The sequence below is a fragment of the Rhinoraja longicauda genome, chromosome 24 (assembly GCF_053455715.1).
Source record: "Rhinoraja longicauda isolate Sanriku21f chromosome 24, sRhiLon1.1, whole genome shotgun sequence".
NCBI classification, from domain to species: Eukaryota; Metazoa; Chordata; class Chondrichthyes; order Rajiformes; family Arhynchobatidae; genus Rhinoraja; species Rhinoraja longicauda.
Window position 1 is genome coordinate 34,869,083 of NC_135976.1, and position 119,205 is coordinate 34,988,287.

The following is a 119,205-nucleotide window of genomic DNA, read 5'->3' on the forward strand; positions in this document are numbered from 1 at the left end:
GGCAGCTCGTGCCATGCACCCACCACCCTCTGAATGTAAAAGTTGCTGCTCAGGTTCCTTTAAAATCTTGCCCCTTTCACCTTAAACCTATGTCCCCTGGTTCTTGATTCCCGTACCCTGGTAAAAGACGGTGTGCATTCACCCTCTCCATTCCCGGGGTGCTGTCTGTACAGAGTTTGCACGTTCTCACTGTAACCACGTGGGTTTCCTCTGGGTGCTCCGGTTTCGATCCACATCCCAGAGACGTGCGTGTTTGTAAGTTAATTGGGCTGTGTAAATTGTATCTAGTGTGTGGGATAAAAGTATTATATGGGGTGATCACTACACCCTGTTGCCTCGGTGGGCCGAAGGGCCTGTTTCCCTGCTGTACCTCTGAACTAAACTAAACTAGGCCAGACTTTGCTTCTGTCCCTGGGCTGGGCCCTGCTGCACCAGGGGGAGGTTTCAGAACACTGTCAGCCGGATCAATACTTCACATTCGGGCTTATTACCATTGGACCAAACGCAAGAATACATCCCTTTATCATTCTCTTTCACATCTTTCAGGAGAAACGAGACGTCCGGCTTCCCATTGATTTATCGATGCGTGAACATCCAGCGGAGATCAGTCCAATGTAAAACTCAAACTTTCTCCCATTATAACTGGCAATGGTAACACCGTCTTTTTTCCAATAAACAATCATGCCTTGAGGGAAATCTGTGGATATTCTACAGGGCATCGTAATAGTACCACCCGGAGATGCAACGAGCACCTTCTGTCCATTCACTGAAAGGTAATGTCTGTCAGAACCTGCCCTGTCCGTGCGCCCTGGAAGATTTTCATTGCCTTGCCAAGACGCCCGTGCGTTCCACGCGGGCAAGTTTGCTTCCTCTCCCCATTCTCTGGCGATCGGACCTGTTCCAGTTCCGGAGACTTGCCACACCATCTCCACAAGGACCATGAATCCTATCCATATCTGGAGTCCCATGTTCCTGTGGGTGAAACAATGGGTCATCTTATTGCAACTCAGTAGGATTCATGATGACATTCTCTGAACCTGCCCAAAGTTGGGGTATCGAGAACCAGAGGACAGGGGTTTAAGGTGAGGGGGGAAAGATTTAACGGGAAACTGAGGGGTGACTCTTTTACACAAAGGGTGGAGGGTGTATGGAACGAGCAGGTGGAACTAGTTTGGATGGGACTTGTTGATCGGCGTGGACAAGTTGGGCCAAAGGGTCTGGTTCCACACTGTTTGACTCTATGACCCTCTCACTTGTCCCACCCCGGTCATTTCCCCCTTCTCCCTGGTCCTGTCCAGCAGAAGGTACAGAAGCTTGAAAGCGCACACCACCAGACTCAGGAACAGCTTCTTCCACTCTGCTATCAGGCCTCTGAATTGGGGGAACAGTGAACAGAGACAATCCCACCCCCATCACTCACAGCCACTCGAAAGATCCACAGGGGTGGTTACCAGCTCCGGAATCTCCACAGCAGGGTGACGGGGCCGGTCTTGTTCACATCTCCTGCCATTGCTCGCTCCTTTTATACCGACTGCCGGCTTCTCCTGACCCTCATTGCCTGCGCTGCCGCACTCTCAACCAATCACTGCCTCCCATGGAGCATTGGCCGGAGTCAGCCGCCACCTCTCCCTCCTCTGCCAAACGTGTCGTTGCATCAGCCGTTAACGTTTAACAAGAACAACGCCGTCCCAGCTGCCAGCGGCCAGCCAGACGCCCCACACATCCTGCTTGTGTCTCCACCACGTCCTGCTCATAACTATCAGATCTGCCTCCACAGCACATGGTATTGGGGGTACGATATTGACGTTGTGAGAGAACTGGTTGGCAGACAGGAAGCAAAGAGTAAGAATGGCAGGCAGTGACTAGTGGGGTGCCGCAAGGCTCGGTGCTGGGACCCCAGTTATTTACAATATATATTAACAATTTAGATGAAGGAATTCATTCATTTCCAAGTTTGCGGGTGACGCAAAGCTGGGTGGCAGTGTGAGCTGCGAGCTGGATGCTATGAGGCTGCAGGGTGACTTGGATAGGTTGGGTGAGTGGGCAGATGCGTGGCAGATGCAGTATAATGCGGATAAATGTGAGGTTATCCACTTTGGTGGCAAGAACAAGAAGGCAGATTATTATTTGAATGGTGTCAGATTAGGAAAAGCGGAGGTGCAACGAGACCTGGGTGTCCTTGTTCATCAGTCAGTGAAAGTAATCATGCAGGTACAGCAGGCAGTGATGCAAGCTAATGGCATGTTGTCCTTCATTGCAAGGGGATCCTACTGAAGTTGTACAGGGCACTAATGAGACCACACCTGGAGTACTGTGTGCAGTTTTGGTCTCTTAATTTGAGGAAGGACATACTCGCTATTGAGGGAGTGCAGCGTAGCTTCACCAGGTTAATTCCCGGGATGGCGGGACTGACATATGATGAAAGAATGGATTGACTGGGCCTGTATTCACTGGAATTTACGATGAGACTGGACCTTATAGAAACATGTAACATTTTTAATGGATTGGACGGGCTAGTTCCAGGAAAAATGTTCCCGATGTTGGGGGTGTCCAGGACCAGGGGTCACAGTTTAAGAATAAGGGGTCGGCCATTTACGAGAGAGATGAGAAAAAACCTTTTCACCCAGAGAGTTGTGAATCTGTGTAATTCTCTGCCACAGAAGGCAGTGGAGGCCGATTCACTGGATGTAGTCAAGAGAGAGTTAGATTTAGCTCTTAGAGCTAACGGAGTTAAGGGATATGGGGAGAAAGCAGGAACAGGGTACTGATTTTGGATGATCGGCCGTGATCATATTGAATGGCGGTGCTGGCTGGAAGGGCCGAATGGCCTACTCTTGCACCAATTTTCTGTGTTTCTTCACACTCCCAACGTGGGTCAAAACTGGTCTCTAATCAGCAGCCTGACAGTGCACGAGGCCAATGCAAGGGCAGCACAGTGGCGCAGCAGTAGAGTTGCTGCCTTACAGCACCAGAGACCCGGGTTCAATCCCAACTGTGGGTACTGTCTGTCCGATGGTTTTACGTTTTCCCGATAACCGTGGGGGTTTCCTCCGGGAGCTCCAGTTTCCTCACAGATTTCAAAGATGTGCAGGTTTGTAGATTAATTGGATTCAGTAAATTGTTCCTGTTTGTAGATTAGCACTTGTGTGCGCGTGATCACTAAGCAAATCTGAACCAAACTAAACTAAGCTCAACCAACTCCATGACACTTAAGTTCCCTGCTCAGACCTGTTAAAATATTCTGGATTGTAACAAGTGTAGTTCAGTTTGACTTGGGATAAAAATAATAATCGATCCATACCGTTAATGTTGAAGGTTTTCAATGCGTTGATTATAGGATAAACACCATCTTTACATCTTGTTCCACTGAAGTCATCAAGATCTAGTGGTTGTTCATCAGCCACTGGGCCTGGGGAAAAGGGTGGAAAACCATGACCAGAAAGTGTCCTTTGTTGAGGAGCCTTTTACACAATAAAACACACGGATACAATATATAAAGAGCAAAAGAATTCAATAAATGAAAGAGAACAATACGAGTGTGAAAAGCCAACGACCTTAATGCAACCCAAGACAGTCCATGGAAGTTCATCGTTGACCTCAGTGTTGTGCAGTGTTCAAGAGCCCGAAGTATTGATCTAGTTACTGCCACCATTGGCCGGAATCATTTAAAAAGGGGATTGAGCCACTTGATCTCCTCAACTTGGTCAAAAGGCCCACTTCAAAATGTAATCCCTACTCTACATTCACTTCAACCTGCGCGAGATAACCACATCTGAGGTATTTTGCGCAGTAATCAACCAGAACCAGAGTCAGCCGCGACCGATCCCACTGCTCCGGCCACTCAGATTGTTTCTGTTTCTGTTTTCTGCTGCACAACCGCCAACAGCTGGACAATCTCGTGCAGGTTTCGCTCATGTGGGTACTTGTTGCAAAAAGGTCATTTAGATTTTTATGTGGGCAAGTTTGGTGAGATGATCCATGTCCACGCTGTCCAGTTGTTGATTGAGCATAAACTGTGATGCTGGTGCCAGGGCTGTGGTGGTGCCGTGGAATGGCTGGGACATCCGGCCCGATGGGGGGCCTGAGCGAGACGTGGTGGAGACACAAGCAGGATGTGTGGGGCGTCTGGCTGGCCGCTGGCAGCTGGGACGGTGTTGTTCTTGTTAAACGTTAACGGCTGATGCAACGACACGTTTGGCAGAGGGGGGAGAGGTGGCGGCTGACTCCGGCCAATGCTCCGTGGGAGGCAGTGATTGGTTGAGAGTGCGGCAGCGCAGGCAATGAGGGTCAGGAGAAGCCGGGAGTCGGTATAAAAGGAGCGAGCGATGGCAGGAGATGTGAACAAGACCGGCCCCGCCACCCTGCTGTGGAGACTCCGGAGCTGGTAACCACCCCTGTGGATCCTTCAAGGGGCTGTGAGTGATGGGGGTGGGATTGTCTCTGTTCACTGTTCCCCCAGTTCAGGAGCCTGATAGCAGAGGGGAAGAAGCTGTTCCTGAGTCTGGTGGTGCGCGCTTTCAAGCTTCTGTACCTTCTGCTGGACAGGACCAGGAAGGAGGAATGACCGGGGTGGGACAAGTGAGACAGTCATACAGCACGGAAACAGGCCCTTCGGCCCAACTTGTTCATGCCGATCAACATGTCCCATCCAAACTAGTCCCACCTGCCTGCTTTTGGCCCTCACCCCTCTAATCCTGTCCTATCCATGTACTTATCTAACTGTTTCCTTATCATTGTGATAGTACCTGCCTCAACTGCCTCTTCTGGCAGCTCGTTCCATACACCCTCCACCCTTTGTGTAAAAAATCACCCCTCAGTTTCCCGATAAATCTTTCCCCCCTCACCTTAAATCCCTGTCTTCTGGTTCTCGATTCCCCAACTCTGGGCAGGTTCAGAGAATGCTGTCATGAATCCTACTGAGTTGCAATAAGGTGACCCATTGTTTCACCCACAGGAACATAGGACTGCAGAGATGGATAGGATTCATGGTCCTTGTGGAGATGGTGTGGCAAGTCTCCGGAACTGGAACAGGTCCGATCGCCAGAGAATGGGGAGAGAAAGCAAACTTGCCCGGGTGGAAGGCACGGGTGCCTCGGCAAGGCAATGAAAATTCATCTCCAGAATGAGGTGTTAATCTCGCTCCGGACAAGATGAGATGGACGAAGATGACGGCACGTCAGGGTGGTTCTGCTCAGCTATCCTGCAAAATCCCCAAAGAAAACGGTGACCCTGATCCATTTGTGGTGATGTGGACGAAAGGAGAAGATACGATCGCTGTGTTTACTGATAGGAACGGTGCACAATATCCAGGGTCACCCGGACCCTGGAAGTTCATGAAACCAAACGTGGAGGAGACACGGATGCCTCGTTGGTCCTGACTAGCGTGAAAGAGGAAGACACTGGGAAATATTCCTGCGCTTGGCTGGTTAATAACGTGCCGTGTAAACTAAACACCGAGCTGACAGTGCAATGAAGCCTCCCACTGATTCAGCACAGGCCCTTCCAAGGGACAGGATCATGATGATTCCAGTGACTACAAAATAAAACGCAGTTCCTAAATTTGGTGTTGACCTAAGTGTGTCACGTTTATAATGTCGGACATTATGGTATAGGTATGCTGACCTGCCCCTGCTCCACATCCACTCTATCCACGCCTTTTACTATTCAGTACGTTTCAATGTGGTCCCCCCTCTCTGCCCACTCTCCCAACCTGCCCAAGTCCTTCTATAGAGACCCTGCCCTTCCACCTATTTTTGTATCCCGTTAATACCTTAGGGACTCATCTTCCTAAGCAGCCTCAGGTGTGGCACTTTATCAAAGGCTATGAAACGAGAGTCCAGAACCAGGGGACACAGTTGAAGAATAAGGGGTTAGGCCATTTAGGACTGAGATGAAGACAAACGTTTTCACCCACAGAGTTGTGAATCTGTGGAATTCTCTGCCACAGAAGGCAGTGGAGGCCGATTCACTGGATGTTTTCAAGAGAGAGTTAGATTTAGCTCTTAGGGCTAACGGAATCAAGAGATATGGGGAAAAGGAAGGAATGGGGTATTGATTGTGGATGATCAGCCCTGATCATATTGAATGGCGGTGCTGGCACGAAGGACCAAACGGGCCTCCTTCTGCACCTATTTTCTATGCTTCTGTGTTTCTACGATTCACTGGAGCCACAACGAGGATGTGTGGGGCACGTAGTCAACTGTTGGGACAACTTTGATGACCACAATCTCGTTAGTGATTAACGATGGCTAACGAGCAACTGCACAGAGACAACTCTGTGGATGACAATGTTTGGTTGAAACCAGTTTGTATTGGGTTGGCACAGTGGTAGCCTAGTGGTGGAATGGCTGCCTCACAGCGCCAGAGACCCGGGTTCCATCCTGACTATGGGTGCTGCCTATACGGAGTTTGCACGTTCTCACCATGACAACCTTTTCACCAGAAGAGAATTACCAATTACTATAGGACATCAGACAGACAGTTCGAGTGGAACATCAGAACAATTTTAGCAGGGTGGAACTGTAAAGGACTAGAGGGCATACTTTAAGGTGAGAGGGGCAAAGTTTAAGGGAGATGAGTGGGGCAAGTTTTTTTTATGCAGAGGGTGGTGGGTGCCTGGAACGCGCTGCCAGGGATGGTGGTGGAGGCAGATACGATAGTGGTGTTTAAGAGGCATTTGGATAGGCACGTGGATATGCAGTGAATGGTGGGATATGGATCACGTGCAGGCAGAGGGGATTAGTTTAATGTGTCTGCAGGTGAATGGTGGTCTGGGATAAATTGAAAGCCATATCGAGAGAATGAAGGTGGATGAGATTAGTGCAGGATTACTGTAAACGGATGGCTGATGGATGGCATGGACACAAAGAGCCTGTGTCTCTCCGAAAACAAGATTGTGCAAAAGCTTGAAAGGTGATGTAACCGCATGGGACTGTGACATTCATACTGATGCGTTCCTTCCCTCTGGAAGGCGACTCTGGACTGTCAAAACCGCCTCAGCCAACCGTAACGATGAAAGAATGAATGAATAAGTTTATTGGCCAAGTATGTGCATATATAAGGAATGTGCCTTGGTGGTCCGCTCGCAAATGACAACACAAACATACAGTTCTTACAAACATACACACAAACAACAGCAGTTTTCCACGACCAGTAGCTCTACTCAACAACCAACAGTCTAGCCTCCTTGTGCTTTGGTATTTCATTTCATTCTTCACATGTTTAAATTGTAATGTTTTATACTTAATGTTCTACTGTTTGTCGTGTTGTTACTTGCGAGCGGAGCACCAAGGCACATTCCTTTTATGTGTACATACTTGGCAAATACATTTATTCAATCCAATTCATTGCAGCTGAAATTGCTGACTTTAATTGATAAACTGTTTATCAGGATGAGGGGGGTTTAGAAAGATGAGGGGGGGACCTCATTACCGAATAGTGAAAGGCCTGGAGAGAGTGGATGTGGAGAGGATGTTTCCATTATTTATAGAGTCTAGGACCAGAAGGCACAGCCTCAGAATAAAAGGAAGTAACTTCAGGAAGGAGATGAGGAGGAATTTCCTTAGTCAGAGGGTGGTGAATCTGTGGAATTCATTGCCACAGACTGCGCTGGAGGCCACGTCATTGGGTATCTTTTAAGCCTAGATAGATATATTCTTGATTCGTACGGGTGGCAGGGGTTACGGGGAGAAGGCAGGAGAATGGGGTTGAGGGGGAGAGATAGATCACCATCATTGAATGGTGGAGTAGACTTGATGGGCCAAATGGCCGAATTCTGCTCTGGCAACTTATGCACATGAACAGACACAAAGTGCGCTGTTATTTGCTTGAAAGTATTACTTTGTTTTATTGTTTTAACCAACAATTATCTCCATGATTGACATTCGGTGATGGATGTTCAAGTTGTTTGTTGAGTGCAGTCTACAACAGAAAGATCATCTTAGATGTATGGCCAGTTGTAACGTTTACAGGATGGATCAAAGAATGGCACAGAGGCACAGGTCTTCAGGTAGGTGAACTTGGTCTTGTCCTTGGGATTGGGAAAGGTACCATTTGCTTTGCCCTTGCAGAAGCCACTGCCTCCACCACCACTAGGAGCATCAGTAGGTGGGACCGCTGGCCTCAATGTTGTCTTTGATGGACGCAAGCTGCAAAGAAACATAGTTCGTTAAATTATAAGTTCTCCTAAATTCTTATGAGAATTAGGCCATTTGGCCCATTGAGTCTACTCCACTATTCAATCATGGCTGGTCTATCTCTTCCTCCTAATCTTCCATTACTTCCAGTAATGCCAAGGCCAGTGTGCAGAGTGTTGATGAGGGGGTAGGGTCCCTGGTGACAGAAGGCACCAGAGAAGTCATCTACAGCCAGATCCCACACCATAGCTCCTCCAAAGTTGTTCTTCTTCAGCCACTCAACCTGGAACACACAATTCACAACTTTACAACGACCCTGAGTTAATAACGGCTTCCACAGATGCACCTTAGAAAGCTTTCTATCGGGATGCATCACAGCACGGTTTGGGAACAGCTCCATCCAAAACCCGCATGAAAATGCAGAGAGTTGCGGACGCAGCCCAGACCATCACGTGAACCAACCTCCCTTCCATTGACTCCATCCACACCTCACGCTGCCTCGGCAAGGCCAGCAGCATAATCGAGGACCAGTCTCACCCCAGCACCAGAGAAATAAAAACAGAAATTCCAAGTGTCCCCGATGTGAATCATTTCATGAGGGTGGCACGGTGGTGCAGCGGTAGAGCTGCTTTGCTGCCTCACTGCGCTGGAGTCCCGGGTTCGATCCTGACTACGGGTGCTGTCTGTTCGAAGTTTGGGCGTTCTTGAAGTGACCTACGTGGGATTTTTCCCAGGTACTCAGGTTTTCTCCCACACTCCAAAGACATACAGGTTTGTAGGCTAATTGGCTTCTGTAAAATTCCTGGCGTGAGTAGGATAGTGCTAGTGTGCGGGGATCACTGGTCGGCACCATTGACACCATCTGATCTAGGCACGGTGGCGCAGCAGTAGAGTTGCTGCCTTACAACGCTTGCAGCGCCGGAGACTCGGGTTCACTACGGGTGTTGTCTGCAAGGAGTTTGTAGGTTCTCCCTGTGACCTGCGTGGGTTTTCTCCAAGATCTTTGGTTTCCTCCCACACTCCCAGGACATAGAGGTTTGTAGGTTAATTGGCTTGGTAAGTGTAAAAGATTGTCCTGAGTGGGTATAGGATAGTGTTAATAAAAACAGGAATCGCTGGTCGGCGTGGACCCGGAGGGCCAGTTTCCGCGCTGTATCTCGAAACTAAACTAAACCATGACTTTATGGTGAGCTGGAAATTTTATGCAGAAGGTAACGACAAAAGATTCCAAAGATTTTGAGGCCAAATTCTGGAGCTGACTGTTGGAAGGTCTGCAATAGATATTGAGATAAACGAGACCACGATGGTTGACGTGGGAAGGGTGGAACATGGATGGGCAGACATACCTTGTCTCCGAAGTTCTTGATGTTGTCATAGCCGACCCATATGCTGTCCTTGAAGGTGTATGGGGTGACCTGTGGGGCATTCCATTCCTGGGTGGCACCATTCAGGAACCCACAGATCTGTCCAGAGACGGAGGTATTAGGGACCAATCTTATCGAGGTGGACAAAATCATGAGAGGAACCGATCACGTAGACGCACAGTGTCTCTGGCCCAGAGTCGGAGAATCGAGAACCAGAGGACACCAGGTGAGGGGAGAATGATTTCATAGGAACCGGAGGGGTAACCTTGTGACACCGAGGGTGGTGGGTGTATGGAACAGATGGGTGGAGATAGTGACACAGGCTGGTGGGGAACAGGAGACAAAATAGTGTCAGATAAGGAGCGGAGAGGAGCAGAGAAATGTAGAGAGATGTGCAAAGAGAGGGGGAAAGAGGAGAGAGAGAGAACTCTGAGAGGAGAGGAGGGGAACGGAGAACACGGGGAACGTGGGCGGGCGATGTTTCAGATGGAGATCCTTCCTCAGGCTCCGGCACCTTGTGTCCATCTATGTTGTGTGTGGTTATTCAGTATTGGACTGGAAGATAGCATTGAGTAAAGGGCCACTCGGTTGGATTGGTCGGTACCTACCTCATAGTAGGCCAGGAAGCCAGCTTGGCGGGTGTATGTGCCGGCTGGACCGGCGCCTCCTGCTGGAGCACCCACGGCGGTGCTGGATGAGGTCAGTCTGAAGGTGTGTCCGTAGGTGGGGAAGCCCACGTTCAACTTGTCCACTGGAGCCCCCTTGCTCTTCCAGTAGTTCATGGCGTATTCCTGCACGGACACAGTTGGCATCAAAGGACTTTAGGCTCAGGTTTACGTTTACTGCAGGTTGATTATTGTCACAGTGAAAAGCTTCCAAACAGATCAGATAATGCCGTACATCAATAAAATAAAATCAAACTCGGGTACAATAGACAGAACAAAGGGGAAGATACAGAGTGCAGAATATAGTTCTCAGCAATGTAGCGCATCAGTTCCACAGACAAAGTCCAATGTCCGCAATGGGGTAGAGGTGAATCGGACAGTACTCTAGCTTATGGAAGGGACGGTCAGAAGCCTGATAACAGAGTGGAAGAAGCTGTCCCTGAGTCTGGTGGTGCGCGCTTTCAAGCTTCTGTACCTTCTGCCGGGCGGGAGCGGGGAGAAGAGGGAATGACCGGGGTGGGACAAGTCTTTGATTTTGTTGGCTGCTTTTCTGAGGCAGCGTGAAGTGTAGATGGAGTCAATGGTGGGGAGTGTGGTCTGTGTGATGGACTGGGCTCCATCCACAACTCTCTGCGATTTCTTGTGGTCTTGGGCTCAGAGCTGTGTCCAAACCGAGCTGTGATGCAAGCCGACAGTCTGCTCTCGGTGGTGTATGAACAAGTTACAAGGACTTGGCAAAATGGGTTTGCCAATTTGGAGAAAGGAATTTAAAAAGTTGAGCAGGATTTATTATTCTTCAGCACTTACCACATTGAAGTAGATGTTGGTGTAATCTGTAGATGGTTTATATGCAACCAATAACATAGTTACCTCAGTACCATTAACCCCGCCTAGTTAACATCAATCATAACGCCTTCCCTTCCTGGGTACAGTTCAGTAGAGGAACGTAGCCAGTGCTTGAAGATGTATGTAATACGCTGTGCTATCATTAAAAGATGTTGTACGCTTTAAGAGTTTGTGAAGTATTAATTTACATGGTGTCAGAAGTGGAAGACACTTGCGTCTCCTGTCTGTCGGGTTTTATTTCTTTTTTTTGATTTGTGTCTTTTTTGTGCTTAATCTCTCTGACCATGGCGTCCTCTTGCAGAAAGCCCGCGCAGCTTGTCTTTGATGCTGACATTTCTGAGCGCTGGGACACGTTTGAGTTTGATTTCACCCACTTTGTCAACGTCGCACATCGCGCTGATCCTGACTCCCTTAAAGCCTCCCTCCTACTCAACCTTGTCGGACCTGATGCCATGAAGAGAGCCAGAACTTTCACCTATGCTCCAGCGGTCCTGGGCGACGACGACGTGGAGATTACCCCTGCAGAATCTGCCAGTGACCCCGCTTGCCTGCTACGTAAGTTCAGGGAGATTTGTGACCTGCCCTCGAACCGCATTCTGCAGAGGGCACGGTTCTTTACAAGAAAACAGTTGCCGGATGAACCTGTTGAATGTTTTATTGCTGATTTGCGTTATCTCGCCCAGCGGTGCCGTTTTGGTGACATGACGGAGCAGCTCACTAGAGACATTTTAGTAACTGGCATGCGTGACCAGAAGCTACGATGTGAGCTTCTAAGGGATCCGGATCTAACGTTGGAAAAAGCTATGCATGCCTGCAGATTGTCTGAGGTCGTTGTATTGCCAGATGACCACCGAGACTCGGCCAATAAATCTATCAACCTGGCTGGGTGTAGGAGACCCCAGCCTCGGATGGTAAACAATGCTTTTCTGCCGCGTGCCAACCCAGGTCCTGGTGAAGTGCCCCAAAAAAGGTGCCCAAACTGTAACTACATGCACCATAGACTGTCTACCTGCCCTGCTTATGGCAAATTTTGTAACTTTTGTAAAAAGTTAAACCACTTCTCTGCGGCCTGTCGCTCGATCCGTTCCCGTGGGAGACAGGCACAGATTTCCAGACCCAGTCTAAACATGCTGAGGCAATCTGATGGCTGTTGCGATTTACAGCCCAGCCTGGTCGACTCCTACGAGGCAGATCCAATTAATCCTCCTGAGGATTCGAATGTGTTTACCCTCCTACACACAACCGCCCAACGCTCTGATCCCTCTGTAGCTCTGACTGTCAATGGTGTGTCCTTCCTTGCAAAGCTGGATACAGGTGCGAAGGTCAACGTATTGTCAATAAATCTTTTCAATAAGATAAGGAATAATGAGCCCCTGGTTGTTGACAACGCTACGTTGCATGCCTATGGTGGAGAAATTCTAAGGCCTGTGGGGAGGGCTGCTTTAACTTGTGTGCTGCAAAAGGCAACGAGAAACCTCGTTTTCTATGTTTTGAACTCTGACTGTGTAACCCTGCTGGGCAACCGTGCGTGCCAAGATCTTGGCCTGGTGTCCTTCGACCGCACGGTCCACAAAGTGCAACTGTCGTTCAACCCTGTTGTGGAATACCAGGACCTGTTCAACGATGACCTGGGAAAGTTACCACTCACATATCGTATTTCCGTTGACCCAAACGTACAACCTGTAGCCCGCGCAGCTCACAGGGTGTCTCACGCCATGAAAGACAGGGTCGAGGCGATGCTGAATAACATGGTCGAAAAGGGGGTGCTAGAAGCGGTTAGCGATCCCACCGCTTGGGTCTCCACTATGGTTGCCACGATAAAGAAAGACAAGAATGAGATACGTGTGTGTATCAATCCGAAGGACTTGAACCTTGCAATCAGGCGACCACACCACCCCATGCGGTCTGTTGAGGACGTGGCGGCTCAGGTCGGGCAGGCCACCATCTTTTCGGTCCTAGACGCTAAGAACTCGTTTTGGCAGATCCCGTTGGACAAAGAGTCTTCTGACCTAACGACCTTCGCCACACCGTTTGGCAGATTCAAGTTCCTGCGAATGCCATTCGGCATTAATTCCGCTAGCGAGGTGTTCCAGCGAACTATGGAGCAGATATTCTCGGGCCTGCCATGTGCCATCATCGTGGATGATATCCTGGTTTATGGGAAAGACATTGCGGAGCACGACCTGAACCTCCGCAGCATCCTGGATCGGGCGCGGAAGGTCAATCTGAAGCTGAATCCCAAGAAATGCCGGTTCCGCGTCCCAGAAGTCACGTATGTGGGACACGTCTTCACCTCTAACGGACTAAAACCCGACCCCTTGAAGGCAGCTGCCATCTCCGAGATGGCAGCCCCCACCGACGTGCCAGGTCTACAACGATTCTTAGGCATGGTGAACTACCTGGGGAAGTTTATACAAAACCTCAGTGAGCTGAGTGCTCCCCTGCGGCAATTGACAAAAAAAGGATATTGCCTGGGCCTGGCTCCAACATCACCAGCAGGCCTTTGACTGCCTCAAGTCGAAATTGATTGACACCCCGACGTTGCGGTACTTCGATGTAAGTCGCCCCATCACCGTCACCTGTGACGCTTCCAAGTTCGGTCTGGGTGCGGCTTGCCTTCAGTCTGTCGATGGATCGTTACATCCTGTCTCCTATGCCTCCCGCACCATGACGGACACCGAGCAGCGGTACGCTCAGATCGAGAAAGAGCTGCTCGCGGTGGTGTTCGCCTGCTCCAAGTTCAGAGATTTCCTGTTCGGCAGCAGATTTACGGTCGAAACCGACCACCAGCCACTGGTGACCATCCTAAACAAGCCAATTCACGCTGCCCCCGCCAGGCTGCAGCGTATGATGCTACAGCTCCAGCGTTTCGAATTCGACATCATCTACAAGAAGGGCACCGAGATGCACATTGCGGACACCCTATCGCGCGCCCCGCGGACCTCCTGTGATCGCCACCCCTACGAAACAGAGGACTTGCTTGTACTGGGCGTTAATTTCATTCCCACCAGGCAGCTACAGGTGTTGGCCGAGCACACCGCTGCCGATCCAGTTTTGCAGCGGCTTGCCACTGTGATTAAAGCAGGGTGGCCAACAAAGCGCTCCGCTGCGCCATCTGAAACACAGCCTTTCTTCCTGGTCCGCGACGAATTGGTGCTCCAGAATGGCGTCATCGTCAAGGGACATAAAGTTGTGGTCCCGTCCTCCCTGTTTGACTCTTACTATTGCACAGCCCATAGCGGACACCCTGGGGTCGATGCAACACTCGCCCACGCTCGGTGCCAATTCTACTGGCCCGGAATGGCCAAATATATCCGAGACCGAGTTTCTGCCTGCTCCACGTGCAACAGTCTTGCTCCACACCAGCAGCGACAGCCCCTGCTGCAACAGCCTGCCCCTGCCTTGGCCTGGTCCTCGTTGGCTGCTGACATCTTCGAGTGGCGTGGTAACCACTACCTTGTCCTGGTCGACTCATACTCAAACTGGTTCGAGGTGGATTTACTGACATCCCTCACGTCGGAGATGGTGATCCGAAAGCTGCGGAAACACTTCTCCACTTTTGGGTCCCCTGTCAGGCTGCAGACTGACAACGGCAGGCAGTTTACCAGCCGAGAATTCAAAAGTTTTGCGGACAAGTGGAATTTTGTGCATTTCACCAGCAGCCCTGAGTACCCACAGAGCAACGGACTTGCAGAACGGGCCGTCCGCAGCGCCAAGCATCTGATGGAACAGGCGAGACTTTCCAACACTGATTTGTACTTGGATCTCCTAAACCTCAGGAATGTTTCCAGGGATCCGGCCATGGGGTCACCTGCTCAGCGTCTGATGTCAAGGAATACCAGATCTACTATCCCGATTGCCCAGCGCCAGCTGCAACCTCGGGTGCTGGAGCCTGCCTCCGTGCAGAGGCGTATTCAAGAGAAGCATGACAGCCAGCGGCGTTCCCACGATCGGTCGTGCAGACCACTCGATCCTCTTTTGCCTGGACAGGTTGTTCGGTTGCAGACCGCCGGCGGTCACTCCCGTCTGGCCACCGTGGTTGGGGTGGCCGACTCACCTCGTTCGTACCTGGTGGACCATGAGGGCACCATCTACCGAAGAAGCCGACAACACCTGCTTGCGGTTAATGAGCCAAAGCCGCAGCCCCCGGGACCCTATGCCCCGCCGCTCTCATACCAGCAGCCGGCTGCCGTCCCGGCCAGCGTTCCTTGTATGCTTCGGTCCCCATATCGCGCGCCCGGTTCCCCTCTGCGCGGGTCCCCTGTTGCCGGTTCCCACTCTCCCGGTTCTACCACCGCACCTCCCTTCCCTGGTTCCCCTGCTGCCTCGTGTCCTCCGGTTTCTTCTGCTCTTTCGGGGGGAGGGGGAGACATTCGTACGCGCTCGGGCCGGATTAGTAAGCCACCTGTGCGCTATGGCGATTTTGCTTAATTCTGTTATTAATTCTGTTGTTGTGACAACAATCTGTTTAATTTTCTAGGGGGAAGGATGTAGATGGTTTATATGCAACCAATAACATAGTTACCTCAGTACCATTAACCCCGCCTAGTTAACATCAATCATAACGCCTTCCCTTCCTGGGTACAGTTCAGTAGAGGAACGTAGCCAGTGCTTGAAGATGTATGTAATACGCTGTGCTATCATTAAAAGATGTTGTACGCTTTAAGAGTTTGTGAAGTATTAATTTACAATAACATAGTTACCTCAGTATCATTAGGCAGGGGATACAGGGGGCTGTTCTCTCCAGTAACGTGGCTCCAGGGACCATAGAAATCGTAGGTCATCACGTTGAAGAAGTCAACTACCCTGCAAGAGAGGAGACCTGGGTCACCCTGATACCCCATGCACCAAATTAACATCAGAACAATACAACACAGGAACAGGCCCTTCTGCCCACAATGTCCGTGCCAAACATAACGGTAAAATAAACTAATCTCCTCTGCCTGCACGTGATCCATCTCCCTCCATTCCCTGCATATCCACGTGCCTATCGATAAGCCTCTTAAACACCAGTATCTTCGTATCTGCCTCCACCACCATCCCTGGCAGCGCGTTCCAGGCCCCAACCATCCTCTCTGTAAAAGAAAACATGCACATCAGGGTGGCATGGTGGCGCTGCTGTAAAGTTGCTGCCTTACAGGGAATGTAGCGCCAGAGACCCAGGTTCGATCCTGACTACGTGTGCTGTCTGTACGGAATTTGTACGGGTTTCATGGGTTTTCTCCGAGACCGGCGTACAGGGATGTAGGTTAATTGGCTTGGTAAATGTAAAAAAATTGCTCTGAATGCGTTCTGACCAAAGACCTACAGTGCTGCAAGTTGACTTCCTGACTCTCACACTCAATGCCCCGACCGATGAAGGCTTTAAATACATTAGGGTTGTGGATGGATTTCAATCACCATGCTGGATGCTCCCACCAATGAAATTGTGGAGCGATGAAAAACTAGTTCAAATACAAGTCAAACTCGCTAAACTCCCGAGAGGAAAGCCCAAAGGAAAAGTTGGGTTTCTTTGTGTGTGAAAGGACACTCACTTGCTGATCTCAGGAATCTCGTAGCTAGTGTCAATGTAGCCCTTCGCACTAGCAACGGTAGCTGAGAGCAGCAGTCGTGGCTTTCCTGCGCTTTTCCCCTCGGCCTCGAAGGCAGCCATGAGCTCCTGTGGGTCAGAGAGATGGAGCACTCCTTTAGCAAGAGCTCAAGTCTAGTCTGAGGAAGGGCGGCACGGTAGCGCAGCGGTAGAGTTGCTGCTTTACAGCGAATGCAGCGCCGGAGACTCAGGTTCGATCCTGACTACGGGTGCTGTACTGTAAGGAGTTTGTACGTTCCCCCCGTGACCTGCGTGGGTTTTCTCCGAGATCTTCGGTTTCCTCCCACACTCCAAAGACGTACAGGTATGTAGGTTAATTGGCTGGGTAAATGTAAAAATTGTCCCTAGTGGGTGGATAGTGTTAATGTACGGGGATCACTGGGCGGCACGGACTTGGTGGGCCGAAAAAGGCCTGTTTCCGGCTGTATATATATGATATGAAACATCACCCATCCTTTAACCCAGAAAAGCTGCCTGACCTGCTGAGTTACTCCAACACTGTGTGTCAATTTCAAGTTTAGTTGGTTTGGAGATGCAGCGTGGAAACAGGCCCACAGAGTCCATGCTGACCAGCGATCACCCGCTCACACTAGTTCTACCTACACACTAGGGTGCCTGGATCAAATTTCATTAAATTCTTAAATTCTGAATTCTAAATTCCTTTGTGTAATCTGTGAAAATCGTTCTTGGTGATCTTGATAATAGAGTTAATTTTATTGGATAAATTTTGAAGTCATAGAGTCATGCAGTGTGGAAACAGTCCCCTTGGCCCAACCTGCCCACACCGACCAATATCTCCCATCTACACAAGTCCCACAGAGTGCTGGAGTAACTCAGTGGGTCAGGCAGCATCTCTGGAGATAAAGGATGGGTTTGGCCCATTTATTTTTACGAAGCCCATAGTGAGATGTCCTTGACTTCACCTGTGCCAGGACAGTGTAGAGATGCTTGTCAACGGGAGGACTTCCTCGAGAACCAGGATATTCCCAGTCGATGTCCAGACCATCAAAGCCGTACCCTCTCAGGAAGGCGATGACTGACGGTTTGCCGAGTTCCTGATGAGGCAACCATGGCGGTGAATCTGCAGGAGGGATGAATGTGGGGAGAGGAGTTAGAAATGAAATGTGCCGGAGACACTAGGAACTGCAGTAAAGGCCGCAGAACTCAGTGACGCAGTGACCAAGCTGTTACATCCTATCAGGTACAGATTAACCCACGCTTTCATTAAATGCTCAAGTGGCAAAAAAAAATTACCCCGTTCTCCTGCTATGATCCGAAGTTTCATGTCAAATTATTCTTTCTGAAAATCACATTTAGTTTCGTTTAGAGATACGGCGCGGAAACAGGCCCTTCGGCCCAATGAGTCTGCACCCGACCAGCGATCCCTGCACATTAACACTGTCCTGCACACACTAGGGACAATTTACATTTATACCAAGCCAATTAACCTACAAAGCTGTACGTCTTTGAAGTGTGGGAGGAAACCAAAGATTTCAGAGAAAAATGATGCGGTCACGGGGAGAACGTACAAACTCCGTACAGACAGCACCCGTAGTCAGGATCGAACCCGGGCCTCTGGTGCAGTAAGGCAGCAGCTCCACCGTGCCACCCATTATTTCCTCCGATCATCAGAAGTTTCTTGTGAAAGGATTCTTTCTGAAAATTATGTTCTTTTACTTTTTGGCAAGGAATATCTAACATTGTTCCAATTACAATTTGCAAACTGCTCTGTGTAATAATACTCCTGAAACAGTTCACTGTAAAATTATCCCCTCGATATTTATCTCTGTGGATATCATTACCAAACACACCCACTGTTCACGTCAGACACATGGCATTGCAGGTGCAGGTTGACTAAAAGAAAAGCCACAAAGTGCTGGAGTAACTGCGGGTCAGGCAGCATCTCTGGAGAACATGGATAGGTGACGATTTGGGTCGAGATCCTTCTTCAGGCTGAGTTACTGAGGAGTTACTCCAGCACTTTATGTCTTTCAATATTCATTCCATATCACAGTCAATTGGAAAATAACTACTTTTTTTAATCTAATGCTAATGTAAAAAGTTTCCATCTTACTTCTGGGTGCCAAAGTTCCAGCCTCCAATGGACAGCAGAGTCTTGAGGTTTGAATTCCTTTAAAAAATGGACAAAGTGTGGGTTTAGAATTGTGTTTAGGACACCAGAAAATTTTCAGAACTTCTCAGCAAATTCTGGATCTTCTTTTTTTCGCCTGTTTGGCGCTGCGTTTAATTGAGGGAATTTGCCTCAGTCTGGATCTCAAGGGGGTCACAGAAAATGAGGTGCAAGTTCATGCATCAAGGCTTCATCAGCAATGGGCCAGTCTCACGCTGTGGGCTGAAGGGCCTATTTCCACAATCTATGATTCTGTTGGCCTGTAATATAGCTTTCACCTGATTATTCCCCTGAACAACCTGATGGAGCAAGTCACCTTTTCAGACAGGGGAGGAAGATGAGATGAGAAAACCTTCAACAAATGGATGTGTAATAGGGTCATGTCAAAGACCCTGCTGACCAGCGATCACCCGCTCACACCAGTTCTACATTATCCCACTTTCTCATCCACTCCCTGGGGCAATTTGTAGAGGCCAATTAACCTACAAACCCAACCAGACCCAGTTCACCAGGGCTCCACTCCACCCATCTGTCTCCACCTCGCTGTATCTCTGAGAAACCAGGCATCACCTTGGCACTTAAGGTCTGACCTCCCATCCACCTCATTGGAGATCCTCGGACTAGGATTAATCAGACTTCACTGGACTTTATCTTGCACTAAACATTATACCCTTTATCCTGTATCTGTACACTGTGGACGGCCTGATTGTATGAATGAATGAATGAAGAAGTTTATTGGCCAAGTATGTACACATACAAGGAATGTGCCTTGGTGCTCCGCTTAAGAATACAACAGTACGGTTTAAACATGTGAGTGAAATAAGACAGAGCAAAAAGAGACTACAGACATTTGGTTATTGAGTGGAGCTACTACTCACAGAAAAAAGCATGTCTAGTCTTTCTGCTGACGAGTTAGCACGCAACAAAACGCTTTTTGTTGTACCATGGTACACTTGACAATAATAGGCTAAACTAAACTAAATTAACTGTGAAATATGGGTGATGGAATATGGATTTGGGAAATATCCAATACAATGACTGGTTAGCACGCAACAAAAACCTTTCACTGTAGCTCCGTACAGGTGACAATAAACTAAACTGGACAATGTAAACATCGCATACATTGCCCGGCATTTGAGAAACAAGGTTACTGTACTCGATCTTAAGGCTGTTGACCTCCTGGTAGAGTTTTGGGTCGTTCCATTCAGTAGTGGCGATCTGATTGCTCTTCATTCCAGCGAAGGCGTAGATGATGTGCGTGCAGAGGCAAGGGTCCACATTTTGGGGCGTGTATTTACCCTCTCCTGGTCTGTACTGCGCCCAGTTAGTGAAGTAACACACCAGCCTGTAGGCAGTGCCTGGGCAAGGGAGAGACAGGGAAGGGTGGGGGTCAGGACAATGCCTCGGTGGTACTCACACACAACACAACGCAAAGCAAAGCAACGCAAGCCTGCAAATGCACAAAGACTCACCCAGTTGCAGGCAGGCCAGTAAGACCACCGCTGGAACAGAGAGCAGCATGTTAGGATTACGACAAACCTTAAGAAGTCAGGGGTTATGGGGAGAAGGCAGGAGAATGGGGTTGAGAGGGAAAGATAGATCGGCCGTGATTGAGTGGCGGAGTACACTTGATGGGCTGAATGGCCTAATTCTGCTCCTATCAATTATGAAATTATGAAACCTTGGCTGAAGTGCTGCCTCTACACAATGACGCTGTTATATAGGTGGTTGGGAACAACATCGACCTTGCGGGCAGCACGGTGGCGCAGCGGTAGAGTTGCTACCTCACAGCGCCAGAGACCCAGGTTCAATCTTGACTACAGGTGTTGAATGTGCGTGGAATTTGTACATGAACCCTGTAATGCTTACTATTCTAGTAAGAATTTGATAGTGTTGGGACTGAGGACTTGGCAAACCAGCACAAACTGGATGCAGCAGGTGAGGACGCAAGAAAGCAGGAACATAATCTCGATTGAGTTCCAGCAACCTTCAACTGAAGATAGACACAAAATGCTGGAGTAACTCAGCGGGTCAGGCAGCATATCTGGAGAACATGGATAGGCGACTTTTCACAGAGTGCTGGCGTAACTCAGCTGGTCAGGCAGCATCTCTGAAGAACATGGATAGGTGACGTTTCACAGAGTGCTGGAGTAACTCAGCGGGTCGGGCAGCACCTCCGGAGAGAAGGAATGGGTGATGTTTCGGGTCCGTTGGAGAATTCAAAATACTAAGAAACGACGAACTGCAGAAGGTGATTTATGCCAAAGATAGACACAAAATGCTGGTCAGGCAGCATCTCCAGAGGAAAAGATCGAGACCCTTCTTCACACACCTTTAATGCAAAACTTGAGAAAGAAATTTAACCTGTTCTCATCCTCATTTAAATTTTGAACCTGATTCTTTCAAAAAAAGTATTCCAATATCAAAACAGGAATACAGAACTAAAAAGGAATACCTGTTCCAAGAGGTAGCTTTGCCATCTTGTTACTGTTGCTGACTGGACCTGTGCTGCCTCTTTTATACAAAGAGCGTATCACGAACAATAATCCAATCGGTTTGTCGTTCCCTTTATCGGTGAGATCGGGCTCTCACGATGATTCTCCTGCTGTTTACAAAGGGAAAATAATAGTCCTTATCTTGACTTCAATATTTTCTCTTCAATAATACCCCGTCCCCTGTTCAATGCCATTCAGATTGGTCACCTTCGTTTTCACCTCAACTCTGTTCCTGATCCTGGGTGGAAATGACTTAGAAACGTAGAAACATAGAAAATAGGTGCAGGAGGAGGCCCTTCAGCCCTTCGAGCCAGCACCGCCATTCAATCTGATCATGGCTGATCATCCACAATCAGTACCCCGTTCCTGCTTTCCCCCCATATCCCTTGATTCCGTTGGCCCTAAGAGCTAAATCTAACTCTTGAAAACATCCAGTGAATTGGCCCCCACTGCCTTCTGAGGCAGAGAATTCCACAGATTCTCAACTCTCTGGGTGAAAAAGTTTTTCTCATCTCAGTCCCAAATGGCCTACTCCTTACTCTTAAACTGTGACCCCTGGTTCTGGACTCCCCCAACATCGGGAACATTTTTCCTGCATTTAGCCTGTCCAATCCCTTAAGAATTTTATACTTATGTTTCTGTAAAATCCCCTTTCATCCTAAATTCCAGTGAATATAAGCCCACCCTAATCCATTCTTTCATCATATGTCAGTCCCGCCATCACGGGTATTAACCTGGTGAATCTACGCTGCACTGCCTCAATAGCAAGAATGTCCTCAAATTAGGAGACCAAAACAGCACACAATACGCCAGATGTGGTCTCACCAGGGCCCTGTGCAACTGCAGTAGGACCCCCTTGCTCCTATACTCAAATCCTCTTGCCATGAAAGCCAACATGCCATTTGCTTTCTTCACGGCCTGCTGCACCCGCAGGCTTACTTTCAGTGAATGATGCACAAGACCACCCAGGTCTTGTTACACCTCACCTTTTCCGAATCTGACAACATTCAGATAATAATCTACATTCTCCCCATAACCCCTGACACCCATACTAATCAACAATCTATCCATCGACTTGGCCTCCACAGCCTTCTGTGGCAATGAATTCCACAGATTCACCACCCTCTGACTAAAGAAATTCCTCTTCATCTCCTTCCTAAAAGAACGCCCTTTAATTCTGAGGCTATGACCTCTTGTCCGAGACTCTCCCACTGGTGGATCACGTGCAGGCAGAAGAGATTAGTTTAACTTCTCTGCATCATGATCAACATCATGTTCAGCATGGACATTGTGGGCCGAGGGGCCTGTTCCTGTGCTGTACTGTTCTATGTTACATCGTCTTCTCAATCACAGTGGAGTGGGTGGGTGGGCAGAGCGAGACGTGGTGGAGACACAAGCAGGATGTGTGGGGCGCCTGGCCGGCCACTGGCAACTGGGACGGCGTTATTCTTGTTAAACGTTAACGGCTGATGCAACGACACGTTTGGCAGAGGGGGGAGAGGTGGCGGCTGACTCCGGCCAATGCTCCATGGGAGTGATTGGTTGAGAGTGCGGCAGCGCAGGCAATGAGGGTCAGGAGAAGCCGGGAGTCAATAGACAATAGACAATAGGTGCAGGAGTAGGCCATTCAGCCCTTCGAGCCAGCACCGCCATTCAATGCGATCATGGCTGATCACTCTCAATCAATACCCCGTTCCTGCCTTCTCCCCATACCCCTCACTCCGCTATCCCTAAGAGCTCTATCCAGCTCTCTCTTGAAAGCATCCAACGAACTGGCCTCCACTGCCTTCTGAGGCAGAGAATTCCACACCTTCACCACTCTCTGACTGAAAAAGTTCTTCCTCATCTCCGTTCTAAATAGCCTACCCCTTATTCTTAAACTGTGGCCCCTTGTTCTGGACTCCCCCAACATTGGGAACATGTTTCCTGCCTCTAATGTGTCCAATCCCCTAATTATCCTATATGTTTCAATAAGATCCCCCCTCATCCTTCTAAATTCCAGTGTATACAAGCCCAATCGCTCCAGCCTTTTAACATACGACAGTCCCGCCATTCCGGGAATTAACCTAGTGAACCTGCGCTGCATGCCCTCCATAGCAAGAATATCCTTCCTCAAATTTGGAGACCAAAACTGCACACAGTACTCCAGGTGCGGTCTCACCAGGGCCCGGTACAACTGTAGAAGGACCTCTTTGCTCCTATACTCAACTCCTCTTGTTATGAAAGCCAACATTCCATTGGCTTTCTTCACTGCCTGCTGTACCTGCATGCTTCCTTTCATTGACTGATGCACTAGGACACCCAGATCTCGTTGAACTCCCCCTCCTCCTAACTTGACACCATTCAGATAATAATCTGCCTTTCTATTCTTACTTCCAAAGTGAATAACCTCACACTTATCTACATTAAACTGCATCTGCCATGTATCCGCCCACTCACACAACCTGTCCAAGTCACCCTGCAGCCTTATTGCATCTTCCTCACAATTCACACTACCCAGTCGGTATAAAAGGAGCGAGCGATGGCAGGAGATGTGAACAAGACCGGCCCCGCCACCCTGCTGTGGAGACTCCGGAGCTGGTAACCACCCCTGTGGATCCTTCAAGTGGCTGTGAGTGATGGGGGTGGGATTGTCTCTGTTCACTGTTCCCCCAGTTCAGAAGCCTGATAGCAGAGGGGAAGAAGCTGTTCCTGAGTCAGGTGGTGCGCGCTTTCAAGCTTCTGTACCTTCTGCTGGACAGGACCAGGGAGAAGGAGGAATGACCGGGGGTGGGACAAGTGAGAGGGTCATAGAGTCATACAGCGTGGAAACAGACCCGTCGGCCCAACTTGTTCACGCCGATCAACAAGTCCCATCTAAACTAGTCCCACCTGCCTGCTTTTGGACCTCATCCCTCTAATCCTCTCCGATCAATGTACCTGTGTAACTGTTTCCTAATCATTATGATAGTACCTGCCTCAACTCCGTCTTCTGGCAGCTCGTTCCATACACCCTCCACCCTCCAAAAGAGTCACCCCCTCAGTTTCCCGTTAAGTCTTTCCCCCCTCACCTTAAACCCCTGTCCTCTGGTTCTCGATTCCCCAACTCTGGGCAGGTTCAGAGAATGTCATCATGAATCCTACTGAGTTGCAATAAGGTGACCCATTGTTTCACCCACGGGAACATGGAACTGCAGAGATGGATAGGATTCATGGTCCTTGTGGAGATGGTGTGGCAAGTCTCCGGAACTGGAAGGCCTGGATTGAGTGGACGTGAACCGGATGATTCCATTACTTACAGAGTATAGAACCAGAGGCCACAGCCTCAGAATAAAACAAAGTACCTTTGGGAAGGAGATGAGGAGGAATTTCCTTTGTCAGAGGATGGTGAATCTGTGGAATTCATTGCCACAGACGGCTGTGGAGGCCAACTCATTGGGTATTTTTAAAGTAGTGTAGGAAAATAACTGCAGATGCTGGTACAAATCGAAGGTATCACAAAATGCTGGAGTAACTCAGCGGGTCAGGCAGCATCTCTGGAGAGAAGGAATGGGTGACGTTTCGGGTCGAGACCCTTCTTCAGATTGATGTCAGTCTGAAGAAGGGTCTCAACCCGACTCGGGTATTTTTAAAGCGGAGATTGACAGATTCTTGATTAGTGCGGGTGTCGGGGGTTATGGGGAGAAGGCAGGAGAATGGGGTTGAGAGGGAGAGACAGATCAGCCATCATTGAATGGCGGGGTAGACTTAATGGGCCGAATAGCCTAATTATGCTCCTGGAACTTATGCACATGAACAGACACAAAGTACGCTGTTATCTCCTTGAAAGTATGACTTTATTTTATTGTTTTAACAGCAACAATTATCTTCCTGTTTGACAATCGTTGGTGGAAGTTCCAAGTTGTTTGTCGAGCGCAGTCTGCAACAGAAAGATCATCTTAGATTTCTCACAACCAGGAAGGATGTCGACACACCAGATCAAAAACAATATCGAAAGTACCTCTTTTTTTAAGTTTCTAGTTTAGTTTGTTATTGTCACGTGTATCGAAGTCCAGTGAAAAGTGTTTTAGTTTGCGTCATTACAATCGAGCTGCCCACAGTGTACAGATACAGGATACAGGATAAGATACCTCAGTGCAAGGTAATGTCCAGTAAAGTCCGATCAGAGATAGTCCAAAGAGCCATGGGGCAACACAGCAGGGAATCAGGCCATTCAGTGCATCCCTGACCCTCACTCATTTCCCCAACATTCCCATCTGTTCTCCTCAGATTCCAACCCTCACCTACACATCAGGGGCAATTTACAGAGGGACGGTCAACCAGCAAACCTCCACGATGTTGGGATGTGGGAGGAAACCGGTGCACCTGGAGCGCCATGGGTTCGATCCTGACCTCGGCTGCTGTCTGTACGGAGTTTGCACGTTCTCCCTGTGACCATGTGGGTTTCCTTCGGGTGTCATAGTGTCTTAGAGTCATAGAGTGATACAGTGTGGAAACAGGTCCTTCGGTCCAACTCGCCCACACCGGCCAACAATGTCCCAGCTGCCCTAGTCCCAATTGCCTGCACTTGGACCATAATTCTACAAACATGTCCTATCCATGTACTTGTCCAACTGTCTCTTAAACGATGGGGTAGCCCATCAACCGGGTGCTCCGGTTTCCTCCCACATTCCAAATACGTGCAAGTTTGTCGGTCAATTGGCTTCTGTAAATTATAAACTGTCCCTGGTGTGTAGGATGGTGCTAGTGTACGGGGCAATCACTGGTCGGCGTGGTCTCGGTGGCACGCACCGCCTGTTTTCGTGCTGCATCTCTAGAGACTAAAGACCAGAGGTGACTCCACTGGGTGACAATACTATGACCAAGGAACGTTTAGGGCGGCCAGTCACATTCTACTCTTGTGTTTCTTACCCCACTTGAGCATTCCAGTGTGGAAGGGCAAGTACGGTCAGTATGGACTTGTTGGGCTGAAGGGCTGGTTCTGAGCTGGAAGACTCGATGGCCAGTGTAGAGTGTGAGGTGGGTAAGCAGTCTCACCTTCTGCCTTCCCTCTAAGGCCAGTTGCAACATTTACAGGATGGATCAAAGACTAATCCAGTGGCACAGGTCTCCAGGTAGGTGCGTCCATTGGCGCACTGGTAGAACTTGGTCTTGTCCTTGGGATCGGGGAAGGTACCATTCGCTTTGCCCGTACAGAAGCCACTGCCTCCACTGCTTCCACCGCCACTGCCTCCACCACCTCCACCTCCACCACCACTAGGAGCATCAGTAGGTGGAACCGCTGGCTTCAATGTTGTCTTGGATGGGACGCAAGCTGCAAGGAAACAAAGTTCGTTACACTGTAGGTTCATAAGTTCTCCTAGATTCAAAGTAGAATTAGGCCATTTGGCCCATTGAGTCTACTCCACTATTCAAACATGGCTGATCTATCTCTCCCTCTCAATCCCATTCTTCTGCCTTCTTCCCATAACCCCTGGCACCCGTACAAATCAAGAATCTGTCAATCTGTGCCCCAGCAATACCCATTGACTTGGTCCCCACATCCATCTTAGTTCATGTAGAAACTAGGAACCACAGATGTAGGAGTACAAACTACGACTAACCCGGTCAATGGAATTATCCCACTGTGCCCCCCCTCACCAACTCGAGAGCAGTCTTGACCTCCCACCCACCCCAGATGCTGGTCTATAAAAAGAGACACAAAGTGCTGGAGTAACTCAGTTGCTTGTTCCTTACACCCACCACCCTCTGTGTGAAAGACGTGGCCCGCACATCTCCATTACCTCCAGTAATGCCAAGGCCAGTGTGCAGAGTGTTGATGAGGGGGTAGGGTCCCTGGTGACAGAAGGCACCAGAGAAGTCATCTAGAGCAAGATCCCACACCATAGCTCCTCCAAAGTTGTTCTTCTTCAGCCACTCAACCTGGAACACACAATTCACAACTTTACAACGACCCTGAGTTAATAACGGCTTCCACAGATGTACCTTAGAAAGCTTTCTATCGGGATGCATCACAGCACGGTTTGGGAACAGCTCCATCCAAAACCCGCATGAAAATGCAGAGAGTTGCGGACGCAGCCCAGACCATCACGTGAACCAACCTCCCTTCCATTGACTCCATCCACACCTCACGCTGCCTCGGCAAGGCCAGCAGCATAATCGAGGACCAGTCTCACCCCAGCACCAGAGAAATAAAAACAGAAATTCCAAGTGTCCCCGATGTGAATCATTTCATGAGGGTGGCACGGTGGTGCAGCGGTAGAACTGCTTTGCTGCCTCACTGCGCTGGAGTCCCAGGTTCGATCCTGACTACAGGTGCTGTCTGTACTGAGTTTGTACGTTCTCCATGTGATCTGCGTGGGTTTCTCCGGGTGCTCAGGTTTCCTCCCACACTCCAAAGACGTACTAATAGGCTAATTGGCTTCGGTCAAATCCCTGGTGTGTGTAGGATAGTGCTGGTGTGTGGGGATCACTGGTCGGTGTGGACACGGTGGGTCGAAGAGCCTGTTTCCACGCTGTATCTCTAAACTAAACTAAACTAAAGGTTACTCCCTGCCTTGCTCACTCAACGCCCCAATGCAAATATATAAAATCCCCAGACACCAAATGTCAGACCCAAATCAGAAATAACCATGTTTAAACACCTTGGAAAGAGCATATCATCCATTTTAACAGGAACATTAAAAAATTTGTTCGAACTGATAATGAATCATGATCATCACTGAACATCCAAGGTAGCGCACAGATCGAAGGCAAATGTGACTTTATTACTTTGCAAAATTGGAATATTAATATGTTCATAAGTGATAAGAGCAGAATTAGGCCATTCGGCCCATCAAGTCTTCTCCGCCATTTACTCATGGCTGATCTATCTGTTCCTCCTAACTCCATTCTCAATAGACAATAGGTGCAGGAGGAGGCCATTCGGCACTTCAAGCTAGCACCGCCATTCACCATGATCATGGCTGATCATCCACAATCAGTACCCCATTCCTGCCTTCTCCCCATATCCCTTGACTGTTAACAGAGCTATCATTAAGAGCTCTGTCTAACTCTCTCTTGAAAGCATCCAAGGAATTGGCCACTGCTGCCTTCTGAGGCAGAGAGTTCCATAGTTTCACAACTCTCCGAGAGACAAAGTTTTTCCTCGTCTCCATTCTAAATGGCCTACCCATTATTCGTAAACCGTGGGCCCTGGTTCGGGACTCCCCTGCCTTCTCCCCAATAACGTCTGACACCCTGTTGGAAAGTCTGCAGTAGATATTGAGATAAACGAGACCACGATGGTCGACATGGGAAAGGTGGAACATGGATGGGCAGACATACCTTGTCTCCGAAGCTCTTGATGTTGTCATAGCCGACCCATATGCTGTCCTTGAAGGTGTATGGGGTGACCTGTGGGGCATTCCATTCCTGGGTGGCACCATTCAGGAAGCCACAGATCTGTCCAGAGACGGAGGTATTAGGGACCAATCTTATCGAGGTGGACAAAATCATGAGAGGAACCGATCACGTAGACGCACAGTGTCTCTGGCCCAGAGTCGGAGGGAGAATTGAGAACCAGAGGACATCAGGTGAGGGGAGAATGATTTCATAGGAACCGGAGGGGTAACCTTGTGACACCGAGGGTGGTGGGTGTATGGAACAGATGGGTGGAGATAGTGACACAGGCTGGTGGGGAACAGGAGACAAAATAGTGTCAGATAAGGAGCGGAGAGGAGCAGAGAAATGTAGAGAGATGTGCAAAGAGAGGGGGAAAGAGGAGAGAGAGACATGTAAAGAGAGGAAAGAGAAATGAACAGAAAGAGGAGAGGACGAGAGAGATGGAAAGCCGGATGGAAGGAGAGAGCGGGGGGGGGGGGGTAAAGAGGGAGGGGAGGATTGAAGGGAAATGGGGATCTCTGAGAGGAGAGGAGGGGAACGGAGAACACGGGGAACGTGGGCGGGCGATGTTTCAGATGGAGATCCTTCCTCAGGCTCCGGCACCTTGTGTCCATCTATGTTGTGTGTGGTTATTCAGTATTGGACTGGAAGATAGCATTGAGTAAAGGGCCACTCGGTTGGATTGGTCGGTACCTACCTCATAGTAGGCCAGGAAGCCAGCTTGGCGGGTGTATTTGCCGGCTGGACCGGCGCCTCCTGCTGGGGCACCCACGGCGGTGCTGGACGAGGTCAGTCTGAAGGTGTGTCCGTAGGTGGGGAAGCCCACGTTCAACTTGTCCACTGGAGCCCCCTTGCTCTTCCAGTAGTTCATGGCGTATTCCTGCACGGACACAGTTGGCATCAAAGGACTTTAGGCTCAGGTTTACGTTTACTGCAGGTTGATTATTGTCACAGTGAAAAGCTTCCAAACAGATCAGATAATGCCGTACATCAATACAATGAAATCAAACTAAGGTATAATCGACAGAGCAAAGGGGAAGATACAGAGTGCAGAATATAGTTCTCAGCAATGTAGCGCATCAGTTCCACAGACAAAGTCCAATGTCCGCAATGGGGTAGAGGTGAATCGGACAGTACTCTAGCTTATGGAAGGGACGGTCAGAAGCCTGATAACAGAGTGGAAGAAGCTGTTCCTGAGTCTGGTGGTGCGCGCTTTCAAGCTTCTGTACCTTCTGCCAGACAGGAGCGGGGAGAAGAGGGAATGACCGGGGTGGGACACGTCTTTGATTTTGTTGGTTGCTTTTCTGAGGCAGCGTGAAGTGTAGATGGAGTCAATGGTGGGGAGTGTGGTCTGTGTGATGGACTGGGCTCCATCCACAACTCTCTGCGATTTCTTGTGGTCTTGGGCTCAGTGCTGTGTCCAAACCGATCTGTGATGCAAGCCGACAGTCTGCTCGCGGTGGTGTCTGGAACAGTTACATGGACTTGGAAAAATGGGTTTGCAAATTCGGAGAAAGGAATTGAAAAAGTTCAGCAGAATTTATTATTCTTCAGCACTTACCACATTGAAGTAGATGTTGGTGTAATCCTTGTCATTAGGCAGGGGATACAGGGGGCTGTTCTCTCCAGTAACGTGGCTCCAGGGACCATAGAAATCGTAGGTCATCACGTTGAAGAAGTCAACTACCCTGCAAGAGAGGAGACCTGGGTCACCCTGATACCCCATGCACCAAATTAACATCAGAACGCAGAACTGTACAACACAGGAACAGGCCCTTCTGCCCACAATGTCTGTGCCAAACATAACGGCAAAATGAACTAATCTCCTCTGCCTGCATGTGATCCATATCCCTCCATTCCGTGCATATCCATGTGCCTATCCAAAAGCCTCTTAAACACCAGTATTGTATCTGCCTCCACCTCCACCCCTGGCAGCACGTTCCAGGCCCCCACCACCATCTCTGTAAAGGGAAATATGCACCTCTCCTTTAAACTTGAACATGATGCCAAGACCATCACTTATCTTCCTGCTCATAACCAGCATCCCTCCATGCCCATCGTTATCATGTGCCTATCTAAAGGTCTTTTAAATGCCACTAACGTATCTGCTTCAAACACCACCCCAGCTGGTTCTGACCGTCCCAGCTGGTTCTGACTGTCTACCCTATCTATGCCTCCATTAATTTTATAATCTTCTATCAAGTCTCTCCTCAACCTCTGATGTTCCAGAGGAAACAATGCAAGTCTGTCCAACCTCTCCCTGTAGCCAATACCCTCCAATCCAGGCAGCATCTGGATCATCTCCTCTGCACCCTCTCCAAAGCCTTCACATCCTTCCTGTAATGGGGACGGACTGACCTGCACGCAATGCTCTGAATGCGTCTTGACCAAAGACCTACAAGTTGACATCCTGACTCTCACACACAATGCCCCAACCGATGAAGGCTTTGAATGCATTAGGGTTGTGGATGGATCTCAATCACTAAGCTGGAAGCTCCCACCAATGAAATTGTGGAGCGATGAAAAACTAGTACAAATACGACCAGTCAAACTCGCTAAACTCCCGAGAGGAAAGCCCAAACAAAAGGTGCGTTTCTCTGCGTGTGGAAGGGCACTCACTTGCCGAGCTCAGGAACCTCGTAGCCAGTATCGATGTTGCTCTTTCCACCAGCAACGGCAGCTGAGAGCAGCAGTCGTGGCTTTCCTGCGCTTTTCCCCTCGGCCTCGAAGGCAGCCATCAGCTCCTGTGGGTCAGAGAGATGGAGCACTCCTTTAGCAAGAGCTCAAGTCTAGTCTGAGGAAGGGTCCCGACCCGAAACATCACCCATCCCTTTACCCAGAAAAGCTGCCTGACCTGCTGAGTTACTCCAACACTTTGTGTCAATTTCAAGTTTATCATATCATATCATATCATATATCTACAGCCGGAAACAGGCCTTAGTTTGGTTTAGAGATGCAATGTGGAAACAGGCCCTTCGGCCCAACCTGCCCACACTGACCAATATCTCCCATCTACACATCCCACAGAGTGCTGGAGTAACTCAGTGGGTCAGGCAGCATCTGTGGAGAACATGAATAGGTGACGTTTCACAGAATGCTGGAGTAACTCAGTGGGTCAGGCAGCATCTCTGGAGATAAAGGATGGGTTTGGCCTGCGTTTGGCCCATTTATTTTTACAAAGCCCATAGTGAGATGTCCTTGACTTCACCTGTGCCAGGACAGTGTAGAGATGCTTGTCAACAGGAGGACTTCCTCGAGACCCAGGATATTCCCAGTCGATGTCCAGACCATCAAAGCCGTACCCTCTCAGGAAGGCGATGACTGACTTGATAAAGATTTGCCGAGTTCCTGATGAGGCAACCATGGCGGTGAATCTGCAGGAGGGATGAATGTGGGGAGAGGAGTTAGAAATATGTCTTTCAATATTCATTCATATCACAGTCAATTGGAAAGACACTACTTTTTTTTAATCTAATGCTAATGTAAAAAGTTTCCATCTTACTTCTGGGTGCCAAAGTTCCAGCCTCCAATGGACAGCAGAGTCTTGAGGTTTGAATTCCTTTAAAAAATGGACAAAATGTGGTTTTAGAATTGTGTTTAGGACACCGGAAACCCGGAGAAAACCCGCACGGTCACAGGTAGAGCGTGCAAAGTCCGCACAAACAGTGCCCGAGGTCAGGATCCAACCCAGGTCTCTGGAGCTGTGAGCCAGTGGCTCTACCCGCTGCGCCACCGTGCCGCCAGTACTTACAACAGATGCAATCTTGCCACATACTCTTCAAATCCACTTGTTCACTTGATCGAACATTTCCAAGAGCTTGAAATGGAATGGTCATTAAACACTGGATGTCCCTCTGACTGCGGCAAGCACTGGAGAATTCATGGTTAAAATAAACCCAACCAGACCCAGTTCACCAGGGCTCCACTCCACCCATCTGTCTCCACCTCGCTGTATCTCTGAGAAACCAGGCATCACCTTGGCACTTATTATATTATTTTATTTTCATATTTCAGATACAGCGCGGAAACAGGCCTTTTCGGCCCACCAAGTCCACACCGCCCAGCGATCCCCGCACATTAACACTATCCTACACACACTAGGGACAATTTTTTACATTTACCCAGTCAATTAACCTACATACCTAACGTCTTTGGAGTGTGGGAGGAAACCGAAGATCTCGGAGAAAACCCACGCAGGTCACGGGGAGAACGTACAAACTCCGTATAGTTCAGCACCCGTAGTCAGGATCGGGATTGGATTTGGATTTGGGGAATATCCAATACAATGACTGGTTACAGCTTTTCACTGTAGCTCAGTACAGGTGACAATAAACTAAACTGGACAATGTAAACATCGCATATATTGCCCGGCATTTGAGAAACAAGGTTACTGTACTTGTTCTTAAGGCTGTTGATCTCCTGGTAGAGTTTTGGGTCGTTCCATTCGTAGGTGGCGATCTGATTGCTCTTCATTCCAGCGAAGGCGTAGATGATGTGCGTGCAGAGGCAAGGGTCCACACTTTGGGGCATGTATTTACCCTCTCCTGGTCTGTACTGCGCCCAGTTAGTGAAGTAACACACCAGCCTGTAGGCAGTGCCTGGGCAAGGGAGAGACAGGGGAGGGTGGGGGTCAGGATAATGCCTCGGTGGTACTCACACACAACGCAAAGCAACGCAATTCAAGGCTGCAAATGCACAAAGACTCACCCAGTTGCAGGCAGGCCAGTAAGACCACGGCTGGAACAGAGAACAGAGAGCAGCATGTTAGGATTTCGACAAACCTTAAGAAGTCAGGGGTTATGGGGAGAAGGCAGGAGAATGGGGTTGAGAGGCTAGTAAGAATTTGATTGTTCTGTTTCTGGTACATATGACAATAAAACACCCTCAACTACCTCTCCCGGTGACCAAGTGGGTTTTCTCCGGGAGCTCTAGTTTCCTCCCAAATCCCAAAGATTGAAGGTTAATTGGCTCTGTGTAAAATTGCCCCGAGTGTATGAGGAGTGGATGCAAAAGTGGGATAACATAGAACTAGTGTGAAGGGCTGAACAATGGTCGGCGTGGACTCCATGGGCCAAAGGGCCTTGTTTCCATACTGTATCTCTAAACTAAACATTTCCTATCCATGTACCCGTCCAAATGTCGTTTAAATGTTGTAATTATACTTGCCTCATCCACCTCCTCTGGCAGATCGTTCCGTAAACTCACCACCCTCTGGGCACCATGTTAGTCATGGAGTCACTCAGCGCAGAAACAGGCCCTTTGGCCCATCTGGTCCGTGCTGACCAAGATGCCCTATCTAAGCCTGTCCCAGTTGCCCCTGGATTCACCTTTGAATCTTTGCTCTCTCACCTTAAGTCAATGCCCTGTAGTTTTAGACTCCCCTTCCATGGAGAAAGGCAGAGACCATCCTTTGTGTCTCTGCCCCTTGTTTCTAAACGTCTGTGAAGTCAAACCTCAACCTCCATCACTCGAGGGACTCCACTCCATTGATAGTGTTGGGACTGAGGACTTGGCAAACCAGCACATACTGGGAGCAGCAGGTGAGGAAGCAAGAAAGTAGGAACATAATCTCGACTCAGTTCCAGCAACCTTCAACTGAAGATGGACACAAAATGCTGGAGTAACTCAGCGGGTCAAGCAGCATCTGTGGAGAACATGGATAGTTGATGTTTCACACAGTGCTGGAGTAACTCAGCGGGTCAGGCAGCATCTGTGGAGAACATGGATAGGTGACGTTTCAGAGTGCTGGAGTAACTCAGCGGGTCAGGCAGCATCTCCGGAGAAAAGATCGGGTAGAATCGAAACCCTTCTTCAGACACCTTTACTGTAAAACCTGAGAAACAATTTAACCTGTTCTCATCCTCATTCATAGAAACATGGAAACATAGAAAATAGGTGCAGGGGTAGGCCATTCGGCCCTTCGAGCCTGCACCGCCATTCAATGTGATCATGGCTGATCATCCAGCTCAGTAGCCTGTACCTGCCTTCTCTCCATACCCCCTGATCCCTTTAGCGAAAAGAGCCACATCTAACTCCCTCTTAAATATAGCCAATGAACTGGCCTCAACTACCTTCTGTGGCAGAGAATTCCACAAACTCACCACTCTCTGTGTGAAGAAATGTTTTCTCATCTCGGTCCTAAAAGACCCTTATCCTTAAGCTGTGACCCCTGGTTCTGGACTAGAATTTCAAATTCTAAAACTAATTCTTTCAGAAAGTATTCCAATATCAAAAGGAATTAAACAGCACAAGTCTCTTACCTGTTCCAAGAAGTAGCTTTGCCATCTTGTTACTGTTGCTGACTGGACCTGTGATGCCTCTTTTATACAAAGAGCGTATCACGAACAATAATCCAATCTGTTTGTTGTTCCTTTTATCGGTGAGATCGGGCTCTCACGATGATCCTCCTGCTGTTTACAAATGGAAAATAATAGTCCTTATCTTGACTTCAATATTTTCTCTTCGATAATACTTCGTCCCCTGTTCAATGTCATTCAGATTGGTCACCTTCGTTTTCACCTCAACTCTGTTCCTGATCCTAGTTGGAAATGACTTAGAAACGTAGAAACATAGGAAGGCCATTCGGCCCTTCGAGCCAGCACCACCATTCAATATGATCATGGCTGATCATCCACAATCAGTACCCCGTCCCTGCTTTTCCCCCCATATCAATTGATTCCGTTAGTCCGAAGAGCTAAATCTAACTCTCTCTTCAAAACATCCAGTGAATTGGCCTCCACTGCCTTCTGTGGCAGAGAATTCCACAGATTCACAACTCTCTGGGTGAAAAAGTTTTTTCTCATCTCTGTCCTAAATGGCCAACCCTTTATTCTTAAACTGTGACCCCTGGTTCTGGACTCCCCCGACATCGGGGATATTTTTCCTGCATCTAGCCTGTGCAATCCCTGAAGAATTTTATATCTATGTTTCTGTAAGATCCCTTCTCATCCTTCTAAATTCCAGTGAATATAATCCCAGCCGACCCATTCTTTCATCATATATCAGTCCCGCCATCACGGGAATTAACCTGCTGAATCTACAGTGCATTCAGAAAGTATTCAGACTGCTTCACCTTTTCCACATTTTGCTATGTTATTGCTTTAATTTAATATGGATAAAATTCTTTTTTTTTTATCATCAATCTACACACAATATCCCATAATAAAAAAGTGAAAACAGGTGTTTGGAATTTTTTGCAGAGTACATAAAAAGAAATAACTGAAATATCACATTTACATAAGTGTTCAGACCCTTTACTCAGTACTTTGTTGAGGCATCTTTGACAGCGATTACAGCCTTAAGTTTTATTGGGGATGATCCTCTCAAGCTCCATCAGGTTGGATGGGAGCATCGATGCATAGCTATTTTCAGGTCCCTCCAGTGATGTTCGATCGGATTCAAGTCCGGGCTCTGGCTGGGCGCACTCAAGGACATTCACAGACTTGAACATGAACCTCACCCTGAACATAGGATCCCTCCAGGGTTGCGTCCTTAGCCCCCTACTGGACTCCCTGTACACACATGACTGTGTGGCCAGGTTCAGCTCAAACTCCATCATCAAGATTGCTGATGACACTGTGGTGGTGGGCCAGATCTCCGACAACGATGAGAAGGCCTACCGGGAGGAGGTGGCTGATCTGGGATTCTGGTGTCAGGACAATAGCCTTTTTTTTCTTCTTTTTTAAAAAAAAATTTTGAAAAGCATATGTACAAATAGAAATAAAAGACAAATTTGTTACAAAGTTCTTACATAGCTTCAATTTTTACATTTTTAAAGAGAGAAAATAAAAAATAAAGAAGAAAGAAAAGAAAAACTATAAACTATTGGAATGAGAGAATAAGAAAATTTAAAAAAAGTATAACTATAAAAATTAAAGGGGGTAGATCCGGGAGACAATAACCACAGTTGTACATCCAACCCTAAACTAAAAATTCAATAAATGGAGACCATATTTTAAAAAATAACTCAGGTTTGTCAATTAAGGCAAATCTTATTTTTTCCAAATGCAGGGTCTCTGTCATTTCCGTAGTCCACATTTTAATTGTGGGGGTTATTGTTTTTTTCCAAAATTTAAGTATTAATTTTTTCGCAGTTATTAAACTGTAATCAAGAAAATGTACCTGACTTGTTGTAAAGTTTGTAGTATGTTCTGATAATCCTAATATAATTAATTTTGGATCCATATCCAATTGCTTGTTGATAACTTTAGAAACTATTTTTAAAATCTCCAACCAGAAATTTTGCACTTTTGTGCAAGTTACGAAAATATGAGTTAAATTAATATAAAGAATGTAAAAGGAATCTTAAGAAGGAAATTAGAAAAGCGAAAAAAAGATATGAGGCTGCTTTGGCAAGTAATGTAAAAGTAAACCCCAAGGGGTTCTACAGATATGTCAATAGCAAAAGGATAGTGAGGGATAAAATTGGTCCATTAGAGAGTCAGAGTGGACAGCTATGTGCTGAGCCGGAAGAAATGGGGGAGATATTAAACAATTTCTTTTCTTCGGTATTTACCGAGGAGAAGGATATTGAATTATGTGAGGTAAGCGAAACAAGTAGAGTAGTGATGGAAATTAGGAGGATTAAAGAAGATTGAAAAATATAAAAGTGGATAAGTCTCCAGGTCCTGAAAGGATATTCCCTAGGACATTGAGGGAAGTTAGTGCAGAAATAGCAGGGGCTATGACGGAAATATTTCAAACGTCATTAGAAACGGGGATGGTGCCGGAAGATTGGCGCATTGCGCATGTTGTGCCTTTGTTTAAAAAAGGTTCTAAAAGTAAACCTAACAATTATAGACCTATTAGTTTGACGTCTGTGGTGGGAAAATTAATGGAAAAGATACTTAGGGACAATATATATAATTATTTGGATAATCAAGGCCTGATTAGAAACAGTCAACATGGATTTGTGCCTGGAAGGTCATGTTTGACTAATCTTCTTGAATTTTTTGAAGAGGTTACCAGGGAAATTGATAAGGGCAAGGCTGTGGATGTTGTCTATATGGACTTCAGTAAGGCATTTGACAAGGTTCCACATGGAAGGTTGATTAAGAAGGTTAAATCATTGGGTATTAATAGTGAGGTTGCAAGATGGATTCAACAATGGCTGAATGGGAGATACCAGAGGGTAACGGTTGACAATTGTATGTCAGGTTGGAGGCCAGTGTCTAGTGGAGTACCCCAAGGATCTGTGTTGGGTCCACTGTTGTTTGTCATTTACATTAATGATCTGGATGATGGTGTGGCAAATTGGATTAGTAAATATGCAGATGATACAAAGATAGGTGGTGTAGTTGATAGTGAGGTAGATTTTCAAAGTCTACAGAGAGACTTGGGCCTTTTGGAAGGGTGGGCTGAAAGATGGCAGATGGAGTTTAATGCTGATAAGTGTGAGGTGCTGCATTTTGGTAGGACAAATCAAAATAGGACGTACAGGGTAAATGGTAGGGAATTGAGGAATGCAGTGGAACAGAGGGATCTGGGAATAACTGTGCATTGTTCCCTGAAGGTGGAATCTCATGTGGATAGGGTGGTGAAGAAGGCGTTTGGTATGCTTGCCTTTATAAATCAGAGCATCGAGTATAGAAGTTGGGATGTAATGTTAAAATTGTACAGGGCATTGGTGAGGCCGAATCTGGAGTATGGTGTGCAGTTCTGGTCGCCAAATTATAGGAAGGATGTCGACAAAATGGAGAGGGTACAGAGGAGATTTACTAGAATGTTGCCTGGGTTTCAGCACTTAGGCTGCAGAGAGAGGTTGAACAGGTTGGGTCTTTATTCTTTGGAGCGTAGAAGGTTGAGGGGGGACTTGATAGAGGTTTTTTAAATTTTGAGAGGGACGGACAGAGTTGACGTGGGTAGGCTTTTCCCTTTGAGAGTGGGGAAGATTCCAACAAGGGGACATAGCTTCAGAATTGAGGGACAAAGGTTTAGGGGTAACATGAGGGGGAACTTCTTTACTCAGAGGGTTGTGGCTGTATGGAATGGGCTTCCGGTGGAAGTGGTGGAGGCTGGCTTGATTTTATTATTTAAGAGTAAATTGGATAGGTATATGGATAGGAGGGGATTAGAGGGTTATGGTCTGAGTGCAGGTAGATGAGACTAGGTCAGGGAGAATGGTCGGCGTGGACTGGTAGGGCCGGACAGGCCTGTTTCCATGCTGTAGTTGTTATATGGTTATATGGTTATTAGCTTCTTGAAATTGACATTTATCACAAGTAGGAGAGATACTAGGAAAAATCCTATTTAATTTCGTCTTCGAATAATGTAATCTATGTATTATTTTAAATTGTATTAAGGAATGTCTAGTATTTAATGAACATTGGTGTATATGTTGTAAACTTTCATCCCATATATCTTGCATATGTGACTTGGACAGGTTGTGTGACTGGGCGGATACATGGCAGATGCAGTTTAATGTAGATAAGTGTGAGGTTATTCACTTTGGAAGTAAGAATAGAAAGGCAGATTATTATCTGAATGGTATCAAGTTAGGAGGAGGGGGAGTTCAACGAGATCTGGGTGTCCTAGTGCATCAGTCAATGAAAGGAAGCATGCAGGTACAGCAGGCAGTGAAGAAAGCCAATGGAATGTTGGCCTTCATAACAAGAGGAGTTGAGTATAGGAGCAAAGAGGTCCTTCTACAGTTGTACCGGGCCCTGGTGAGACCGCACCTGGAGTACTGTGTGCAGTTTTGGTCTCCAAATTTGAGGAAGGATATTCTTGCTATGGAGGGCGTGCAGCGTAGGTTCACTAGGTTAATTCCCGGAATGGCGGGACTGTCGTATGTTGAAAGGCTGGAGCGATTGGGCTTGTATACACTGGAATTTAGAAGAATGAGGGGGGATCTTATTGAAACATATAAGATAATTAGGGGATTGGACACATTAGAGGCAGGAAACATGTTCCCAATGTTGGGGGAGTCCAGAACAAGGGGCCACAGTTTAAGAATAAGGGGTAGGCCATTTAGAACGGAGATGAGGAAGAACTTTTTCAGTCAGAGAGTGGTGAAGGTGTGGAATTCTCTGCCTCAGAAGGCAGTGGAGGCCAGTTCGTTGGATGCTTTCAAGAGAGAGCTGGATAGAGCTCTTAAGGATGGCGGAGTGAGGGGGTATGGGGAGAAGGCAGGAACGGGGTACTGATTGAGAGTGATCAGCCATGATCGCATTGAATGGCGGTGCTGGCTCGAAGGGCTGAATGGCCTACTCCTGCACCTATTGTCTATTGTCTATTGTCTATTGTCTATTGTCTATTGTCTATTGCATTATAAGTTGATTCAATTCGTCCGCCCATGCTCGTCTATAAGATTCTGATGACAGAATGTCAGTATCTAGGAGAGTATTATAAATAAAGGATATTATAGCATTACTACGACCAACTAATGATACAGGAAGTGTTTTCCAAAATTGGATATTTCTGTGTAATTTAGTGAGTAAAGGAGGAAAATTTAATTTAAATAAAGAAGTATATTTCCTAGTCACGTAAATTCCAAGATATTTAAACTTTTCATAGGCAATTTTAAAAGGAAATTGTTGAAGTATGGCCAGATTGTGCTCAAATATTGGCATAATTTCACTTTTGTACCAGCTAATTCTATAACCTGAAAATGAACCAAATTGAGTTATGAGATTTAATAAATTCGGAATGCTAATTTCTGGCTTTGTAATGTATATTAATACATCATCCGCATATAAAGAAATTGTATTGGTTGTATGTTTAGTGTTATAACCATGAATATCTGAATTTGATCTAATACTCTCAGCAAGTGGTTCTATAATAAGGGCAAATAGAAGCGGAGATAGTGGGCATCCTTGTCTACAACCCCTAAATAAATGAAATTTGGATGACAGCATTTGATTAGTTAATATTCTAGCTGTTGGGGATGTATATAAAAGTTTCACCCATGAACAAAAAATTTCACCTAATTGAAATTTTTCCATCACTGAGAAAAGATAGGGCCATTCTACTTGATCAAATGCTTTTTCAGCATCTAGCGAGATGATTGCTAAATCTTCGTTTAATAGTCTATTTGAATATATTATATTGAACAAGCGTCTCAAATTGAAAAATGAATATCGTTTAGCTATAAAGCCTGATTGATCGGGGTGTATCAATTTATCTATAACTAGACTTAATCTATGAGCTAAGATTTTCGCTAATATCTTCTGATCAGTATTTAAAAGAGCTATCGCTCTATACAAACCAGGGTCTTCAGAATCCTTATCTTTTTTAGGAATAAGTATTATTGTTGATTCAGTCAGAGTTTGTGGTAATCTCTGTTGTTTAAAGGCGTGACTATATACAGTTTGCAAACGTGGAGAGATCAAATCACTAAATTTTTTATAAAATTCATTATTTAAGCCGTCAGGGCCAGGAGTCTTCCCATTTTTCATGGATTTAATGGTCTCTTCAACGTCTTTCATAATTATTTCTGCGCCCAGTGAATTTCTGTCACTCACATTCAAACCAGGAAGGTTACATTCCTGCAAAAAGTCTTGCATCTGCGCAGAGCTATCTGTTATTTTTGATGAATATAATGACTGATAAAATTGCAAAAATCTCTGATTAATATCCTTGGGTAGTTTAAGCAAATCTCCGTTTTCTGATCTAATTTTATGAATTGTAGAATCATCTTCTAATTTACGGAGTTGACGTGCTAGCAATTTCTGTGGTTTATCTCCAAATTCAAAATGTTTTTGTTTAGTATATTGAAAAAGCCTTAAAATATGAGCTGAGAGTATATAATTTAACTTATATTTGAGAGCTGCGATTTTATTATGTATTTCAATAGAGGGAGCGATGGCATTTGTTATATCTAACTGATTATCTGACTTTCTAGGTCATGTTGTTCAACCCGCTTCTTCTTGTTTTGAGACGCTTGAAAGGCAATAATACATCCTCTCACAAACGCTTTAAATGTTTCCCAAAGCAGGGACGCAGGTGTTTCAGGAAGGTCATTTGCGTAAAAAAAAGTTTCAAATTGCGATTTAAGATAGTCATAACATGCTTTTTCATTTAAAATTTGAGGATTAAATCTCGAATTGGTCTGTTTCCCCGTTACTCCTTGGAGTTTTACCCTAAATGTTAAAGGGGCATGATCGGATATAATAAAATTATGATATTTTGAATTATATGTATAAGGAATAAGTTTGGAGTCCACCAAGAAATAGTCAATTAATAATAATAATAATAATGCATTTTATTTATATAGCGCTTTTCATATACTCAAAGACGCTTTACAGAGATTTAGAGAACATAGGGAAATGAATAAATAGATAAATAAGTAAATAAGTAAACGAACAGAGAAAGGAGACAGAAGGTGAGGTGACCTTCAGTGGTTGAAGGCTGTACTGAACAGGTGAGACTTCAGTGATGTTTTGAATGTGGTGAGTGTGGAGGAGTCTCCTACGGTTTGGGGTAGTGAGTTCCATAGGGTGGGAGCAGCGATGGAGAAAGCCCTGTCCCCCCAGGATCTGAGTTTTGTCCGGATGTGGGGGGATAGGAGATTGGCAGCAGCAGAGCGGAGGTTGCAGGTGGGAGTGTGCCTGTGGAGGAGGTCGGTCAGGTAGGATGGGGCCAGGTTATGGAGGGCTTTGTAGGTTATGAGGAGGATTTTGTACTGGATTCTCTGGGGGATGGGGAGCCAGTGGAGTTTGTAAAGGACGGGGGTGATATGGTCACGGATCGGGGTGTGGGTGAGTAGACGGGCAGCGGAGTTTTGAATGTATTGAAGTTTACTGATGATTTTTGAGGGTGCGCCATAGAGGAGGCTGTTGCAGTAGTCCAGACGGGAGGTGATGAAGGCGTGGATGAGGGTTTCTGCAGCTGTGGAGGAGAGGGATGGATGGAGACGGGCAATGTTTTTGAGGTGGAAGAAGGCTGTCTTTGTGATGTGTTTGATGTGTTTGTCGAAGGAGAGGGTTTGATCAAAGATGATTCCAAGATTCCGGATGTGAGGGGAGGTGGATACTGGGAGACCATCAATGTTGAGGATGAAGTTTTGGGTGGATTTGGTGAGCGTTTTTGGACCAATTCTTGAGTAAGTTTTATGCACTGGTGAATAAAATGAATACTCTCGGCCTGAAGGGTTTTCAATTCTCCAAACATCTTTTATATTTGCACTATTTATATAAGAGTTTAATAATTCACACGACTTGGATTTTGTTTTCCTTTGAGTTGACGATCTATCCAAATAAGGATCTAATGTACAATTTAAATCTCCTCCAATTATCAAGTTATATTGTCCAAATTCTGGAATGGTATTAAATATATATTTTTTAAATAACAGATTATCAAAATTTGGTGCATAGACATTCACCAATATCAATTTTGTAGAATATAGTTCTCCCACTAATATAACATATCTACCTTCAGTGTCAACTATAGAGGAAGTATGTATAAATGGTATACCCTTATGAATTAAAATGGCAACACCTCTTGATTTAAAGGGAAATGATGAGTGAAATAATTTATCAATCCATTTGCCTTTCAATCTATTATGTGCTACATTACAATCTAGTTTGGGAACAGCTCTGCCCAGGACAGGATGGCCCTGCAGAGAGTAGTGCGTGCGGCAGAACGCACCATGGGAACTACACTCGCCCCCCTGCAGGACCTATACATCAGGAGGTGCAGAGCCGGAGCAAGCAAGATTATGAGGGACCCCTGCCACTCCAGCAACGGACTGTTCCAGATGCTACGATCAGGCAAACGCCTCCACTGTCACGCTGTGAAAACGGAGAGGATGATACGGAGTTTCTTCCCACAGGCCATCAGGACTGTTAACTTTTATAACTCCAGGTACTAAATTTTGTCTTCTCTATATTAACTTTGTTAACTTTATTTATATGCTGTAACTGTAATTCTTTTTTGTGCACAATCCGCAAGGCATTGCCACTTTCATTTCACTGCACATCGTGTATGTGTATGTGACAAATAAACTTGACTTGCTTTGAGACTTGTCATGAAGCCACCCCTGCGTTGTCTTGGCTGTGTGCTTCAGGCTGTTATCCTGTTGGAAGGTGGACCTCCGCCCCAGTCTGAGATCCAGAATGCTCTGGAGCAAGTTTTCATCAAGGATCTCTCTGTACTTTGCTCCGTTCATCTTTCCCTCGATCCTGAATAGTTTCCCAGTTCCTGCCGCTGAAAAACATCCCTACAGCATGATGCTGCCACCACCATGCTTCACCATAGGTATGGTATTGGCCAGGTGATGAGCGGTGCCGCTTGGCATTCAGGCCAAAGAGTTCAATCTTGGTTTCATCAGACCAGAGAATCTTGTTTCTCATGGTCTGAGAGTCCTCTAGGTGCCTTTGGGCAAACTCCAAGCGAGCTGCCATGTGCCTTTTACCGAGGACGGTTTCCATCTGGTTGGTGGAATGCTGCAGATATAGTTGTCCTTTTGAAAGGTTCTCCCATCTTCACAGAAGAACTCTGGAGCTCTGTCAGAGTGACCATCAGGTTCTTGGTCACCTCCCTGACCAAGGCCCTTCTCCCCAAACTTGCTCAGTTTGGCTGGGCGGCCAGCTCTACAAAGACTCCTGGAGGTTGCAAAGTTCTTCCATTTAAGAATGACGGAGGTCACTGTGCTCTTTGGGACCTGAAATGCTGCAGAAATTGTTTTACACCTTTCCACAGATCTGTCTCGACACAATCCTGTCTCGGAGGTCTACAGACAATTCCTTCGTCTTCATGGCTTGGTTTTTGCTCTGACATGCACTGTCAACAGTGGGACCTTATATAGACCGGTGTATGCCTTTCCAAATCATGTCCAATCAATTTAATTTACCACTGGTGGACTCCAATCAAGTTGTAGAAACATCTCAAGGATAATCCATGGAAACAGGATGAACATAAGCTCAATTTTGAGTGTCATAGCAAAGGGTCTGAATACTTATGTAAATGTGATATTTCAGTTATTTCTTTTTAATTACTTTGCAAACATTTCTAAACACCTGTTTTTGCTTTTTTATTATGGGGTACTTTGTGTAGATTGATGATAAAAACAATGTTTTTAATCCATTTTAAAATAAGGCTGTCATGTTGCAAAATGTGGAAAAAGTGAAGTGGTCTGAATACTTTCTGAATGCACTGTACGCTGCACTCCCTCAATAGCAAGAATGTCCCTCAAATTAGGAGACCAAAACTGCACACGATACTCCAGGTGTGGTCTCACCAGGGCCATGTATAACTGCAGTAGCACCTCCTTGCACCTATACTCAAATCCTCTCACTATGAAGGCCAATACTCCATTTGCTTGCTTTCTTCACTGCCTGCTGTACCTGCATGCTTACTTTCAGTGAATGATGCACAAGGACACCCAGGTCTCGTTGCACCTCCCCTTTTTCAAATCTGACACCATTCAAATCTGACATCATTCTGCGGCACGGTAGCGCAGCGGTAGAGTTGCTGCTTTACAGCGAATGCAGCGCCGGAGACTCAGGTTCGATCCTGACTACGGGTGCTGCACTGTAAGGAGTTTGTACGTTCTCTCCGTGACCTGCGTGGGTTTTCTCCGAGATCTTCGGTTTCCTCCCACACTCCAAAGACGTACAGGTATGTAGGTTAATTGGCTGGGTAAATGTAAAATAAATTGTCCCTAGTGGGTGTAGGATAGTGTTAATGTGCGGGGATCGCTGGGCGGCACGGACTTGGAGGGCCGAAAAGGCCTGTTTCCGGCTGTATATATATGATATGATATGATATGATAATCTACATTCTCCCCATGACCCCTGACACCTATACTAATCAACAATCTATCCATCTCTGCCATAAAAATATCCATCGACTTGGCCTCCACAGCCTTCTCTGGCAATGAATTCCACAGAATGAGAGTGATGGGGGTGAGATTGTCTCTGTTCACTGTCCCCCCAGTTCAGAAGCCTGCTAGCAGAGAGGAAGAAGCTGTTTCTGAGTCTGGTGGTGCGCACTTTCAAGCTTCTGTATCTTCTGCTGGACAGGACCAGGGAGAAGGAGGAATGACCGGGTTGGGACAAGTGAGAGGGTCATAGAGTCATACACCGCGGAAACAGACCCATTGGCCCAACTTGTTCACGCCGATCAACAAGTCCCATCTAAACTAGTCCCACCTGCCTGCTTTTGGCCTTTGTCCCTCTAAACCTGTCCTATCAATGTACCTGTCTACCTGTTTCTTAATCATTGTGATAGTCTCTGCCTCCACTACGTCTTCCATACACCCTCCACCCTTTGTGTAAAAGAGTCACCCCTCAGTTTCCCATTAAATCTCCCCCCCCCCCCCCCCCCCTCCCCCTCACCTTAAACCCCTGACCTCTGGTTCTCGATTCCCCAACTCTGGGCAGGTTCAGAGTATGTCATCATGAATCCTACTGAGTTGCAATAAGGTGACCCTTTGTTTCACCCACAGGAACATGGGACTGCAGAGATGGATAGGATTCATGGTCCTTGTGGAGATGGTGTGGCAAGTCTCCGGAACTGGAACAGGTCCGATCGCCAGAGAATGGGGAGAGGAAGCAAACTTGCCCGGGTGGAAGGCACGGGTGCCTCAGCAAGGGGACAATCAACAAGCTCCAGAATGCGGTGTTAAGCCCGCTGTGGACAAGATGGGATGGACGGAGATGGTTCTGCTCAGCTACTCTGCAAAATCCCCAATAACATTTATTCAATTCAATTCATTGCAGCTGAAATTGCTGACTTTAATTGAAAACTGTTTATCAGGATGAGGGGGGTTTAGAAAGATGAGAGGGGGGACCTCATTACCCTTCCTTTGTCCCACCCCCTGACATCAGTCTGAGGAAGGATCTCGACATGAAACATCACCCATTCCCTCTCTCCTGAGATGCTGCCTGACCTGCTGAGTTACTCCAGCATTTTGTGAATAAATACCTCAGAATAAATGGAAGTACTGTCAGGAAGGAGATGAGGAGGAATTTCCTGAGCCAGAGGGCCGTGAATCTGTAGAATTCATTGCCACAGACGGCTGTGGAGGCCAACTGATTTGGTGTTTTTAAAGCGGAGATTGACAGATTCCTGATTAGTACGGGTGTCGGGGGTAATGGTGAGAAGGCAGGAGAATGGGGTTGAGAGGGAGAGATAGATCAGCCGTGATAGAATGGCAGAGTAGACTTGATGGGCCGAATGGCATAATTCTGCTCCTGGAAATTATGTACATGAACAGACACAAAGTACGCTGTTATCTGCTTGAAATTATGACTTTATTTTATTCTTTTAACAGCAACAATTATCTTCCTGATTGACAATCGTTGGTGGAAGTTCCAAGTTGTTTGTCGAGCGCAGTCTGCAACAGAAAGATCATCTTAGATTTCTCACAACCAGGAAGGATGTCGACACACCAGATCAAAAACAATATCGAAAGTACCTCTTTTTTTAGTTTCTAGTTTAGTTTACTTTAGTTTATTATTGTCACGTGTCCCAAAGTGCAGTGAAAAGTATTTTTGTTTGCGTGTTATTCTGTCAGCGGACTACCTCAGTGCAAGATATAGTCCAGTAAAGGCCGATCAGAGATAGTCCAAAGAGTCATGGGGCAACACAGCAGGGAATCAGGCCATTCAGTGCATCCCTGACCCTCACTCATTTCCCCAACATTCCCATCTGTTCTCCCCAGATTCCAACCCTCACCTACACATCAGGGGCAATTTACAGAGGGACGGTCAACCAGCAAACCTCCACGATGTTGGGATGTGGGAGGAAACCGGTGCACCTGGAGCGCCATGGGTTCGATCCTGACCTCGGCTGCTGTCTGTACGGAGTTTGCACGTTCTCCCTGTGACCATGTGGGTTTCCTTCGGGTGTCATAGTGTCTTAGAGTCATAGAGTGATACAGTGTGGAAACAGGTCCTTCGGTCCAACTCGCCCACACCGGCCAACAATGTCCCAGCTGCCCTAGTCCCAATTGCCTGCACTTGGACCATAATTCTACAAACATGTCCTATCCATACACTTGTCCAACTGTCTCTTAAACGATGGGGTAGCCCATCAACCGGGTGCTCCGGTTTCCTCCCACATTCCAAATACGTGCAAGTTTGTCGGTCAATTGGCTTCTGTAAATTGTAAACTGTCCCTGGTGTGTAGGATGGTGCTAGTGTACGGGGCAATCACTGGTCGGCGTGGTCTCGGTGGCACGCACCGCCTGTTTTCGTGCTGCATCTCTAGAGACTAAAGACCAGAGGTGACTCCACTGGGTGACAATACTATGACCAAGGAACGTTTAGGGTGGCCAGTCACATTCTACTCTTGTGTTTCTTACCCCACTTGAGCATTCCAGTGTGGAAGGGCAAGTACGGTCAGTATGGACTTGTTGGGCTGAAGGGCTGGTTCTGAGCTGGAAGACTCGATGGCCAGTGTAGAGTGTGAGGTGGGTAAGCAGTCTCACCTTCTGCCTTCCCTCTAAGGCCAGTTGCAACATTTACAGGATGGATCAAAGACTAATCCAGTGGCACAGGTCTCCAGGTAGGTGCGTCCATTGGCGCACTGGTAGAACTTGGTCTTGTCCTTGGGATCGGGGAAGATACCGTTCGCTTTGCCCGTACAGAAGCCACTGCCTCCACTGCTTCCACCACCACTGCCACCACCACCTCCACCTCCACCACCACTAGGAGCATCAGTAGGTGGAACCGCTGGCTTCAATGTTGTCTTGGATGGGACGCAAGCTGCAAGGAAACAAAGTTTGTTACGCTGTAAGTTCATAAGTTCTCCTAGATTCAAAGTAGAATTAGGCCATTTGGCCCATTGAGTCTACTCCACTATTCAAACATGGCTGATCTATCTCTCCCTCTCAATCCCATTCTTCTGCCTTCTTCCCATAACCCCTGGCACCCGTACAAATCAAGAATCTGTCAATCTGTGCCCCAGCAATACCCATCGATTTGGGCCCCACATCCATCTTAGTTCATGTAGAAACAAGAAACCACAGATGTAGGAGTACAAACTACGACTAACCCGGTCAATGGAATTATCCCACTGTGCCCCCCCTCATCAACTCGAGAGCGGTCTTGACCTCCCACCCACCCCAGATGCTGGCCTAAAAAAAGAGACACAAAGTGCTGGAGTAACTCAGTTGCTTGTTCCTTACACCCACCACCCTCTGTGTGAAAGACGTGGCCCGCACATCTCCATTACCTCCAGTAATGTCAAGGCCAGTGTGCAGAGTGTTGATGAGGGGGTAGGGTCCCTGGTGACAGAAGGCACCAGAGAAGTCATCCAGAGCCAGATCCCACACCATAGCTCCTCCAAAGTTGTTCTTCTTCAGCCACTCAACCTGGAACACACAATTCACAACTTTACAACGACCCTGAGTTAATAACGGCTTCCACAGATGCACCTTAGAAAGCTTTCTATCGGGATGCATCACAGCACGGTTTGGGAACAGCTCCATCCAAAACCCGCATGAAAATGCAGAGAGTTGCGGACGCAGCCCAGACCATCACGTGAACCAACCTCCCTTCCATTGACTCCATCCACACCTCACGCTGCCTCGGCAAGGCCAGCAGCATAATCGAGGACCAGTCTCACCCCAGCACCAGAGAAATAAAAACAGAAATTCCAAGTGTCCCCGATGTGAATCATTTCATGAGGGTGGCACGGTGGTGCAGCGGTAGAGCTGCTTTGCTGCCTCACTGCGCTGGAGTCCCAGGTTCGATCCTGACTACAGGTGCTGTCTGTACTGAGTTTGTACGTTCTCCATGTGATCTGCGTGGGTTTCTCCGGGTGCTCAGGTTTCCTCCCACACTCCAAAGACGTACTAATAGGCTAATTGGCTTCGGTCAAATCCCTGGTGTGTGTAGGATAGTGCTGGTGTGTGGGGATCACTGGTCGGTGTGGACACGGTGGGTCGAAGAGCCTGTTTCCACGCTGTATCAATAAAATAAACTAAACTAAAGGTTACTCCCTGCCTTGCTCACTCAACGCCCCAATGCAAATATATAAAATCCCCAGACACCAAATGTCAGACGCAAATCAGAAATGACCATGTTTAAACACCTTGGAAAGAGCACATCATCCATTTTAACAGGAACATTGAAAAATTTGTTCGAACTGATAACGAATCATGATCATCACTGAACATCCAAGGTAGCACACAGATCGAAGGCAAATGTGACTTTATTACTTTGCAAAATTGGAATATTAATATGTTCATAAGTGATAAGAGCAGAATTAGGCCATTCGGCCCATCAAGTCTTCTCCGCCATTTACTCATGGCTGATCTATCTGTTCCTCCTAACTCCATTCTCAATAGACAATAGGTGCAGGAGGAGGCCATTCGGCACTTCAAGCTAGCACCGCCATTCACCATGATCATGGCTGATCATCCACAATCAGTACCCCATTCCTGCCTTCTCCCCATATCCCTTGACTGTCAACAGAGCTATCATTAAGAGCTCTGTCTAACTCTCTCTTGAAAGCATCCAAGGAATTGGCCACTGCTGCCTTCTGAGGCAGAGAGTTCCACAGTTTCACAACTCTCCGAGAGACAAAGTTTTTCCTCGTCTCCATTCTAAATGGCCTACCCATTATTCGTAAACCGTGGCCCCTGGTTCGGGACTCCCCTGCCTTCTCCCCAATAGCGTCTGACACCCTGTTGGAAAGTCTGCAGTAGATATTGAGATAAACGAGACCACGATGGTCGACATGGGAAGGGTGGAACATGGATGGGCAGACATACCTTGTCTCCGAAGCTCTTGATGTTGTCATAGCCGACCCATATGCTGTCCTTGAAGGTGTATGGGGTGACCTGTGGGGCATTCCATTCCTGGGTGGCACCATTCAGGAAGCCACAGATCTGTCCAGAGACGGAGATGTTACGGACCAATCTTATCGAGGTGGACAAAATCATGAGAGGAACCGATCACGTAGACGCACAGTGTCTCTGGCCCAGAGTCGGAGAATCGAGAACCAGAGGACATCAGGTGAGGGGAGAATGATTTCATAGGAACCGGAGGGGTCACCTTGTGACACCGAGGGTGGTGGGTATATGGAACAGATGGGTGGAGATAGTGACACAGGCTGGTGGGGAACAGGAGACAAAATAGTGTCAGATAAGGAGCGGAGAGGAGCAGAGAAATGTAGAGAGATGTGCAAAGAGAGGGGGAAAGAGGAGAGAGAGAGACATGTAAAGAGAGGAAAGAGAAATGAACAGAAAGAGGAGAGGACGAGAGAGATGGAAAGCCGGATGGAAGGAGAGAGCGGGGGGTGGGGGGGTTAAAGAGGGAGGGGAGGGTTGAAGGGAAATGGGGATCTCTGAGACGAGAGGAGGGGAACGGAGAACACGTGGAACGTGGGCGGGCAACCTTTCAGATGGAGATCCTTCCTCAGGCTCCGGCACCTTGTGTCCATCTATGTTGTGTGTGGTTATTCAGTATTGGACTGGAAGATAGCATTGAGTAAAGGGCCACTCGGTTGGATTGGTCGGTACCTACCTCATAGTAGGCCAGGAAGCCAGCTTGGCGGGTGTATTTGCCGGCTGGACCGGCGCCTCCTGCTGGGGCACCCACGGCGGTGCTGGACGAGGTCAGTCTGAAGGTGTGTCCGTAGGTGGGGAAGCCCACGTTCAACTTGTCCACTGGAGCCCCCTTGCTCTTCCAGTAGTTCATGGCGTATTCCTGCACGGACACAGTTGGCATCAAAGGACTTTAGGCTCAGGTTTACGTTTACTGCAGGTTGATTATTGTCACAGTGAAAAGCTTCCAAACAGATCAGATAATGCCGTACATCAATACAATGAAATCAAACTAAGGTATAATAGACAGAGCAAAGGGGAAGATACAGAGTAGAGAATATAGTTCTCAGCAATGTAGCGCATCAGTTCCACAGACAAAGTCCAATGTCCGCAATGGGGTAGAGGTGAATCGGACAGTACTCTAGCTTATGGAAGGGACGGTCAGAAGCCTGATAACAGAGTGGAAGAAGCTGTTCCTGAGTCTGGTGGTGCGCGCTTTCAAGCTTCTGTACCTTCTGCCAGACAGGAGCGGGGAGAAGAGGGAATGACCGGGGTGGGACACGTCTTTGATTTTGTTGGTTGCTTTTCTGAGGCAGCGTGAAGTGTAGATGGAGTCAATGGTGGGGAGTGTGGTCTGTGTGATGGACTGGGCTCCATCCACAACTCTCTGCGATTTCTTGTGGTCTTGGGCTCAGTGCTGTGTCCAAACCGATCTGTGATGCAAGCCGACAGTCTGCTCGCGGTGGTGTCTGGAACAGTTACATGGACTTGGAAAAATGGGTTTGCAAATTCGGAGAAAGGAATTGAAAAAGTTCAGCAGAATTTATTATTCTTCACCACTTACCACATTGAAGTAGATGTTGGTGTAATCCTTGTCATTAGGCAGGGGATACAGGGGGCTGTTCTCTCCAGTAACGTGGCTCCAGGGACCATAGAAATCGTAGGTCATCACGTTGAAGAAGTCAACTACCCTGCAAGAGAGGAGACCTGGGTCACCCTGATACCCCATGCACCAAATTAACATCAGAACGCAGAACTGTACAACACAGGAACAGGCCCTTCTGCCACAATGTCTGTGCCAAACATAACGGCAAAATGAACTAATCTCCTCTGCCTGCACGTGATCCATACCCCTCCATTCCCTGCATATCCATGTGCCTATCCAAAAGCCTCTTAAACACCAGTATTGTATCTGCCTCCACCGCCACCCCTGGCAGCACGTTCCAGGCCCCCACCACCCTCTCTGTAAAGGGAAATATGCACCTCTCCTTTAAACTTGAACATGATGCCAAGACCATCACTTATCTTCCTGCTCATAACCAACATCCCTCCATGCCCATCGTTATCATGTGCCTATCTAAAGGTCTTTTAAATGCCACTAACGTATCTGCTTCAAACACCACCCCAGCTGGTTCTGACCGTCCCAGCTGGTTCTGACTGTCTACCCTATCTATGCCTCCATTAATTTTATAATCTTCTATCAAGTCTCTCCTCAACCTCTGATGTTCCAGAGGAAACAATGCAAGTCTGTCCAACCTCTCCCTGTAGCCAATACCCTCCAATCCAGGCAGCATCTGGATCATCTCCTCTGCACCCTCTCCAAAGCCTTCACATCCTTCCTGTAATGGGGACGGACTGACCTGCACGCAATGCTCTGAATGCGTCTTGACCAAAGACCTACAAGTTGACATCCTGACTCTCACACACAATGCCCCAACCGATGAAGGCTTTGAATGCATTAGGGTTGTGGATGGATCTCAATCACTAAGCTGGAAGCTCCCACCAATGAGATTGTGGAGCGATGAAAAACGAGTACAAATACGACCAGTCAAACTCGCTAAACTCCCGAGAGGAAAGCCCAAACAAAAGGTGCGTTTCTCTGCGTGTGGAAGGGCACTCACTTGCCGAGCTCAGGAACCTCGTAGCCAGTATCGATGTTGCTCTTTCCACCAGCAACGGCAGCTGAGAGCAGCAGTCGTGGCTTTCCTGCGCTTTTCCCCTCGGCCTCGAAGGCAGCCATCAGCTCCTGTGGGTCAGAGAGATGGAGCACTCCTTTAGCAAGAGCTTAAGTCTAGTCTGAGGAAGGGTCCCGACCCGAAACATCACCCATCCCTTTACCCAGAAAAGCTGCCTGACCTGCTGAGTTACTCCAACACTTTGTGTCAATTTCAAGTTTAGTTTGGTTTAGAGATGCAATGTGGAAACAGGCCCTTCGGCCCAACCTGCCCACACTGACCAATATCTCCCATCTACACATCCCACAGAGTGCTGGAGTAACTCAGTGGGTCAGGCAGCATCTGTGGAGAACATGAATAGGTGACGTTTCACAGAGTGCTGGAGTAACTCAGTGGGTCAGGCAGCATCTCTAGAGAACATGAATAGGTGACGTTTCAGAGTGCTGGAGTAACTCAGTGGGTCAGGCAGCATCTCTGGAGATAAAGGGTGGGTTTGGCCTGCGTTTGGCCCATTTATTTTTACAAAGCCCATAGTGAGATGTCCTTGACTTCACCTGTGCCAGGACAGTGTACAGATGCTTGTCAACAGGAGGACTTCCTCGAGACCCAGGATATTCCCAGTCGATGTCCAGACCATCAAAGCCGTACCCTCTCAGGAAGGCGATGACTGACTTGATGAAGATTTGCCGAGTTCCTGATGAGGCAACCATGGCGGTGAATCTGCAGGAGGGATGAATGTGGGGAGAGGAGTTAGAAATATGTCTTTCAATATTCATTCATATCACAGTCAATTGGAAAGACACTACTTTTTTTAAAATCTAATGCTAATGTAAAAAGTTTCCATCTTACTTCTGGGTGCCAAAGTTCCAGCCTCCAATGGACAGCAGAGTCTTGAGGTTTGAATTCCTTTAAAAATGGACAAAATGTGGTTTTAGAATTGTGTTTAGGACACCGGAAACCCGGAGAAAACCCGCACGTCACAGGGAGAGCATGCAAACTCCGCACAAACAGTGCCCGAGGTCAGGATCCAACCCAGGTCTTTGGCACTGTGAGCCAGTGGCTCTACCCGCTGCGCCACCGTGCCGCCCGTACTTACCACAGATGCAGTCTTGCCACATACTCTTCAAATCCACTTGTTCACTTGATCGACCATTTCCAAGAGCTTGAAATGGAATGGTCATTAAACACTGGATGTCCCTCTGACTGCGGCAAGCACTGGGGAATTCATGGTTAAAATAAACCCAACCAGACCCAGTTCACCAGGGCTCCACTCCACCCATCTGTCTCCACCTCGCTGTATCTCTGAGAAACCAGGCATCTCCTTGGCACTTAACGTCTAAATAACCCACACAGTGGAGTTATCCCACCGAACCGTCCTCTCACCAACTAGAGAGCAGTCCTGACCTCCCATCCACCTCATTGGAGACCCTCGGACTAGGATTAATCAGACTTCACTGAACTTTATCTTGCACTTAATGTTATACCCTTTATCTTGTGTCTGCACACTGTGGACGGCCTTATTGTAGCCATGTCTAGTCTTTCTGCTGACTAGTTAGCATGCAACAAAAAGCTTTTTGTTGTACCATGGTACACGTGAAAATAATAAGCTAAACTAAACTGTGGAATATGGATAATGGAATATGGATTTCATATTTATTTTTTCATATTTCAGATACAGCGCGGAAACAGGCCTTTTCGGCCCACCAAGTCCGCGCCGCCCAGCGATCCCCGCACATTAACACTATCCTACACACACTAGGGACAATTTTTTACATTTACCCAGTCAATTAACCTACATACCTGTACGTCTTTGGAGTGTGGGAGGAAACCGAAGATCTCGGAGAAAACCCACGCAGGTCACGGGGAGAATGTACAAACTCCGTACAGTTCAGCACCCGTAGTCAGGATCGGGATTGGATTTGGATTTGGGGAATATCCAATACAATGACTGGTTACAGCTTTTCACTGTAGCTCAGTACAGGTGACAATAAACTAAACTGGACAATGTAAACATCGCATATATTGCCCGGCATTTGAGAAACAAGGTTACTGTACTTGTTCTTAAGGCTGTTGATCTCCTGGTAGAGTTTTGGGTCGTTCCATTCGTAGATGGCGATCTGATTGCTCTTCATTCCAGCGAAGGCGTAGATGATGTGTGTGCAGAGACAAGGGTCCACACTTTGGGGCATGTATTTACCCTCTCCTGGTCTGTACTGCGCCCAGTTAGTGAAGTAACACACCAGCCTGTAGGCAGTGCCTGGGCAAGGGAGAGACAGGGGAGGGTGGGGGTCAGGATAATGCCTCGGTGGTACTCACACACAACGCAAAGCAACGCAATTCAAGGCTGCAAATGCACAAAGACTCACCCAGTTGCAGGCAGGCCAGTAAGACCACGGCTGGAACAGAGAACAGAGAGCAGCATATTAGGATTATGACAAACCTTAAGAAGTCAGGGGTTATGGGGAGAAGGCAGGAGAATGGGGTTGAGAGGCTAGTAAGAATTTGATTGTTCTGTTTCTGGTACATATGACAATAAAACACCCTCAACTACCTCTCCCGGTGACCAAGTGGGTTTTCTCCGGGAGCTCTAGTTTCCTCCCAAATCCCAAAGATTGAAGGTTAATTGGCTCTGTGTAAAATTGCCCGGAGCGTGTGAGGAGTGGATGCAAAAGTGGGATAACATAGAACTAGTGTGAAGGGCTGAACAATGGTCGGCGTGGACTCCGTGGGCCAAAGGGCCTTGTTTCCATACTGTATCTCTAAACTAAACCTTTCCTATCCATGTACCCGTCCAAATGTTGTTTAAATGTTGTAATTATACTTGCCTCATCCATGTCCTCTGGCAGATCGTTCCGTATACTCACCACCCTCTGGGCACCAAGCTAGAGTCATGGAGTCACACAGCGCAGAAACAGGCCCTTTGGCCCATCATGTCCGTGCTGACCAAGATGCCCCATCTAAGCCTGTCCCAGTTGCCCCTGGATTCACCTTTAAATCTTTGCTCTCTCACCTTAAGTCAATGCCCTGTAGTTTTAGACTCCCCTTCCATGGAGAAAGGCAGAGACCATCCTTTGTGTCTCTGCCCCTTGTTTCTAAACGTCTGTGAAGTCAAACCTCAACCTCCATCACTCGAGGGACTCCACTACATTGATAGTGTTGGGACTGAGGACTTGGCAAACCAGCACATACTGGGAGCAGCAGGTGAGGAAGCAAGAAAGTAGGAACATAATCTCGACTGAGTTCCAGCATCCTTCAACTGAAGATGGACACAAAATGCTGGAGTAACTCAGCGGGTCAGTCAGCATCTGTGGAGAACATGGATAGGTGACGTTTCACACAGTGCTGGAGTAACTCAGCGGGTCAGGCAGCATCTCCGGAGAAAAAGATCGGGTAGAATCGAAACCCTTCTTCAGACACCTTTACTGTAAAACCTGAGAAACAATTTAACCTGTTCTCATCCTCATTTAAATTCTAAACCTGATTCTTTCAGAAAGTATTCCAATATCAAAAGGAATTAAACAGCACAAGTCTCTTACCTGTTCCAAGAAGTAGCTTTGCCATCTTGTTACTGTTGCTGACTGGACCTGTGCTGCCTCTTTTATACAAAGAGCGTATCACGAACAATAATCCAATCTGTTTGTTGTTCCCTTTATCGGTGAGATCGGGCTCTCACGATGATTCTCCTGCTGTTTACAAAGGGAAAATAATAGTTCTTATCTTGACTTCAATATTTTCTCTTCAATAATACTTCGTCCCCTGTTCAATGTCATTCATATTGGTCACCTTCGTTTTCACCTCAATTCTGTTCCTGGGTGGAAATGACTTAGAAACGTAGAAACATAGAAAATAGTTGCAGGTTTAGGCCATCCAGTGAATTGGCCCTACTGCCTTCTGTGGCAGAGAATTCCTCAGATTCACAACTCTCTGGGTGAAAAGGTTTTTCCTCATCCCAGTCCTAAATGGCCTAACCACTTATTCTTACACTATGACCCCATGGTTCTGGACTCCCCCCAACATCCGGGATTTTTTTCTTGCATCTCGCCTGTCCAATCCCTTAAGAATTTTATATTAAGCGCACAACTTTAAAATGAGAGGGGGCAATTTTAAAGGAGATGTGTGGGGCATATTTTTTTTTACACAGAGTGTCGTGGGTGCCTGTAAAATGCTGCCAGGGATGGCGGTGGAGGCAATACGATAGTGGCATTTAGATGGGCACGTGGATAGGCAGAGTGGAGGGATATGGATCATGGTTAATGTATGTCTGAAGGCACTGGGCCTGCACTCGCTGGAGTTTAGAACGATGAGGGGGGACCTCATTGAAACTTACAGAATAATGAAAGGCTTGGATATGAAATGAATGTGGAGAGGATGTTTCCACTAGTGGGAGAGTCTAGGACCAAAGGGCACTGCCTTAGAATAAAAGGACGTAACTTTAGAAACAAGATGAGGAGGAATATCTTTAGTCAAAGGGTGGTGAATCTGTGGAATTCATTGCCACAGACGGCTCTGGAGGCCAAGTCAGTGGATGTTTTTAAAGTGCAGTTTGACAGGTTATTTGATTAGTGCGGGTGTCAGGGGTTATGGGGAGAAGGCAGGAGAATGGGGTTGCGAGGGAAAGATAGATCAGCCATGAATGAATGGCAAAGTAGACTTGATGGGCCGAATGGCCTAATTCTGCTCCTAGAACTTATGAACAGAGAGCGGGGAATTGGTGGGAGAGAGATTGGTCGCAGGTGCTGGTGATGGGGAGGAGAGAGTGGAGCAGATAGGCGGTGATATCAACTCAGTGTAGGGACACTGACTCAAATATGTTCAATGGCTAACTTGGAAATGGAAAATTAATGCTGCATTTAATTATTTTAAAAGTCACAAAGTGCTGGAGTAACTCAGAGGGTCAGGCAGCATCTGTGGGGAACATGGATAGGTGACGTTTCACAGAGTGCTGGAGTAACTCAGCTGGTCAGGCAGCAACTCTGAATAGGTGATGTTTCAGGTCAGTATTCTTCTTCAGACTGATTGTAAGGGAGGCAAATGGAGAAGGAAAGCTGTAAGAGAATAGCAGCTCAGTGGTGAACTGGTGGAACCGCCGCCTCGCAGCGCCAGAGACCTGATTCGATCCTGACCTTGGGTGCTGTCTGTACGGAGTTTGCACAGCAGACTCCTGGGACTGCGTGGGCTTTCTCCAGGTGCTCCGGTTTCCTCCCACATCCCAAAGACGTGCGGGTTTGTTGGACAATTGACACCTCTGTGAATTGCCCCCAGTGTGTATGGAGTGGATGAGAAAGTGAACAAACATTGATCTACTGTGAACGGGTGATTGCTGGTCGGTGTGGACTCGGTGTGGACTCGGTGTGGACTCGGTGTGGACTCGGTGTGGACTCGGTGTGGACTCGGTGTGGACTCGGTGTGGACTCGGTGTGGACTCGGTGTGGACTCGGTGTGGACTCGGTGGCCCGAAGGGCCTGTTTCTGTGCTGTATCTCTAAACTAAGTAGTCGAGGAGTGGGTACAATAAGGGGTTGGCCATTTAGGACTGAGATGAGGAAAAATCTTTTCATCCAGTGAGTTCTGTGAATTCTGTGGAATTCTCTACCACAGAAGGCAGTGGAGGCGAAATCACTGGATGTTTTCAAGAGAGAGTCAGGTTTAGCTCTTAGGGCTAACGGAATCAAGGGATATGGGAAGAAAACAGGAATGGTGGTGCTGGCTCGAAGGGCCGTATGACCTACTCCTGCAACTATTTTCTGCGGGGGGGTTTTCTATGGTACGTGCAGAAAAATTGTTTTGTTCTTATCGTTTCAGCATATGAGTAAATGGAATAAATTGTCAATGTTTGTCAAGAATAAAAGAAAGACCTTGGGGCAGAGCGAGTAATCTGGTGGAAGAATCACATGCCCACTTCTGCGTAACCTGCAAGATATCCTTTGCAAATAATGAAATGACGTCATAAACACAGCTTCTCACTGTATCTTGGTGCACGTAACAATAATAACGTGCACCACCAATAACAAGTTAAGGTTGAGGGTACAGCAAGATAGCACTTCCTTAGAAGGCTTAGGAAGTTCGGCATGTCCCCAACGACTTTCACCAACTTCTACAGATGCGCCTTAGAAAACATTTAATCGGGATGCATCACAGCAAGGTTGGGGAAAAAGCTCCAAGACCATGAGAAATTGCAGCAAATTGTGGAGGCAGCCCGGACCACCCAAACCAACCTCCCTTCCATTGACTCCATCTACACCTCACGCTGCCTCGGCAAGGCCAGCAGCATCATCAAGGATGAGCCGCACCCCGGTCACTCCCTCTTCTCCCCTCTCCCATCAGGCAAAAGGTACAGAAGTGTGAAAATGCACACCTCCAGATTCAGGGACAGTTTCTTCCTGGCTGTTATCTGGCAACTGATCTGTCCTACCACAACCAGAGAGCCGTGCTGAACTACTGTCGACCTCATTAGTGACCCTCAGACTATCTTTGATCGGACTTTACTGGCTTTTCCTTGCACTAAACGTTATTCCCTTATCTTTTATCTATACATTTGTAAACAATAGACAATAGACAATAGGTGCAGGAGTAGGCCATTCAGCCCTTCGAGCCAGCACCGCCATTCAATGCGATCATGGCTGATCACTCTCAATCAGTACCCCGTTCCTGCCTTCTCCCCATACCCCCTCACTCCACTATCCTTAAGAGCTCTATCCAGCTCTCTCTTGAAAACATCCAACGAACTGGCCTCCACTGCCTTCTGAGGCAGAGAATTCCACACCTTCACCACTCTCTGACTGAAAAAGTTCTTCCTCATCTCCGTTCTAAATGGCCTACCCCTTATTCTTAAACTGTGGCCCCTTGTTCTGGACTCCCCCAACATTGGGAACATGTTTCCTGCCTCTAATGTGTCCAATCCCCTAATTATCTTATGTTTCAATAAGATCCCCCCTCATCCTTCTAAATTCCAGTGTATACAAGCCCAATCGCTCCAGCCTTTCAACATACGACAGTCCCGCCATTCCGGGAATTAACCTAGTGAACCTACGCTGCACGCCCTCCATAGCAAGAATATCCTTCCTCAAATTTGGAGACCAAAACTGCACACAGTACTCCAGGTGCGGTCTCACCAGGGCCCGGTACAACTGTAGAAGGACCTCTTGGCTCCTAAATGGCCCAATTGTAATCATGAATTGCCTTTCCACTTTCTGGTTAGTACGCAACAAAAGCTTTTCACTGTACCTCAGTACATGTGACAATAAACTACATTGAACTGAACTCCTTTGACTGTTGCTCATAATGGGTGAACCATGGAGATAACTAAACATGATCAACTTTCTTGGTTTTAAGCTTTAATGCTCATTTGGCCAAATCCAAGGGATATCTTTGGCAGAAACAAGGAAGTTAAGTTACTGGTTAATACACAAAAGGACACAGAGTGCTGGAGTAACTCAGCAGGTCAGGCAGCATCTGTGGAGAACATGGATAGGTGACATTTCACAGAGTATTGGAGTAACTCAGTGGGTCGGGCAGCATCTGTGGAGAACATGGATAGGTGACGTTTCACAGAGTGTTGGAGTAACTCAGCGAGTCAGGCAGCATCTGTGGAGAACATGGATAGGTGATGTTTCGGGTCAGGACCCTTCTTCGGATGCACTGAAGAGGGGTTGTGGGGGAGGAGAAAGCTAGAAGAGGGGAGAAGCAGAACAAAGACTGGCAGGTAATAGGTGGACACAGGTGAGGAAGGCTTTTGACAGGCAGATGTTTGGAACAAAGGCCAGAGATAAAAGCAGAAGGTGTGAGACAGGACCGAGGAGTTGCAATTGTGAAGCTAGAGGGAGGAAGTGGCAGGGAGGGAGGGAATGGAGGGAGAATTAGGTGGGGGTCCGGGTGGGGCACAGGGAGGAGGGGGAGAGGGGGATAGAAAAGGGAGGGTCAGGGGGAGAAGCAACTCTACTGCTGCATTACCGTGTGTTGGTACATGCTTTCTTTTGTATCTCCTGCAGATCGAAAGATGCAGTTCAAGTCTCACAATGCCAACTGGAGATTTAAATTCTGTTAAATAAGTCAATCAACAATTATAAGAGAAGTCCACTTCAGTCGCGGCGATCATGAAGATAGAGAACCCATGTCCTTCCTTACCCGGTGTGGTCTACAGGTGTCCCTCCTTACCCGGTCTGGTCTACAGGTGTCTCCACTTGCACCAACGTTGCTCTCTCGCCCAGTCGGGACAACGATGGGTGGACGGCCGCTGTTGGCGATGTCCGCGGTCTCCACAAAGACTCCACCGATGTCCAGCTGGAGATCAGGAGGAAGCAGAGGGAGCCTGTTGAGAGGTGCTCAATGTCGGGTGAACAAAGAGCGAGAGTCTGAGACTTGGACAGATGGCCGAGGGTTTTGCAAGGAGTGGGGATGCAGCAATGACCAAGCCTCAGCTGATTGTGTGTGTCACCCTAACCACATCCTGCGTCACCCCAACAACATCCAGATGCTCAACCACAACAGGCACATCACACCCACATTGCAACACACCCAGTTCAGTTTGTTTTGGTTTGGGTTAGTTTAGTTTATTGTCACAATAGACAATAGGTGCAGGAGTAGGCCATTCGGCCCTTCGAGCCAGCACCGCCATTCAATGTGATCATGGCTGATCATTCTCAATCAGTACCCCGTTCCTGCCTTCTCCCCATACCCCCTGACTCCGCTATCCTTAAGAGCTCTATCTAGCTCTCTCTTGAATGCATTCAGAGAATTGGCCTCCACTACCTTCTGAGGCAGAGAATTCCACAGAGGTACAGTGAAAAGCTTTTGTTGCGTGCTACCAGTCAGTGGAAGGATGATTCATGATTACAATCGAGCCGTCCACAGTGTAGATACAGGATAAAGGGAAAAACAGGCCCTTCAGCCCAGCGAATCCGTGCCGACCAACAATCACCTCTCGTACACTAATCGGGACAATTTACCAAAGCCAATTAATCTACAAATCTATACATCTGTGGAGTGCTGGTGGAAACCGGAGCACCCAGAGAAATCCCACACGGGGTACACAGAGAGAACGTACAAACCCCGTGTAGACAGCACCTGTGGTCAGGATCAAACCCCGGTCTCTGGTGCCGTGAGGCAGCAACTCTACTGCTGCGCCACCGTGACACCCATTACTCATTTTCCTTTAGATTTCAGTAATTGTTTCCATGGCCAGGAATCCTCCGCTCTCTGATGATAGACGCACAGTGCTGGAGTAATTTAGTGGGTCACGCAACATCTCTGCAGAGAAAGGATGGGTGACATTTCGGGTTAGAACCCTTCTTAGACCCTGTTTGAAGAAGGGTCCTGACCCGAAATATCTGAAGGGTTCTGACCAGAAACGTCACCCATCCATTTTCTCCAGAGATGCTGCCTGTCCCGCTGAGTTATTCCAGCACCTTGTCTCTATCTTTGGTATAAACCAGCATCTTTGTTTCTACAGCCTCAGTCATGTGCTGGGTGGAACAAGTTGTCCGAAAATAGTGAATAGTGAAAGGCTTGGATAGAGTGGATGCGGACAGGATTTTTCCACTAGTGGGAGAGTTTAAGACTAGACGCGGCCTCAGAATTAAAGGATGTTCCTTTAAGAAGGAGATGAGAAGGAACTTCTTTAGTCAGAAGTTGGTGAATCTGTGGAATTCTTTGCCACAGACAGCTGTGGAGCCCTAGTCAATTGATATTTTTTAGGCAGAGATAGATAGATTTTTGATTAGTACAGATGTCGGGTTCCGGGGAGAAAGCAGGAAAATGGGGTTAGTAGGGAGAGATAGATCAGCCATGATTGAATGGCGGAGTAGACTTGATGGGCCGAATGGCCTAATTCTGCTCCAATTACTTATGATCTTAAGACTGCTCAATGGTTTCAGAGATCTCACTTTATCATGGTGTGCTCTCTTCCTATTTCTCTTCCCAACATCGCCCTGTAACATGCATTATTTTATTTATGGGGATGAACACATGCAAAGTGGAACGTTAGCCACCCAGACCTGAAATCAAGTCTAGACTCGAGGGTGTTTCATTGACATTTGTACTGACAACACAACAATGAAATTCTTACTTGCGGCAGCGTAACAGGTCTGTAAATACAGTGCACATAGTGTATAATAAGCAAAATATTCAATACATTAATAACCCTGATACTAGTGAAAAAACCCAAATTCCTTTGTGCAACCAAAGAGAGTCCATAGTTCATCGATTAGTAGACACAAAAGAACTGTAGATGCTGGAATTGTAAGCAAAAAGCACAAAGTGCTGGAGTAACTCAGCGGGTCAGGCAGCGTCTCTGGAGAACATGGATAGGTGACATTTCACAGAGTGCTGGAGTAACTCAGCGGGTCAGGCAGCATCTCTGGAGAACATGGATAAGGTACAAAGTGCTGGAGTAACTCAGTGGGTCAGGCAGCATCTCTGGAGAACATGGATAGGGTACAAAGTGCTGGAGTAACTCAGAGGGTCAGGCAGCATCTCTGGCGGAAAGGAATAGATGACATTTTGGGTTGAGACCCTCTTCAGACTAACCCATTGCCTGGTGTCCAGAGCTGAGAGACCACAGAATAGATCCTTCTGCTCATGAGCTGCCACAGATACAGGATAATGGGAATAATGTTCAGTGCAAGATAAAGCCCAGTAAAGTCTGATTAAAGATAGACCGAGGGTCTCCATTGAGGTGGATGGTCAGTTTTGATTGCCCTGCTCGAGGAAGGTTTATCTGCAGGTTAATAAGACTTTGGTTAAGCCACATTTGGAATATTGTGTGCAGTTCAGTTCACTCCATTACTGGAAGCATATTTTGTTTTAGTTTAGAGATACAGCGCGGAAACAGGCCCTTCGGCCCACCGAGTCCGCGCCAACCAGCGATCCCCGCACACTAACACTAACACTTTCCTACAAACTCTAGGGACAATTTACACTTATACCGAGTTTACAAACCCAAGCCAATTAATCTACAAGGAAGGGAGGTGGGAGGAAACCGAAGATCTGAGAAAACCCACGTGGTTACAGGGAGAATGTACAAACTCCGTACAGACAGCGCCAGTAGTCAGCATCGAACCCTGGCACTGGCACTGGCCCTGTGAGGCAGCAACTCTACTGCTGCACCAACGTGCCACCCGTCACAGAGAGATGGAGTCATAATGCGTGGAAACAGACCAAGATGTCCCATCTACACTAGTCCCACCTGCCTGTGTTCGGCCCTTATCCCTCTAAACCTGTCCTATCCATGTACCTGTTCAAATACTTTTTAAACATTGTCATAACACCTTGTCTCAACGACCTCCTCTAGCAGCTCGTTCCAAACACCCACCACCCATCACTGTGTAAAATTATATGGAAGCTTTGGAGGGGGTGCAGAGGTTTACCAGAATGATGCCTTGAACTACATGGGGAGGTTGAGGATCCTGCCATAAATTGTATATTTTCCCCTTATGTTTGACCTCCCAAAGTGTAACACCTCACACTTGCTCAGATTAAACTCCATCTGCCATTTCTCTGCCCATTTCTGTAGCTGATCTATATCCCGCTGATTAGTTTAGCTTAGTTTAGTTTAGAGATACAGTGCGGAAACAGGCCCTTCGGCCCACCGAGTCTGCGCCAGCCAGCAATCACCCCGTACACTAACACTATCCTACACACACTAGGGACATCATTTTTACAGTTACACCAAGCTAATAAACCTACACACCTGTACGTCTTTGGAGTGTTGGAGGAAACCAGAAATACCGGAGAAAATCCAAGCAGGTCACGGGGAGAACGTACAAACTCCGTACAGACAGCACCCATAGTCAGGATGGAACCCGGGTCTCTGGCGCTGCGAGGCAGCAACTCTACTGCTGCGCCACTGTGCTGCCCATGTGTAATTGCATTAGTGGGGCAGTTCAGCTGCAGCAAGTCAAAATGTCATTGTCCGTTGCTGATACATATGACAATTAAGCACTCTTGATTCTCTGCGTAGAAAGGAACTGCAGATGCTGCTGTACACCAAGGATGCTGGACACAAAGTGCTGGAGTAACTCAATGGGTCAGGTAGCATCTCTGGAGAGAGGGAATGGGTGATGTTTTGGGTCGAGACCCTTCTTCAGACTGAGAGTCAGGGGAGAGGGAAACTAGAGGAATGAAAAGGTACAAAGAACAAACGAATGAAAGGTTTGAAATGAACAAATCAAAGCCAGCAACGATGATCAAGGAAAGGTGGAGCCCACAATGGTCTATCGTTGACTGTGGAAAAGGTGATAATGAGTAGATACAACCAGTGAAACTGGTAGGACAACTAGGGTGGGGGGATGAAGGAGAGAGAGGAAATGCAAGAACTACTTGAAATTAGAGAAATCAATATTCATACCGCTGGGTTGTACGTTGTCGAGTTGACTACCATGGGTATAGAATAACTCCAGATTAATGGAATGTGGAAACAAGGAACCCAAGACGGGTCCTAATCCAAAACGTCACCTATCCATGTTCTCTAGAGATGCTGCCTGTCCCGCTGAGTTACTCCAGCACTCTGTGAAACATCACCTGTTCATGTTCTCCACAGATGCTGCCTGACCCGCTGAGTTACTCCAGCACTTTGTGTCCTTTCCAGAATTATCAGATTGAGTGTGGACGGTATTTGCTTTCATGTAAAGAATGGCGCTGTACCTTAGTACATGTGATAATAAAGGGACCTTTGTCCCAGTGCCACTGGTGCCAAACCTGGTGGGCACTGCCATCTTGTGGTCATCAGGAAACTGCAGCATCAATTGCAGAATCAAAGTTACAGTAGGGACCACAACCCATAGTTAAACCAGAATCAGAGGTGCCACATTGACATGTGGAACCAAAACAAACGTTGTTCTACTTATGACCTTGTGAGCAAACCTGAACACAATGCTGGGGAGAAAGCAGGAACGGGGTACTGATTCTGGATGATCAGCCATGATCGTGTTGAATGGCGGTGCTGGCTCAAAAGGCTGAATGGACTACTCCTGCACCTATTTTCTATGTTTCTCCTGTCAAACAGTTAATACAAGGTGCTATTGTTGATTGAACAGGGTTTTTTTCCCCCAATAATATTTGGGTTATTAATTTATTGAAATCTTTTGTTTATTGTATGTTATCTACGAGTATTGTGTTTACAGTTCAGTTGTGCTGCTGCAGGTAAGAATGTAATTGATCCATTGTTGGTACATATGACTCTTGCTACTCTTTAAAGTTTTGTTTAGTTTAGAGATACAGTGCGGAAACAGGCCCTTTAGCCCACTGAGTCCGCACCGACCAGCGATCCCCGCACATTAACACTACACACTCAGGACAATTTTTACATTTCGAGCCAATTAACCTCCAAACCTCTACGTCTTTGTGGGAGGAAACCAAAGTACTCGGAGAGATCCTTCCACAGAGAGATCCTTCCACAGAGAGATCCTTCCACAGAGAGATCCTTCCACAGAGAGATCCTTCCACAGAGAGATCCTTCCACAGAGAGATCCTTCCACAGAGAGATCCTTCCACAGAGAGATCCTTCCACAGTCCAAAGATGTGCAGGTTTGTAATTGACTTGGAATAAATGTAAATTATCCCTAGTGTGCGTAGGATAGTGTAAGTGTGTGCGGGGATCGCTGGTTGGTGCAGACTCGATGGGCCGAAGGGCCTGATTCCACGCTGCATCTCTAAACTAAACTAAATTAGAATAACATTTCCCTCAAGCGAGAAGGAAAAAAATCAGACATAAATACGAGAACCAGTCACAGAGCTGCGAGTCTCTGAGATTCAACTGCAACACTGCACAACACTAACTAACCAATCAACTATGGACTGTCTCTGGTTGTACCACAGACTTCGGTGAAAGATTCTGTACATTTACCCAATCTATTCCCCTCCAGATCATATACACCTCTGTAAGATCACCCCTCAGCCTCCTGCACTCAAAGGAATAAAGTCCTAGCCTGCCCAACCTCTCCCTGCAGCTCAGGCCCTCGATTCCTGGTAACATCCTCGTTTATATTTGCATTTTTTCCAGCTTAATTACATCTTTCTCATAGCAAGGTGACCAAACCTGAACACAATACTGTCAAACAGTGAATACAATGTGTATTTGCTGATTGAACACGGTATTTTGCAATTATTGCAAATTATTGCAATTTTGCAATAATATTGGGGTTATTAATTTATTGACATCTTTTGTTTATTATATGTTGTCTATGGGTATTGTGTTTACTAGTCTGTTGTTCAGTTGCAGGTAAGAGTGTCATTGTTCCAATGTTGCTACATATGACAATTAAACACTTGCCATTCTTTAAAGTTTAGTTTAGTTTAGAGAGGAAACAGCGTGGAAACAGGCCCTTCGGCCCACCATGTCCGCACAACCAGCGATCCCCGCACACTAACACTATCCTACACACACGAGGGACAATTTACATTTATACCAAGCCAATTAACCTACAAACCTGCACGTCTTTGGAGTGATGAAGTGGGAGGAAACCGGAGCACCCGGAGAAAACGGGCAGTGTTCCCTGAACAAGAGGGCAAGATGGCAAAGACCATCTTCATCACTGGTAAGAGTAACATTCAAAAGAAAATCCGGCACAGTGGCGCAGCGGGTAGAGCTGCTGCCTCACAGCGCCAGAGACCCGGGTTTGATCCTGACTACGGATGCTGCCTGTACAGAGTTTGTACGTTCTCCCCGTGACCGTATGGGTTTTCTCCAAGATTTTCGGTCTCCTCCCACTCCAAAGACGTGCAGGTTTGGAGGTTAATTGGCTTCGGTAAAATTGTAAATTGTCCCTGGTGTGTGTAGGATAGTGCTAGTGTGCGGGGATCGCTGGTCGACGCGGACCTGATGGGCCCGAGGCAGCATCTCGGGAGAGAAGGAATGTGTGACGTTTCAGGTCGTGACCCTTCTTCAGACTGATGTCAGGGGAGGGGGCAGGACAAAGAGCAGCATCTGCAGTTTTTTTCCTACACTTAGAACTAGATTGATGGTCAGTGTGGACTCGGTGGGCTGAAGGACCAGTTTCCTTGCTGTACCTCTCAATCAATTCAATTTATGTCTAATTCGTGAGCAAACCATCTATAAGTTATATACAATTGTTGCTTCGTGTGTTTGAGTGTATGTGCCTGTGATTTTCATTGTATCTGTACCTCTCCACATCTGTGCAGATAACAATAAACTCAACATCAAATGACGAGTTCTGTGTTAATGTCCAATGTCATTGCCACAGAAGGCTGTGGAAGCCAAGTCAGTGGATGTATTCAAGGCAGAGATAGATAAATTCTTGATTAGTACGGGTGTCAGGGGTTACGAGGAGAATGGGGTTAGGAGGGAGAGATAGATCAGCCATGATTGAATGGCGGAGTAGACTTAATGGGCCGAATGGCCTAATTCTGCTCCTATCACGTATGATCTTATGTCTAAGGTGATGTAAAAGCTCAGGAAGGCACATTTCAATAACTGCTGAGATATTTATGTTTTGTTTCTGTTATTTCAGTGGGATTCCTCTTGTCGTTGGCAAGCAGCACGCACTGAATTTATTGTTCATCTACGCCAGGAATACTCACTGGATCAGTGGTTCTTTCCACCACCATTTCAAATATTACAATATAACTCATTTCAATGAAACTGGTCAAAGTTAATCTAATAGCTGTAGTTTCAATTCTCTCACTCTCACTCACTGTGAAACCGTCTCTCACTCTCCCCTTTGTAATTTCCACTATCTCTGGTCTTTGTTCCAACCATCTGCCTTTCAAACCCCCCCCCCCCCCCCCCCCCATCGCCTGTATCCACCTATTACCTGTCACGCTTTGTCCTGTTTCTATCCTATTCCAGCTTTCTTCTCCCTGTCCTACAATCAGGAAGGGTCTACAATAAATAAGTGTCTTGACTCGAAACAACACCTATCCATGTTCTCCAGAGATGCTGCCTGACCCGCTGAGTTACTCCAGCACTCTGTGAAACGTCACCTATCCATGTTCTCCACAGATGCTGCCTGACCCGCTGAGTTACTCCAGCACTCTGTGAAACGTCACCTATCCATGTTCTCCACAGATGCTGCCTGACCCGCTGAGTTACTCCAGCACTCTGTGAAACGTCACCTATCCATGTTCTCCAGAGATGCTGCCTGACCCGCTGAGTTACTCCAGCACTCTGTGAAACGTCACCTATCCACGTGCGAGGCCGTGACTCTACCGCTGCGCTACCCTACCGCCCGAGTCCCTGCCTTCCTTTCTATACACCCAACATTAGCATTCACTCCAGGACACTAACTGTTCTCGGCTGCAAAACTGTATGAGCCTCGATAAGTGGCTGCCGAAAACGTTTAAAAGTCCTGCTCTTTTTTGCTGACAGTGTTTGCTCGCCGATCATGACCTGCTGATATTCTGGCCGTCTTCTTTCGGTTGCAGAAAAAACCCCAATCAATAACATTCCAACGGAATCAATAGCATTTGGGAACACTCACCGAATGATGTCCTGACATTTCAGAGATTAAAATGATCAACATGACCCTATTGGGTTTTATTGTTTACTCCGATTCGCAGAGCCGACCAGTCCCATTCAGTCATGGCAAACATATCACAATACATCAGAGTCAATACCATTTTGAAACACTTGCTGGGTGACCTGACATTCCAGAGAGTGAGATGTGATCGACGGTCATGGCAAGGTGACCTTGTTTACAGTGGAGAAGACACAAAGACTTGTGGAGTTCGACAGCACAGAAACAGGCCCTTCAGCCCACTGAACCAACCTACCACAACTAGAGAGCAGACTTGCACTACTATCCACATCATTGATGACCCTCGGACGATCTTTGATCGGACTTTACCTTGCACTAAACGTTGTTCCCTTATCATATCTATACACTGTAAATGGCTCGATTGTAATCATGTGTTGTCTTTCTGCTGACTGGTTAGCACGCAACAAAAGCTTTTCACTGTACCTCGGTACACGTGGCAATAAACTCAACTAAACTCCGTCCACTCTTTTTTACCAACAGAGACAAGCCTGGAACTTTTTGCCACTTGGAGTCAGTCTTTTAAGGACAGCACAAGCGATTTACAAGTATATAAAATTAAGAGAGGCACGGATTGGGTAGACAGTCAGAACCTTTTTCTCCAGGGTGGAAATGTCCAACACTGGAGGCGAGAGGAGAAAAGTTTAATGGGTGATGTGTGGGGCTGTTTTTTTTTTACAGAGGGTGATGGGGGCCTGGAACGAGGGATGTGTGGGGCTGGTTTGTTTAGAGGGTGGTGGGGGCCTGGAACAAGTTGCCAGGGGTGGTGATGGAGGCAGGTACGATCGTGTCTCATTCAAAAGGAAGAAGTAGAAACAAGGAACTACAGATGCTGGTTAGACACAAAATGCTAGAGTAACTCAGCGGGACAGGCAGCATCTCTGGAGAGAAGGAATGGGTAATGTTTCGGGTTAAGACCCGTCTTCAAACCCATTCCCTCTATGCAGAGATGCTGCCCGTCCCGCTGAGTTACTCCAGCATTTTGTGTCAATCGTCGGTGTAAACTGGCATCTGCAGTTCCTTCTTATACAGCGGCTGGTTAATACACAAAGGGACAAAAAGTGCCGGAGTAACTCAGCAGGTCAGGCAGCATCTCTGGAGAACAAGGAGAAATGCTGCCTGACCTGCTGAGTTTCTCTATCACTTTGTGTCCTTTTGATCATCGCAAGAGGATTTGAGTACAGGGGTGAAGGTGTCTTTTTGGGGTTGTGTAGGTGAGATTTGTTTGTAGTTTTTGTGCAGTTTTGGTCTGAGTGTCGGAGGAAGAATGTTCTTGTAGTGGAGGGATGGTCGCACAAAGGTCGGCTGGACTGATTCTTACTCTGCTGTAGGAAGAGAGATTGGTTCAGTTAGGCTCATATTCAGTGGCGTACTGAAAGTAAGAGGGGATCTCACTGAAGCCGAGACAACCCAAACAGGTCAAACGTGTCGGAAGGAACTGCAGCTGCTGGTTCTGAGTTCCAGGTTCAGGTTCAGCTGCAGGCCCCACAGCCTCATGGTGCAATGGAGGCGATGGCTCTGGCCCACTGGTGGGCGGTGGAGAGGCGGGTCGGCACCGCCACTGGTGGGGGGCACGGGGGGGGGGCCGGAGTGGAGGTGGGGGTCGGCATCGCCACTGGTGAGGGGCACGGGGGGGGGGGGGCGGAGTGGAGGTGGGGGTCAGCACCGCCACTGGTGGGGGGCACAGGGGGGGGGGGGGGGGGGGGCGGAGTGGAGAGGCGGGTCGACACTGCCACTGGTGGGGGGCACGGGGGGGGGCCGGAGTGGAGGTGGAGGTTGGCGGCACCAACGTCGGTCGTCCCGTGGAGCTGATTCCCTGCTCCCGGACCCTCAGTCTGAAGGAGGGTCTCGACCTGAAATGTCATCCATTCCTTCTCTCCAGAGATGCTGCCTGTGCCACTGAGTTACTCCAGCACTTTGTGTCTCACAGATCAAGGTAGATTGGAAAGAAGGATGACAGATACAAAAAGCTGGAGTAACTTAGCGAATCAGGCAGCATCTCTGGAGATGGTGACGTTTCGGGTGGAGATGGTTGGAGAGTCCACCACAGTCTACGTGTAGGGTTCCAAGCTCCCCAGTAGCAGAGGGAGTCAGTCCTTTGGAAGAAGACGTTCCCATGTTGACTCTGCTCGCTGGGTTATCTAGTACCTTTGGACTTCAAACATTTCCTACATTTCTACCCACATTTACCTTGTTCACTGTCACTGCTTAGTTGATGATTTATTGGAGCTCCGGCTGCATTTCTCCCATTGCCCAGGTGATGTTCTGACACTCTCCTGCTGTCGTGGGATATCCATAGGCAGGTCATACAGAGACCAGTGCACAGTGCGAACCGGCATCCGTGTAAGAACCTTCCACAAGCAGTGTTCCCTGCACAAGAGTACAAGATGGTAAAGGTCATCTTCTGCGCTGGTAAGAGTCACATTCAACCATATATCTGAACCAACAGAAGCTCGGTTAATAACCTTATACCTTGCAAACGTGATGGATTTTCATCAATTTCTTGATAAAATTTCTAACCAAGCCGCACAACTCTGATCCTACCCAACCAAACACTACCGACCACTTCTTGCACAGCTGTGGACTTATTTTCCCATTGTGTATTCTTGCCTGAATGCCTTCAGATTTATTTTATTTTTTTGCAGTCTTTCTTTTTCACCATCTTGTAGAGTGCTCCAGTTTCCTCCCACATCACAAAGACGTGCGGGTTTGTAGGTTAGTCGGCCTCGGTATATTGTCCTTCGTGTGTGGGAAGCGGATGCAAAAGTGGGAAAATATAGAACTATTGCGAACGGTTTATCGATGGTTGGCGTGGACTCGGTGGGCCAAAGAGACTGTTTCCATGATATATCTTACAATCAATTCAATTTATATGTAACTTACGTGTAATTCATCTACAGTTTATATATAATGTTTTCGTCTGTTGTCTGAGACCGAGATACATATATTTTGTTTCTATTATTTCAGTGGGATTCCTGCTGTTGTTACAAGCATACAGTGGTAAGCAGCATCCACTGAATTTATCATATATCAATACCATGAATACTTATGCCACCATCAGTCAAAGTTAATCTAATAGCTGTAGTTTGTGGCAGAGCGATCAATCTCAAAGGTAGACACAAAATGCTGGAGCAACTCAGCGGGTCAGGCAGCATCTCGGGAAAGAAGGAATGGGTGAAGTTTTGGGTCGAGACCCTTCTTCAGATCAATTTCAAATACAGGTGTTGATAGTTACATAGTTAACTCAGCTAAGAACTCTTTGTTCACATGCAGAATTGAAAGCTAAATGCCAATGTGCCTTTTAGTCACAGGGTCATGTAGCATGGAAACATGCCCTTCGGCCCAACTTGTCCACACCAGCCAAGATACACAATCTAAGCTAGTCTCACCTGAATACATAGATGTATTCAAGAGAGAGATAGATATAGCTGTTAGGGTTAATGGAATCAAGGGATATGGGGAGAAAGCAGGAACGGGGTACTGATTTTGGATGATCAGCTATGATCATATTGAATGGCGGTGCTGACTCGAAGGGCCGAATGGCCTCCTCCTGCACCTGTTTTCTATGTTTATGCCTGTGTTTGCCCCATATCCCTCAACACATTTCCTATCCATGTACCCTTCCAAATGCCTTTTAAATGTTATTATGGTACCTTTCTCAGCTACCTGCTCATTCCATACACCCACCAGCCTCTGTGTGGAAAAGGTTGCCGTCAGGAGCCTATTAAATCTTTCCCCTCTCAACTTAAACCTATGTCTGCAGTTCTTGACTCCCCTACTTCGTAAGACCTAATCTTTGTACGAAAATGTTTTCATTTATTAAGCACAATACTGGAGAACATGGATAAGTGACGTTTTGCTGCGAGATCATTCTTCGGAATGAGCTTTGAAGCTGGGTCTCGACCCGAAACATCAGCTATCCATGTTTTCCAGAGATGATGCCTGACCAGCGGAGTTACTCCAGCACTTTGTCTCTTTTTGTGTAAACCAGCATCTGCAGTTCTTTGTTTTTGCTTTCATTTACACAAAGGTTATATGCGACTAGAAAATGCCTCTATTTCTAAGCTTCAAATGGGTTTTCTAATTGCAATTTTTTTAAATCAACTGATAACTTTTTCTAAACCAGTTTTAAGCCAGGACTACAAGATAGTTTGTTACTACACAAACTGGGCCCATAAACGAGGAAACTGCAAGTTCCTACCAGAAGATATCAACCCCAAGTTATGTACACATCTGATCTATGCCTTTGCTGTTATTGGCAAGAACCATGAAATGGTCCCACAGCAAACAGAGGATGAAAACCTCTACGAGTCGTTTAATAATCTGAAAAAAAGGTATGTGAATTTACAAGACGTATTTGAAGTATCTTGCAATGATTTGCATTGACTGTTAACTTAATTTTTTTTATTCCACTGCGAATCACCTCACAAGAAACTATCACAACCAGTTGAGTGCAGGAGGATCTTATAGAGGTGTATAAGATATTGAGGGGAATAGATCGGGTAGATGCACAGAGTCTCTTGCCTAGAGTCTGGGAATCGAGGACCAGAGGACATATGTTTAAGTTGAACAGGGAAAGATTTAATAGGAATCTGAGGGGTAACTTTTTCACACAAAGGGTGGTGGATGTATGGAACAAGCTGCCAGAGGAGGTAGTTGAGGCTGGGACTATCCTAACATTTAAGAAGCAGTTGGCCAGGTAAATGGATAGGACAGGTTTAGAGGGATGTGGACCAAGTGTGGGCAAGTGGGACAAGTGTGGCTGGGACATGTTGGCTGGTATGGGCAGTGTGGGGCGAATGGTCTGTTTCTACACTGTATCCCTCTATGACTCTATCTCACTTTTTTTAAATGAATTGGTTTTCAAAATCTATGCATGAAAATACCAACAGCTTAATATTGAATATGTATGAACATATTGTACCGAGCAGAAGAGAGGAAGTCTCACACTGGAAAGGTTTCTATGGTAACCGTTAATTGTCCTGTTAAAATAGTTAGAGTTCAATACTGAAACTAGTTCATTACAGTGTTGACAAATAGAACATTTTTTTCACAACTCACAATTGCATTAACCACTGTGGATTTATCCATCTTTAGTCATTTCAAGACTGCCAAGCCTCCTTTAGTTTAGCTGGATTTAGAGATATAGCGCGGGAACAGGCCCTTTGGCCCACCGAGTCCGCACCGACCAGCAATCTCCGCGCATTAACACTATCTTTCCTACACACACTAGGGACACTTTACACTTATACCAAGCCAATTAATATACAAACCTGTGCATGTTTGGATTGTGGGAGGTCTCGGAGAAAACCCACGCAGGTCATGGGGAGAACGTACAAACTCCGTACAGACAGCACCCGTAGTCAGGATCGAACCCGGGTCCCCAGCGCTGCAAGCGCCGTAAGACAGCAACTCTACCGCTGCGCCACTGTGCTGCCCAAAATTCTGATTTATTCAATTCCTTAAATTTCATACTGGCTCCAGTGGGACTTGAACTCATATCTCTGGATCAATAATCATCTAATTTAACCATCACACTATCAAATCCTACTTCATAATGTCAATACTGTACATCCCTGGACCTCACTGTTGTCTCCCCTGAACTCTCCCCGGTAAATGGAGGGGTGGCACAGTGGCGCAGTTCTAGAGTTGCTGCCTTACAGCGCCAGAGAACCAGGCTCAATCCTGATTACGGGTTCTGTCTGTAGAGTTTGCACGTTCTCCCCGTGACCAGGTGGGTTTCCTCCAGGTGCTCCGGTTTCCTCCCACACTCTAAAGACGCGTGGGCTTGTAGATTAATTGGCTTCCATAAATTGTCCCTAGTGTGTAGTTGTAGGTTAATTAGTTTCTGTAAATTGTCCCTAATGTGTGGGATAGAACAAGTGTACGGGTGATCGTTAGTCTGAGCGGACTCGGTGGGCCGAAGGAGCTGTTCCCATGCTGTATCTCTAAAACTAAATACAGATATGTCGACTGTACAGATATCTACAGTCTGTATGGACTCCATGTAGATGGGGTTTGCACGTGTGCCTGTGTTATCCATCTTAAATGGAATCTCAAAGAGTAACTTTACTCGTCAGCGTGTTATTCATTGGCTAAAGGCCATGGAAGCTGTAGCTTTTAGACCGAGGTTCTTCCATCCACTTGTGTTGTTCCTGCATAGCACTTCAACATGGAAGTGCCATAGAAAGCGCCTCAGAGAATTGACGTACTGACCTCCAAAAATGAAAAGGATCATCCTCATCATTTGTTGATGGAGTCAGATTTATTTTTCTTGCCTTTGTGCTCTTTAAAAAATAATTATCTCTTCTGATTTCCACAGAAACCCAAACTTACGAACACTCTTATCCATTGGAGGCTGGAATTTTGGAACTGAAAAGTAAGGCTCTTTCTGAAGTGAAATTTGAGATAGAGCCGCTACCTCACAGCGCCAGACACGGGTTCAATCCCAACCTTGGGAGTTGTCCATGTGGAGTTTGCACGTTCTCCCTGTGACTGTGTGGATGTCCTCCAGATGCTCCAGTTTCCTCCCACATCTCAAAGAACGTGTGGGATTAGAGGTTAATTGGCCCTCTGTAAATTGTCCCTGGTGTGTAGGCAATGGATGAGAAAGTGGGATAACATAGAACGAGTGTAAACGGGTGATCAATAATCGGCATGGACTCGGTGGGCCGAGGGGCCTATTTCCATTTTAGTATCTCTGAACTAACTGGGTTACTGACCACAAGAAAATACAGCACTATCTTGGATTGTGTACCAATAGAAATGCATGCAATCAAATCTGTCTGCTTAACACAGTGATAGAGTTTAATAGATCACACTGAACGTCCAAAAACAGATAAGCTGAATGTTTATTTTTTATCACATGTACCGAGAAACAGTGAAAAGGTTTTGTTTGTGTGCTATCTAATCGTATCAGATAATTCATTCAATGAATGCATCTATCCATGTTCATACTGGTTTACAAAGTTAATTCTTCTTCAAAATGCCTGACTTTCATGGATGTAAGTGTTAGAAGTTTATTACATGGGCTTCTATAATGAAGAATCTGGAGTGAAACACAAAGCACTGGAGGGCCTCAGCGGGCCAGGCAGCATCTGGGGACAAAATGGTCAAACAATTCACACAAATTCATTCGTGTCGTACACAAGAAATACGAGACCATTAGACATAGGAGTAGAATTGGGCCATTCAGCCCATCGAGTTTGCTCCACAGTACAATAATGTTGGAAGGAACTGCAGATGCTGGTTTACGACGAAGATGGACACAAAATGCTGGAGTAACTCAGGGGGACAGGCAGCATCTCTGGAGAGAAGGAATGGGTGACGTTTCGGGTCGAGATCCTTCTTCAGTTCCAACCCGGGTTCTTCTCGACCCGAAACATCACCCACTCCTTCTCTCTAGAGATGCTGCCTGTCCTGCTGAGTTACTCCAGCTTTGTGCCTATCCATGGTACAACAGGTTGAGCAAAGAGAAAAATACCAGAGTGCAGAATATAGTTAGAAACTTAGCGTGTCAGGCAGCATCTCTCGAAAACATGGAATGGTGATGTTTTGGGTTGGGACCCTTCTTCAGACATTGGAGTGGGGGGGGGGGGGGGGGGGGGGAGAGAGAGCTGGATGAAAGGAGCGGGCAGGATAAAGCCTGGCTAGTGATAGATAGGAAAATTCTGGAGTAATTCAGCGAGTCAGGAAGCATGTCCGGAGAATAAGGATAAGTGCCATCTTGGTTTGAGACACTTCTACAGACGGATTGTAGCGAGGGGAGAACGCTGGTAAGAGTTGGGGGCAGGACACAGCCTGGCGAGTGATAGGTGGATACAGGTGAGGGTGCCCAGGACAGAAAGGTCAGTATGGGATGAGAAGGGGAGTTAAAATGGTTAGCCACCAGGAGATCCAGCAGATACAAGAGTTCTAGTAAAAATAAAACGGCCTTTTCAGCCATTTATCACAAGACCAGAAACTTTATGCATGAAAATTATGCTGACTATCTCTTTTCCAAACATATTTCATGCCAGGTTCACCGCCATGGTTTCCAGTAAAGAAACGCGCTTAATATTCATTAAGTCTGCGATCGAGCTTCTGAGGAACACGGAGTTTGATGGTTTAGATCTGCACTGGGAGTACCCGGGCTTTAACCGAAGCCCATACGAAGACAAGCAACGCTACACTGACTTGGTTCAGGTCAGCTGAATGCATCACAACTCTCGAGACACAAGGAAGAGGGTGGTGGGTGCCTGCAACGTGCTACAAGGGGTGGTGGTGGAGGCAAACACGGCAGTAACGTTCAATAAAGAATCTGGAGTGAAACACAAAGTACTGGAGTAACTCAGCGGGTCAGGCAACGTCCATGGAGGGAATGGGTCGCCACCCAAAAGTAAGGTATAGAGGTTGTAAAACTTTCAATTCATGACAGGCACATGGATATACTGGGAATGGTGGGATATGGATCACATGGAGGCAGAGGAGATTAGTTTAACTTGGTATCGTGTCGGCACTGAAATACTGATGGATTTCCAAATGGATGCTAAAGAGTGGAGCAGTTTCCAATTGGAACAGAGATTTTCCATATGCCCTTCACTCAGAGGGTGGTGGGTATATGGAATGAGTTGCCAGAGGAGGTCGTGCAGGCAGGGACTACAACATTATTTAAAAGATATTGGGACAGGTACATGACTAAGAAAGGTGTCGAGGGATGTGGGCCAAATGTGGGACTGGCGTAGATGGGGCATCTTGGTCAGCATGGGCATGTTGTACTGAAAGGCCTGTTTCCACAATGTATGACTCTCCGACTCTGAGTGGAATGATTGTGGATTCATTTCTGGGACAAACAGCAAAGAGTCGCCACGCTCCAGCCCCATCTAGCCTTCTGGTTAGATGAGACAAAGCATCTTTCCTATGAGCTGCTGCCTCTCCTTTATCCTGGGACTGGCATACTCCACGGGAAATAATGCGACCTAGTTATGTTCATTATGATGAGAAACATTCCGATACAATTGCTCCTCTCGATTATCAGGCATCCGAGCTGTCCTCTCACCAGCTAGAGAGTGGTCCTGACCTCCCATCTTCCTCAGTGGAGACCTTTGAACTATCTTTAATCAGACTTTACCTTGCAGTAGATGTTATACTTTATCCTGTATCTGTACACAGTGGACAGCTTGATTTCAATCACGTATAGTCTAATCGATGATTGAATAGCACACAAAAACCTCTTCACTGTACCTTGATAAACATGACAATAAACTGAACTCTTTGAAATCTCAATTCCATTTGGAAATCCATCAGTATTTCCATCTGTATCTGCACGTGTACGACTTGATTGAATTCAGATGATTCAATGGAATAGTAATTAACATGTTCATTATATATTCATTAAGAGCTTATGCCATTTGTAATCTGTCATTGCTGTAATCTTCCTGACAAATTTTATTTTAATCACTATTTTATTAACTAATAGGAACTCCTGGAAGAGTTTAAGAAGGAATCAAACGAGACCAACAAACCGAGATTGCTACTTTCTGCTGTTGTAGCGTCTGGAATAAGAAACATTCAAGCAGGTTATGAAATAGAAAAGATTTCAGAGTACGTCGGGAGTTTATTTTGTACCTGGTGCAACTTTAAGCTTTGAAGATGTTCATTGTAAGACTGAAAATAATGCGGAAAGACATAAAGTGCTGGAGTAACTCATCAGGTCAGGCAGCATTTCAGGAGAACATGGATATGTTATGATTTGATCGGGACCCTTCCTCAGACTGATGAAGGAACCCATCCTGAAATGTCACTATCCATGTTCTCCAGAGATGCTGCCTGAACTGCTGAGTGGCTCCGGCACTGTCCTTGGTAAACCAGCATCTTCAGTTCCTTGTTTCTACTGAAAATAATAGCCACGGCTTTGAATAAGGGCCAAGGCATTACAAAATTATCCAATGAACATTTCAAACTGGGCAGGAGACACAAAAACAGTTGAGAAATAATTGAGAACAAACTTATAAACCACTGCGATGGGAATATTAGTAATGCAAGAGGTACATAGATTCACTTTTAGAGGAGAGGGAGTAATGTAGTGAAAAGACTAATGAAATGGAAACACAAGGAACTGGAAATGCTGGGATCTTGATTAAAACACAAAGTTCTGGAGGATGTCAGCGGGTCAGGCAGCATCTGTGGAGGGAATGGATGTTTTGGGTCGAGATCCTTCTTCAAACCAGTGAACTGGTTGGGTTGACAATAACCGACTAGATGGATCTATACAGTGTTTCCTGATCAATTACATTCTCATTTCCTGTCAATTAAGATTGACCAGGAGAGACAAGGAATTGCAGAAGCTGGAATCTTGAGCAAAACTGGAGGAACTCAGTGGGTCAGGCAGCATCTGTGGAGGGAATGGGCAAGCAATGTTTTGGGTTGGAACCGTCTGAAGAACATCATCTGTCCATTCTCTCTACAGATGCTGCCTGGCCCGCAGAGTGCCTCCAGCACTTATGTTTGAAAGATGACCGTGGTTAATGCGATTGCTAGTCTTTGCAGCCGTGATATCAATGCTTGCAATAGCAACCTCCTTCAGTGCCATTCTCAACTAGCCTTTGTTTTGTGCAGACACTTGGACTTTATCGGTGTGATGACCTATGAGTTCCATGGTCCATGGGACATAAAGACTGGACCTAATAGTCCACTGTACAAGAGCTCTGATGACTATAATGATGACAGATACTTCAATGTAGTATGTACTTAAATCTTTCATGATTTCAATTTATATCTCTTCTCCAGTTTTCTAAAGTTTAGATAAGTTTAGTTTAATTTAGTTTAGAGATACAGTGTGGAAACAGGTCCTTCAGATCACTAAGTCCATGCTGACAGGCGATACACTAGTTCTATCCTACACACTAAGAACAATTAACCTACAAACCTGCACGTCTTTGGAATGTGGGAGCAAAACCACGCGGTCACAGGGATAACATACAAACAGCACCCAAAGTCAGGATGGAAACCGGGTTTCTGGTGCTGTAAGGCAGCAACTCTACCGTTTTGCGTCTGTGCCAATGTAAATTTGGGAACACGGAGAACGAATGAATAAATACTTACTTTGTCAGTGAAAATTCTTTGTTTCTGCATACCCTGGGTCTGCAAAGAGTTGCCACATAAAGGGTGCCGACAAAGCTTCAAAGTATCCCGCGCCAGGTTCTCCTTTGTTCTCCCCAAGATGCTGCAGATGCTGGTTTTACAACAAATGACACATTAACACAGTGAGAGAGGCAGCATATGTGGAGAACATGGACAGGCAGCGTTTTGGTTGGAGACCCTTCTGTCTCATTGTGGCAGGAATGGAGCGGGTGAAAGCTGGAACATGTGGTGGGATTGGGACAAAGCCTGGCAAGTGATAGGTGGATACAGTTGAGGGGAGGCTTATTGGTTACCACATGGTTGGACAAAGGCCTGAAGATGAAAAGACAAAAAGCGTGAGATAAGGGGATAAGCATAGAAGAGTTGCGAATTGTGAAACCAGAGGAAGAAATATATTTGACAGGGGAGGAGGAAGAGGAGAAATGGGTGTGCATTCAGGTGGGTCACAGGGAAGAGAGATGGGGTGGTGGAAAAAAAGGGAGGGGGTTGTTAGTAGATTAGTAACCTGAAATTGGAGAAGTCAATATTCATTGCGTAAGGTTGGAAGATACCAAGGCAAAGTCAGCTCCAATGTAATCCTTTGTTGTAGGAGTTTGCGACAAATTACTGGAAGCAAAATGGTGCTCCGGCAGAAAAGCTCTTGGTGGGATTCCCCACGTACGGACGGACATTTACTCTCTGCTCTGCCGACAACAAGCCTGGTTCTACAGCGTGTGGACCTGGCACTCCGGGGAACTGCAGCAAAGCTGCTGGCATTTTAGCATACTCTGAGGTACGGTGTGACTGCAGTTTGACCTTACTCTGAAAGGGAATGCACTTCAATTATCACTACTTATTGCCACCATCACCAACAATCAACACATTAGGCCCCTCTTGCAAATATGTAGATTTACCATAGCAACATCTGCATTAAAAGACAATTGGGCAGGTACTGTACATGGATAGGAAAGTTAGGAGGGATATGGGCAAATCACGGGCAGGTGGGACCAGTGTAGATGGGACATGTTGGTCGGCAGGACAAGTTGGGCCAAAAGGCCCTGTTTCCACTCTTTATGTCTCCATGATTTACTTATCAGTGACAGTTATAGTGATAATGAACGGTAATTATAAAATCATAGTTATACAGCACAGAACCAGCTCTTTCGGCCCAACCTGACTATGCCAACCAGAAGCCCCATCTACGCTAATCCCACCTGCCCATGTTTGGCCCATATCCCATTGAACTTTTCCTATCCTTGTACCTGTCCAAATGTCTTTTAAATGTTGTTATCGTGTCTGCTTCAACTACCTCCTCTGGCAATTTGTTCAATATACCCACCAACCTCCGTGTGAAAAATTCCCGACCCTCTATCTTCTTCCAGAAACCAATTTTGTACCCAGGGAGGTAGCTCACTCTGAATCCCATGCAGTCTAACTGCATAAAATGGACATTTTATCATTATAAATTTACCAAAACAATTGTCATCATAACAGTACCTCTCCACCATCGAAGGGATTGACAGGAGGCTCTGTCTCAAAAAGGCAGTCAGCATCAGAGACTCTCATTTCACCCCTGTCATCGGGAAGAAGGTATACAGGAATCTGAAAACCATGGCCTCCAGGTTCAGGAACCGCTTCTTCCCAACAACCATCAGGCTCTTGAACACTGCAACCACCGACTAAACAACGAATAACATTGTCTTGGTTACACGAGGGAATTTTAGCAGGTTTTCTTACACAAATATTGACATTTTTTAGTTTATTGAACTTTTTTTGTTTATTATGTTATCTATGAGTAGTGTTTACAGACCTGATATGTTTCTGCAAGTAAGAAGGGTCTCGACACCTATCCATGTTCTTCAGAGATGCTGCCTGACCTGCTGATTTACTCCAACACGCTATGTCCTTTTAAGATTTTCATTGTTCCATTGTTGGTACGTATGACAATTAAACACTCTTGAACCTTGAACGTCCACTATGAGGTGGAGGTAAAATAACATCTATCCATAAACTAAACAGAAACATTTACATCTTTCCTGTGGAATTCTGGTAATATTAAAGAGGTCACCCCTCGAAATGCAGTTCCAAGGGGACACAGGCTGCATTTATGTAGCATCTTTCACTCACTATGAAGTACTTTGAAGCAATGATCAAGGTCTTTGTTATTGTTACAGGTGTGTGATTTTTTGAAAGGAGCACATAAAGAATGGATTGACGAACAGGAGATTCCATATGCATACAAAGATGATGAGTGGGTTTCTTATGATAATTTGAGGAGCTTTGAGAAGAAAGTATGTATTGTAACATTTATTGCATGTTGCTGATATATCTTGTATAATGGATTGCACATGTGTAGTTTACATGGTCTCCTTTTAATTCTCCCAAGTCTCCAGATTCTTAGAACAGTACAGCACAGGACCAGACCCTTCAGACCACAATATCCGTGCTGTACACCATGCCAAGTTAAACTCTCTCTGCCTGCACATGATTTTCCTTCCGTATCTCAAAAGTGCTGCATGAGGTGGATGACTACTGCAGTTAGCTCCCACGCAGGCAGAGGATCAGTATGGATGTGAGAGAGAATAGATTGCCAGGAGATAAATGGGGGATGGGATTGCTCCAAAAGCCATCATTGACTCAATGGGCCAAGTCATGTCAAGTTTATTTGTCACATACACATACACGATGTGCAGTGAAATGAAAGTGACAATGCCTGCGGATTGTGCAAAAAAAGAATTAGTTACAGCATATAAATTAAAGTTAATACAGAAAAAACAAAATTTAGTCCCTGGAGTTATAATAGTTAACAGTCCTGATGGCCTGTGGGAAGAAACTCCGTCTCATCCTCTCCGTTTTCACAGCGTGACAGCGGAGGCGTTTGTCTGACCGTAGCAGCTGGAACAGTCCGTTGCTGGGGTGGCAGGGGTCCCTCATAATCTTGCTTGCTCTCCCTTTCTCTATCCCTACCCCTTCCCAGTTCTTCGACCAGTCTTACTGTCTCTGACCACATTTTATGTTTGTTTTGTTGGTAACTTCTCCCAGCTAACAATGATCTATTCTACATGTTCCTTGATTTCCATTCCCTTTGTCCTATTTTCACACCTTACATTCCTCATCTATGTATCTCCTTCACCCCTGACATCAGTCTGAAGGGTCTCAACCCGAAATGTCACCCATTCCTTCTCTCCAGAGATGCTGCCTGTCCCGCTGAGTTACTCCAGCATTTTGTGTGTATCATTGGTTTATTAATAGATGGATACGAAATGTCAGAGTAACTGAGATACAGTGAAAGGCCCTGTTAATGTGACAATAAACAGAACTCGACTTGACCTTTAGACTTGAGATAACAGCACGGAAAAAGGCCCTTCCACTGAATGATTCCGTGCTGACCAACAATCACCCCGTACACTAACACTATCCTGCACACGAGGGACAATTTTACAATTTACAGAAGCCAATTAACCTACAAACCAGTACGTCTATGGAGTGTGGGAGTGAGAAAATCGGAGCACCCAGAGAAATACCATGCAGTCTCAGGGACATGGTACAAACTCCTTACAGACAGCACCCGTAGTCAGGATCGATTCCGGCTCTCTGGTGCTGTAAGGCAGCAACTCTACCGCTGCACCATTTTGCAGCCCTATTGCTTAGTTAATTAGTTATCGGACAGCAATCAAGAACAATGTTTTTCTGGCAGTTTCTTTTGTGGCTTTTGGGGACAATGTAAGCATCATTTACTTCTAGAAACAAGGAACTGCAGGAACTTGAGGAATTGAATCTACTCCTACCTTGGTCTCCACATGTGACCTTGCATGGGGTTGGTCTTGTAAAACGGCAGCTAAATATTAATTATTACATAATCTGGATTAGCGAGATGATCTGCAATCTAGGATACCTATTAAATGTAAAGATATGTTAAATTATTTTCAGGTGGAATGGTTGAAAAATAATAGCTTTGGAGGTGCAATGGTTTGGACAATCGATATGGATGATTATGAAGGTACTTCCTGCAACCAAGGACAATTCCCCCTTATTAATAAACTGAAGGTTATGCTTTCTTCAGGTTCTGAACCCATAGAAGAATCGTCAGGTAACTAAATTAAATTTGTAATAGCATTTCAAATCAAGATATTTACATTTTCTATCAAATATTTAAGCATTAATTACGCCATTATAATCATGCTGTCTACAAAATTTTTCTGGGTATGCAATTTTGAAAATAATGGACATTTAATAAAATTAAAGAGTTAATTATGTTAATGCAAGATCTGTACAGAGGGGAGACATGCAAAGGAAGATCACAGCACTGTAGGTGCTTGAAGTTGTGAAATAAAAACAGAAAACATGGAAAGTCTCCGCAGATCAGATAGCATTTCAGATCTTGCTCAATTTATCAGAATCGGGAGACAAAACAAGAGGAGACAAAAGAAACTGCAGATGCTGGATTCTTGAGTAAGACAAAGTGCTGAAGGAATTCAGTGGGTCAGACAGCATTCCCTCAACACATGCTGCCTGCCCCACTGAGTTACTCCCCAACTTTGTGTTTTACTAAAGTGAGGACACAAATCAAAGGTATTTATTCACAAAATGCTGGAGTAACTCAGCAGGTCAGGCAGCATCTCAGGAGAGAAGGAATGGGTGACGTTTCGGGTCGAGACCCTTCTTCAGACTGGTCGTGTGGTAATTTCCAGCAACTCCCAGAACACAGATTCAGATCAGGAGAGGCATCTTGAAACATTTTCATCAGCTAGCTTTGCAACACCATCATGCTGATAATGGAATAAGGTTAAGCCTGAAGATATTGGTCAACCTTACAGGTGTAGAGTTAATCATGTTGCTGTTTCTCCTTTCAGAGACTCCATTGCCCACTTCCTCATCAGATTCACAGCTATCCGACCCCTGCCCCAATCTGGAATTTTGTGGAGGCAAAAAAGATGGTAACTATGCAGTGGAGTGTTCTGCAGACAGTTTTTATCAGTGTACCAACAACGACACCGAGATTCTAATGTGCCCCAGAGGTACTTCCTACAACGCCCAGAGAGACAAATGTGTCTGGCCACCCAGGTTATTTCCAGCCATCAATTTGGCAGACAACAACTTTTGCAAAAGCAAGCCGGATGGTGCATATGCGGTCCCGGTTCCCTCGTACTACAAATGCAAAGCTGGGCAGATGCGCGTGAAGAAGTGCTCCTCCGATCTACTCTACGATGCAGTCAGCAAGAAATGCATCAGTGCAAACACATTTAGCGACTACGATGTGACATTCTGCAGTAATAATGAAGATGGGGCCTATCCCATCCTTGGCAGACCAAACAAATACTACCACTGCCTGAATAAGGATACCAATGTAGGGAGCTGTCCCAAGGGAAGCGTCTACAACAACTTCTGTAAATGCTGAATCTAGCGTTACGTAGAAAGAGCAATAAAACTAATTTTGACAGTTGAACTCATTTCACTGGCTAGAACTTTGTGCACTAACACAAGATAAAGTGAGTATTTCTTGGTAATAATAAAGAACTGCAGATTCTGGATTATACCAAAGTGCTGGAGTAACGCAGCGGGTCAGGCAGCATCTCTGGAGAAAATAGATAGGTGACATTTCGGGTCAGGGCCCTTTTTCAGTCTGAATTGAATCATAGTCACACAACGTGGAAATAGGCCCTTCAGCTCAACTTGCCCACATCGACTAACATGTCCCATCTACACTAGTCACATCTACACGGGTCCCACCTGCCTGGCCCAGATATCCCTCCAAACCTGTCCCATCCATGTACCTGTCAAAATGTTTCTTAAATGTTGCGATAGTACCTACCTCAACTACTTCCTAGGCAGCTCATTTCATACACCCACCACCCTTGGTGTGGCAAGGTTAACCTTCAGATTCCTATTAAATCTCCCCCCCCCCCCCACCACCTTAAACCTATGTCCTCTGATTGTCAGTTCCCCTGCACTGGGCAAGAGACTCTGTGCTTCTACCCGATCTATTCCTCTCATGATTTTGTACACCTGAATAAGATCACCCCTCATCCTCCTACGCTCCAAGGATTAGATTCCTAGCCTGCTCAACCTCTCCCCATTGCTCAGACCCTCGACTCCTGGCAACATCCTCGTAAATCTTCTCTGCACCCTTTCCAGCTTAATGACATCTTTCCTATAACATGATGCCCAGAATTGAACACAGTTTTGAACAGACTATGTACCTGACACGCCTAGAACCCTCTGCTCTACAACACTACACAGACCCTACCATTCACTGTGTAGGTCCTACCCTTGTTGCTCTTCCCAAAGTGCAACACTTCACACTTCTCTATTAAATTCCATCAACCATTTCTCAGCCCACCTGGCCAACCGATCAATGCTATGGGGGGGAGAACAGAGTAAAGGACCCTACATTGCAGATTGGGGGGGGGGGGGGGGGTGGGGGGGGGGGGAGAGAGGACAAAGGGCTGCTTCTGATAGGGTGAAGACCAGTCTGTTGGCCCTCTCTGCAATTTAAAACACTTCTTTTCTCCATTTATAATTCTGTTGAGGGGTTCCTAAATGGTAAGGTCAAGAATTAAACAAGCTTTCATTCTTCTAAAAGTTCACATTTATTGTTAACATTTCCTATAATCTGGAGGTAGGATAAATAACTTTTCCAAATGGGAACAACATTTGACTGCCTAAGACTTCAACTATTGAATGTTAAAGAAGTACATATTTCACACACCACAACTTAAAATTGTAGCAAACCAGCTAAAAACTACATCTCACAGCTGCAGCACAGTGATGGGGATAAATTACCAACCTCATTGCTCCAATAACAGTAAACATTTGCCCTGCAGGTCGCAACTCTCAGATAACCACCATCTTAATTCATTAAACATATCACTCGGTTCACCATGTGACAGGCTTTTCTTACTGTATACAAAATCAACTCTACTTTTTTGGGTACTTATGAAAGTTAATTCATCTGATCATCAGCATATTAATGTATCAAATTAGATCCTGACTATTTCATCGTATACCTGACACTGAATAACTGACTAGTGAAAAAAAAGTTTGAGTATAATTACTCTCCGAACAATGCATTTCTTCTTGGTGGCTTAATATTTTTGAGAATTAGAATTCATACTTACTGAATCTATTGAAGTTAAACAGAAATGCATATCATTTGTCATGCAAAGGTGAATGTTATTCTACTGACATACATGGGAAAGTACAGAAAATAACAGAAATAAACAAAATATAAAAATATTGAGAACAAAGAACACATTTACATTGTTAACAAAATATACCAAGCATATACCACGATGGATTGAAGATAGACACTGGAGAGAAGGAATGGGTGGCGTTTCGGGTCGCGACTTTGAAGAAGGGTCTCGACCTGAAACGTCACCCATTCCTTCTCTCCAGAAATGCTGCCTGTCCCGCCAAGTTACTCCAGCATTTTATCATATCATATCATATATATACAGCCGGAAACAGGCCTTTTTCGGCCCTCCAAGTCCGTGCCGCCCAGCGATCCCCGTACATTAACACTATCCTACACCCACTAGGGACAAATTTTACATTTACCCAGCCAATTAACCTACATACCTGTACGTCTTTGGAGTGTGGGAGGAAACCGAAGATCTCGGAGAAAACCCACGCAGGTCACGGGGAGAACGTACAAACTCCTTACAGTGCAGCACCCGTAGTCAGGATCGAACCTGAGTCTCCGGCGCTGCATTCGCTGTAAAGCAGCAACTCTACCGCTGCGCTACCGTGCCGTTTGTGTCTATCTTCAGTTTAAACCAGCATCTGCAGTTCCTTCCTACACGCATCAAGATGGATTATTCTTTGAAGTCTTTTGAAGTTTAAAAAAAATGCATAAACCATGAGATAACTTGCATGTCACTTAAAATGATGATAGAAATCAAAGCCAATGGAATATTATTTTGCAACCGGCACAGTCAATGAGTGAGATCTGTATAGGAAGGCAAAAGCTTCAATGAAAACCTATTATTAAATTAAAGTTTCCCAGCACTCTCTCCAAAGTGACTATATTCTCTCCAAGTAGACAGTCAGAACTTTTTTCTCAGGATGTAGATGTCCAACGCTAAAGGGCATGGCTATAAAGGTGAGAGGGGAAAGTTTAAAGGAGATGTACAGAGCAAGTTTTTGTTTACACAGAGAATGGTTGGTCCTGCAATGCATTGCAAGGGGTGGTGGTGATGGTGGAAGCAGAAACGAAATTTGCATTTTAGAGGCTTTTAGATACGCACATGGAAGTACAAGGAATAGAGGGTTATGGATCATGGACAGACAGATCAGTTTAACTTGGCTCATGTTCAGTACAAATGTTGTGAGCAGAAGGGCCCGTTCCTGCACTGTACTGTCCGTTTTTTTCGAAGTGTGATTTATCTGGAATTAAAATCCAACACTCGCAATTTGTGAATTTTTTGAAGCACAGTGTATTTTCCTGAAATTGTATTTAAAACAAACCCCATTAAACATAAATATTATCAGAGAATATAGTTACAGTCACTGACGAGCTGACACTTGCTCTCCAGGTCCAGTCTGAAACATCCCTGCATTGCGATGAACATTATACAGTAGACTGGCAAACATTTAAATAATATGATTTTACAGGACAGCACCTCTGTAACAAAGTCATAACTGCAATCCTTCAAAAGCCAACACAAAGCAGATGGCCTTCAATTCTGTTCAGTATCTTCTGTGCCATTTTGAGATGTGTTTATTGAACAATGATGGGTTTAGTGAACTGGAATCAATATTGATAAAGAAGAAACAAATAAATGAACTACGGGTGATTTGCCTAAAGTGGTTGCGATTGGGTGGTTATGGTCCATAAGAATGAAGACAAAAGTGGGCAGACACTAGAAAGTGGAACAAAACACCGGGAGAACTCAGCTGGTCAAACAGCACAATGCAGAGTCTCAACCCAAAATGTCCGCTTACACCTGTTGCCTCCACAAATGCTGCTTGACCTGCCGAATTCTTTCAGCGTTTATTGTTCCACAAGACTGAGTTACTTTGTGAATTCATTATTTGGACAAGGGTGTAAAGGGATTAACAATGCAGTTTGTAGAGAGTAGTGACATGAATAGTATAAACGAGGAATTGTAAAAAAACTGCTGGAGTAACTCAGCGGGTCAGGTAGCATCTCTGGAGAACATGGACAAGTGATGTTTCAGGCTGGGACCCTTCTTCAGACCAAATGTAAGGGGCGAGGGGAAATAATACTAATTTGCCCAGGGGCCAAGAGCATTTTCAAGAGGTATGGATAAGAATGGGGAGAATTTACTTAAGTACCTGAAATGAATCCAGTATAACCGTTAAGATTTTTTTTAAAGAAATGTAATTTTTGCGATTTGACTTAAATCTCACATTAGCTAGGCCTTCCACCAGACACAAGGCAAGTGTGAAGTAGCAATTCTACTAGCAACACAATGGCACAACTGGAAGAGCCACTGCCTCATAGGGCCAGTGGCCCTGGTTCAATCCTGATCTGTGGAACTTGCATGTTGTCTGTCTGAACATGACGATTTCCTCTCCAGGTGCTCCAGTCTCCTCACACTTGCCAAAGACATGGGGGTTCCACAACTTGCCCCGTGATGCAATTTGCGGTCAGTTGAGGAAAATAAAATAGGTTTGAAGCTGGATGCTTAATGGTCAGCACAAACCCAGTGGCCGAAGAGCCTGCTACCTTGCTGCATCTCTATATGACCCCAATGAAACCAATTGAATTTGGCTAAATGCTGTAGAAAATGAGGCTTTAGGTTGACAGATTTTAAAACTCTAAAAGCATAACCCAAGGATGATTAGGATCATAAAACACAAAAGCTCTTTTTATAAGACCCAGACAGGCCAAAGATACTGATGAACCTACTCGAAAGATTAATTATTCATTTCAGTTGTCTGCAGGTTGCAATTGCAATCACAGCAAGGCGCAGCCAGGCTTTGGAGAGTGGACAGAGGAAATACAAATACAACAAGAGGCCCAAAAAGCTTTCATCGCAAAAACTAATATTAAAAAAGTATTTAACATTACAGTAGGATGAAACAGCAGATAGAACAGTTTCTGACAGAATGCCATCAATACAAAATTAAATACAAGACATGCAGTGGTGAGAACAACTTTCATTTCTTCATCATACTGCTAAGGAATCATTCAAGAACAGTAATGCAGGCAAAACCAAATCAAAATTTAAAACTTTAGAGATGGTGGAACAGGGCAGCAAATGTGATTATTTATTTACCAAGAGATAAATGCCAACATAAACCATTGAGCCAAATGGCCATTTTTTCTTGTAACTTCCATTTCTATGTATTCTATACATATGTCTATGTATTAACTACATTTCTACCACTATTTACTCCAACTCAATGCTTTATCATCAGCTCCAGATGTCCCAGGTCTATCACCCTCTTTCTTCCCACTACTCCTAGGCAACTTTGAACCTACTAAATATTTCACAATGAGGGATTTGCATTATTAATAGAAATCAACACCTGATCTTGAGTCCATTACCTCAACCTGACCGAGGCAGGAAAATAAGGAATTCCTGCTACAGCGAATAGAAGAACATCCAGAAATGAGAGCTAATGCAGTGACATTCAACAAGTACTTCGAGGTAACAGAGAAAGTAGACAATGGCAATAAAGATATACTTTACCGCAACTTTCAAAAAAATCTTCAGTATGATACCGCATAATGAATTAGTGAACAAAGTCAGATTGAGAAATCAAGGACAGGTAACGCGATGGATTGCTAGCTAACTTCAGGACAGAGAGAAAGAGTAATTGCAAGATGTAGAAACAAGGAACTGCAGATGCTGGTTTACACAACAGGATACAAAGTACTGGAGTAACTCAGCCGGCCAGGCAGCATTGCAAAGGTTAGCTATTCAGTGAAAGGTGGTAGGTAGTGGTGTTCCACAGGGAAAATACTTGGACTCTGCTGTTGACTATTTACATCGACAATTTAGGCTCTGGATTCAAAGACACAGTTTCTAAATCTGATTGTTATCAAGTTGATTATATATCCAATGCTGAGAAATACTACAAGAGTGCATGTGTAAACTTGGAAAATGGGAAATTTAAGTTCATACGATATAAATGTAAGTAACTACAGGCAAGTCACTTATTACCCCGAAGATACTAGTCTCTAAGTGGAGTATAGTTTTGGTCTTCAATAAAAATAGCACCGCAGCTTAGCAAGACCCTAGAGTAAAAAATCAAACAAGTGGAAGGGATTTTTTTTGATGGACGGAGGATTTAAGAGTAGTGAAGTTATGCCGAACCTGCGTTGAACCTTGTTAGACTACATTTAACGTACTATGTACAGATCTTGTTGTCACATTATTAAAAAAGGTTTGAGGCACTGGATGATTACAGAGAACATTTACAAGGTTACCAGAAAGGTGAGGGAATATATATTTATATCAGGAAAGGAAGTGTAAACTGGACCATATTTCTCACGGATAAAGGTTGAGAGGTGACCAAATGAAAAGGTTTTTTAAATTCTGAAAGACTGATATATTGGATAGAGAATATGATTTTGCCACTGAGAAAAAGCAGAACTAATGGTCAACGCGACAATAACACCAACAGGGAATTTTAAAAAGTCTTCTGTACCAAAAGAGTGGTGGGAATGAAGAACTCGCTACTGTCGGGAGAATCAGAAGTGTACAGTATAGATGCCAAGAGATTTAATAAGACAAGAAAAGATTTAAGTGAAGCATAAACACAAGCATGGTCTGATCGGGCTGAATGGCCTGCTTTCTGTGCAGTGTACACTATGCAGCTGTAAATAAACTGATCTACTGTTGGTAGAGACCTGGTACTCGACACTACCAGCCTGTATGGACATGGTGACTTAGCCGTAAAATAATTATGGAACATGTTCATGAAAATCATCAACATTAAACAATTAATCTTATAACAGAGGCATCATTGGCCGTGTGCCTTTAAAGACGATTTGAAAATCTATTCTGCTGGAATTCTGTGTAGAAGATGCTAGACTGAGTCATCACTGTAGACATATTTACAAGATATTCAGTGTGTCTATTCATTTACAAGATATTCAATGGTTTTACTATATATAACTTATTGTCCAAAATGACAAAATCAACACACATACCATCAAAACTGGTACTTTCTATCCTTGTCTTGTTTTATGCCAAAATATTTTTCTTGACTGTAATCTTGTCCTTTTCCAATATTTTCAGAATAACCATGCCAAGAATCAATATTTCTAGAAGGGTATCTCGTAGAGTCACAAGCCCTTTCTTGGCCAACGCTGTCTCTATGATCTCGGCTTCTGTCTGAGTGGTGATCTTTCCGAGGAGAATATTCACAACGGAGCCTTTGCTGGTTTTTTTGTTTCTCTTGATTATAATCCATTTTATTCTCTTGATAATGGCCATCACTGGAACATGGACTCCTGGAACGATCTCTCACAGATCCACTTCTCTCCCCAGATCTCCGATTTTCTCTGTGCCTTGAATATTCATGCTCCCTTAGTTGGAGACATAAGATGCAAACTCATTTGTACAAACAATTTACTATATTTATATGCCTGAACATTTTAGTTTAGTTTAGAGATACAGCGTAGAAACAGGTCCTTCGGCCCACCAAATCCACACCGACCAGTGATCCCCGCACACCAACACTATGCTGCACACACTAGGGATAATTTTACACTAACACCAAACCAATTTGCCTACAAACCTGTATGCCTTTGAAGCGTGGGAGGAAACCGATCTCCGAGAAAACCCTCGTGGTCACGGGGAGAACGTACAAACCCCGTACAGACAGTACCGGTAGTCGGGATCGAACCCAGGTCTCTGGTGCTGCAAGAGCTGTAAGGCAGCAACTCAACTGCTGCAACACCGTGCCGCCCTTTCTTTCTTTTCTTTCATACTTTTTCATGGCATTCATATACTTGGCAAATTACCAGCACACACATCTTTAATCACTGACTTTTACCAAGTTATGGACAATAAAATTTAGTTCAAATATCAAAACAAAATTTCATAAACAATGTATATTCTACAAGAGATATAAATTACCGTAATCCTGAGGAAACCTTTTTAGTTTCTCCGTCTGGCCGCTGATTTGCAGGACAATTTAACGTATCCGTGTAGTTGTCTTTTACAACTGATTTTGACTTTTTAACGAAAGAAACAAGCCGAAGGAGACTCCCAAAATCTTCCGAGGAGTCATCTGAAATAGGATGGAGAAAAAGTTCTCAGAAACTATTCATCGATTCATTTTTGAACAAAAAATATGGGTATGAAAACATACAATGCTTTCATTTCAAAACTTCAAGATGGAGATATTTAACAAATGCATTGTATTGAACCATAGTTTTTACTCATTACCAAAGAAGTCAGCAAACTTGCGCATATAATCCATGTTTAGTGCATTCATGATATCACAGCACTTTACAGTCAGTTTGGTTAAAGTCAGCAAACTGACTGTAAAGTGCTGTGATATCATGAATAAGCTAAACATGGTTTATACGTGCAAGTTTGTTCTTATTTAACTTGGGTCACACGCAAGTTCAGGAGTCTTCATTTCACTGCATTTAACTTAGCACTTGCACTATTATAGTGTTGATATTCCACAAGTTATAGGTTTACTGCAATCCATAATGGTGTTCTCTCTCTGACCTAATATACACATAGCATTATTTTTGTTTTCGGATCTGCAGCATCTGTAGTTTTTTGTTTTAGGTTAATATTTAGTCGATTGAGTACTTACCTTTGCTCTTGTCATTGGTGGTTAAAATAGACTCTGTTCTCTTGAATTCTTCTGTGATCACCTGGCTTTGCATTTTTACTTGAAAATCTGCTTCCCTGTGAAATAAACGGCCTTTAATTAGCAAGACTTGAGAGTTGAACTTGCAGCAGGGTAAGTGGTACAGGATCTGAAATGCTGGACTCGGTATGCAAGGTGTTTTTTGAAAATCTGCTTCCTATGAAATATCTCAAGATAGCAACTGAAATACTTACACTTATGAAAGAGAACTTGGTCTGCATAATTAACAACGTCCTAAACTTCTACAGGTCACAGGATAAATGGTGATGTGCACTGAATCACCAGGTTACAGGGCATGCAGAATTTACTGACATCTCCGTGTCCAGACAAGACTGTAGTCTAGTTGTAAAATCGTGCCACCTCACTCACATTTATGGTGGAACAGAAGGTCATTTCTCCCATGCTCTCTGTCAAAACATACACAGATGCCAGGGAGAAGAACACATGATAATTGGCAACAGGTAACAGAAATAAATCCACAAGTGGGTTCAAACTGGAACCATCACCAAGTAAGTTTTCATTCAAATTTAGATTTTCATCCGTTTTCTCAAGCTCTTTTAACACCATCATTAAAATCTTCCATAACTTGTGCAATGATTGAACTTTGGTTTAGCAACAACTGCGGGTTTCCTCCAAGTGCTCCGGTTTCCTCCTGCATCCCAAAGACGTGCAAGTTTGTAGGTTGATTGGCCTCTGTAAATTGCCCCTCATGTGTAGGATGAAAGTAGATGTGAAAGTGGGATAACACAGAACTAGTGTGAATGGGTGATCGATGGACGTCGAGGACTCAATGGGCTGAAGGGTATGTTTCCATGCTATATCCTTCAATCAAATCTGCAAAATGCTGAATCAACTATTGAAAACATGCTCCAGGTACACTTTGTGATTTACAAAATGTATTCATTTTAACAAAAGGAAAATTATAGATGAACAATTAAACGCTGCCTCAGTTGTGAAGCCCACATCCCCGAATAAACAAGACAAATATGAAAAAACAAAAGGCATTTTTGTAAATCCAATGTTTGTGCAAAAACAAAATCCACGTTACCTGAACAGAGTGACTTTGTAATTGCTTAGCAATCTTCGAAAGCACCAAAGTTCTCTATTAAATTAAATTAACTCAATTACACCAATTGTGCAGAAAAAAATCAAACTTAAATAGATAAATTTGCAAATTCTCACCTTCCCAGTATTCTGTAATCTGCAGAGTATGGATTAAACATAGCTGGGGGTTTCTGGTGATCCATAGCAGCGAGGCTGGTGATGAAAGGTGGATAGAAGGTCGCAGGAACTGTACAACTCGTTTGCAATGTCTGAATGTGTCTGCATCCACCAAGACCTAAGGCTGGGATACCAGGAGCAGAAACGCCTAGCGAAATGAAATCGTGCAACACAAAGTTTGGAGAAATGGTAGAACCAGGTTGGAGTCTCTGGTCAATGGTTGACGCCACTGGCTGCACGAAAGGTGAAAGGGTTTGGTCTTGAACTGCAGGATCGCCTGTCATTGAATAGAGATTTTAAAGTCACACCATGAAATTATGCTAGATCTGCTGTGAAATCCATTCTTTCTCAAAGAAAACATTTTGCAGAATCTAGATAAAAAGTGAACTAAATATACCCTTAAATAGTGAATATCTTTTCCCCCAGACTTTGGATAAAGAAATTTGCGAGATCTTTCTAGTGTATTAAAATGTTCCAGGTTTCAGATAAATATCATTAAACATCTCAGTTGGTCAAAACATCCAACATCCACCAATTAATCCAGCGCAATGACAAACATAGCCAATGCTGTCATTTCTTTAGTTTATGAAGAAATGAATGCATTTACCCTCAGGTACAAGTTGGACCCATTAGTGGAACTATTTAAAACCCTTCATTGAAATTAAAGCTAACAAAAGCTAAGCCATTGTTAAATAAATGGTTAAAATTTAAAATATATTATAATTCCATTTATGGTTTGAAATTGCTATTACTCATTCAAAGACAAAATGGCCAGGAATTATGGCTAATGATGGTAGGGAAAATGATTTTTATTTGAACTTTATACCATGTGTATTAACAGCATGCCAATAAAACCCGTTATAAATGCTGTTAATCAAAATAATGACCTCCAGGTAATGTGATGGAAGAAACGCACAACTTGTTAAATCCAAACCCAACAAAAAGCCCATATCTTCAAGAGAGAAGAGCAAAAAGTAATCAAAACAGATGAAAATGTTAAGGTTAGCAATGCAATGTCACACACAACAGTTGCAGGTGGGGTTAAACACACCTTGAATCGTCTCTTTTGAAGAATCAAATGCAGATTGGTTGTCATTTCCATCATAACCATCAAAAATGTCATTCTCTGCTGAATGTAACTTTGATTTTTCCATTGCTGCAAGATAAAGAATATTGTGCTGATTTAACATTTGCAGTGAACAGATGCAATGCAATAAGTTACCTGGAGAAATAAAACTAGCAATCCAAAATGAACACCACTTTCTCGTTGTAAAAACAAAGAACTGCAGATGCCAATGAATACATAAAAGGACACAGTGCTGGACTAACTCAGCAGGTCAGTCTGAAGAAGGATCTCGGCCCGAAGCATCACCGAAGCATCCATGTTCTTCAGTGATGCTGCCTGACCCGCTGAGTTACTCCAGCACATTGTGTCCTTCTGTCCACTTTCTCATTCTCTCTTTAGGCTAGTTTTCACTTAAAATACTCCATCTAAACTATGCAGAGACAAAATTCAAAGTTTACTTAAAAAATAACCCATTAATTAAGCATTTTAAACAAATTTCAATTTCATCTTGGAGCAAAGGTGGACACAAAATGCTGGAGTAGTAACTCAGCAGGACAGGCAGCATCTCTGGAGAGAAGGAATGGGTGACATATCAGGTTGAGAACCTTCTTCATCTTGGGGCAGATCTATATTAACATATAACAACTACAGCATGGAAACAGGCCTGTCCGGCCCTACCAGTCCACGCCGACCATTCTCCCTGACCTAGTCTCATCTACCTGCACTCAGACCATAACCCTCCAATCCCCTCCTATCCATATACCTATCCAATTTACTCTTAAATAATAAAATCGAGCCAGCCTCCACCACTTCCACCGGAAGCCCATTCCATACAGCCACAACCCTCTGAGTAAAGAAGTTCCCCCTCATGTTACCCCTAAACCTTTGTCCCTCAATTCTTAAGTTAGTTTCCAAAATTCTGTTTGTATGAACACAAAATGCAAAATGTGGTTTTTTTTTAAACTATACTCATTCTTTAAAAAAAATTGGTACAAAAAAATGAAGGCAATAGGCAGTTCCAGATATTCAATGGGCCCAATCTCACAGGGCTTTGATTAGACATGGAGATGGTATAGGGTGGGTTAGAGGGTCGAGACTTGCCAGCTCTGAAAGCCATTCTCTGCCTCCAGGGGCTGCCTGTGCTCAGATAGACTCTACGCTGCACACAAAGTGGGAGCTTGCACACAACTCTGCCAGGTTCCTCCCTGAAACAAACAACGTGGTACAGGAGCACTTGGCCAGCAATTTAAGGACAATACTCTCACCACTAACATTTACTATTTTTTCCTGGGTAATGCGTCCTCATGTCTCACTGAATCATTTTTCCAATCTAGCACCCCTTACCTTTGACCTCTTTATCCAATGCTATTTACAGCACAGATGTGTTGTGGTAAATGTTTATCAACTGGTCTCCTACTCCCCTAGGCAATGCTTGTTTTCAAGACCAAAACCAAACAGCTTCGATAAAAGCACTTCCCCATTCTGGTTATGTTTACTACCTTTATACAAATCCACCTTAATGTAATTTGACTGCTCCAATTTATTGCCCTAAACTTGCTCCAATCCTTCATCGATTGTTTAAATAGTCTGTTAAGGAGAGAATATTGACAATTTTCACTTTTACTCCTTAACAGGACTCTATTTAAATCTAATCCTTACCCTCGTTGTTATGACAGAATAATGTCACTCCTTGCTCATGCTATTTTTCTCACTCACACAATATTCCTAGTTGTTAAGCTTCACAGAGGTAAAATTCACCATCCTATTTAAATTTAAGGCAGGTCGTAGAGCGGCACAGTGGCGCAGCTGGTAGAGCTGCTGCCTCACAGCACCAGAGACCAAGTTTGATCCTGACCTCAGGTGCTGCCTGTCTGGAGTTTGCATGTTCTCCCTGTGAATGCGGGGTTCCCTACTGATTCTCCGGTTTCCTCCCACATTCCAAAGACATGTGCATTTGTTGATTCATTTGCCTCTGTAAATTACTCCCAGTATGCAGGGTGCGAATGAGAACGTGGGATGACATAGAACTATTGTGATTGGGTGATTGATGATCAGCGTGAACTCTATGGGCCGAAGAGCCTGTTTCCATGCTGTATCTCGAAAAGCACCCCTTTACAATTATTACCACTTCCAGATGTTTTGCAAGTTAAAGACATACAAATATAGTGCTCAGGTTAATGGACCGATATCCTGAGAGCTGCATCAGAGAGTGAGAATCCCATCATAGCAGTTCACAAATTATAGGAGTAGAATTAGGCCATTCAGCCCATCGAGTCCACTCCGCCATTCAATCATGGCTGATCTCAGCCACCTAATCCCATTTTCCGGCCTTCTCCCCATAACCTTTGTCACCCCTTCTAATCAAGAACTTGTTTATCTCTGCCTTAAAAATATCCACTGACTTGGCCTCCACAGCCCTCTGTGGCAATGAGTTCCACAGATTAACCACCCTCTGACTAAAGAAGTTCCTCCTCACCTTTTTTAAAAGAGCGCCCTTTAATTTTGAGGTTATGACCTCTGGTCCTAGAGTCTCCCACCAGTGGAAACATCCTCTCCACATCCACTCTATCTATGCCTTTCATTATTCTAACCTGGAATTTGGGGAACTGAAAGGAATAAATTTGGAATAAAAACTAATAGTCATAGTTTCATCTAGTCATTGTATGAAACTACCATTGTCATAAAACCCCATTCCCCAGGGTCTTCTCTCCTGTTCTATGTCTGGCCAGTGCAACTCCACAACTCCTTTAAACTTCGACCCTCTCACCTTACATTAATCAGTCAATATTGCTCTCAGCTTTCATAGCTTAATGTGTTCAAAGCCAGCGTTAAGTTACAAACAGGAGCAATCAAGGGTCCTTGATTGGACCCAGGGAATCAAGGAACAAGTGAGGGACATGGTTCGCGGGACAACCAAAAATGGAGGCGACGGCTGCTTCGGGCCTTAGTGGCAAGTTGCAGCTGGGACTGTAAAATTGCGCATGTTGCAAATTGACTCATGGGCGGTTCTGTACATTCTGTACTGACCGGAGCGATTGTGCTTATGTACAGGACGGTCTTGCTGAGATGTACGCAAAAAATGTATTTTACTCTACCTGGTACATTTGACAATAAAGAAACCATTGAAAGGGCAGGAATCAGGAGTTAATCTATCTTAATGTTTCACATTATTTGGGATTTATAGAATAAACTGTAAAATTTTAGTCCATTAGTACCCAGGCATGGTCCCGTTGGGTCCAAACCTCTCCTGCGGGCCCAGCAACCCTCCGTCCAAACCTCTCCTGCGGGCCCAGCAACCCTCCCATACTCACTCACTCCACCCCCTTAAAACCCCCCCAGGGCTGGGGGCAGGCGAGGGGAGAGAGGAAAGAGGAGAGGGAGCCACTCACCCCAGCCCCGGGGCGGCGTCCAGAGCGACCCGTGGACCCGTTGGGTTTAAACCTCTCCTGCAACGGCAGCTGGACGGCGATGGCCGTTGCTTTGAGCGGGAAGAACCCCAAGCGGACAACCAGCACGCTTTGAGCACACGGTGGCCATCTTACGCAAGTATTAGATCTACAGGCCCCAACTGCGCTGGCGCGGACCCGTTGGGTTCCCATTGTGATGTCGAACACGGAGGTATTACTGCGCAGGCACGGCTGACAGGCTTGGCAAGTGGAAAAGGGATTTATTAAAGTTCTGACATTGTGATAAAGTATTACATAGTAAGACACCTCAGTGCTTCATACATTAAGTTCTGATGGAGCAGTGTACCTGATATAGGCAAACATAACAAGCATTCTATATTCCAAACAAATGTCCCAAACTTCTGCGGAGGTTTAGTTTAGTTCAGAGATACGGCATGGAAATGGGCCTTTCGGCCCACTAGTTCTATCCGACACACTAGGGACAATATACGGAAGCCAATTAATCTGCATATCTTCGGAATATGGGAGGAAACTGGAGCACCCGGAGAAAGTTCACACAGTCACAGGGAGAACTTCTGCTGCTGTAAGGCAGGAACGCTACTGCTGCGCCACTGTGAAGACTAAAGAAGTTTGGTACGTCTCAACCGACTCTTATCAACTTCTACAATTGCACCGTAGAAAGAATCCTATGAAAATGCATCTTGATTTGGCAACAGCTCTGACCAAAAACGCAAGAAATTTCAGAATTGTGGCTGTAACCCAGACAAACACACAAACCAATCTCCCTCTCCACCAACACATTATATTGCATTGGAAATGCATCAAACCTAATCAATGACCATTTACAGCCCAGTCACTTTCACTTCTCATTCTCCCATGTGTCACAAGATACAAAACTTGAAAGCACATACCACCAAATTCAGGATCAGCTTCTTCCTCGCTGTTATTAGAGTACGAAAGCACTCTCACATAAGCCAAGGATGTAGTCATGATATTCCAACCTATCTCAGTGGCCCTTGTACTTTTTAAGAGATCTGTACTTTCGCCGTAGCCATATTACTATGCCAGTGTAAAATTATATTCTGCTCTGTGGCATTTTTTGCTTTGTGCTACCTGTGTACTTGCGTGGGACTTGATAGTACTTAATGTTTGAAACTGCTCTTGTGTGTCCCCTCAACCGCCAATGCACCAGAGGAAACATCCAAGTCTCCCTACAGCCAACATTCGGTGGTGCAGGCAATATCCTGGCAAACCTCATCTGCACCCCTTCCAAATCCTCCACTTCCCCTCTGCCATGCGATAACCAGGAACCTCACCCAACACTCCAAGTTTGCTGAGAACAGAATTCCATGGCCATTAAGACATACTGGTAAAGCTGCCTCCCCAGTTCACGTAAAAGATCTATGAAATATGGAATGGAATCCTGTTTGGTCCAGTTTCCCCTCAAACAACCAAAAGTGATTTCTCAACTCACCGTTTATGAACTGTTTTTCAAAATACTGCCGATTTGGTTTGTTAAAGCGCCGAACATCAGGAACCCTCCCGTGAACCTTTTTCTTTGGAAGCATTTCCAACAATCTCTTGATATCCCAATCCGCAGACAAATCCACTCTGGCAAATCTAAAAAGAAAGTGATTATTTTTAATGGAGAAACAAAGAAATGCAGATGCTAGCTAATACACAAAAGGACAGCATCTCTGGAGAACCTGGACAGGTGATGTTTCAGGTCGAGAATATAAAGGACAGTAAAAGCTTCTTTAGGTATGTTAAGAAAAAAAGATTAGTAGAGGCAAATGTGGGTCCCTTGAAGGCAGAAACGGGTGAAATTATTATTGGTAACAAGGAAATGGCAGAAGAGTTGATCAGGTACTTCGGATCTGTCTTCACTAAAGATACAAACAATCTCCCAGATGTACTAGTGGACAGAGGATCAAGGGAGACAGAGGAACTGAAATAAATTTGCATTAGGCGAGAAATGGTATTGGGTCGACTCATGGGACTGAAGGCTGATAAATCCCCAGGGCCTGATGGTCTACATCCCAGAGTACTCAAGGAGGTGGATCTAGAAATCGTGGACGCATTGGTGATCATTTTCCAATGTTCAATAGATTCAGGATCAGTTCCTGTGGATTGGAGGGTAGCTAATGTATCCCATTTTTCAAGATAGGAGCGAGAGAGAGAAAACGGGGACTAATAGACCAGTTAGCCTGACATCGGTGGTGGGAAAGATGCTGGGGTCAATTATTAAAGAGGTAATAACGGCGCATTTGGAGAGCGGTAAAAGAATTGTTCCAGGTCAGCTTGGATTTATGAAGGGGAAATCCTGCTTGACTAATCTTCTGGAATGTTTTGAGGATGTGACAAGTAAAATGGATGAAGGAGAGCCAGTGGATGTAGTGTATCTAGACGGGTCCTTTTCAGAATGGGCGGCAGTGGAGAGTGGAGTGCCGCAAAGCTCGGTGCTGGGGCCGCAATTACATAATATATTAATGATTTGGATGATGGAATTAGAAGTAACACTAGCAAGTTTGCGGGTGACACAAAGCTGGGTGGCAGTGTGAACCGCGAAGAGGATGTTAGGAGGTTGCAGGGTGACCTGGACAGGTTGACTGAGTGGGCAAATGCATGGCAGAAGCAGTATAATGTGGATAAATGTGAGGTTATCCACTTTGGCGGCAAAAATAAGGAGGCAGATTATTATCTCAATGGTGTCAGATTAGGTAAAGGGGAAGTGCAACGAGACCTTGGTGTCCTTGTACACCAGTCACTGAAAGCGTGCAGGTACAGCAGGCAGTGAAGAAAGCTAATGGCATGTTGGCCTTCATAACAAGAGGATTTGAATACAGGAGCAAAGAAGTCCTTCTGCAGTTGTATAGGGCCCTGGTGAGACCACATCTGGAGTATTGTGTGCAGTTTTGGTCTCCTAATTTGAGGAAGGACCTCCTTGCTATTGAGACAGTGCAGTGTAGGTTCACGGGGTTAATCCCTGGGATGGAGGGACTGTCATATGAGGAAAGATTGGAAAGACTAGGCTTGTATTCACTGGAGTTTAGAAGGATGAGAGGGTATCTTATAGAGACACTAGACCAAGTGGACCCGTTCGGCCCAAACCTCTCCTGCATTGGTGCAGCACCCTTTCCTCCCCACTCCCCCCTCTCACCGCCCCAGGAAATAGATTTAAACTTTAATATGTGAATAACTATAAAAAAATAACACCGATTTCAATGAAACCTCTTCCATTAGCACCAAAGGGACGACGGTAAGGTGGGCCTAAAATTGTTGTGCTATCTTGGCCGTTTTGACTGTAGTTTAGGAACAAACAAACAAGAGTTTTAGTACATAGATATAAAATTATAAAAGGACTAGACAAGCTAGATGCAGGAAAAATGTTCCCAATGTTGGGAGAGTCCAGAACCAGGGGATACAGTCTAAGAATAAAGGGGAGGCCATTTAAAACCGAGGTAAGAAGGAACTTTTTCACCCAGAGAGTTGTGAATTTGTGGAATTCTCTGCCATAGAAGGCTATGGAGGGCAATTCACTGGATGAATTTAAAAGAGAGTTAGATAGAGCTCTATGGGCAAGTGGAATCAAGGGGTATGGGGAGAAGGCAGGCACAGGTTAGTGATTGTAGATGTATCAGCCATGATCACAATAAATGGCGGTGCTGGCTCAAAGGGCCAAATGGCCTCCTCCTGCACCTATTTTCAATGTCTCTATGTCTATGAGACCCTTGTTATTTTTTATAATCCTATTACAAACCTCTTAAATGCAGACCAATGTTTTATTTGATATGGGTACAAAGTAAACGTGCAAGGTTAATGCTAAGCACTTTTGTACAAGTTCTCACTTACCCTTTCGATTGACCACTTTTTGGAACTTCATAAAATCTGATTTGATCAACATTAAATATTCCAGCAGAGCGAATGCTGCTTGCCAGGTCATCTGCAGTCGTCCACTGTAAGAAATCATCGTACAAATACAATCAGAAAATAACACAAGCTTTTTGTCGTTAAACTAACTCGCTCTTCATTCTCCCTGCACATGCACAGCTTTCTGAAATTATTAGCAGCTCATCTTCCCTGTCAAAGTTACATTTTTAAATTACTATTGCAAGCAGTGCAAATCTACTTCCACAAAAAAAAATCAAACAAAAATCAAAATAAGCACAAAGAAATGTCAAAACACTCATAACTGTCAGTCATCATTATTTCAAGAGACTTCTCAGAACAACTGATCTTTATAAGTTTCCTTTATGGGCGCTAACGTTATGGATAACTATTTGCATACCTTGGGTATTCAAGCAAAGAATTTCACTGTAGCTTGTCACATGACATTAAAGTATTCAATTCAATTATTAGCCCTACTGGCACAGCTGTTGGAAGTAAAACCAAGAAAGTGTGGCAGTCTGGCTGGTGAAAGGGAGGGGCTCCAGATGTGAGAGTAATGTCGGGGACACTGCACCCCCACGCTCCCCAACGCACTTCTAGCAAACTTTCAATCAAGAATACGGTTGCTTTTGCAAAGAGAAACGCTGTGTCCTTTGTTTCACATAAGTGTGGCTCACCCCTGACTCAACCGACCCTGCTATACAACCCGAGGGTTTCTCCGAAGATACAAAAAGCTGGAGTAACTCAGCGGGACAGGCAGCGTATCTGGAGAAGGAATGGGTGACGTTTCAGGTCGAGACATTTTTCTTCATTATCCTCTGGACCGTACAGAATCCGCAGGCAAAAGGAAGGGTGGCAAGTTTTGATATTTGGTCAATGCTTCGCGGCACACAGATGTGATGGTCATAAGTAATTCTGCTTACCTATACCTTTATATAAAATGTTGCACAACATCCCAAGCCAACACCAAGGTGGCACTGGACAAATTATACTCGGTTATCAATTCTCTTGAGAAACAAACCCCGATGCCATGTTCATCATGGCCGTCAACTTCAATCAGGTTCACTTCAGGAAGCCCATTCCTTCTGTCCAGAGATGCTGCCTGTCCGGCTGAGTTACTCCAACATTTTGTGTCTAACTTCAGGAAGATGCTCCCCAACCACCATCAACATGTCTCCTGTCCCACAAAGGGTGTTAGCACTCTGGACAACCTCTACACCACCACCATCTACGCCCCTCTCTTCATCCCTGGCCCTCACTTCTGACCATCTGTTGGCTCTACTCCTACCAGCTTACAGCATGAGAATGGCGTCATCAAGCTTCATCAAGAAATGCACTGGACTGCGTTCAATTAGCAGTTCAGCTCCAAATCATGGTGAATTCACACAGATATTAGCAGGTTGAAAATTTTGCACAAACTGTTACTGAACTATCGCTAAAAATGTTGTCCACTACTAAATACCTCTTTAACACACTTCCCATGGCATCAAAGAAAAATTAGGAATTTTTTCTAAACAAAATTACTGTTGCAACTGCTGAGCTTCCCATTGACTAGTGAGACAATTATCAGCAAAATACTTGAAACAGTTTATCTGTCTCAACTGATCCCATTTGCAGGATCTGCCTCAAGCATATACAAACTTACTCCCACTGAAAGGTTGACCATCTAACCATTCCTGGGCAAAGCTAGCCAGTGTTGCAAATGATTCAGGTGATGTCACACTACCTCGCACAAATCCCATTGCTGTCATCGCCATCCCATCCGACTAAACATATCTTCCCTCTCTCCGACCCCTGCAAAGAGCCTTAAAAACAATTTAGTCCATTCGAACAATTATCAAATTGACAACTTTCTTCATAGAGTAGCTTATTTTACTCCCAATTAAAGTAGCTACGTGCAGGCCACTGTTGCCCCAACTCACCAGAAAAAACATTGATAAGAAAAAAGACATCATGCCGACGTAACTCAACAGGTCAGGCAACATTTCTGACTTGCCTGACTTGCTGAGTTACTTCAGCATGTAGTGCCTTTTTTTGGAAACCAGCATCAGCAGTTCCTTGTGAAAACATTAATGAGCCCTAAACTCTTAAGTCTTAACTGTCTGGGTCTCCCAAATGCTGTACTGGATGCAGACCACAACAAGGCAGGTACCCATGCTAAAGTTTTCAAAGCTATTCTTGAATGTAAATTAAGTTTTCAAAGTAGCGATTTCTTTAATTTCCACCTTCCCACAGCACTAAGCCAAAATTGGTTCTATTGAGTTTCCTCATGCTAAGCATAGCTGACCAGGGAGCAAGCAGAAATATACCAATGCCACACTGTCAGCTCACCAAGCAGGCTGCGTTTAATGATACATCATCATATTACATCACCACACAAGCATCAAAATCATAGTGAATATGCTCACCCATGTCAGATTACCAATCAGCAAAATCTTCTTCTCAGAAAGTGCAACTTGATTCTGGCTTGTATATTTAGGTGGAGTTGCTTTCCTTGGATGAGTAGTAGTTAAAGTAATATTATTTGATGAGTAGTTTGGCCGGAGATTACAAATGTTTGTATTAGGTTTGATCCCATTATTTAAAGGCACTCCTATTATATCATTGATTAAATCATCATACAAATCCATCTGGCTCTGATTTTCATTTTTTGGCTGTGGAAAAAAAAATACAATGGTGAACACTTCACATTTAACGTCACAAGTTGCAGCAAAGAACTCCATAATACATATGCCCGTGTTTAGAATGTTCTATCATAAAAGGACCCTGATTGTTTCACTGTCATCACTCTGTTTTTATACAAAGTTTGCTCCATTCCACTGCTTCATATCATCTACTAATGGAACCGATAAGGAAAATACCTTTACGGTATGCATTTTGTTTTAGTAGTTCAGTTATGTAGTGATTATATAAACATACATCAATACACTCAAATATCACTGTGAGGTGCCTTAGTACATGCCTGAAAAAAACCCCATCTATACCATCTCATAAGTATCAGTGAACGGGGAAAAAATAACTTTCTTGTGCCTCTCGATTAACAGGCTGTTGTCCTGCAATCAATATTTTTAACATTCCAACTCAAAGTGTAGGAAGGAACTTTAACAAGAGTTAGATATCGCTCTTAGGGCTAACGGAATCATGGGATATGGGGAGAAAGCAGGAACGGGGTACAGATTTTGTATGGTCACCCATGTTCATAGTGCTGGCTCGAAAGGCCTAATGGCCTACTCCTGCACCTATTTTCTATGTTTCTATGTAACTGCAGACGCTGGTTTAAATCGAAGATGAACACAACATGCTGGAGTAACTCAGTGGGACAAGCAGCATTTCTGGAGAGAAGGAATTCCAACTCAAAGGTTATTTTGAAGAATAGGATAAAATAAAATCTTTAATTTTGTCATGAGTAGCAAGTAACTCCATTTGCTGGCAACTTCAAAAAACATTGCCAACAGAAATGTAACAAACTGAGGGAGATCCCCCAGCAGTTGTGATATCACCAAGCTGATGAGTAGGCAATCACAATGAAGAATTCATAGAGTTTGCAAATTGGGGGAGGAGGACTTTTTTTTAAAACTTGGCTTTTACAAAATGCCAATTTCAAAGCTGAAACAAACACACGACTGCAGAAAATACAAAGTGCCAGAGTATCTCAGCATGGAGCGATGTGGAAAGGCAATGTTTTGGGTCAGGACCCTTCTTCAGACTAATTGTAGTGGGGGGAAGAAAGCTGGAAAGATACAGGTGAGGTGGATTTATTAGCAGATGGGTAGAATAAATGACAAAGGCTAGAGGGTACTTATGAATAAGTTAGCATCCACTTGAAATAGCCCCTTTCTATACATCCTTCCCACATGTTAGAAATTATCTTTTGATGTATTTAGTTGTGGACAATAAAGTTGAGACTATTTGGGTAATAGGACCAGAGTTCTCTAAGTAGTAATCACATGCTACTACATTAAAAGCTCACTTATGCAATAATCAGTGGGTATTTATCTTGATTTTTAAATGATTGTTTTGAAATGGAGCAGTTCTGAATCATTAACTGTTTCTCATTGCACCTTCCCAGCCCAGAGTTTCCAGCATTTGTTTGAATTGTGGAATAGCATTACACTGCAGGGTTCCAATTGATCACATCTCTCCCTTACATTAGTTTAATATTTGTAGAATTACTTCCTATTCAGTTATTTAAGAAATAAGTCAGTAGAAGTCGTGATACAAATCAGGAACACTGAGAACAGCATTTAAAGCCCATTAAAAAGTGCTCAAGCAAAAGAGAACTGCTGGAGGAACGCAGCAGGTTGAACATATGGGGCGGGGGAAGAGGGAGACACGATCGACAGTTGAGTCACGATGCGGGGTCTTGACCTGAAATGTGGAGTTATTTTCTCCTCCCACAGATGCAGCTCGACCCACCGAGTTCCTGCAGTAGGTTGTTTGTTGCTCCAGATTCTACCACCTTCAGTCTCTCGATCAAAACACAAAGTGATGGAGGAACTCAGCGGGTCGGGCAGCATCTGTGGAGGGAATTGACAGACTACACATCGCTTTTTATCTTCTAAAACAAAACATTCTGAAGGAACCCGACCCAAAACATCGTCTGACCGTTCCATCTACAGATGCTGCCTGACCCGCTGAGTTCTCCAGCACTTTGTTTTCATCAAGATTCCAGCATCCGCAGTTTTTTGTATCTCTAAAAGTACCGAACGGTTAATTAAATGTTTACAGCCCAACCTTTAGATTGTGCAGAATGTTTGCCCACAGAATGCTATGTGTAAAAAGGAAAACCTTGAGAAATCAGTGAGGAGCGAGTGTGCTTGAGGGGCGGATTTTTATCCTGGGTGGTTGTCCTGGGTTATCTGGGCGGCGACAGCTCAGACAGTTCCTCCGACACCGGGCGGCTGGGTCTGGGACCCAGGTTCCCACCCTCGGCCCAGTCCAGCCCCACGGCCACGGCACCCACAGTTACAACCCGAAGCCGGATTTCTCCACCACGCTAGGCATCTCCCCGGGTGGCCCGCCGGCGCCGAGGTACCTGCTCGGAGCTGGCGACCTCCGCGCTGTCCGCATCCAGCAAGTCGCGCAGCACCTGGCCGGCCATGTTCGTGCGCACCGCCATTTTACCACAACCCATGGTGCCGCGCGGGCGCGGCGCCCCGCCCCCGGCTGCGCCCCCTGTGGCGCCCAGCGGCACTGCAGCCGCCCGACAACTGGTCTTGTTCAACTCAGCACCTCTGGATAGGAGTGGGTGACGTTTCGGGTCGAGACCCTTCTTCAGACACTCCCCGCCTCCTTATTCTCAACAACTTCTCCGTCGACTCCTCTCACTTCGTCCAAATCCAGGCGCATGCCATGGACACTCATATGGGCCTCAGCAATGCCTGCCTCTTTGTAGGGTACGTCAAACAATCCCTGTTCCAAGCCTACACTGGCCCTATTCCCGAACTCTATCTCCGCTTACAAAAAAAGAAGGGTCTCGACCCGAAACGTCACCCATTCCTTCTATCCAGATATGGATGCTGCCTGTCCCGCTCAGTTACTCCAGCTTTTTGTGTCTTTATTGGGTTTAAACCAGCATCTGCAGTTTTTTCCTGCACAAGAGTCCAGCTTACACCCCAGCAGTATGCATATTGACTTCTCTAGCTTCAAATAACCCTTGTTTTCCCTCTTTCTCCATCCCTCCCCCTTCCCCGTTCTCCCACCAGTCAGACTGTCCCCCTGATTATATTATATCTGTTTGCTTTGTCACCTACTCCTAGCAAATTTGCAGATGATACTAAGTTGGGGGGTAGTGTGAATTGTGAGGAAGATGCAATAAGGCTGCAGGGTGACCTGGACAGGTTGTGTGAGTGGGCGGATACATGGCAGATGCAGTTTAATGTAGATAAGTGTGAGGTTATTCACTTTGGAAGTAAGAATAGAAAGGCAGATTATTATCTGAATGGTGTCAAGTTAGGAGGAGGGGGAGTTCAACGAGATCTGGGTGTCCTAGTGCATCAGTCAATGAAAGGAAGCATGCAGGTTCAGCAGGCAGTGAAGAAAGCCAATGGAATGTTGGCCTTCGTAACAAGAGGAGTTGAGTATAGGAGCAAAGAGGTCCTTCTACAGTTGTACCGGGCCCTGGTGAGACCGCACCTGGAGTACTGTGTGCAGTTTTGGTCTCCAAATTTGAGGAAGGATATTCTTGCTATGGAGGGCGTGCAGCGTAGGTTCACTAGATTAATTCCCGGAATGGCGGGACTGTCGTATGTTGAAAGGCTGGAGCGATTGGGCTTGTATACACTGGAATTTAGAAGGATGAGGGGGGATCTTATTGAAACATATAAGATAATTAGGGGATTGGACACATTAGAGGCAGATAACATGTTCCCAATGTTGGGGGAGTCCAGAACAAGGGGCCACAGTTTGAGAATAAGGGGTAGGCCATTTAGAACGGAGATGAGGAAGAACTTTTTCAGTCAGAGGGTGGTGACGGTGTGGAATTCTCTGCCTCAGAAGGCAGTGGAGGCCAGTTCGTTGGATGCTTTCAAGAGAGAGCTGGATAGAGCTCTTAAGGATAGCGGAGTGAGGGGGTATGGGGAGAAGGCAGGAACGGGGTACTGATTGATAGTGATCAGCCATGATCGCATTGAATGGCGGTGCTGGCTCGAAGGGCTGAATGGCCTACTCCTGCACCTATTGTCTATTGTCTATTGTCTAACAATGATCTAGTCTACATTTTCCCTGAACTTCATCTCCTCTCCAGAGATGCTGCCTGCGTTACTCCAGCTTTTTGTGTCTATCTGCATCTGTTTAGATGTCTCGTTAACACAATTTACACTTATTATCTCTGTGTCTCCTCCTCTGACTCTCCGTCTGAAGAAGGGTCTCAACCTGAAATATCACCCATTCCTTCTATCCAGAGATGCTGCCTGTCCCACTGAGTTACTCCAGCATTTTGTGTCTATCTAGTTTAGTTTGGAGATACAGTGCAGAAACAGGTTACTCGGCCCACCTTGTCCGTGCCGACTGGCGATCTCTGTACACTGGCACTATCCTACACACACTAGGGACAGTTTGCAATTTTCCCAAGCCAATTAACCTACAAACCTGTGCGTCTTTGGAGTGTGGGAGGAAACCAGAGTACCTGGAGAAAACCCACGCGGTCACAGGGAAAAGGTACAAACTGCTTACAGACTGCACCTGTCATCAGGATCGATTCGGGTCTCTGGCGCTGTAAGGTAACAACTCTACTGCTGCGCCACCATCAAGTGTGGTTTATTGTCATATGTCCCAAACAGAACAATGAAATTCTTACTTACAACAGCATAACAGAATATGTAAACATAGTACTCTGTAAACAATATAATGAAAAAGTTCAGTATTTATATGCATACATACACTCACGTATATATATACACATATACATACATGCATATGTACATATACACACACATATATATAAACAAAATACTTGGAGTAAACCCACGTGCACACAAGAACGTAAACTCCTGACACCTCTGAATATCAGGATTGACCTGAGTTACTGAAGCTTTGAAGTCCAGCACTATCTGCTGTGCCAACAAACCTTTCAGTACTCCATGGGTGAATTTTTTATTTCTTGGTTCCCTTGAACCACCCCCCCCAATTTTATTTTCATCATGCCTAGTCCCCTTATCACTTTGAGAACCCAAATTAAATTTCTCATTTGTCTCCAAAAGCAAAAAGATAGATAGATGGATGGATGGGTGGATTGAGGGACGGGACGGACGGGACACAGACGGGACACAGACGGGACGGGACGGGACGGGACGGGACGGGACACAGACGGGACGGGACGGGACGGGACGGGACGGACAGACAGACAGAGAAAGAGAGAAAGACATAGATAAAAACCAGAAAAGCCTGGAAATCATAAGGTCATAAGGAATAGTAGAATTAGGCCATTCAGTCCATCAAGTCTACTCCGCCATTCAATCAGGCTGATCTACTTCTCCCTCCTAACCCCATTCTCCTGCCTTCTCCCCATAACCTCTGACACCTGTACTAATCAAAAATCTATCTATCTCTGCCTTAAAAATATCCACTGACTTTGCCTCTACAGCCCTCTGTGGCAAAGAATTCCACAGATTCACCACCCTTTAAAGAAATTTCTCCTCATCTTCCTAAAAGAATGCCCCTTAATTCTCAGGCTATGACCTCTCGTCCTGGACTCTCCCACTAGTGGAAACATCCTCTCCACGTCCACTCTATCCAAGCCTTTCATTATTCCGTATGTTTCAATGAGGTCCCCCCTCATTCTTTTAAACTCCAGTGAGTACTGGCCCAGTGCCGACAAACACTCATCATAGGTTAACTAACTCATTCATTCGTGAATTCACTCTTGTAAACCTCCTCTGGACCTTTGCTATTGAGGGCGTGCAGCCTATTGAGGGGTTAACCTAGGTTTACTAGGTTAATTCCCGGAATGGCGGGACTGTCATATGTTGAAAGACTGGAGCGACTAGGCTTGTGTACACTGGAATTTAGAAGGATAAATTCCTTTAGAAGGATAGAGGAGATCTTATCGAAACGTATAAGATTATTAAGGGGTTGGACACGTTAGAGGCAGGAAACATGTTCCCAATGTTGGGGGAGTCCAGAACAAGGGGCCACAGTTTAAGAATAAGGGGTAGGCCATTTAGAACTGAGATGAGGAAAAACTTTTTCAGTCAGAGAGTTCAAAAGAATGAGAGGCGATCTTATTGAAACGTATAAGATCGTGAGGGGCCTTGATCGGGTGGATGCGCTAAAGATGTTTCCGATGATCGGGGAGACCAGAACTAGGGGGCATAGTCTTAAAATAAGAGGGGGCTCTTTTAAAACTGAGATGCGGAGAAACTTCTGCACTCAGAGGGTGGTTAGTCTGTGGAATTCGCTGCCTCAGGGAGCTGTGGATGCAGGAACTTTAAATAAATTAAAAACAGAAATAGATTGTTTTTTAATAGACAAGGGAATTAGGGGTTACGGGGAGCGGGCAGGGAAGTGGACATGAGCTATGGTTAGTATAGTAAGACCTGAGTAATCTCCTGGACAAGTTTCGATCGCCTAGTTTGGGGTCGGAGAGGAATTTCCCAGTTTTTTTTCCCAAGTTGGCCTGGGTTTTTATCCGGTTTTTCGCCTCTCCCAGGAGATCACACGGTTCTTTTGGGTGGGAAGAAGGGCGATAGTGGGAAGGGGGTTGGGGTAGGATCAGCCATGATCGGATTGAATGGCGGAGCGGGCTCGGGGGGCCGGTTGGCCTACTTCTGCTCCTATTTTCTTGTGTTCTTGTGAATCTGTGGAATTCTCTGCCTCAGAAGGCAGTGGAGGCCAATTCTCTGAATGCAGTCAAGAGAGAGCTTGATAGAGCTCTTAAGGATAGCGGAGTCAGGGGGTATGGGGAGAAGGCAGGAACGGGGTACTGATTGAGAATGATCAGCCATGATCACATTGAATGGCGGTGCTGGCTCGAAGGGCCAAATGGCCTCCTCCTGCACTTATTGTCTATTGTCTATTGACTCCATACTTTGTCACACTATATTCCATCTGCCACTTCCCTGCCCACTCTCTCAACCTGTCCAAGTCCTTCTCAGAGTCCCTGCTTTCTCTACCCTACCTGCCCTTCCACCTATTTTTGTATAATCCATAAACTTGGCCACAAAGCCTTCAATCCCCTCGTCCAAATCAATGATGGAAATGGGGGGGTACGCAGGGGGACAGCATTCCCCTAGTTTTCAATTTCCAGCTCGGGTTTAATGAGTACTGCAGAAAGATTCGAGTCGTTTATCACTTTATTCAACTCAGACAAAAACAATTTATTAACTGCCACTGTTAGCACTTGTTAACAGCCAGTAGTTAACAGGTAGTAGTTATACAATGTGTCATCAATACATCAATCCACATTCCTCAGTAAATGTAATTGTGTTTTGACCATGTATTAATGACACCGCGTTCCTTTGAATAAAATTCATGGGAGAATTTCTTAAACTCACTGTCAGGGCTACCGGACCACAAGCACGGGCTCAGGTAAAGTCACGTTATTTTATTATTCCATGTTATTTTATTTGCCGCTCTGCCACTGTGTCTCTGGGCCTCTCTGCTGCTGTGCCTCAGTTGTTTCAGTTAAATTGGAATGGATGGGGAGAAAATTAAATAAGTAGTACCAATAGTTTTTTCCAGCCTAAATCGTGAGTGGTGAATATTTTATTGTGGGTGGTTTTATTTAGCAAAACAATAGTGCAAGCAGAAATATTTTATTATATATAAACTATCAAATTTTATTATATATCACTATCAAATCACTATCAAATATCTATAAATTTCAGATTTGTGTACCCCTGTGAAAATGAGCATACTGAGATATTTTGAAAGACAGCGTCTTCAGGTCGATGAAGAAATAAATGATAATGAAAACACTCAGCCGGAAAAGAAGGCAAAATTACTTGAAAATGAGGCAGCCGTTTCGCCCGATGCTGCATGTGAAGACATTTCAAAAGATATTGAAAAATGTGATCTTCCAGACTGTTGTACTAAAACAAAAAGAAAGAATATCCTTGGCTAATCGTTAAAAACAGAAAACTAGGATGTAGTGTATGCAGCAAGTGTCATCTTGGACTTGAACGAACACAAGGAATTCATTTGTCTCGTGACTGGTGCAGTGTTAATGTAGTGGGAGTGAGTGATGACAAAGCAAAACAGTTAATGAGTTTAAGAAAAAAAAATTTAAGCACAAAAATAGTGAAGCTCATATCAGATGCCAAAAAATCAACGAAACAGCTGAAAAAAAAGCAATCGAAAATGTAGTGTATATGTCACTGAAAAAGGACGAAACAAAAACAGGTTGAGTTTTTAGAACTGTATATAATATTGTACACAAAGGTAGGCCCTACACAGATATGTCTTCTGATATTGAACTGCAAGAAAGAAACGGCATCGACTTAGGGTACGGTATGGGCGGCACGGTAGCGCAGCGGTAGAGTTGCTGCTTTACAGCGAATGCAGCGCCGGAGACTCAGGTTCGATCCTGACTACGGGTGCTGCACTGTAAGGAGTTTGTACGTTCTCCCCGTGACCTGCGTGAGTTTTCTCCGAGATCTTCGGTTTCCTCCCACACTCCAAAGACGTACAGGTATGTAGGTTAATTGGCTGGGTAAATGTAAAAATTGTCCCTAGTGGGTGTAGGATAGTGTTAATGTACGGGGATCGCTGGGTGGCACGGACTTGGAGGGCCGAAAAGGCCTGTTTCCGGCTGTATATATATGATATGATATGATATGTTCTACACTCTCGTAAGTCATGTGCAGATGTTTCTCACCACATAGGGAACCAGATGCAAAAGACAGTGGTGGAAAATATAATTTCAAAACAATCTAAAATGTCTATTATGATTGATGAATCTACTACTATTAATGGGAAAACTGTTCTAGTAGTCTGCTTGAGAGCAGCAGTTGGTGAATCTTCCCAACCTATATCATTCTATTTTGATTTAGAACATATGAAACTTGGTGCAAATGCAAAATCTATATATGATGGGCTTCTAAGTTGTTTACAAAGAGGTGGTTTTTCAATACAGTACCTAAAAGAAAATGTGATATCACTTGTAACTGATGGTGCATCAGTAATGTTAGGACGAAATGCTGGGGTTGCAAAACTATTTCTTGATGATTTCCCTAATGCAACTGTTTGGCACTGTGCCAGTCACAGGCTTGAACTCAGTGTAGGTGATGCTATAAATGAATTTGCAGGTTTGAATCATTTTCAGATATTTTGTGATAAATTGTATTCCTTATATCATAGGTCTCCTAAGAATCAGGATGAGTTAACTGCATGTGGTGAGGCTCTTCACTGTCAACTGTTGAAAATTGGTCGTGTTTTCAGTGTGAGATGGGTTGCTTCGTCTTACCGAACTATAAAGGCAACGTGGCAGTCTTATAAAGCTATTTGGGAGCATTTTGGAAAAGCACGCTGTGATGCTTCAAGATCTAGTGCAGAGAGAGCAAAGTACGAGGGGCTGAAAAAAGTATTAGAGTCATCAGCTTTCGTAAATAATTTGGGCTTGTTGATGGACAGTTTGCTAGAGTTGTCTGAACTGTCACTTGAACTGCAGAGACGAAATTGTACACTTAGTAAAGCACATGAGGAAATTAAACGAACTATCAACGTTCTTGAATGTTAAATAGAGAAGCCAGGAAAAGTTTATACTCAAGTGGAGAAAGCAACAAGCCAGATGATATTTAATGGAATAAATTTGAGAGCTGGTAAAGTACCTACTATACATAGACAACAGTTTTTGAGGAGTTTGGTCAATAATATGAAATCCAGGCTGCTTGAATCTACAACAGCTTCCAATGAAAAATGTAAAAAGTTAATTAACAAGTCGAAATATTTAGATATTAACAATATTCCAGAAGATTCACTTTTTACCTTTGGGGATAATGATGTAGAAGAAATGGCAGAACAATTTGGCTTTGTGTCAGAGCCTTCAGAGAATTCAAGGAATCTAAAGGGAAGATAGTTTCTGCAGATTTTCAGCAGCTGGTAACGACTGTAAATACAATTCCGGTATCAACAGCAGAATGTGAAAGAAGTTTCAGTGACATGAATTTCTGCATGTCACCATAACGTGCAAGACTTCAAACTGATCAACTCTCAACTCTTCTATTTATTAAGTTGGTGGGACCTCCTCTGTCAAAATTCAACCCCGAAGAATATGTGAGGACATGGCTTCTTAGTGGCAGAAGGCAGAAGGCTGAAGAAACGGCATGCAGAAAGAAAGAGGAGGTGACAGAAAAAAATGGAGATGATATACCATTATGGAACATTTTGTAATGTAAACAGAGAGAGAGAGAGAGAGAGAGAGATGCCAGAAAGCAGCTATGACATATAATACACAATAAACTATATTATAAATACACAATAAACAAGTTATGCATTCTTGTACTCTTACATGGGTATGACCGCACATTAAAAAATCCCCCCCGCCCCTTCCTTCCCAACCTCAGCCTCACGGACCTTAGAGTACCCCTAGTTCCTAAAACCCATTTCCATCACTGGTCCAAATCATTAATATATAAAGTGAAGAGTAGTGGCCCCAGCATCAACCCCTGCGGAACTATATTAGTCACTGGCAGCCAACCAGAAAAAGACCCCTTTATTGCCACTCTTTGTCTTCTGCCATCCAGCCAACTTGCTGTTTATGCTAGTACTGTGGTTTGGTACTGTGGGCTCTCATCTTCCTTAGCAGCTTCACATGTGGCACTTTATCAAAGACTTTCTGAAAATCTAATTAAACAACATCTACTGACTCTCCTTTGACTGTCCTGTTATTTACTTCTTCAAAGAATTCCAGCAAATTTGTCAAGCAAGACCTCCCCATCAGAAAACCATGCTGACTCCGGCCAATTTTATCGTGAACTTCTAAGTACACCGTAACCTCATCCTTTATAATGGACACAAAAATCTTACCAACCACTGAAGTCAGACTAACCAGCCTATAGTTTCCACTATTCTGCTTTGCTCCCTTCTTTGTGCAGTGGGGTAATATTGGCAATTTTCCAATCATCTGGGACCTCTTCTGTCTCTTATGATTCTTGAAATATCACTGTCAATGCCTCCATAACCTCTAAATCCATCTCTTACAGAACCCTAGGGTGCAGTCCATCTGGTCCAGGTGACCTATTGACCTTCAGCCCTTTCAGCTTCCCAAGCACCTTCTCCCTAAGCCACTCCACTAACTTACAACCCCTGACTCTCTCGAATTTCAGGCATGTTGCTGGTGTCTTCTACTGTGAAGACTGATGCAAAAACGTTATTCAACTATTCTGCCATTTCTTTTATCCCCATTGTCACTTCTCCTGCATCATTCTCTAGCGGCCCAACTCAGCGGGAGGAGCAGGAGATGGAAGCTGGGCAAGTTATCAACCTAAGCATGCAGGTACAGCAGGCAGAGAAGAAAGCTAATGGCATAGTGGCCTTCATTGCGAGGGGATTTGAGTTTAGGAGCAAGGAAGTCCTGCTGCAGCTGTACAGGACCCTGGTGAGACCACACCTGGAGTATTGTGTGCAATTTTGGTCTCCTAATTGGAGGAAGGACATTATTGCTATTGAGGGAGTGCAGCGTAGGTTCACCAGGTTAATTCCCGGGATTGCGGGACTGACATATGATGAAAAAATGGGTCGACTGTGCTTGTTTTCGCTGGAATTTAGAGGGATGAGAGGGGATCTTACAGAAACATATAAAATTCATAGAGGATTGGACAGGGTAGATGCAGTCCAGAACCAGGGGGCCACAGTTTAAGAATGAGGGGTAGGCCATTTAGGACTGAAATGAGGGCAAACTTTTTCACCCAGAGAGTTGTGAATCTGTGGAATTCTCTGCCACAGAAGGCAGTGGAGGCCAATTTACTGGATTTTTCAAGAGTTCGATTTAGGTCTTAGGGTTATGGGAATCAAGGGATATGGGGGAAAAGCCGGAACGGGGTACTGATTTTGGATGATCAGCCATGAATGGCAGTGCTGGCTCGAAGGGCCAAATGGCCTACTCCTATGTTTCAATTGCTAATTCTCATGGATAGGCGATGTCTGGGGTTGGGATCCATTAACCTGTTCCTTTTCAAACCCTGATTTGATCTTGGCTAAGGCTTGGATGGTTTTTTTTTACAATCATTTGTACCCCAATGACATTTCTATATAAATATTTAAACACAGGTCTTTCATTAGTTGTCTTTCGGTCTTCTGGCAACCTACCCATATAAAGGTCTGTTTTTCAAGTGGGTGATTAATTGGAAGTAACTTGGATTTTTAAAAAAATTACGGCGGTGGACCAGTTGCCGGTTTATTGGAGACGCGGCGCCGCCTCTGCGCATGCGCGGCGCAGGGTGTGGGCGTCCCGCCGGCTCTGCGCACGCGCCGCGTTTTGGCGGGAGCGGTGGTTGTCCGCCGGCCGTCGAGGAGCGGAGGAGGAGAAGAGACGAGCGGCCGCTGCCCGTCGGGTGGGAAGGAGCGAGCGGGGTGTGGGAGAGGGAGAGGAGAGACGAGCGGCCGGTGCCCGCTGGCGGTGGATGGGTGGGAGGGAGCGGGGTGGGGGAGAGGAGAGACGAGCTGAGGAAACAGCGACATTGTGAGCGAAGGGTGGTCGGGCTTGGGGGTGGTTGGGGGTCAGACCCACCCGCACTTGTCACCGTGAGGCTCCCGGACCAGCAGTGGCTTGGGCTACTCAACCTCACTCCTCAATGTTGAGCGTTAAATCAAC

General features: G+C 45.5%; 5 protein-coding genes across 8 annotated transcripts; 1 reads left to right on the top strand and 4 right to left on the bottom strand.

The window, feature by feature from the left end:
* Positions 1-7,939: 7,939 nt before the first annotated feature.
* LOC144605247 (acidic mammalian chitinase-like) lies at positions 7,940-21,211 on the bottom strand. The gene is given in 13 exon segments (XM_078420342.1): positions 7,940-8,115; positions 8,280-8,418; positions 9,482-9,598; positions 10,108-10,290; positions 10,972-10,986; positions 15,708-15,816; positions 16,545-16,669; positions 17,524-17,641; positions 17,643-17,681; positions 18,675-18,731; positions 19,888-20,089; positions 20,204-20,233; positions 21,187-21,211. Coding segments are annotated over 13 exon segments (1,335 nt in total).
* Positions 21,212-25,026: 3,815 nt separating this feature from the next.
* On the bottom strand, positions 25,027-34,896 carry LOC144605352 (acidic mammalian chitinase-like). The gene is made up of 12 exons (XM_078420501.1): positions 34,849-34,896; positions 33,296-33,325; positions 32,985-33,186; positions 32,091-32,147; positions 31,797-31,962; positions 31,208-31,332; positions 30,150-30,276; positions 29,286-29,468; positions 28,532-28,648; positions 26,989-27,127; positions 26,243-26,519; positions 25,027-25,124 (listed from the first exon to the last, which is right to left on the bottom strand). The coding sequence occupies exons 1-11, from the start codon at positions 34,871-34,873 to the stop codon at positions 26,257-26,259; spliced, it is 1,434 nt and encodes a 477-aa protein (XP_078276627.1). The 5' UTR covers positions 34,874-34,896; the 3' UTR covers positions 25,027-25,124; positions 26,243-26,256.
* Positions 34,897-46,763: 11,867 nt separating this feature from the next.
* LOC144605158 (acidic mammalian chitinase-like) lies at positions 46,764-71,779 on the bottom strand. 3 transcript variants are annotated; one of them, XM_078420233.1, is made up of 14 exons: positions 71,655-71,779; positions 61,102-61,257; positions 56,515-56,664; positions 55,345-55,374; positions 55,034-55,235; positions 53,828-53,884; positions 53,533-53,698; positions 52,925-53,049; positions 51,868-51,994; positions 51,004-51,186; positions 50,250-50,366; positions 48,707-48,845; positions 47,961-48,237; positions 46,764-46,865 (listed from the first exon to the last, which is right to left on the bottom strand). In XM_078420233.1, the coding sequence occupies exons 3-13, from the start codon at positions 56,537-56,539 to the stop codon at positions 47,975-47,977; spliced, it is 1,434 nt and encodes a 477-aa protein (XP_078276359.1). In that variant the 5' UTR covers positions 56,540-56,664; positions 61,102-61,257; positions 71,655-71,779; the 3' UTR covers positions 46,764-46,865; positions 47,961-47,974. The 3 variants fall into 3 exon arrangements, with proteins under 3 accessions (XP_078276359.1, XP_078276360.1, XP_078276361.1); XM_078420234.1 differs by lacking the exon at positions 71,655-71,779 and having other exon boundaries at positions 61,132-61,340; XM_078420235.1 differs by lacking the exon at positions 71,655-71,779 and having other exon boundaries at positions 56,515-56,661; positions 61,102-61,340.
* On the top strand, positions 71,677-86,010 carry LOC144605156 (acidic mammalian chitinase-like). Of its 2 annotated transcripts, XM_078420230.1 has the most exons (11): positions 71,680-71,876; positions 72,432-72,464; positions 73,591-73,798; positions 75,787-75,843; positions 77,483-77,648; positions 78,922-79,046; positions 80,061-80,184; positions 81,175-81,357; positions 82,739-82,855; positions 84,495-84,654; positions 85,418-86,010. In XM_078420230.1, the coding sequence occupies exons 1-11, from the start codon at positions 71,852-71,854 to the stop codon at positions 85,960-85,962; spliced, it is 1,743 nt and encodes a 580-aa protein (XP_078276356.1). In that variant the 5' UTR covers positions 71,680-71,851; the 3' UTR covers positions 85,963-86,010. The 2 variants fall into 2 exon arrangements, with proteins under 2 accessions (XP_078276357.1, XP_078276356.1); XM_078420231.1 differs by lacking the exon at positions 81,175-81,357 and having other exon boundaries at positions 71,677-71,876.
* A 1,961-nt stretch (positions 86,011-87,971) lies between these two features.
* On the bottom strand, positions 87,972-109,090 carry LOC144605157 (uncharacterized). Its single transcript, XM_078420232.1, has 9 exons — positions 108,991-109,090; positions 106,364-106,609; positions 103,920-104,023; positions 101,542-101,687; positions 96,646-96,750; positions 95,556-95,871; positions 94,317-94,411; positions 93,623-93,776; positions 87,972-93,069 (listed from the first exon to the last, which is right to left on the bottom strand). Exons 1-9 carry the CDS (start codon positions 109,087-109,089, stop codon positions 92,694-92,696), a joined length of 1,641 nt encoding a protein of 546 aa, XP_078276358.1. The 5' UTR covers position 109,090; the 3' UTR covers positions 87,972-92,693.
* Positions 109,091-119,205: the final 10,115 nt, after the last annotated feature.

Bases quoted from the DNA above. Each gene is read 5' to 3' on its own strand.
- LOC144605157 (XM_078420232.1), bottom strand. From the start codon at position 109,089: ATGGGTTGTGGTAAAATGGCGGTGCGCACGAACATGGCCGGCCAGGTG. The intron at 101,688-103,919 runs GTAAGTGAGAAC...CTTTCTTTTTAG, and splicing joins AAAAGTGGTCAATCGAAAGG to ATTTGCCAGAGTGGATTTGT. The intron at 95,872-96,645 runs GTGTGTTTAACC...ATTCAATGACAG, and splicing joins TTCAAAAGAGACGATTCAAG to GCGATCCTGCAGTTCAAGAC.
- LOC144605156 (XM_078420230.1), top strand. From the start codon at position 71,852: ATGGTAAAGGTCATCTTCTGCGCTG. The intron at 79,047-80,060 runs GTACGTCGGGAG...TGTTTTGTGCAG, and splicing joins GAAATAGAAAAGATTTCAGA to ACACTTGGACTTTATCGGTG. The intron at 84,655-85,417 runs GTAACTAAATTA...TTCTCCTTTCAG, and splicing joins ACCCATAGAAGAATCGTCAG to AGACTCCATTGCCCACTTCC.
- LOC144605158 (XM_078420233.1), bottom strand. From the start codon at position 56,539: ATGGCAAAGCTACTTCTTGGAACAG. The intron at 50,367-51,003 runs GTAGGTACCGAC...GTCTCTGGACAG, and splicing joins GCTTCCTGGCCTACTATGAG to ATCTGTGGCTTCCTGAATGG. The intron at 48,846-50,249 runs GTATGTCTGCCC...TGTGTGTTCCAG, and splicing joins TCAAGAGCTTCGGAGACAAG to GTTGAGTGGCTGAAGAAGAA.
- LOC144605352 (XM_078420501.1), bottom strand. From the start codon at position 34,873: ATGGCAAAGCTACTTCTTGGAACAG. The intron at 31,963-32,090 runs GTAAGATGGAAA...TCCCTCCTGCAG, and splicing joins TGGAACTTTGGCACCCAGAA to ATTCACCGCCATGGTTGCCT. The intron at 26,520-26,988 runs GTAATGGAGATG...GTTTCCTTGCAG, and splicing joins TGGCCTTGGCATTACTGGAG to CTTGCGTCCCATCCAAGACA.